The 115310-nt window shown below is 30.3% G+C and overlaps 3 protein-coding genes across 4 annotated transcripts; 2 read left to right on the top strand and 1 right to left on the bottom strand.

Annotated features, from left to right (window-relative positions):
* Positions 1-5948: 5948 nt before the first annotated feature.
* Positions 5949-31514, top strand: LOC139426310 (nose resistant to fluoxetine protein 6-like). Its single transcript, XM_087153621.1, has 15 exons — positions 5949-6565; positions 7382-7536; positions 9813-9894; positions 11354-11456; positions 12884-13083; positions 14756-14932; positions 16962-17055; positions 18251-18343; positions 20184-20349; positions 21716-21795; positions 23663-23809; positions 26166-26289; positions 27750-27921; positions 29662-29804; positions 31084-31514. The coding sequence occupies exons 1-15, from the start codon at positions 6214-6216 to the stop codon at positions 31204-31206; spliced, it is 2211 nt and encodes a 736-aa protein (XP_087009747.1). The 5' UTR covers positions 5949-6213; the 3' UTR covers positions 31207-31514.
* Positions 31515-32958: 1444 nt separating this feature from the next.
* LOC107436831 (nose resistant to fluoxetine protein 6) lies at positions 32959-77072 on the top strand. Of its 2 annotated transcripts, none has more exons than XM_087153619.1 (15): positions 32959-33087; positions 45280-45437; positions 45512-45587; positions 49695-49797; positions 53676-53875; positions 56072-56248; positions 60801-60894; positions 63379-63471; positions 64322-64484; positions 67791-67870; positions 70447-70593; positions 71164-71287; positions 73362-73536; positions 74444-74586; positions 76690-77072. In XM_087153619.1, the coding sequence occupies exons 3-15, from the start codon at positions 45524-45526 to the stop codon at positions 76822-76824; spliced, it is 1698 nt and encodes a 565-aa protein (XP_087009745.1). In that variant the 5' UTR covers positions 32959-33087; positions 45280-45437; positions 45512-45523; the 3' UTR covers positions 76825-77072. The 2 variants fall into 2 exon arrangements, with proteins under 2 accessions (XP_087009745.1, XP_087009744.1); XM_087153618.1 differs by lacking the exon at positions 32959-33087 and adding an exon at positions 41637-42268.
* A 547-nt stretch (positions 77073-77619) lies between these two features.
* On the bottom strand, positions 77620-105299 carry LOC107436829 (uncharacterized). The gene is made up of 19 exons (XM_016048643.4): positions 104837-105299; positions 102784-102855; positions 101182-101305; positions 98550-98623; positions 96795-96916; positions 96550-96715; positions 94772-94935; positions 92061-92134; positions 91849-91971; positions 90965-91077; positions 87946-88085; positions 87587-87699; positions 86795-86889; positions 84872-85054; positions 83129-83197; positions 82917-83028; positions 80554-80689; positions 77868-77997; positions 77620-77758 (listed from the first exon to the last, which is right to left on the bottom strand). Exons 1-19 carry the CDS (start codon positions 104999-105001, stop codon positions 77708-77710), a joined length of 2226 nt encoding a protein of 741 aa, XP_015904129.3. The 5' UTR covers positions 105002-105299; the 3' UTR covers positions 77620-77707.
* Positions 105300-115310: the final 10011 nt, after the last annotated feature.

Raw genomic sequence — 115310 nt, 5'->3', positions numbered from 1 at the left:
ATTATGTTTCGTTATTTTTCATTATTTATTTATTTAATATTACATCTGAATATTTAATCTCGAATTCATTTAGAAATTTTATTCAGGAATTCTTGGATTATTTCCTCCAAACATAGACTTTTAGGTAAACATTTATTTGTAATAATTATGTTTCGACACTTTTATGTATATTATTTATACCTTTGGAAAGAAAGTAATTCGGATGCATGCATCTCTGTTTTCATGAACAAAATGATAATAATAATAATATTTACGTATTTTAACGATTACAAAAATTTCTCGCACTTAGAGCAGGCTTTTGACTAATAACAAAGAAATCATATCAAAAGAAAATAAAAATATATCATAGAAAAACTGTTTTTTTTTATTTATAAAATATTTAGAGTAATCTCTGAAAGTTATGCTAATTAGAAGTGACACGGTATATAAAAAGAGTATTTAGTTATTTAAAGTACTTATGATATTAACTATAAAATTTTAAAATGCGTACTTTATAAATAAGTAAAGTGATGCAGTGTGCAAAAATTGTTTAGATTAACAAACTTGTAAAATGTAATATAATATTTATGTAATTGCTAGTTATGTAATCGTAATATAACATTTATGTAAATAACAGTGTTTCTACAGTGTATGTAAATACAAATTAAATATTGTTATTTTTGTAGCATTATTTATATGTAATAGCTGCCTTTGAACTCTAATAAGAATTAAATTTTTTATTTTAAAATTTAGTTTTGCTATTTTTAAAATATGAATTTTGAAACTAGTCTGAAATGTTGCAGTTTTAGAGCCATTCTTTTGCCTGAATATCATTTAAACTTGTTATTTATTTATTTTTGATAAATATATATGTAATATATTATGTTTCATTGAAGAAATATTTTGTTTTTTCAAACCCTGTGTAATATTTTTCTTTACCTTTTAAGTTTTCTAATAAACTTAATTTAATTTTGTGTGATTTACTTCTGTCATTTTCAAAAATATCATAGTTTTATTTTTAAAATGTTAGCTACTCAATGTAATGCGAATTTTTACTGCATTCGCAATATCTTTCAGTTTTTCTTCCTATTTTTAAAATTTTTAAATAAATAATATTCGTTTCTTATGATTGATTCATGAGACTATATTAATACGTAGTTATATTTTTTTAAGTGCAAAGAGCTCTTGCATTTTTAGAAAATTTCTTTTGTTACTTTACATTAATGGGTCACGTTCAGAAAAACCTCCAAATCGGTGATACCATTGGTCGATTACTTTGAGCTGTCGCTCAGATCACTGTTGCATTTAGGTATCCCAAGTTGTTGACGAATTATGAATTAGATTTTCCTTGATGATGGACTTATCATGGGAAGTTTTCGTAATTTTCTTTTGACTGTAACGGAAATAATATGGATTAGTTCCAAAAACACTTTTTCATTAGATAATATAGGTTCCAATATTTGGTCTAAGATTTCCCTTTTCTATTCGAAATTAAGTTTCCCTATTTCGAATTTTCCAATTCGAAATTAAAAGGAGAGTTGAATATCCGTACTCATAAATAGATAATTCAGTGCTAGTTTATAAAATAAAAAAATAACTCTTAAGTAATTGAAATTGAAGATAAATATTATACTTCATTATTAAGTGTTATAAGCACTAAAATAAAGGGAAAAAAAGTATAGATAAATAAAATCTTATTTTTGTAAAAAAAGGTGAAAGTTACATTTTTTTTTCATGAATGGCGCTTTATTTTACTACTACATTGTATCCTTTTAAATCGCGTCGTTGTATGTCTTTTTGATGAACAATGACGTGACAGTATCTGTTCTTTGCCCTAATTTTCATTAAATTGTGGAGGAAACTCTTCACAAAAGGCGTAATAGAGATACTACAAAAAATAATTTTGGTGCTTTATCAAGTTTAAAGAAAGAACCCGTGATTGTAACAATCTGTTTTGTTTATATTGATATAACTAGTGTTGTGATTTTTTTTTATCAGACAATAGCATTGATTTTGGCGTAGAAGTGAAAAAAAAAATTTTTTTTTCTTTGTTATGTTTTATGTAATCTTATCAAAATTATGAAATTATTTGTTTTTTTGTTTTAACATATTAATGTAACAAAATCGCAACCTTGAAAATAATTTCTAAGACTTGAAAAATAAAACTAACATTTTTTGAAACAATTCTGCTTCGTACTCATGTTTTGGGTGAAACTAATTAAATTTATGATAAAATATCAAAAGACATGGATTTTATGATTTGCATCAATTTATGCTCAAAAATATAAATACTAAAACTATTGAAAGAATAAAGGGTTTTTTTAGTGAAAAATATACAAAATAAAATTAAGGCCATTCAATTTTTAAACAAGTTTAAAACAAACTTAGCATCCCTGGAAATATTGATTTTAAGCATTATCAGTAAGAAATTAACTTACTTTTTTCAGTTTAATAATGCAATATTAAAAGATTCCTCAGTTAAAACTTTCTGAGCTCAAAAGCTGAACTTTTAGACTTAAAATGTATTTTCGCAATGATTTAACGGCTGTTTTATATGCTATTATGAATTTAATAAGTCAGAGTAAGTTTTTAATGGTCATCGGAGAATAACTAGAAAAGCATTCTTGAAAATCAAAAATCCAGTCATTCCCAGCCTAGTTAGTCAGCCTAGTTAAAAAAAATTAAATTAAAAATTAGTTTCATTTGTCTTGAGTTATGGAAAATATCAGAAACGTAACAGTGTGAACTACCACTCATAAGTTCTAAATTTACGCTTTAAAAGCAACTTTTATGTATGAACATTTTCGTAAAGAAAAAGTTTATTAGTGCATAATATATGCTACTAAGATTCTTGTTTTAAACTTTAACGTAATTCTCCAAAAATATTTAAAGTTCATTTCTTTGCTTTAATGAATTAAATGCTTTTGTAAATCCTCCAACAATTTTGAATATCAAAAATTAAGCTTGCTTTTGATGCGAAACTCTGACGTTCGAGGTTCATATATCGTATGTAAATTATGTAACTTCCAAGTACAATTTTAAAGTTTGGATTTCGAAAGTCTAACGCCAATAAGGTGCTGCTATGTCCTCTTGATAATGGCAGACTATTACCCCGAGAGCTTTAAATAATGACAGAAAATTTTGCTCCGAAATATATAATTTAAAAGAAAATAAACTCTTAAATGCGATAAATGATTTTCTAAAAAAAAACTAATTAATTCTTCACATTTCAATTATGAAGCAATATATATTAGGCTGTAATAATCAGATTGTCATAAAACTGTTCAAAAGTGTACTTAAATTAAATTCCCAACTCTCAGCGAGGGTAAATCCATTCATGTATTGAAAACAAGAAGATACCTTTGGCGGGAGTTAGCTTCTTATTTCATTCTGTAACCAATTACATTAAAAATAAATTATGCTCAGTAGTGTAAAGTCTTTGAATTTTAACAGCAATTTTTTTCTTAAAACACACTCTAAAAAAGAAATACTTTTTTTTACATCCGTCAGTTGTTTGATCTTATGCTTTTTTATAAAAAAATTACTCAAATGAGAGTTAGAATAAATAAATTAAGATTTTCAGTTTGTGAATTTTAAATATTTAACACGTAGCAATTTTTTTTTCCGATTTTTTTTCATACTTCAAAAAAATGGTTTCATATTTTTCCCAAGTATAAACATTATTGTACTTCCATTTTAGTTTTTATAAAAAAAAGTATTTCTCATTTTTAGTACATACATACATTTTTTATATAACTATGAAATTAGAAATTTGGAACATTGTATTTCATTGCTTAATCATATTTGTACAAATAAATAAATGAATAAATAATGATCTTAAACTTATTTTAACCACTATATATTAAATAAGAAGAAGAAAGTACAGAGTGTCCTAAATTAGATTAATGTTTTTAAAAATATATAAATAAAATAATGGTTAAAATTCAAAAAAATATTTATAAAAAATAAATAAAATAATTCTTGCAACAAATTCATGTGACAGAGCATAAGTTTATATCCGAAAGTTCCTTGTTTTAGTCCCAAAAATTTTTGACAGATGGTGCTGCAGATAGTATATAGACTATAAATCAAAGAAATATAATTGAGTACTTGGAACTCGAGAGCAAGACGTGATTTTGCCTAACCATGTGATTTAAATCAGATTTAATTAGATACCTATAAGCGACGTCCCGCGTGCTTATAGGTGCGTGTGTGTCGAACCTGATTGCCTTTTGAATCGACAAATGCCACTATTTACCAACCTTGACGTCACTTGTAGGTATCCAATTAAAAATCCATTACAAAGGCAAACATATGTCGTATGTCACATTACGACATGTGATTGCACGTGTTGGATTTTTAAAAACAATTGTGTTTTTTTTTCTACAACAACGGAAGCTGTCAATTTTAATAAGGGGTACGTTACAAATCCGCACTTCCGAGAAAAAAAAGACTGTTAATTGAGGAAAGTTTGTTTTAATTTCTTCCAAATTGTTGGATTCTCTTCTTTAGATAGTCTAGAAAATTTCTCGGTGTTCTTATTTTATATAACTGAAAAACCTAGATGCAAAACCTATAAACTATTCCTTAAAAAATAGTAACTTGGAAGATTAGAATAAACAGCATTATAATAGAATTTCCAGTTGAAAAATTAAGCTAATGGAAACTGTTCCTAGTGGAACTTCAATACTTATTTTACTGCTATATTTTTCTGAGATTGTAGTTATCAATTTTGCATTTAGAAAATAGAATGAAATCAAAACATTGTATAGAATTTTCTTAATCTAAAAATGCTGCTTGTAATATTCAGATGTAAATTGGCGTAGTGCCTATCGTATATTTTAGTATAATATAGTTTTGTACAATTGTCATGTAAGTAAATACATGTAAATTTATGTAAGTGAATAAATTGTTCTTAAAATAACTCTTCTTGCTGTTTTATCACTCAATTTAATATTTTTTTAAATCCTAAATTAGGTTACCGCCAAAGAGAAATCTGTACTTGTACAGGTTATCTAACTAATGTATAGATTAACTAGGCTGATCTATTTAAGCGCCGGATTACCAAACTAATCTGCTGTTTCTTCAGTAAATATTTTATTTGCAATGATTCTGTACGCTTAAGCTAATCACAAGATTTGCAATTTATTTTTGTTCTTATGAAGTAAGATTAGTAAGGAAGTCTTGTTTATTACATAAGAAGCTCAGTGCTATGTCATTTATTGGGAAAGACAGAATTTCTTTAAAATGATTGTATTTTATAGAACAAAAAACTTAAAAGTCCTTCAAAAATATTCAGATTTTAAAAAACTAATGTTTTAAAATATGGTATTGAATGTTTTTAATTATATGGAATGAATATTTCAAGTGTTCTGTGATTGGCTATGTGTTAACATTTCACTCTCTTCTTATATTATATAAGAAGAGAGTGATTATATTATATTATATCATTCGGTGAGAATTTGTTGCAAAATACGATGGTAAATTGTCTTCTTTCTATTTGAGTCACAGTATCGTATGAACAAGCTTTAAAAAGTAGACTCATATAATTCAATTCAGTGCCATATTAATTTTGGAATAAATTTGAAGAAAAAACAGTCACGCTCCAAAAATTTTAAAAGTGTTTAACCGGTTAAATAATATTAATTTAATATAATATTAAATTAATATAATATTGTTAATTAATCAAAACAATTTGTTTACTTAGACCGAAAAATCGATTTTCTCACATGATATGGATATCTAATAAAATCAATTGTATTATACATTGCCTTAAAATGAAATAAATGGATAACACCTTAGTACTGAAAATGAAGTTTTAGATAAAATATTATCTTAAATAACATTACCACAACCTTTTTTGTTAAATATTTAGTGTTTTTTTTTAACGGATAAACAATAGAGCAACAATACATAACCTTTACCCAGAACTTCTTTGCCTTTAGATGGAAACTATTCACTTTTACACCAAAGATAAATTTTAAAAGAACTCGTTCTGCCGTTTTATCTAAATTAATGATAAATTCTTGTGATATTAACAGTTTTTGTAACAAAACAAGATGCTTTGATAGCTTTATATGACAATTGTCGGAATTATTCGGTATTGCTTTCAAAATCGAAAAATATTACACGCGTTTTAGTTGTGGTTTATATAATCCTTCCGAAATTGATCATCCTTGTAACATGTGCTTGTTAAACTCCTTAATATCAAAAATATATTCCAGAACGTGAACAATGAAGCTAACGATTTTTGTTACATTTCTATTTTTTACATGTGTGTTGGGGGAAATTAATTACAATTCTGATGAGATCTCTAACAATCATGGTCGGAAATATTATGATGTGCATCAACTTTTGCAAGATGTCGCCGAAAATATTGAAACTTCGAAAACAATTGAAAAGGAAAAGGATTTTCTTATGAGAAATGATGTGCAAAATAAAATTCTTCTCATAAATTTTTTAAATCTTATCACCATGTTGATAAATAGTAACAGCAATGCCACAAACAGCAGTTGTTATAATGATTTGGTATACATAAAGGAAAGTATCGATTTGAAACATTTTCAGGATTCCTGGGCTTTAAAAAGTAAGTATTTTAACTTTTCGTGTTTTGTTTCCATTCCAGAAAAAGTGAGAACAAAATAAGTGGTTTCAAAATTATAGTTTTCAAAATTAATATAATCTAATCTAGTTTTCAAAATTATAGTTTCTATTACTTCATATTTGGTTAAAAACACAAAATTGTAAAGTAAATTAAACCGCATACATTGTTCTTAAGACATAATAAATTTACTAAATATCACCGCATTTAACAAATTTTATCACTTATTATAAAACTATATTTATTGTTAATTTTACTAAAATTAATTAGCAAAGTGTTTTGGTAAAAATAATCGTGGTTTTTTGTTTTCCAATAGAGCCGGAAACACGTTAAATTTAATCATATTCTAGTAGTTCTGACCATAACGATTTTCTATGGGTACGAAACAATTATCTTTTCTGATATTAAGATTTATAACAAATCAAATTAACGTTTCAAATTAATTGAAGTTTAAATAGTTTATAATTTTTGATTTTATTATTCAAGATATTTTTTTATGTCAAGTAATGTTCTGACAGTGTTCATCTGAAACTTTTTTTAAGATCAACTTTAGGCCATGAAACTTCATTTTGGCCAATTAATCATCTAGAAATCAACTCATCTATCAGATGCAATATCTAATAATTTCGTAGATCAGACGCAAATAATGAATTCTCCATTTTAAAAATAACTTGAAATTTCCAAAAATGATTTAGATATCAGAAAGCAAATGGCCCTGTTACTTAATGCAGAAAATGAATGTATCAAGCGATTGCAGCATTAATTATAGCAGTTTTTTTTAAAAATTATTTTATTTATCAGTGCTGGACTCATTTGGAAAGCCAGAAAGTGGAATATTAGAAGGAAATGTGAAGTGGCTGGGAGATTTTGATGGATGCAAAAGCGTTTATGCACCGAGGAACCGTGGCAGAGGAGGATTTCAAGGACAATATTGCACCCTTCAAGTTACAGCAATGGTAGACTCCTAAAAACTAATTTTTTAATTTTCTAATTAGCTAGGAGGCTAAGCCCCCTGTTCGCTGACTCTCGCCGATGTCGCCGAGTTTTCGCGTATTTTCAAACCTTGCCAGTAAATATTCGTAAAATTCAGGCACACCCACTTCTATGAATTTTGCCTTCAAATTTGAGTCGCACTGAATCTCAATCACTTCCATTTGCATATAATTGAGTACTGAGTCTATATTTATTGAAAAAATCGAAGAAAGCAAACAAAATGTGTCTTCCAAAGAATTATAATCTTTAAACCTTGTTTCAAATTCTGTTCTAAGATCTGAATTTTTTTTCTGCGTATATTTTATACGATGCAGTATCATCTAAACTAGATTTGTTCTTGCTGCGCGTTGGGAAGTGCGTTAAATCTTCAATTTTCAGTTGCCTTTCCCAAAGAAATAGTTTACATTTGAATACATTAATTATGTCAAATATGTTCGTAATGATCTGATCCTTGCCTTGTAACAATAAATTTAAATCGGATAAGTGTTTGGTTACATCAACCATAAAGGATAAATCTTGCAACCATATTTGATCGGAGAACAAGCTTGTATCTTGATTTTTAGTTTATAAAAACTTACATATTTCTACTTTCGCATTCCAGAATTGTTTGAGAACCTTGGAGCAAGATAACCAACGTACCTCGCTATAGTAGGATAAACCTGAATATGTACTACCTGATAGCTTAGTGTGAAACGGACTCCATTTCAGCCATTTAGAATTTTACATTTTCGCTCATACAATTTAAAATGATCCGTTTAGTTTATAAATAAAGTATATTATAATTTAATATGCTGGTTTCGTTTCTAATTCTCATTTCCATTTTATTTTTACTTTGTTTCGGATATATTGACTGGGCCACAAAAATGTTTATCTCGGGCAGCATGCGGCCCACGGGCCGCTAGTTTGACACCCCTGTTCTAAATCATTGAACGAGTCTCTTTAACCGTAATCCATATAGGTAGACTATATTTGAGGGTGCCCCTTGATTCTCGCCAAGTTGTGATCGCTGTTGATCGCCAAGCTGGGCGATGTTGATACCCAATCGTGATTCTGATTGGTTTAGATTTTAGCGTTATTTTTAAATGTTCAACGGTATATGTAATTTCAGAGATCCGTTAGTTCTACTCAGGATACCGGCTGGTAAGGTTACTTTTGCTTCTGGTCAATAAGATCGAAGGTATGTGGGCAGTCTTAAAAAGGCACTTTAGAAAAAAAATGTCACCGCCAGTCCGGTACCATAGACGCCATTTTCGATTCGTATTTGGCCGATTTTATGTGGCGATGGAGGTACACAGATTCTATTCATAATAAATTTAGACAGTATCTAACTGCTATTGGAGAATTCTGTGCATCTAAATCTGAGGATATTTAAGCTTAATGAAGAAGTGAGTTGTATTTTTCCTTTTCTTTCCGTGCTTACTTCATTAATTTTTGTTTCTATTCAAAATGCATTTTACTGTGTTTATTAATTTTGCTTACATTGGGTTCATTACAATTTTAAAAAGTTTTGGCCGATGTTTCGTTGAAATTTTCCAATGTTTTACTGAAATATCATGTTTTGGCCGCCATTTCTGTTACCACGGTGTTCCGCTCAAACAGGAATGGCACCAAACATAAGTCGCCAATTTCATCAAGGGGCACCCTCAAGTATATTTTTACCATTCATATTAGTATATTAATGTAATTTGAATCAAAAAATAATAATTTTAAATGGTTATTATGATCGGACACCAGTTTAAGTAACTTTATCTTAAAATATAACGCAGAATTACGTTATTCTAATACTCGTAACAATAATAACAATCCCCTTAAACTCTTGGCACAGAGATGGGCACAGTAGGCCTTGGCCCTCTATGGGCTGTCAAGCCACTGAGTTTAGTTTAAACTCTTAATTTAGAAAACAAACAACAGTGCAGTTAAATACCTTTAAATTGTAGATTGTGAAAGAGAGCGATGAGCTCTTTGCATTAGCTAATAGCTGCATTTTCTCTTTAAATTAGGGATACAAAAATATTTATAGGAAAACAATACCTTTATGACTTATATCGATTTTATGCGAATGACAACCAAACTATAATTCAAACTAATGTGGGAAATCTGGATCCTGCCATGCGATTTTCCGGCCAATAAAAATGCACCGACAGCAATGCAAGACATCGTTATTAAACTTTTATATATATTTAGATACAGTAAATTATTAAAAATTAATATCATAAATAAGTAAGAATTTTTATTTCAGAAGTATCTTCCACTCTCAATTGGTGTATGTTTACCAGACACATGTAATCCATCTGAGTTTAAGGATATAATTAATAATTCAAGTAAGTGAATATAATGTACATTTTGAAAACATTAATATAAATATCTCAATTTGACAAAAAATTTCTTTTGAAAGAAAAATAGTACTATTCAATCTTAATTTTCTAAACAAACAATAAGAAAATTAAACTTAACAGATAATATTTTTTATTTTTTAATTTTTACTAGTGATTACCATGAGTTTATATATAAAATAAAACTACTTTCAAAATGAAATTAAAACCTAATTATGTTTTTATAGAATTTTGAGATATTTAATAAAAATAGTATTTAAAAGAAATTTGTATTTAAATTAGACAAACGACAACGTCGATATTTTTTTTTACATGTCATATTTTTGCACCAATCATATTTGTGTACAGGATGTTTCTAATCCCCACTTTCAATATATTTTTAAAGTCCCTATCAAAACAAAAACTGCCTGACTCATTATTAATTCGTTCATTTGCAATGCAGTAAGAAAGTTAAAATTTGGACCATTAGATAATTAGACAAATTAAAAAATAATTTCTTTTTTGTATTTTGTAATTATATAGGTAATGGGGAAGTAATTAGCATAATTCTCAGTAATGGTGCAATTTTTTTTTATATGAGTCTCATATTTGGATCTTGTACTTTTTAAAAGATAAAATGCAAAAGTAAAGAAAAATTTCATTTCCTTATTTTGTTATGATCTGGTTAATCATGGGGTAATTAACATTAACTGATAGTAATGCTATATTAAGTATTTTTACCAAGATTGAAGTCTCCAACTTTGAACAATGTGTCTCATCATATTATAAAAAAAAGCTAAAACAGCTTCACTTTGATATTTTGTAATTATTGGGGTATTTACTTAATTGAAGATAGTGCTAAATAACAACTCGTTTTTGAAAAGATAAAGGTCTTAAATTTTAACCTTATGTTTCTTATCAGATGAAGAGAAAACGAAAAAAAAAAAGAATACTTTCGATATTTTGTATCGTTTATCAGGGATTGTTCAGAAAATGAAATCTTTCAACAGTAATTTTATTCCACTGATCGGCCTGTGTAGGTGTCAAGGAGCTGACAATCCAACAGAAAGGTTCTTTGTTCGAATCCCGGTCAAGGCATGGATGTTTTTTCATTCTCCGTACTATCCGTCCTTACTATGGGAGCAACGTTGGCTCACCTAATATGGTGCCCCTGAAAGAGTGACCAACAAATCTGTCCTTCAGATGCCTGTATTGACAAAAGTCATCCTCCAAGTGGGAATTGGAAAAAAAATAATTTCCTACCCTCAACGCAATAAAGACAGAAAAAAAAAGGACGAACTAGCTGGTAACCGAAAGTGTAGAGTTATGTAATCTAGTAACTTCAAATAAAGTTTCTGAAATAACTGTTTTACAGTACCATCGATAATTAACTAATAATACAATGTGATAATATGCCTGAAAATATAGCTATTTTCTACAATTTTCTAATTTGTAAAATTTTTTTCAGGTTATTTGCCGGCTTTAAGTCGATTCGGTATCGATTTGAATGTAACTTCAGCACATTGTAAACCCAAATCATTAAAGATGAGTAATGGAGGAATTGTCACACTGTAAATATATTTTTAACATTTTTCATAACATTTGCTGTATTGGTTGTGTAATTGCTGTTAATCACATGGTTGAGTCAAATTACGTGGTTGTGCATGGCATGTTAGGATTACAGCTTTTAGGCTTAGGTTTATTATCACGCTGAATCAATTTTTAGATAAGACGAAACAAAATCGACATAGAAACTATCACTAGTGAGTAGAGTGAAAATAAGAAATCAAAACCGGTTTGATAAATGAGACTTAGAGCTGTATTAATAATCACTTTTCATGTTCTCCTTATTTTCTCAGGCAATCAAACAACTTTTGGTGTTTCGTACACCCAACTGTGATCTGTGGTCAGATAGATTGAATTGTTGTTTTTCCTCGCTTAAATGTTAATATTTGATCCTCAGTTTATAAACTTTTTTGAAATCATTTTAATAAAGATTCTAAAAACATATATAAATGACCAACTTTACGAAATACCCTTTAGATGCACGTAGAAGTTTAAAATTATTATTTCTTAATTATAAAGAGGGAGGGGTTTACGTGTAAGATTTCGATATCCTTATTACTTTGAAATATTTTTTTAAAATCCTTAAAATTAGAATACGTACAAATTATTATTACTATTTTTTAATACAAAAAACTTTGGAAATATGATTTCTTTAAAATTCGATTTCTTATGAACTATTCAGCTGATTTCGCTCAAATTTTATAGTTTGTCGTGCAAAAGTTGCATTCGTTTAAATCATGTAAGAAATTGCATACCTTACAATTTAAATTTTTTTCAACTATTATTAAATGAAATAATGAATATTTACTAAAGGTAATTTTTTGCACTGAACTATCTTTGGATAAATGAATTTAATAATTGTGTACAATATTTTTTTTTATTCCCTTAATTAGTTCTCAAGATATGAGAGAAATACACAAAAAATAAAATTAGCAATAAGGGGTCCAAACTTCGACCCGCTCTCCGGACCAAAAAATTGGAACCATATATTTCACTGAGTGCGTATTTTTTTTTAAAATATATATTCTGGGAGTTAGAAATCCGAATCCGGCCAAAAAAGCATTTTTTTTCAGAGAAAGTAGGTTTTTATGTCTAATCTCGTAATTTAAGACATTGTCGGTATTAATTAATTAGCATATTTGAGTTCAATATCTGATTAAGTCCTGAACGGGAAAATCTGAATTAGATTAGATCAAAAGTTATTCAGGGTAATCCGTTTTTTTCTTTCTTTCTTTTTTTGCGCACTGCACACAATTTTATTTTAAAGGAAACAGATGAATATCAAACATTTTATTATACTTTTGAATATTCCGGAATTATTATTTATAGAAATAAATCACTTTCCATAAAATTTTAAACTTTTTTATTCCCGTGTTTTAGTTTATCATACCCTCGTTATTCTTTTTTAAAAAAATTTCACATTGTATTTCAGATGCATAATGTCGGTATTTTTTCTGCTCGTTATCTTGGGGAGTTCTGTAACTGCTTTCAAATACTTTGCTGACATCAACGCTACAAAAGATTCATGCAAAAGCATTGCAGCGGCAAATGGTTGCTCGCCAGAACAAATGTCCATTGGTAATTTAGAAGAACCATCGGAGTTTAATGAAAGATCGCCAAGTAGGATAAAAGGTAGCATTTATTCTTAATTCAAGCTTTTTTTTAATATTTTTTTTTTAAAAAAAAGCGCAAATGGAATATCACACATTCAAAAAAATACATATTTTATTTCTAAAAATTCCCGACAATTGTGTATGCAACTTTAGTTCAAAGCAAACGTCAGATTATGCTATAAATATTTCATGTGCAGAAGATTATATATATTTAAGCATTTAAAATTGCTATGTAGATTAGACTATAAAGTATTGTTTCTGATGTTTTTTTTTCTGCATAATTGAATGAGACTATACAAAAGTCGATAGAATAAATAATTCAACAAATGTTTTTATGTATAAAAAGTACTTCTTTTCTCATGAACTTATGTAACAACTTTACATAACTACTCAGGAGCTATTCAATTTGTAAGGTACATTTTTTGATGTAACTTTTCACTCTGAATTAAATGATCAATCCTGAGACAATAGAACTTTGAGTTCAGAAGTTATAAGCGTTTTATGTACAAAAAGTAAAATTTTGCCCTTATTATTAGTTACAAATCTTACATTGCTATGCAGACAAGTGAGGTATTGTTTCCCTCGCATTTCTTCTCATTTAATCGAATGAGAACAAGCACGAACTAATAGGGGTGTCTGTATAGCAATGCAAGACGCGTAAATAAGTGTAAGCACGAAATTATACTTTTGTACATAAAATACTTAAAACTTCTAAATTATTAGTCCCATTGTCTTGAGATTGATTTCTCAACGGACGAAATGTCAACGAACGAAATCAAACTAAATCTTTCACAACCCTGAATATATCACTTGTTAATTTATTGCTATACATACATATGAAGTCTAGTAGGCTGTCGCTAAGTCAAAGAGCATGTAGCCCAAGAGAGAGAATCAGATATCATAAAGATATATCCAAGGATACGGGTTGACTCAAACCAGCTACCCCAACACCACAATCGATTCAGCTTTGTAAAGCTGTTCACTAAATTGTGATAACTCTTCTTCAATTTTACAAGGGCTTGAAACGTATTTGGTAAAGAGGACGCAAATCTACAGGTATGTAACAATAAGCAAATACTTGGAATAGTTAATTTTTTTAATTATTTGTTTTGCAGGGGCCTCCCAGGCCGAGCAGTCTCACCTTTCCACCAAACGTTATCCAAAATAACGAATGGAAAACTTACTAAATGAATGGTTTAAATACCGTATGTTTTTTTTTAATCAAAAATTTCTTTACCATATAAGTTTGATAATTTTACCAAAATTTTTACCATATAAGTTTGGTAATTTTGCCAAAATTTTTACAATATAAGTTTGATAATTTTGCCAAAATTTTTACCATATAAGTTTGATAATTTTGCCAAAACATTTCGCCATGTAGTAATAATGTTTGAAATAAAATAATACAATTAAACAGGTTTAAGGGACAGTGACAACTTTTGTCATGAAGAATCGAAAGCATTGTTAACGCAGTAAGGGTACCATTTCTCATTTTTCGACTCTATGACATTTAAAGTATCTAAATGCAAAACTCTAATTTTTCTAGTGTTTATAAAAAAATAATTCAGGTTTGTTTTAATAAAAAAAGTGCAGTGCAAGTTATTGCGTACTTAATGCCGAATATTTTCTTAAATGTTTAGTTAAATAGGACTTTCTTGTTAAACATAAAATGTTTGCTTTTCTCTGTTTAGTTTTCATGGACACGTATGACCCTTTCCTGAACTGTTTTTGCATTTTTACAAATGGTTCAAAATTACTCAACACCGATGCAACCGAAGGACAACTATTATGTCTACATGGTATTCGATTTTTGAGCATGGCATGGGTTATTTTAGGTCATGTGTACTCATCTTCTATGATTGTTATTAGTGAGTATAATTCTCATATTTCATTTTCATTCCTGCTCCAGCGAGGTTGCAGAGGAGTCAGCGTGCCTGACTGCGAAGCCAATGGTTTCGGGTTCGAACTCCATTCAGTGCATGGATGTTTGTCTCTATGTGTTTTTCTGTGACATGTGAATGTGGCCCACCCTATGAATGGGTATTTGTAGCAGTGTGGAATGGGTAATGCTGCTTGTCTCAGTGATAAAGGGACGCCCGGTGGTTGAGTGGTAGCTCTTCGCGCTCCCGTGCCACAGGTCCTGGGTTCGATCCTCAGACCGGACAAGGTTGACTCAGCCTTTCATCCCTTCAGTGGGTTTATCGACCCACTGAATGAGTACCAAGCATGCTTGGGAACTAAGCACTGGGGGTATTACGTTCGGCTGACCACATAACCGGAACATCTGCTCCTGCACCCCAGAGCCCAAGGTCAAGAAATCTGAGATGGGCACAGTAGGCCTTGGCCCTCTATGGGCTGTCGTGCCACTGAGTTTAGTTCTGTGATAAAGGTTCACAGGTGCCCACCGGGTAACGTTAAATGAGCAACACTTCCGGTATCCTCCAAGGCGAAAAAAACGAGAGTTCAGTCCCCTCCCCCATTAAAAAAATATATATCATTGCCACAAGAAACAGTGAAATATTCTCCGAAGAGCTATTTTATAGAGTTATAATACAGCTTCTGATAGTTTTATAACTTCGTACTATTTGCGAGGTATTCTGTATTTTAATTTTAAACTCGCGTGAATAGGAATCATGACATTGGACTTTAAACTGGCTTGAATATGAATCGTGATATTGGGCTTTAAAAACATGCAAATATAGTATATAAATCCAATCTCGCGATATGGGATTTTTAAATCTCGTGAATACGAATCGCAGCTCGTCTTTTTTGAACCAGGTAAATTCGAAAATCATTGTTTGATGTTAAAATCGCAATATTAGCAGATTCCTGCGCAGTTCCAAAGATTCCGAAAATCCACCAAACCAAAAGAATCGAATTGTCGGAAGAATCACATGTATATTAGCGTCTCCTTAACGGGATTTAGCATAAGTTTTAAAATTTCATCAGATTATAAGTTTTTGATTCGCAGACGTTCGCAAAACTCTAATGATCTTGATATATGCGCAATTCTTTGATATTGGCGGAAAAATTAAATGCCCTGCTTTTCGTTTTTGGATCCTGAAGAATGATATGAAAAATCATGAATTCCGGGCTACCATCACCCCTGTTATTACTGTGTACCTCAATTATGTAAAAAATTTATAACAACAATGGATAATATAGAACATATAGTATATATTCATATAAATCCAGTAGTACCGATTCTCTGTTCTTAAGTCTATTTCAGATAAATTTTAAACTCATAAAATCGGAAATTCTAAACAAACACATAATACCGTCAAAATAATCATCTCTTAAATATAAAAAACATAATTATGCTAGATGTTCTATAAATATTACCTTTGAAATTTACTTTAAAAAAATGGAGCTAATAGGTTTGAAATTATAAAATAATATTTTAGATAATATTTTCGTTATAAAATAATATTTATTTAGAAAATTGGAAAGCTTTATTGGTTTGGAAGATGAAAAACTTTTTTCAACCTGACTTATTATTATGCATATATACAGTGGTGGCCAAAAGTGTGGACATTTTTTGAAAGTTTCATGTTTTTCAACTTTGTGTGCTTGTAGAATATAATAATTTTCACTTAATTACAAACGTTTGTATATCAAATTGAAGGTAATTTAGTGTAGAATTTAATAATAAATACAGTATTACAATATCTGTATTACAAAAAAAGTTTTGCAACTAATAGTAAGATCCATCTTATCTTTGCATTTTTTTAAAGTGATGAAAACTTTCAAAAAATGTCCACACTTTTGGCCACCACTGTGTATTATTAATTTTATATAGTCTAATAAAGATTTGATTTTAAGAATTCAAATTAGGCGAATTTTATAAATGCCTCATGTACCACAAACAGTAATTTTATTTTTTGTTTCATTTCAAAGAATCTCTTATGAGTGCAGTACCACTTGTTGACAATTTACCTTTCCAAGCCGTACTTAATGGATGGTATGCAGTTGATTCCTTTTTTGTACTCAGGTGAGTTAATTTATTTTTTGGGCATGCGAAAATTTTTAGGTGTTTTTAATATATTTTATGAACACAAAAGAATTATCAAAATGAAAGTGCTGTTAAAAAGAATTTTTTTAATAATATAACGATGAATATATTGTCTTTACAATCAATCCAATCACATTACTTATTCTTTTATATACAAATATTGAAAATATTTAACGCTGATATTGTTATGAAAGAAGCTAAAAACACTTTTTATCTGTAATACAGGTTTGTGATACGATTGTATGATTATTTGTGAATTGAAATTTTTTACCATACTTTTGCGAAACACTTTGTTTGCTCGTGTTACATCCTAGTAGTAAATTAACTTGGGCCTTTACTGGACAAATACTCATGAATCTCTTTCATATATGGAGTAATGTAACATTAATTTTTTTTTTGTCGTTCGCTTGTTTAGGCAGTGGGGGTACGATTGCTCCTGTTTTTCAGTGGCGCCATCTATGGCCAGGAATTCGACTTCTGCCATGCCATTCACACGACCGCAACCCGTTTATAGGGCGGGTCATATTCATACACATTCACACACAAAGGAGAAAGTACATAGAACACACACAGAGAGAAACATCCATGCCTTGTTCAGGATTCGAACCCAGGACCTTTTTGATGCAAGGACAGTTCCCTGCCCTCTACACAGGCCGGTCGGCATTAATTATTATAGGTACTAAATATAAATAATTGATTTATCCAATATTTTATAGCCATTAGTAGGTCTCTTTTATGTATTTGTCCGATTCTCCCCTTTATTTTCAGCGTTACTGTTCAGTCAGGAGAGAAGGTCTTAGCACAGATCAATTTAGTAGTGTGACGCAACAAACGTACACTGCGCAGTAGAGGTAAATTAGAAAAATGTCAGTACGCTCGGGCTACTAAGTGCGTAGGAGGGAGATACGAAAGATATCACTACGTTTTCACTACTAAAGGATCAAATTTCTTGCTTATGGTAACCCTTGCTAAATCCTTTCTCTTTTCTAGGAGGTATTGATTCAAGCTAGATAGGGCCTAGATAAATTTCTCCAATTCACATCTTCCTGTGAAATTTAAAATAGAATTGAAAAATGTTTAAGTTTTTATAATTTTTCTTATCGTGCTTAAAACTTTGAACTTCAGTATACCTCTGTGTTGTATTTTGTATTTTGAACGTGTTTATGTTTAACAGTGGATTTTTGTTGGCTTATCTATATTTTCAAGAATGTGACAAAAGACAAGGAAAAACATCATGGCTCTACTTCTACGTCCATCGCTATTTGAGGTGAGAAAAAATATGACACTGAAAATAAATGCTGTTATAGAATTTAGAATATACGATTTTAAAAAAAATGCATATAACGCAAACAATTAATTAGTTTATCGATATATAATAACATATATACGTGTTTGTAAAATTTATATACAAAGAAAATTTCAAACAAGTACTGAACGTTTTTTTTAAACAAATATTTGTTCAACATAATTTTATAAGGAAATAATATGTATATTTTGGTTTAACTAAAAAATAAAGGGTTGTTTCACATTATAGTATTAAGCCACCTTTATTTACCATGCACTTTTCGGCAGATTTGTTTTTACTGTACTAGTCTGTAACTTCTTAACCAGGAAAGTTTAATTAAACATTTAGCTTATACCGAGCCATTTTAGTATTTTTTTAAAAACTTTTCTGTAATATTTTCTATAAGTTTTGCTGCCCAATTAAATTGAATCCGAAAGCCCCTGGTAATGCCAAGAAATACAAATAATTTATATTTTTGATGTAGTGGTGTTCTTGAATTAGTTTCAAAATTTCAAGCGCCTACTTTTGTATTCTAACAAAATCAAATAATATTTACAATCAATCTTAAAATTTGCTGCTAAAATTGATTCTTGTTCACAAAGACGTGTCTTTCACAAGTAGATAGTTTAAAATTATTGCAATTTATACTACACTGTAAAAACTTAAGTGCATCTTGACATCAAAAATAGTGGCAGCAACTTCACACCGAAAGTGGTATAATTAAGCACCGTAGATAGTTCTTTGTGTGATTAAATTTCAAGGACAATTCTTAGGCTAAATACCGAACACAACTTTTGATCAGAGTAGATGCCACCATTTATGATATTCAGTAACATTTAATTTGCCCTTTAACTGAATAAGACATGATATATACATAGGAGTTACATTTTGACGATACAATTTAAAGTAAGATAAATTTAGTTTAGAACGTATACACATTAATTCTTAAAATAAAACTAATTTGTATATTAAATATGCAAATAGAACAGAGAGATTGTTAAATTAAATTTGAGTTGGGTTTAAGAGAACGTATAGTAAATTAGACATTATAAAATTATTTAATACAATTTACTGATATTTTAAAATTTTAAACATTATCCTTATTACACGATGATTTTTTGGGACTCAACAGATTTAACGTGCATCAGTCACTTTACTACACGTCGAGTCATCGGCCGGCAGGGTTCGAACCCACGAACTCTCGGCCCGATTTGGTATTAACTAGAAATAATGTGTTTTTTGACTTAATTTTTGGATTGTGCAATATCAGATTTGAAGGTACATTACACCATTATTTTTACAGCGTTGAAAATAGTTTATTTCATAGAAATATTTCCTCGCCTGCTAGGAAATTGTGATATGTATGTTCTTTTAAACAATTTTAAATTGGGTATACTATAGCCTACGTCACAGGTTGTGTTATTCCTACTAAATTTAACCCATGAACGGCATTTTCTGCGAGCCTAACTTCAAGCCACAAATAAACAAACGAAGTGTTTGATCGTTTAAATAGCTGCTCGCCAGATTTTATTGCATTATAAAGAAAAGTAATTGATATTCGATTTTTGATTAATAATTGATTTATGTGGATAGTAGCATAGAATTTAGCATTGAGTCATGGTAAATGTTATTCCTACTAAGTGGAAGTAGTTGTGTTTTTTTTTATATTATACCCAATTGTGTCCTTTGTCATTATTTTCACTCAAACCTTTTCAAATATTATAGGCTGAATCAATAAATTTCAATATTTTTTATTTTTTAAAAAAAGGTTAAAAGCTGATTTTATAAAATTCTTTACTCACCAAAATTTTATAATTCACAGGTTAACACCAGTTTACATGATGGTTCTGGCGTTTTTTGCTACAATCATGCCTCTACTGGGATCCGGACCTTTTTGGACTGAGGATAATGTTGATATAGGCTGCCGGCCAGAATGGTGGTCAAACTTGATTTACTTAAACAACTTCCTACAGGATGGCACTAATCAGGTATGAATTTAAATTTGTGACAATAATTACTTAATTTGAATCGTCAAGAATCGCCACATCGTCACGAATTTACTAAATTTGTGACGATGATAATGCAAGATAGTTATTTTATATCCATAGTTTAAGTAATATTTTTTCTTACCAAATGTAAATTGTAGTATAATTGGTAATAATTGGAGTATTTTTACCAATTGGTAATAATTGGAAGTTCTCATAATTTGAGTATGTTGCACTTGGTTATTAAGAAGCAATATTTAAAAATAATTAAAGTAAAATCCTACTTATGTCAACAAAGAAATTTTTTATTTTAGCTACTTTTTATTAAATAACTAGCCGCCTAAGGCTGCCAGCTGTCCGCCACGCTAAAGGTTTCACAAATAAAGTTTTTTAAAACATAGCAGGAAATCTGAAGATTAGTGGACAATTAAAGTGTTCCTGTCCTGCAATTTTGTCTTCATATTCAGATGAACAGCGACTATATCAAAGCGAAGCGTTCTATTTACGTATCGAATATGTTGCCACTTTTTTAATACAAAAGTTAAACATTTCTCCACTTTGATAAATGTAAACTAATGCGAACCTTACATTTAAATTATTAATTACTTCGTATATTATTGGTTTAAGTTGTCGAAAATTAATATTTCAATTGTAAGGTTCGCATTAGCATACATTTATAAGAGTGGAGAAAAGTATATGCATTTTTTAATAGTTTTTTGAATATGGCTCTTTGAAGACGAAAAAGTATAGATTTTCTTACAAAATGACTGATAGCTAAAAAACTAATCCAAATTTTTGAAAAGAAAAAAAAAATACTTCTTCATTATGTCAAAACACAATTATGTGCCGAGTTTCGTGCCTGGGCGAGGCCTCTGGGGCGATATATTGTGATTACAGACAGACTAACAGACACACACACAGCCGCGTTTATTATTATGTATAGATTAAAAAATTTTCTCCCCTTTAAAACTAAAATTAATTAATCAAATTTAATTAATGAATTAATATTTGAAAAAACTGTATTAACATTAAGTGTCATCCACTACAAGTTTAAAAAAATGTATTTGAACTTGAGTGAATGAAAAAAAAGTATTTTATTAACGATTGAAAATTCGAACAAGATATAGGGAGAGTGTGAACTAATAGTAGAAATTGAAAAAAAGAGCAATTAGTTCAAAAATTAAAATAAAATAATATTAAAATTGAAATGTTGAAGTTTTTTTTACTTCGTATAATTCTTAAATTATATAAAGTAAAAACTTATTAAAAAATTATTTAATAAAATAATTTTAGTATTGACATGTTTAGGTTTTTTATGCCATATAATTCTTTAATAAAATATATCTACTGATAAAAAAATTTTTTTTAGTGTATGGGATGGACTTGGTACCTAGCAAATGATATGCAGTTCTTTGTGATTAGCCCTATATTCCTTATAACACTCTGGAGGTATAGAAGAACATACTATTTATAAATTTTATTTAACTCAACAATATTAAAAATTTGAAAGAGATGTGCTTAATTGAATCAGTGTAGTTTTCGTAATTAACTAAATTGTTTGAATGATAAAGCCATCGTACATTATCCAATGTAATAACTTGAAATTGATGAACATCTCTTAACTAATTGCGCTTATTAAACTCATCATTTTTTGCGCTTTTTTATAAGGCGTTTGCTATTTTTATAACATGTTTCGTTAATAATCAAAATAAAGTTCTTACTTGTATTAGAATTTTGATTCAGAAAGAAAAAAAAATATTATGAGAAAAGGAAAAACTTTAAAGAAAAATGTTAATTACAGAGAGTGTTCCATATTCATCACCTTTAAGATATATTTTTCGAATGTTTGCGTGCTTGTCTGCTTGACAGTCTGCTCAGCAGTCTTAAAGAGGCACAGCAATGAAAAAAATAAAAAAAACATTGAAAAAACAAAATAGAAAAGAAAAACAAAATGTTGCAAATTCTAATGAATCATTATTGATGCAAATATCAAAACCTGTTTGATTGTGAGACGTAAGGAAACGGAATTGAAATGAGATAATTAAAAACTTCTCCAAATTTTGCCAGGTAATTAAGCTGATTTTGATTCCTGCTTTCTTAATAGCAATTGGGCAGATTCCGAGGGCGCTTTTGTTTACCTTTGCAAAAATCTGCTACTTGAATGAAAATTGCAATTCAACCCATAATCAAAATTTGATAACAAAAGAAAATTTTTAGCTAGAACTTAGTCAATTATACACGTTGTCCCGTAAGGACTATCCTTAATGTAGATCATTAAAATCCTAGTCAGTAATGAAGAAAATATTCCCCTATATAGATTGTACGTTAATATTTAAATAAGGCAAAAAAAAAACGAAACGATATCAAAACCTGACAACCTTTAGCGTTTGTGCTCAGCAATAAAAGAGGCTTTAGTATTTGTAATCTCATCTTCATCGTTAATAATTTATCAGGTTTTGTTAAGTGTTATCAATTCTTTTCCTTGTTTAAGTATTAATTTGAAACCCCTGCTTTGTAGGTTTTTTTAATTTCATTAATGGCAAGAGCTCTAAAAATATGTCTTAAGAATGCACTAAGAATAAAGCCTCTCCTAAAAGTAATTTAGACTCAAAGATTCGAGAAATTAAAAAAAGTTCTTTCTTCTTTATTGAATTTGTTGGTACACATATTTAATTTATAATTTATACAATCTTAAATACGAAAATTAACCATTTTCCAAAAATGTATATTGATGCTGAGGTATTAATTATGTATTTTAGATGTGAGTCCTTTATAATACATTATTTCGTTAACGTTTATTAATATCTGGAAAAGTAAAGGACGCGTTAATTAGCATCAGAAATACGGAAGTGATAGCAGCGTTATCTGTCTGGTTCGTATAGAAAGGTAGAAAGATGATGTGTGCAACTGATTTACTAATTCGTATAAGAGCATTTAAAGTGAATGTATGGTCTAACTTAAAATGAAGATTATCAGATTCTTCCACTATACATCTTACTACGTCATGTATTTTTGTCTTGAGGCATCCATCTTTACGAAGATTTTACATTCCCTTTTAATGCTCTCATGTGAACTGGATTATTAGTTCCATATGATTTGATCTCCTCCTTTGACTGTTGTCCTATTATAGCTACTGAGCTACAACAATGCGTGTCCACTTAGGCAAATCTTATAACATTTTCATTATCCTTTTAAATGGGAAAATATTCCATTCCCTCAAGTCATAAAGTATTTTGATCTTGTTTAATTAACAAATAAATTAAATATTGCAAAACACAATCTTTAAAACAAAAATTTTTTTAAATTTTTGTTCCAGGTGGCCAACTGTTGGATTTCTAGTTTCAACACTATTCTTATGGGCATCTTGGATTACAGGATTTGTGATGACTTTTCAACTAAATTTACCAGCTGGTACTATAAGTAATGTCAATGACAGAATAAATGATCCAACCTTCACGCCAAGGCAAGTGACTCAGTTTTTACTTATAGTAAAAGGAGCTTGAGAATGATCTGTGCATTCACAGAAAAATCGTTTCAATATTGAACCATATTACCTACGACATGAACCACAATACTGTGCAAAATACAATTTGTAATGAAGTGTTAAATTTAAATCGAAATTTGGTCAAGTGAAATTAAGTAAAAAAATAATTAATTTGAACAATAATGACTCAGGGGATAGAGCGTTCGCCTTCCAATGAGGCGAACCTGGTTCCAATCCAAGCGATGGCTGGTCAAAACGAATACGCATCCGGCTTGTACCAACCACAGTGCTGACGTGAAATATTCTCAGTGGTAGACGGATCATGGGTTAGAGTCCCCTTGTCGTCAGGCTAATTGTAGGGAATCTTCCTGGTTTACCCCTCCATGTAACGCAAATGTTGGTTAGTTTCATAAAAAAGTCCTCAACGAAGTCTCCCAATACTTGACTCAGGAGTTCCATTGTCTCCTGAATTAGGTTCAAAATTACAAGGCTACGGAGTTGAACATTGGTAGTCGTAAATCTGAAAATTGGGTCGGCTGTTCAACGACGGTTATTAAATAAAACAAAATAATGTAGATTAATTTGGAATTTCAGATATTATAGCCTAAATTTCTAAAAGTGAATTAGATTTTGACATGAAAGTATTTCACGTTTCTACCTGACATAGTTTTTGCTTTGGACGAGCTTCTGGTTAAAAACCAGATCATTAAATCTGCAGAAATCTCAAAAGAGTAAGCTTGAGCCACTATGGCTAATTGATACAAATTCTGCTCTCCCGACTCGAACCGACTACAGTGGTGGACGGATCATGAGTTAGAATTCCCTTGCCGTAGGGTTAATGGTGAAAAATGTTCGTGCTTTTCCTCCCCGTGTAACGCAAATGTGGATTAGTTCCATAAAAAAAATCCTTCACGAAGTTTACTTTGTCTCAATGATTAATGCAGGAGTTTCCTCGTATTCTGAATCGGAAAATTTATCTGGGTTATAGGAATTACAAGACTACGGAACTCAGAATCGTGTCTGTTTCTTAACACCAGCAGTTATAAAAAAAACATAGTAGGCTTAGAATTATAAGCTAAAACATTTTTACCTGCTACTAAAAGTTTGCTAAAATAATGTTATTGCATTGTGCCATTTGTTTATAGCTTTTTAACGTATGAGTTTTACAACGATGGAATTTTTTTCTTCAACTACACTTTTACGAAAATCAGTTAAACAATGAACCAATGATTAGGTGGAATTTTGCATCACCCTTAGAGTATTAAATAAAACCATGCATTTGCTTAAAATTTCGAATGTTTCTTACTGTGTAATTTATTGTGACGAAAAATTGCAGGATCAAATCGATCCAATTTTTCATTTGTTTAAATGAAACACCGGATTATAAAAACAACTATCTTTTGTTTAACTAGTTTTTTACTTTCTACCTTTTAAGTGCGTTTATATTAAAATACAATGGAAACTTTCTGAGACATGAGTTTTCTTAAATGCATACAGATGTCTAAGCTGACGCCACTGTCCTGTCCATTGGAAATCCATCAATTATTAATCAGTTAGATAGTAATGCTCAATATAGCTCCGCAGCCTTGTAATTTTGAACACAATCCAGAAGACAGGGGAACTCCTGGATCAAGTATTGGGAGAAATTTTGCCTTCGTGGAGGACTTATTGATGGAAGCAACTCGCATTTGCGTCACATGGAGTGGAAGACCACTAGAACCTCCCACGGCTAACCTGAAGGCAAAGGGACTCTAACCCCTGATCCATCTACCACTGAGGATATTTCACGTCAGCACTGTGGTCGATGCAAGCCGGTTGCGGATTTGTATCGACCAGCCATCTATGGGGTTCGAACCTGGTTCACCTTATTGGAAGGTGAACGCTCTATTCCCTGAGCCATTGGGGCTTAAATATCGTCCTACAGGAATAATGAAATCAACTAGGTGGCATTCGCAACCACAAAATTACGATAATTGATTGACTTATTTCACTCAAGGATGTAGTTTAGCCTCTGGCTTGATCTCACGAACTCCATTTTGCTTCCCAAACGTTATTTTTGCCATGTATGTTTCTTAGTCCAATTTCAGGATGAATGGAAAAAGGGCTGTAAGGCCTCGGATGCCTAGTTTCATTACAGCGAACGAACGAACGAGCCTCTGGCTTGAACATCTGTATTATAAGTTTCATTTAAAAAAAAATTCAAACTTACGCGAGTTCTATTTTTATTACAGACGATACGTTTTTAGTACGAAAAGTGTGCGTGTATGTCAGTTCAATATAGTATGTAATCAAACACTTGTGAAATTATATCTGCTATATTTTTTTGACACCTTAGGTGGAATGAATACATGGGAAAATATTATATGAGGCCATATACCAGAATTGGTCCTTACATAGCAGGCATTGTTGTGGGTTATATTTTGTATAAAAGAAAAATAACCGACATAAAATCTAATCGAGTAAGTGCAATTATTTTTTTTCTCTAAAATTTTACTATTTTTTTTCTTTCTTCTTTTTGTTTGTTATTTAAATTATTTTTGCTCAACATAAATATTTTTAAAAAAATTAGTGCATTTTTAAAATTATCTTATTTCCATATAACAGATAATTCCATATTAATAATGATATAATTAGAATTGTATTTTTAAATAGTTTTTTTCTCTTTAAAAAATTGCACCATTAGAATAACCTTATATCTAAACATTTTTCTGCATAAATAATTAAAATAATAAAACTACCTTACATGTATAGAAATTTTCTTCGTGAAGAACTGCGTTACTATGGTTATCTTATTTCTGGAAAAAAGACTATTTTGTTTTAAAGGAAATTAATTTACTTTTAACTTTGTTTTTATATCTTTCATTCCTTTAATTTTAAATGTAATTTTTTAACCCTAAAAGTACTGGTCTTTCATCTTTAGAAGGTTGAGAACGTGTATAAGAAAAGACAACTATATGTAATGCTTGAAAGTAAATTTACTGTTCTTTTCAGCTAATACTCTATATGTACCGATAAAAATTAACATAATAGTCATTACTGTTATTTAATGCGTAACGTTTTCGTTCAACAAATTTGTGTATATAAATTTGCTTTTTTTTTTACTTACTTTTCTATAGGTACCGATGACAACTAACAGAATAGTCATTACTGTTACTGAATGGAAATTAGATCGTTTGATTCAGCGTAATCTAAAAAAGATTCGAACCTTTAATAGTGTTGTCTTTTTTGTTTTTCAAAAAAAAAACTATTTCGAAATCTCTCTTTGTTATAGGTAAGTAATCCCTCGTTGCCAGAAAGTAACTGTACACTCTTAGACAACCCACTTTTCTATGGTGATACTGAATATCAAAAGGAAATCGTTCTTTACCTAAACCATTTTAACGTGCGAGTCTTCAATTTATCTTTTTATACCTTTTGGTTGTTGTTGTTGTTAATTTACGTCGCACTAGAGCTGCACAATGAGCTATTGGCGACGATCTGGGAAACATCCCTGAGGATGATCCGAAGACATGCCGTCACAATTTTGATCCTCTGCAGAGGGGATGGCACCCCTGCTTCGGTAACCCGACGACCTGCACGCGAAGTCGAGCACTTTACGGTAGAACAGTTTAACGAGGACCAATACCGCACACCCTCGGTCCCTACGCAGACTGATCCAAGTGGTCACCCACCCACACACTGACCGCATCCAGTGATGCTTGTCTTCGGTGATCTGCTGGGAACCGTGTCTTAACGATCAGTCCACTGCGGGACTTATACCTTTTGGGTAGACAACTTTGTGGATTGGCTGGCTACTTGCGGTTTCTGCGACTGCCTCTTCGGCGCCTGTAACAAATACCAAGTTTACTGAAAATTCATTCTTTACCTAAACCATTTTAGCATGTCTGTCTTCAATTTATCTTTTTATACTTTTTTGCAGAGAATGTGGATTGGTTGGCTACTTGCAGTTCCAGCTGGTTTATACTGTATCTTCGGCACCTATCATCAATCACCAAGTCTACTGGCTGCTAGTTTCTACAATGCTTTCACCCGTTCAATATATGGTTTCAGTTTGTGCTGGTTGATTTTCGCTTGTCTATCCGGATACGGAGGTGAGTGTGAAGAAAGACTTCATTAAATATTTTTTGAGAAAGATTAAATATTTCATTAATATAAATAGTAACAATTTTTAAAGCTAAAATCCTTTTTACCACCATTGTTAGAAATGTTGACTTTTTCCCCCTAAGAATGTTTCAAAAGTATTCAAATCTTATCTAATAGAGCTTCATAAGTTTTATGTCTTATTTGTGCGAAAAAAATATGAGTTTTTAGCACCATGATGGACAGGTTTTGTTGTCATATTATCGTATGGCAAAAAGACCGTCTTGAATTTTAGTTTCTAATTAAAAAAATAATTTATTGCTCGTAAGCCCTAATTCATGCCAGAAAATTCCTTAAGATCCAGTCCTTAAGATCAATCCTTAAGATCCTTAAAAGGAAGCTACATTTAAGAGTTTGTTGACTACTGATAAAAAAAACTTCATATTAGAAACAGAATCAAAATCTCAATTTTTAAAGGAAATTTTAGCTGAAATTAAACGTTCTGAGTGATGTTAGGACTTTAACTTTACGCATTTGCTTCAAATTATCATCCCTTTTTGGGCTACAATATATATTTAATAGTATGCAAGTATATATTTAATAGTATTTAATAGTATGCAAGTAAAATATATATATATATATATATTTTACTTGCATTACTTACTTGTTTTATTATTGTTATTAGTTATTCATTGAAAAATGAGTCTCAGACGTGCTGTTACGCTTTAAGATTTTATACTATAGCACATTTCTAATAGGTTTAACGAATTACATGTCATTTATTTGAATTCAAATTTATTTTAATGATTTAGTATTTACTAAAAAGATGTAATTTTTTTTGAAAAAAAAGTTGTTATATGGATTTGAATGATTGTTTTGAATTCCTAGATTTTTGTGCATTTGCAATGTACCTAAGTTAGTTGTGAGCGAAGCGAGCTTGGTTTGTGAAGCAAACCATACAAGATTGCGTAGCAATTTTCGGGGGTTGGCGAGCGTAAACGAGCAGGGGGCGCAGCCCACTTGTTCTTTAATTTCGTAGTCTGAAATGCTTTGATTAAAATTTCACGTTTTTGATAACATAACTGGATTTAAACCTGTTGTGAACTGATCGAAATGTTAATTTGTTCTACAGTAAGTCGGTTTTCTTCAGTTGCAGTTTTTTTTCTAGGGAGGAGTAATACAAAATATGTAATAACCTGTATATTTTGTCATTAATGGACCCAAATATCATTACTGGCAATAGTTCTCGATTCATATCAACCATAAAAAGATTTCACCTAATTTTCCTCAAAATATTGATTTTTGCCTATACTATATAATGCAGCATGAGTCAGTTTTAAGACATTGAGCTATGATTGTTCTTGCTGTTGCTCATTTACGTCGCACTAGAGCTGCACAATAGGACATTGGCGACGGTCTGGGAAACATCCCTGAGGATGATCCGAAGACAAGCCATCACAATTTTGATCCTCTGCAGAGGGGATGGCACCCCCGCTTCGGTAGCCTGACGACCTGCACGCGAAGTCGAGCACTTTACGGTAGAACAGTTTAGCGAGGATCAATACCGAACACCCTCGGTCCCTACGCAGGCAAGTGGTCACCCACCCGTACACTGACCGCAGCCAGTCATGCTTGACTTCGGTGATCTGCTGGGAACCGTGTCTTAACGATCTGTCCACCTTTCTTTTTTTTTACGAAATTGAATATTTTATCCATGCATTTAAAATTTTTAAAATGTTTTTGATTTTCAGGTGTTGTGGATAAAATTTTATCCTTCAAACTCTTCATTCCTCTAAGTCGGTTGACTTACTGCGCATACTTGATTCATCCAATTTTTAATACCATCTACGTTACCTCTATGAAATCTACAATATGGTTTTCTCATCAAACAGTTGTAAGTATTTTTTATTTTTCAGTAAGAATATTAAAAAGTTTAGTTGAAAAAATCGAGAAGCACCAGATTTGTTTACTTTTTACTTGCAGTAACAAAAAATTATAAAGGAAGTTATCTTCTATATCTTCTATACATTTTCTATCGTATACACAAAGGAGAGCATCCGATAATTTTTGTCTGTAATTAAGTTTGTATCACAAAACACAGATTTTTTTCAGTCAAAGTGAAAACGTTTTTGCAGCTTTGATATAGCAATTAAATAACTCATGTAATTAATACCATTTTTTACAGTCAATCAGACACATTGTGCCTCTGTTTTACATTTTTAAGATAATAATTCTCCCCCTTCTTTATACTTTTACCGACCTCTTATTTTTTATATTCAAAAATGGCTAAAATGCCTTTAAATGCTACTGATAACAGCTTTTCAACACCAGCAACAAAAAAAAATACAATTTATAACCGTTTATAAATATAGTTACTGTATAGTTACAAACTTAATTCCTTTTTTGAATGAACGAAAATCTTCAAATCTGATTTTTGCTTTTGTTGCTGTTTCGAATGCTACTGGCGATTACCAGCAAGCCTACTTGGTGAAACTAAGTGAATTTAAAGCGGAGGGTGCGTTTCTTGTTCTTCAGTGAAGCCATCCATGATCAAGAATACGACTTTAGCTACACACATGTCACAGGCTGGTTTAGAGGGAGGACCCATTGATACATCAATTCATCCACAAGTAGTAATTTTGACCTGAACCAGAGAACCATCAATCTCTAATTCAGCACCCCCAGAGGTATTGCTTTGTTATTGGAACTTGGAGGACTTTGTGACCCGATACATTTAACATGACCAGTAACCATTTAATACACGGAGAGTCTTCAGCCAATGGAGATGAAACGCCTGACCTCTTGGACATGGGCCCAACGCGAAGCTGATGTTGTTCAAAAAAGTTCTATTTCTAAATTAACGAAGGAAATTTGTCATTTTATAATTTTAGGGAAGCGAATAGGATTAAAATTAAATATAAAGCAACTGATTTGTATAATGCTCGTTTGTGACTATATTTTTTTATTCATAATTTCCACACATTAAAAACTTATTGTATATTATTGTTAAATTTATTTGATACAATATTTCTTTGTTTTCACATCATCCGAACTGTCATTTTTATTATCAACAAATTTTACTAACTTTTAACTGTCTTTTCTAAACAATACTAATTAATTAAGCAATTAATAATTACTTATTTGAAGCTGATATGTTTTTATTTTATTTCCAGATCATGTGGTACTTAGGTGTGCTGGTTGTGACGTATGCTTTTGCTTTACTTGTTTCATTGGTATTTGAGTCTCCAATTATTAGATTGGAAAGACTAATCAGAAATAAATTTCAATCCAGATGAAAAGTTTTGCATCGAACTTTCTAATAGATTTATAAAAAAATTTTATTATTAATCATTTTTTTTTATATTGATATGTTTTGTTTATATTTGTAGCAGGAAAAAAAACAAATGAACAATAAATAAAATAGCTTAGTAGATGTATATACTATAGTCGGCAAAAAAAAGCTTTATTTAATAATTCTTGATATAACTTATAGATTTCTAAGTACTATAATAGGCAATCATTATGGTTTGACATGTAAATCTTAAATATTCTAATTAAATTGTATCAATAGTTAATTAAATTGGGAAATTAGAAGAAGTTTTTTTTAAGAAAATAAATAAAAATCTTTTCGCCGGCTTTGAATTCCTGGCCCTAAAAGTAACTCTTAGCTTTAATAGCTCAGTCACAAAACAATTAAAACCTCTGCACTTTAACTATTATTTAACTTTTTGGTTTTATTCATAAAATTAATTAAAGATGATTAAGTCTTTGAATAAAGCTTCATTCGGGTATTTTATTTATTTATTTATTATTTATTTATTATCCTTCGTTATTTTTGAGTATTTATTTATTTAATATTACATCTGAATATTTAATCTCTAATTAATTTAGAAATTTTATTCATGAACTCAGGGATTTTGTCTTCCATACAAAGACTTTCAGGTAAACTCGTTTATTTGTAAAAATTATGTTTCGGCACGTTTATATATATATTATTTATACCTTTGGAAAGCAAGTAATTCGGATGCATGCATCTCTTTTTTCGTAAACAAAATAATAATGATAATAATATATACGTATTTTAATGATAATAATAATATTTACGTATTTTAAAGATAATAATATTTGCGGGTTTTAAAGATAAAAATAATGATAATATGTAAGTGTTTTAAAGATAGATAATAATAAGAATAATATTTACGAATTTTAAATATTAAGAAAAAATTATCACACTTAGAATAGGCTTTTGACTAATTACGAAGAAATTACATCAAAAGAAATAGTCAAAAGAAAAAAAATACATCATAAAAAAAAAAATCTTCGTTTTTTTTATTTATAAAAAATTTTGAGTAATCTCTGAAAGTTATATTGATTAGAAGTGACACGGTATATAAAAAGAGTATTTAGTTACTTAAAGTACTTATGATATAGCTCGTTCACCAAGAGTTGGCACTTGGCTCCGCCTACATCACGTGGTATGCGACGATACTATTTCGCTATTTTTGGGAGAAGGTTGTGAGCAATCCTGAACAATGTTGCTATTTCGCGATCGTTTGGCAAAAATATTTATTTCGCAAACTTTATGTGCATTTTTTTAACAATAAATATTTCATAAATTTGATGATATTTTGCACCATTTTTATGATATTTCTTTCTTATGAGTGAATAGTTTGTCCTTTATGAGACATTTCGCTGGGAGAACAGCAGTTTTTAAATTTAAACTATATTTAATTAGCTAGTGTAACAAAAGGTATAATAGCAGATGATAAAGCAAAGTAAGTGACTGAAAAAGAATTCACTTTTTGTGTTTGGCGCAAATTAAGGGTTGTCTCAATTTCAACAACGGAGATGTTTCTCTTCTAACTCCCGCGCTGAAATGAACTCTGCGTCCCAGGAGGTGGAGCCAAGTCTCAACTTCTGGTGAACGAACTATATTAACTACAAAATTTTAAAGTGTGTACTTAATAAATGAATCAAGTGATGCAGTGTGTTGGCGCCGTTGGCGAGCTTGAGTTTCGCCAGGAGCGGCAGCTCCGTCCCCCTCCCCCTCACTTCATATTAATTTTTCATAAGCTCTCGTGCTTATTGTATTTCATTGTTATTATTTTTCATTTAAATAAACTTGTTAGTGTTATGGACTACTGATTTACTTGACCAATGGATACTTTGTTGTTAAGGTAGGTTAGACCCTACACAGTGTAAGAATTGTTTTCATTTACAAAATTGTAAAATATAATATAATATTTATGTAACTGCTAATTATGTAATTGTAATATAACATTTATGTAAATAACAGTGTTTCTACTGTGTATGTAAATACAAATTAAATATTGTTATTTTTGTAGCATTATTTATATTTAATAGCTGCCATTGAACTCTAATAAGAATTACATTTTTTAGTTTTAAAATTTAGTTTTGCTACTTTTAAAATATGATTTTTGAAACTTCTCTGAAATGTTGCAGTTTTAGAGCCATTCTATTGCTTGAATATCATCTAAACTTGCTATTTATTTATTATTGATAAATATACATAAAAAATATTATGCTTCATTGAAGAAATATTTTCTTTTTTCAAACCCTGTGTATTAATTTTTTTTTTACCTTCTAAGTTTCCGAATAAACTTAATTTAAGTTTGTGTGATTTATTTCTGTCATTTTCAAAACTATCATAGTTTTAATTTTAAAATGTTAGCTACTCTATGTATTGCGAATTTTTACTGTTTCACAATATCTTTCAGTTTTTCTTCGTATTTTAAAATTTTTAACTAAATAGTATAGATTAGTTTCATTAGGGCATATATGTCCCAATATTTGGTATAAGATTTCCCTTTTCTATTCGAAATTAAGTTTTCCTATTTTGAATTTTCTGATTCGAAATTAAAAGAAAAGTTGAATATCCGTACTCATAAATAGATAATTCAGTGCCAGTTTATAAAATAAAAATATATTTCTTAAGTAATTAAATTTAAGCTAGATATTATACTTCGTTATTCATTCTTTTTGATGAACAATGGCGTGACAGTATCTATTCTTTGCTCTAACTTTCATAAAATTGTGGGGAAAACTCTTTACAAAAGGCGTGATAGAGATAATACAAAAAATAATTTTGATGCTTTATCAAGTTTAAAGAAAGAACATTGTAACAATCCGTTTTGTTTATATTGATATAACTAGTGTTGTGATTTTTATTATCGGACAATAGCATTGATTTTAGCGTAGAAATGCCAAAAAAAATTTTTTTTTTTGTTTTATATAATCTTTTCAAAATTATGAAATTACTTGTTTTTTTTTAATGTTAACACATTAATGTAATGAAATTGTAACCTTGAAAATAATTTCTAAAACTTGAATGATGAAGCTAACATTTTTTGGAACAATTCTTCTTTGTTCGTATGTTTTGAAGAAAACTTATTAAATTTATGATAAAATATCAAAAAACATGGGCAATTTTATGATTCGCATCAATTTATGCTAGATGTGTCAAAATAAATAAAACTATTGAAAGACGAAAGTTTTTTTTTTAATGAAAAATGTGCAAAATAAAATTAAGGTCATTAAAGTTTTAAACAATACTTAGAATCACTGAAAATATTGATTTTAAACATTATCAGTAAGAAGGTAACTTATTTTGTTTAGTTTAATTATGCAATATTGAAAAATTCCTCAGCTGAAACTCTGAGCTTAAAAGCCAAACTTTTTTGCTAAAAATGTATTCTTGTTATGATTTAATGGCTGTTTTATATGCTATTTTAAATTAAATAAACCAAGTTAAGTTTCTTAATGGTCATCGGAGAATAACTTTAAAAGAATGTAATAAAATAATGTCTAATAAAAGCATTCTAGAAAATCAAAAATCCAGTCATTCCCAGCCTAGTTAAAAAAAATTAAATTAAAAATTAGTCTCATTTGTCTTGAGCTATGAAAAATATCAGAAACGTAACAGTGTGCACTCCCAATCATAAATTCTAAATCACGTTTTAAAAGCAGCTTTTATGTACGAACATTCTAGCATAGAAAAAGTTTATTAGTGCATAATGCATGCTGTCAAGACTTTTCTGTTCTAAACTTTGAAACATTTTTCGAAAAATATTTCAAGTTCATTTCTTTGCTTTAATTTGAATTAAATGCTTTTGTAAATCCTTCGGCAACTTTCAATACTAAAAATAAACTTTTTTTTCAATGCGAAACTCTCACTTCGAAAATTGATTATTTGTATGCAAATTATGTAACTTCCAAGTTCATGGTACAATTTTAAAGTTTGGATTTCGAATGTCTAACCCTAATCGAATGTCCACCGGATAATGGCTGACGATTAATAAACCTGAGAGCTTTAAATAATGACAGACTACTTTTGCTTAGAAATGTATAATTTAAAAGAAAATAAACTCTTCAATGCGATACATTATCGAATTAATTATTCACATTTCAGTTATGAATGAGAGTTATGAATTATTTGAGTCTATTTATATCCCATAAAACTGTTCGAATGTGTAACTAAATTCAATTCCTAACACTCAGCGAGGGTAAATCCAATTACATTTTTACGTCAACCTTCGCTTTGCAGAGACAAATAAAATAAAGAGCTCAATATGATTTAATTGATAAAATGACACCAAATGTAATCTAATAAATTGGACGCTGTGTGTAAAGAGAATGGGGATGTTATTGCTATAGGTTATGGATCAAGAGCTATTTCACGAGCTCATGTCTTCATGGGATAGTACTTGCTGACTCACCGATATACTCCCAAGATTCCTTACTTTTTATTACACTGATCTGAGGTAAGATGCAATGTTTAAATAATCCATTTAAGATCGCAGGCACATACATACAATCGTGAGTTTAAATTTGTCAAAATGAAGTTTTTTCAATAAAGTGCATAAAAGAATAGATCTGCATTTAATGCAATTTGTTACTTAGGTCTTTCTCTGGAGATTATATAATTAAGATTTATATCTGGCAGCATGTAAATTTTAATTACACCTACTTAATGTTGATAAGTCTCGGCAACTGCTAAATTTACTTCATTTATTTCTTCTAATCCATTCTCACTGCTTATATTCTTAGTTTCGATCTAATTTTTGTTTGACGTAGCATCTACTCTTTTGGAGTTTCTCATTGATTAAATATATGATTTAATGGCACAATCTGCATTCTTTCAGTTAAATTTTTTTCTTTCAAAATACAGATGATTTTTCATATCTAGCTATTTTGTTACAGTTAATAAATTAACAAAATGTTCTTGCATATCGCTCCAATAACGGTATATTTTGAAGACAAAAATCTTTTTTGGGAAATATACCGAAGAGCCATTACATTATGACCACCCTGCTAATAACATGTAGGATCACCTTTAGCTCTCAAAAACTGCTACCACCCACCGTGGTAGTTATTCCACAAGATGCTGATAGGTAGTCTGAGGTATCTGGTACCAAGCGCTCAACAAATTGGTCCTGCAATTCCCTCACATTGCGAGGGGGTAGCGTGGTAGCACGAATTCGGTTTTCCAAGTAGAACCACAAATGCGCTATTGGATTCAGGTCAGGAGGATGTTGGGGCGAAGACATGACTTGAAAGTCACCGGATTGTTCCTCGGACCAATCCATGACGATTCAACTCTTATGAAATGGTGGTCCTGCAGTGGACTGATCGTTAAGACACGGTTCCCATCAGATCACCGAAGTCAAGCATCACTGGCTGCAGTCAGTGTGCGGGTGGGTGACCACTTGGACCAGTCTGCGTAGGGACCGAGGGTGTGCGGTATTGGTCCTCGTTAAATTGTGCTACCGTAAAGTGCTCGACTTCGCGCGCAGGTCGTCGGGCTACCGAAGCGGGGGTGCCATCCCCTCCGCGGAGGATCAAAATTGTGATGGCATGTCTTCGGATCATCCTCCGGGATGCTTCCCAGACCGTCGCCAATAGCCCATTGTGCAGCTCTAGTGCGACGTAAATTAACAACAACAACAACTTATGACATGGTGCATTATCCTGTTGGTAAACACCATCCCCCGCAGGAAAAACTGTTGCCATGAATGGGTGGACCTGGTCTGCAACTATGTTCAAGTAGCTTACAGACTTCAGGGATTGTTCTATGAGTATTGTGGGTCCTAATGTGCCCTATGAAAGCATTGTTCCTGGGCGAGAAACCATGAAAACCTGGGCGAGCCCATTGTTATAGATGGAGGGTGGTCATAATGTAATAACTCTTCGGTGTATATTGATGTTTAAAAGAAATAACTTATGATTGAGAAGCGATGAGAGGCTTGCGAGCGGAACATCCTTGTGTACTAAAAACAAGCGCGCATTAGAAATATATTGTATTTTAAAGAAATTTTTCCCTTTATTTAATATCTTTTTTTCATTGCTAAAGTGTTTCTCTAACTTCTTACAAAGAGAACCATGAAATCAGCTCTATAATTATTAAGTGCTACATCTAGAAAAATTAGTTAAGCATTTCTGGGGAGATTAATAACATGAAAGGGGCAACTTGATTCTTTTTTCGCCTAAATGTTTCGTTTTTCCAAGATAAACTGAATTTGAATTTCCTTGTAGTTTGAATTTCAAGGAAGAATAATCAAAAGCTAACCTTTTTCTCCAACAAGTGGTAAAGATTGGAGAAGCTCTTTGAAACCTTTGGTTAAAAACTCTAATGGTTTTTAAAACTATTTCAATAAAATTTTAAAAACATTAATTTGTTAATATTGGAAATTAATATTTTTTATTCCAGAAAATGCAATTTCAAAGTCATTGTTTTTCCGAATAAATGACGTTGTACTTAGCTATTTTATCGAATATATAAAATTTTATTTCTAATCTGCCATAACTAAAGTAAATTGCATAAAGTAGTTTAAGCACACAGAAACTTTACTGTTGTTTCAGTAAAGATTTTATTTGCAGATTACTTTGGAAGTTCAAGAAATTAAGAAATTTTTGGCGCTTGCTTAGATCACCCTATTTAAACTATACCTAAATAAACTGCAGACTTATGTACTTTGAGTAAGGCTACTTGAAAATATTGTTATTTTGAAACTGAGTCATAAACTCAGTAAAAAAGAGATGATTTAATAAGAACATAACTTATTCACTTACAAGACAATTACACAAACGTAAATTAAAATATACAATAGGTGCATAACAAATTTAAATTTGAAATTTTTCCTTAAAGTTTAACAGCTAGTAATTCTCGAACTAACTATCAAGTGTTACTTTTATTTCATTGTGCACCCTGTGTATTTTTTACACACTTGCAAAATTTCAAGTTCTTAGTTTTTGAGCAGTCTAACCAAATATAACGCTAAGATGAACACCTAAAACAGCGACGTCAGTCATTGTTTGGGGTATTCAGCTTAACGTTTTATTTTCGTCCTTACGTTTCTTTTTTTAAAAAGGAATTTTTATTTTAAAACTATTATTTGAAACATCTTACCAATGGTCATAAATGAATTATAGAAGTAACACAATGAGAAATGGTGTCTGTTTCATATCTTCCTTAAAAAAAAATATTGGCTAAATCATTTGAAACAGATTCTGCGCATTTTTCAAATTGCAGTCAATAGCATTTTGAAGAGTATTTTGCTCTAATCGGTAATCTTTGACATTGACTACCATTAGCTGATTTTTTAGACATACCATTACCTGAGTCTGGAATTAAATTTAAATATAATATAGTTTATCTGAAAAATCAAAACAGTATCTTAAATTTAAAGCTAAATATAGTCTAACCATTGGAAATTCCAATTATGTTCTACATTTATCAAACCAGTTTAAATTTTACTCTAACAGTACTTATTTTATACATCATTTTTCACGTAGATGTAAAAATAATGAAACCAAATCCATGTTTTAGTAGAGGGGATAAATTTTTCTAAGAATAATGAAAAAAAAGGCATGAAAAAAATTTAATAATTACATTTTTGGTCTGTTATTGATAGAAAATGGATTATTTGATATCAGTTTTATTTGATAGTTTAGATAAGACTAATGAATAATTCATAATAGAAATAACTGAACAATGAGGGTAACTTAGAAATGAAAGTAGTAAAAACACACACACAACATCCCGATGATGACAATGTGGTACAGCATAGCTCCTCCCAGACTAGCAATACTTCGTAGACAAGTTGCAACTAATCTATCAAAATCTGGGTTATCTTTAAGCCACCATCGGTGATCTGAACCCAGTTTTTCACAATGAAGACTTAATGACTTAACCACTTAGAAATTCGCAATAGAAAAGTGCGAAGAAGCTTGTCACGTGAATACTTTACTAAGTGCCCCAAAACTTGAATTTTTGAAGAAAATTACCTCCGTTCACTGTATGGTTTAGTTATTCTAATTGCATGAATTCAAATCTCAGAACAAATTTTAGAATTTATCAACAAAAATAAAAAAAGGTATTGCATTATAAGATTTACTTAGTTGCATAAAACAAATATCATTAAAATCAGCTGAAATGTTGAGTTACTTATGCTAAGGATTTGAAAAGAACAAGATAGAGTAGGGGAGAGTGGGGTCAATTGTAACAGGGTACGAGTGTAACAGAGCAAAAATTTCGAGTGTCGGGTTCTAGATTTGGTTCCTAGGTGGCGCACAAGGTGTATTTAATAAATCTACATGCACACCCCTGCTGGCAACCATTTTTATGTACTTTTGAAAGAGTTACATCACAAAAGATATTTTCACGCTACGTAAGTACTTTTTTGGTATTAGAATATTATATTGTAACAAAGTAACTTTGTTTAAACAAATAAAAATTATTAACCGAATATGTAAGTGGACAGCTTAATTAACATTTCAAAAAAAATAAGATTAGTTTTGTTAATTAACTAGCATTGTTTTTAACAAATGAAGTTGAAATGGCGTCTTGGGGCCGATTGTAACAGCTGAAAATAAATAATCTTATGTTTACAAACCATTACTTAACTTTTTAAGAACCACCAATAGTTTCCTATATCATTAATATTATGTTGCATGTGCATTATTTTATTTGTCACCTTTCACAGCATAAATTAAAATTTTTAACCCCTTAAAGTTAAAAGTTTAACCCTTTAGGTCTATGCCCATTATTATTTTTACTCCTAAAATATCACTACTATTTTGATCAATAAGAAAATATATCACAACTATAATATGTATAATTAACTATGTTTTAGTTGAATTTATGAACTGTTACAATTGATCCCGTAAGTGGGGACAATTATAACAAGTGCACGACTGTCAAAAATTGTTAATAACTAATATAATAACATTTAAAATAAGGTGTTTTTTTTCTAGTAGAGGGTAGTCTACTTTGCTGGTCTGTCAATTAATACTAATAATATATTGGAGTTTTTGTTAGTTAAAAATAGTTAAGTAAAAAAAGTTACAATTGACCCCACTCTTCCCTACTCTTCAAAAATTTAATATTATGAGCAGAAATGTCATTTAATTAGATTAATAAAAATGTTAATTTTCTCGAAAAAAATAATACTGAATAACTTTCAAAAAAGTGAGAAACAGAGACTTCCGTGATTTATATTTTATATATTCATCTTATTAAGTTAGATTGCAGAATTAAACCCATTCATGTGTTATAAAGAGGGCTCAATGCAGAAATAATTTTGGGGCAAGAATCCAGGTATGATATAGCATGGCATTGCCTGTTCGCTCCACTCACCAACCCCTCTGAATAAAAGGATACCTGGATTTGAAAATTTATCTACTGTATTAGAAAACAAACATTTAAGGTAAGGAATACAGGATGTGACGCAATAAGAAACAATAAATGCGGAGTAATTTTACTTATTAGCAATATAACGATAACCTTATATCACATAATAATTCGCATTGGATACAGTTTTAACTCTTTTCAGTCTTAATATGTTTTTAAAAATTTCGATATAAGTGTTAAGATGTATACCTGGCAACATCTTATCTTTATCTTATTCTGTATAGATTCATTTTTTATGTCTCGATATCAAGTCAAGCTCGAGTTTATAAAATGAAGATTGCGTGAGATAAAATTTTTATACAACAATAAATAGATAATTATTATGACAGGAAAAAATCATTTAAAATTGCAATAACATTTTAGGAATTGAAATTTGGAGGGAAAAAAATTCTTATTAAGTTTATATATAACTTAAAATGGTGGCACGTCAATGTATTAAAATGGCACGTAAAATTTGAACTCTGTAATTGCAGTTCAGCACAGCAAGCAGTAGATCAACCAACATTTTTTTACTGTTAAATCTCGAACTAATAATCAAATCGTTATTTATATTTTTAACGCTATCAAACGCCTTTATCAGAGATGCCAACTGCTCCGGACACGCCAAAATAATTAAAAAAAACGGTAAATAACTACAAAGAAATTTTGCAAATATTTGATTATTTTTTCTTGCTATAAAGTGGTGAATTATATAAGTCCACGAATTATTTAGAAATAGTGGTGGATAAAAATCTACTAATTTGAATTTATTAAACCAAGAATCACAATTGATCAACTACCACTTTAAAATATATATTTGCTGTCGTGAGCAAGTTGGCATCTCTGCTTTATACGTTTTTCAACACACTTTCGTAGTTTTAAGTTTCTGAGTCTTATAGTGTTTGCGAGGCAAAACAAAATGTATCGTGGGAAAAAAATTTGCAAGAAGGCATTTAAAATTACAATAAATTTCGAACAAACTGGAATTTCAAACTTCTAAGTCATGCAGTTTTTGCGCAGCAAAACAAAATGTCAATTGTTGAACGCCTAAAGCAGCGCGGGCGGATTTAACAAATTTTAAAATAGAGAATTTAGTTTAAAAAATAGATCGAATGTTTTACAATAGTTTATAAAATACACCTCTTTCATTCACTTTTCTCAGTTACGTAATAATGATTAAGTTCAGTTTAGATAACTTATCAGATAATAGTATTGTTCCTACTCTAAATTGTTTTTGTTATGAAGAAGATATTTTCTGAAAGTAAAAATTGCTACTTTCTGTTGGAATCTATATTAAAAGTAATATTCAAGTCTATAAACTATGAAATATACTGCTGTCGGAATCATTTTGCTGTATGTTTATGTTTTGGGAAGCATAAATTACAGTTTGGGTGCAACAGCTCCAGATAATATAATTAAATTTGATGACGTTCGACAACGTATTCGTGACAAGACTATCAATGCACTCCAAGCACAGAAAAAAGAAGAAAGATTTTTGATCGGAACTGATTTCCAAGATTACCTTAAGTTGATTGACTATAAAACTATTATTTCTCTTCTTATGAATAATATTTTTGCTGCATCTCCAAATAGCAGCTGTGACCGAGATTTGAAGTATGTAAAAGAAAATATTAATTTCAAGGATATTCAAAATTCTTGGGCTTTGAAAAGTAAGTGCTTTTGTTTTGTTTCATCTCTAAAATTACGAATCATAAGTGTTTTTGAAATAGATATTTTTCTTTACAATATAAATTGTTATAATTTTGCAAATCCTAATTGCATAAGTTTTTAGTACATATTTGCTTTGTTACACATGGATATTAAAAATTTATTATTTCTCTTTTCAAGTTTTCTCTAATAGAGACATTTTCGCTAGGAATGCCAAAGAATTATCTTAATAAGTTTGATCACTATTAGTTTTGCCAAAATGAATAAAAGGATACTTTTTTAATCCATTGTCATATTCAATTTTAATTTACTTATTGTCCACACCTAATTTTAACTCATTATTCTTAATGATTTTAATAGTTTTTTAATCAATGATCGATTACTTAAAAAACGTCCACAAGTGATAAACAAGCTATTTATATCTGGTGGAATCTCAGAACAATAGCCTATATCTGTTTTACTTTCTTTTAAAATTAATATTAACAATTCAAAGTGTATTATATTCATACGAAAAAAATGCTAACTAACCATATATTTCATTAAATAATTAGCTTTCAAAAACAAAACAGAAAAATTCTTGGTACTTTTATCATGATATTAACATCACTATAAGTCAAACAAATTGCTAATTTATTATTAATACTGAATTTGCTTGCTAAAAAGTTATTTCTAGTCGGAAATTATGATCTGGTATGAGTTTGTTTTGTTTCTAAAGTACTTAATTAGGTGATAGATAATTTATACAACCTTTGGTGTAATTTTTTGTTTAAAGAAAAGTGTAACTTGATACAATAGACTTGATTCAGACGCGCAAATTTTCAGAAGTGAAATTTGAGAGAATTTCTTCTTGATAATAAACTCGAACATCTTTCGATACTACTATTTTGGAGAATTTTGGAGCTACATGCCGCAAATCTAATTACATCAGATGCAAGAATTGTATCCTGGCCTAGAGAAACAGTCCTATGTCAGTGCAGATTTATGGACAAAATAATGGAAGCACTACCTATACTACCACATTTTATGACGTTTCTCAAAAAATCATTTTACAGAATCATTTTATGAATTTGGAAGTGTTTAGTATATGCGCTTCTTCGTACTTATCAATGAAGTTTAAACTTTAGAATATTTGAAGTGTTTAGTATATGCGTTTTTTCCTACTTATCAATGAAGTTTAAACTTTAGAATATTTGAAGTGTTTAGTATATGCGTTTTTTCCTACTTATCAATGAAGTTTAAACTTTAGAATATTTGAAGTGCTTTTTTTCCTACTTATCAATGAAGTTTAAACTTTAGAATATTTGAAGTGCGTTTTTGCCTACTTATCAATGAAGTTTAAACTTTAGAATATTTGAAGTGTTTAGTATATGCGTTTTTTCCTACTTATCAATGAAGTTTAAACTTTTTGGAGGTTCGAGGAACCGGCAATAAATTAGAAACAAAAAATAGAGTTTTTAAACACCCTATGACAAAAAATATAGCGACAAATTTAACTTGTAGCAATTATTTTGGTCATTATATGTAAAATTGCACAAATTTTCGTGAACCATAACTTATGAACTTATAGGAAACTAATTTTTTTTTGTCATGCGGTTGTTTTGATATAACTTAAAAAATATTCAATACAGTTGAACAAAAGTTTTTGAACAATTTGAAATTAATTGCGAAATTATTACTTTTAAATTTGGGAAACATTTGTTTAATATTGCGCTTGATATGAGTAATTAAAGTAGTTCTTTTATACTTCGCATGTGAGTGAAAAATTTATATTTGTTTTTTCTTAATTTTGTAGTGAATCTTATTTGGCTACAAATAAAAAAAGTCCGATTTGAATATCTTAAAAATTTAAAAAATTCCAACCCATTTTCTAAGTAGTTTTCGTATTTCTTAAGAGAAAGCTGAAAATGATGGGGTGTTTTCTACAAAGGTGTTTTCTACCATTTTGTACTATTAAACGAAATTTCTTGTTCTTCTCTTGCTTGTTATCTTTCCTTATACAATCATATTTAGGTGTATGAGCGTATATTGTAAGGTATTATCGTTTGTTAGCCGACCAGGTGGCGGAGCGGTTAGCGTGCCTGACTGTGGAGCCGATAGTTGCGGGTTCGAATCCCGCTCAGGACATGGATGTTTCTTTCTCTCTGTGTTCTATGTCCTTTCTCCTGTGTGTGATTGTGTGAATGTGACCAGCCCTATAAACGGGTTTGGGGTTGTGTGACGTGGGCGACGCTGCTCCACCGCCGTGGCTTCGCCACAGGTGCCCACTGGGTAACGAGAAGAGAGTACCAGTTCTGACACTCCTGGCCAATGGGACAATACATCCCATGTGCCCGCCATTAAAAAAAAATTTTTTATCGATTGTTATTTAGTTTTGCTTTATACAAAGTAATATTGGTACCTTATCATTTTGAGTTTCTTTAGAAAAGTAAAAAAAAAAAAACTACTTAGAAAATTGCTTGAAACTTTTTAAACTTTCAAGATATTCAAATCGGGCTTTTTTCATTAGTTGCCAATCACGATTCACTACAAAATTATGAGAAAAAAATATTAATTTTATTGAATATTTTTAAAGTTGTGGCAAAAACATGTATGACAAAAAAATAAGTTATTTTATAAAAATGTCCATATTTGCAAGAATATTTAATTTAGGCTTATGAAATTTTGTGCAGCAATTATTTCATATAATGACCAAAGTAATTGTTACAAGTTAAAAATTCATTGCTTACTTTTTTGACATTGGGTGTTCAAAAACACTATTTTCTGTTTGTTATTTATTATTACTCCCTCTAACCTTTAAGAAAAACTAAACTTCATTGACAAATATGACAAATCGCATGATCGAAATACTTCTGAAGTTATAAAATGATTCTTTAAGTATTTCTTGACAAATATGAAAATAAATTATTATTATAGAAGTGTTTATATTGTTTTGTCCACCCCCTGCATAACTAAATATATCTTAATATTTGTAATTTACTCAACGTGCTTAACAAAGCGATCTCTTATATTTCAGTACTTGATGCATTTGGAAAACCAGAAACTGGAATTTTAGAGGGAAATTTAAAATTTCTCGGGGATTTCGATGAGTGTAAAAGTGTGTACGCTCCGAAGAAAAAGAACAGTGATGCCGGGAATTTTCATGGGAAATATTGCAGCTTGAAGTTGTCTGTGGTAAAAGTTTATTAATTAATACTTTAGTATAAGTTTCCTATAATGCCTCTATACTGTGTAAAAATATTTTCCAGGATCTTCTACCAATGCCTTTGACTCTTGGCATATGCCTACCTGACACATGTAATTCATCTGATTTTAATACATCAAGTAAGTGACTACTATTTATTTGCGTCTCATCATTATTATAATTGGGTGGCTGCAGGTGACGTTATCGTAGGTAAGTCGTGGCATTTGTGGAATCGGAAGCCAATCGACACACACGCGGACGTCGCTATATCCATTTAAATCTGATAACCTGGTTGGGCATAACTACTTCTCGAAATGCAAGAATTCAATCATTTGCAAGTAACGTTATCGTCAATAAATCGTGGCATTTGTTAATTTAGAAGCCAAACAGCTTCGACACACACGTGACGTCACTTACAGGTATCCAGTTAAATCTGATTTAAATCACATGGTTAGGCACAATCATTTCACTTCTTCTGGAGTTGCAAGTATCCAATCGGACATCTGCTAGTAACGTCATCGTAGGTAAATTGTGGCATGTGTCGAATCAGACGCCAATCAGGGTCTCCAAACACGCTTGACGTCGCTTACTGGTACCCAGTTAAATCTGATTTAAATCACATGGTTTAGGCATAATCGCTTCACTTCTTCTCGAGTTGCAAGTATATCCAATTGGATATCAGCAAATGACGCCATTGTCGGTAAATCGTGGCATTTGTCGATTTAAAAATACTTCAGATTCGACACGAGTATGACGTCGCTTATAGATATCCAATTTAATCTGATTTAAATTGCAAGGTTTGACATAATCACTTCATTTTTTCTCAAGATGCAAATAACCATTTGCATCATTTTTAAACTTTAATTTTTTATTATTTTTAATTACAAATATTTTCAAAATGGAAAAATTCAGCTGTTAAACAGTGATTATAAAAGAAGAAATGCATATAAACTTGAAAAGTGTAAAGAATAATCGAAATAATTTGCATAAATTGGAATGATAACTACTTCACGATTATTCCATTTAACACTGTGAATGTTCAGGATTTAAAAGAAATGAAGCAATCAAAGTTTCTCTTCTCCCCTCTAGAGAGAACTGTTGTTAATCCAAAGGTGAGACCTCATATCCGTGATTCACAGGCATTAAGTCACACTGCATATAATTTAAATCGTTATGGTAAATAAGTTTTAGGTCCACATAACTTTGTGACAAGTAAAGGTTTTGCGTAGATTAATGCTATTGAGCTTAAGCATTTTTAAATTTATAAAAAAAAATATTCTTGGAGAAAAGAAACCTTTAATCGAAAATCGAAACTAAACATTTACTTATTTTTAAAACTTCTACTTCCCGTTTCACAGAATCGATATTTAAACAGCATTGGAGGCAGTAGATTGTAGTTTATAAAATCGTACATTTTCCAACAGTTACTTAATTAGTTCTAATCAGATAAATACCAGTTCTTTGTTCGGGTATAAGTATATAATCAATATATCAGTAATGAACAACAATACGAAATCATGCACAAAACTGGAATACATACACCAACACAATTAATAAAGCTAAATAATGGCAATTTTTTTAAATTTACAATTATTTTTTTACCCTTTCTGGTGGCTTTACGTAATTAAATTAAGCAAATTACGTTTTAAGTAGTCCATTGCATTAAAATCAAAACAAACCGTAGTCAGAATCAATTGGTGCAATGCTCTTGCTCGAGGCCAACTCAACCGTGCGAATGAAAAACAAAGTGCAGCACGATAGAGATTTCGAAACTATTTTTTTTTCCATTGCAATCCCTATCAACGCTATAATAGAACTGCAGAAAACTTATCAAACTGAAAACTCTATAAGAAATTATATTTATTTATCTATTGCAATATGCAGCTTATAATACAAAATTGCAAAATATATTTAAGTTGGATTTCGTTGATCACGTTTACGTTGAATTTTTTATTGCATGGCATAACTCAGTCAAAATTTATCTCAACGCATTTTTCCTCACCCCTTCCGAGGGGTCATAGTCTTTTGCCCAGTATCTATAGTATAACTGCACATTATTAGTTCAATTTTAACAGGTACTTAGGCGAGTTGGGTTGCGTGCGTTAAAATCTGCATTTTAGATAAGTCAATCGTCAAAGATAAAAAAAGGAGAAATGTGACATTTAAACATAACTTTAATAACATTTTAACAAACAGATTAAAAACATCTAGGATTATAATCAAACACGTAGAACCAAAGAATAAACGTAAAGCAAAGCACAAAAGAGAGAGAAAGAACAAAATTTTACGATGGTATATCTACATTTCATTCAATTGAAATTCAGTTCAGTTCGTTATACTTCAGGAAAAATTACAAAAATACATTGATGATACATGGAAGTTTACAGGTTCGACGCGGCATTAACTTCGGTACGTGAGCCTAGTATGTTGATTACACCACAGTAGCAAACATACTAATGTAATATTGTAATACTCTGTACCTTTATTAGTATATTTGGTACCTATTAAATCTATAAGTTACCGCAATACCAAGTAGTACCAATTACCTAATTAATTAAGCCTATTTTTTACGTTTTCTCAAAAATTAATTTTCCTTCCTAATACATAAATTATTTTTACTTCGATCAGTATCTATTACCAAAATTAATTAAGCATCATTTACTTAAAAAATATGGCGATTTTTGAAGTTATAGTTCTTATGCGACTTCCAACAAGGTTGCGTTAAACGTTTAACGCTACATTTTTATTGGCCGGGAAATCACGTGGTAGGATCCAGTTTTCCCTCATTCATTTCCATATTGTTTCGGTTCTCACTAGCATAAAAATAATAAAAGTATTGTTTTTCTATAAATATTTTTTCAGTTTGTTTTGATACACATATAATTTAATAGGGCAGTATTTCTTATTTTCAAATTTAGTGGATAACAATCGTAAAAAAATGAGTGAAAACAATCCCACGGACAATGCGACGGATTTAAGGTTATGTCAAGGTACGTCTCTTGTGAATATCAATTGATTGCTTCTCTTCTGAAATTACATTATGACGCATTCAGATACATTATTAATACAAATACATTTCGCAGGGTGAGACGGTGAGGCAACCACAAGCACTTCCACTGGTTCAAGAGGTCCACGGGGGAAAAATGCACAATATTACCGTGATTACAGAACAAAGAGTCGTTGAATAGAACTAGTGATCCTTCTACGATTGCTGATTCTTCTACAATTAACGTCGCAGGTTGCGAAGTTTAACTTCTTCCGCGCGGAGGGACTCCACCACTATTTTTTTTTTACTTTTCTCCTTACCGAGTTAGTACCATTTCTCCATTAATTTAACTTTTAAGTACATAGCTTATTTTTTTTGTTTCAGTTAGTACCTATTTCCAAAATTGATTAAGTATCATTGGCTTGAAAACAGTATAGTGATTTTTTTACGCTTCCCCTAGCTAATAAATACCTTTTCTCCATTAATTTTGCTTTTTAGTACGTATTTTTTTTAAACTTTAATTATTGTCTCTTACCAAAATTAAGTAAGCTTCACTGGCATCAGTAATAGTAAACAGATTTTTTACGTTTCCCTAAAACGAATTAGTATCATTTCTATACTAGTTTTGCTTTTAAGTACATAATTTTTTTTTTCATTTCAATCATCATTGATTTTAAATTATTTAGTTTTTATAGAAACACATTTTAAAAGCATAACTGTAAACGAAATAAATGCGAGGTTTCAGATGATTTTTAGAAATATTGATATAATGACGTAGTAATATAATAAGAGATATAATAGTCTGCCATATTCACGGGAGTCATTAAGTTTATCTGACACAGTGATTAAAACCTAATTAAGTATTAAAAAAGGTGCAATAAGCTCTTCCTTTTTAGTGAGAATTTTAAGCTTTTTTCATCGCTGATATTTGAAAAACAGAAGTGTCAGCAGTTGAATTTGTATTGATGGCTTAGAGCCAATGAAAACATTCCTTATCTCAAACATCTCTCCTGAAAGATCGAATTAAAATTTTCGAGCGATTTTCAGGACAAAGGAGATGAAATTACCCCTTTTACCTATTGCCTAAATTTCATGGCTTTAACACAAACGATTTAGATGAGACTCACAGACAGGAAGCCACACAAACTCTTAATTTTATTATTTCAAATGTAAGGAAAAGAAATTTCAAAAAAATCTGAATTAATAATAAAACTATTATTATAGTTTTAGGTAATTAATATTTCTTTTTTTCTTTTGTTAGATTTTATGCCTGCTTTGAAGCAAATTACGAAAGGGTACAAAATTAATTCTTTGAGTTGCAAACCCAATTCTCTTAAGCTGAGTGATGGTGGAATTGTAACAATGTAAGCTTTCTTTTATAAATCATTTAGAAACATTTTGATTATAAAAGAATCTCCTTAAAACTAATTTCCTATTGCCTCTGTAATGTAGTTTTTCCTTGCAATTTTAATAAATCGAAAATTAGAATATTTTTTACAACTTTAAGCAGTTTAAGGATGTTATTTGAAGATTCCATTACTCACGGGAAATAATATTTTAGTGAATAATGTAACATAAACATTGACATAAGCATTCATAACATTGTTTCATTACATAAACATTTTCATAAATATTGTTTTAAATAATTTATATGCCAATTATGAACACGTCAATGTGGAGAAAAACTTCAGTTCTTTGAAAATGACAAACAAATGACAAAAATTTCAGTTGCGTAAATAGGCAAAGTAAAAAAAAAATGAAGAAAAACCATAGGTTTGTAAAAAGATAAGGAGTGTGCGATCTAAGTTTTTAGTTTTTGAAAAGCTAACCCAAAGCTAAATCGTTTAAACATACAAAAATTCGAAAAAATTTATATTGTTTTCAAGAATTTTTTTTTTTATATTTGGTAAAATCATGCCAAATTGGCGATTTTTAAAAACGCTTAATAATTTTTTAAATACTTAAATTATTTTTTCGACTTAAATCCCAGATAATTTTAAGATGGCTCACGGCAGGATGGTACTTGCATACCTGCCAACTCTTCCAAAACAGAAATAAAATTTTATAGAAAACGATTCCGTAAAATTTTATTTTTATAATTAATCTGGTAACTACTTGATTTTTGTTCTAATAAATTAAACTTACAATGATTTTTAATGCCTCTACGTTATTACCTTTAGTTAGTTGTTTCACGCACCATGCAGGAGGGAAGGTAAAAATATGAATGAAAAGTCTGCTTACGGAGTCAATTCAACTTTCATTTTACTACCATTAGGTCAGTGGTCGGCAAAGTGCGGCTCCGGAGCCGCATGTGGCTCTTTGGCTCCTTAAGTGCGGCTCTGGCACAAATATCCACAGAAGGCGCAATAATATTTTCATTTTAAAAAAAACTTGGTAAGAAAAAAAAATTACATCTTATTTTGATAAATTTAAATTCTTCTATAAATCGAGAGCATGTATAATTTTTTGTTTAAGTTAAAAGACAGATAGGTAATTAAAATTTTATATTGTTGTAAAAATACGTAACAAACATCGAGTCAAAGTTTAATAGTTTTCGTAAACGTAACACAAACCATGTACAAGCTACAGGCTGAAATTGTTCGTATGTTTTCGGCGTACTCCGGTGTGATACAAAGGTACCACAAGCATGCGCGCATACTTTTTCTAAATGAGTGGGGGTACAAATTGGCATCACAGCACAAGTGGTCTGCTTTGAATGACCTGGAGAAGGAAGACATGATCATATTCAACGCTTGGAATAGTATTCCTGACTCTTACGATCAGCTGAAAAAGCTAGCGTTTGCTGTTCTTTCCTTTTTCGGTTCTACATATATATGCGAACAATCTTTTTCAAGCATGAACATTATCAAGAGTAAACTGAGAGCTCCTCTTATTGATGAGAACTTGGAATCATGCCTAAAATTAAAAACAACAGCATGCAAACCTGACTAACTCAAACTTTCCAAGGAGATGCAAGCACATTGTTCGCATTAATAAGTATTTATTAAGTATGAAATTTAGTTTTATTTAGTGTACTACTTATTTAGTGTACTAAAAGTTTACTAAACAAGCAGATTTGGCTCCCAATTTGTTTTAAAAATTGTTGTAATGTTCATATTTGGCTCTTTGGCTAAAAAGTTTGCCGACCACTGCATTAGGTAAAAGCTTCTTTGAAAAACATATAAGTTGGCAAGTATGTGCAGTGCGCAAAATAAAATTTGGACCACCCTGAATAACTTTTGATCTAATCTCATGTTCGAGGACTCAATGGTTCATGGGGGTGCTCTCAAATATGCTGATTAATTAGTGTAGACGTTGTTTTAAGTCACGAAATCACATACAAAAACTTGTCTCTGAATAAACATACATTCTTTTCGACAGATTAAGATTTCCGACCCCCAAAATATAGGGGTAGTCACAATCAGGGAAATATGGTCCCACTAGTCTAGTCAGGAGAGCGATTCGAAGTTTTGACCCCTTAATGTAAATTTTACTTTTTGCGTATTTCGGTATACCTCGAACTTATAAAACGAATTTAAAAAAATTTTTTGCCCAAAACTATAAAATTCGTTTATCGAAAGACATGTTATAGTAAATATTTTTTTCTCTAATTTCTTAGTGGTCGAAAATATTTTGAATTATAAGGTATACAAGTTTTTACATTTCAATGAATGCAATTTTAAATGGCAAGATACGAAACTTGAGCGAAATTGGACGAATAATTCCTGAGAAATCGAAAATTAAAAAAGTCGTATTTTTAAAATTTTATTTCTCATTAACTATTCGAATGATTCCGCGCAAATCTTGTAATTTGCTATTTAAAGTTGCATTCTTTAAAAATATGTAAAAATTTATGTTCCTTACAAAAAATATTTTGGACTATTTTTAAATAAAACAATAAATATTTACTAAAAGTCCTTTCCTGCGTGAAATTATTTTTGAAGAATTGAATAATTCTATGGAAAAAGTTTTTCAATTCGCTTGAAAACTTTGTGAGATACGCAAAATATGCATAAAGTAAAATTAACAAACTATGGACCCCTCTCCTAACCAAACTATTGAAACCATAATTCCCAGATTTCAACTACCCCTTATATTGCAGAAGTCATAAATCCGAATCCGTCGAAAAAACGATATGTTTATTCAGAGAAGAGTACGTTTTCGTGTCTGATTTCGTAACTTAAAATACCATATGCACTTATTAATTAGCATATTTGAAGTCACCCTTTCGAACCATTAAGAATGAGTCCATAAAGATCCAACTATAAGATGAAAAGTTGTTCAGGGTGGTCCGTCTTTTATTTTACGCACTGTACATATAATTAAAAGAATGTAGCTTTGCTACCAGTGAAAGGCTTTTCAACAGTGACTTTTAAATCTTCCTTGGCAAAAATGTTCAGTAAAACACACCAAAATGCTTAAAAAATTAAATGTAGCAAATGGATTTATATGAATAATTTTCTCTTTGAATCTTCCATAATCCTAAATTTTAATTGATTTTTATGTTTCACATTTTGCGTTGCAAAAATTTCGATTTGAAAAAAAAAAAATTTTCAGGTAGAAATTGTTACAGTAATTTTTCAATCGATTTAAAAGCTTTCAACATTAATATACACAGCTGCATATATACAGAGCTGTATATTCCGACGGATGAAACATCTCTTAAGATAATTCGAAGACATGCCATAACAATTTTGTTTCTCTGCAGAGGCTGGTTCCTCGCTTCGGCAGCCCAACGAGCTTCGCGCGAAAGCTAGCACTTTAAGATCAAACAGTTTAACGAAGACAGATTCCGCGCACTCTCGGCTCTTTCGCGTAATAATGAAACTGGCTTGTGATGCTTGACTTCGGAGATCTACTGGAACCGTACCTTTTGATCAGTTCATTGTGGGGCAAAGAAGTGTGATAAAGAATCGAAATAAGTAAAAAGTTTTAAAAAATGAGCTGTTTCAGTAAAGTTGGAGAATATACTCCGCTTTAAGTTTAAAAAAAATTTTTTTTCAGTTTTTTAACTTTTTTGTAAAATATTTCAATTAGTTAACGGATGAAAAAAAATCGTTTTATACTAGATTTTTACTTTTCTAAAACGAAGATGACAACACTTTCTTTCAAAATTCACACAAACTTTTAAGTTTCTTATTTTTACTTGGAAATATGAATCTGTACAATGCAACAAACATGTCAATGTTCATAATGTATGCATCTCAGTTTTCTTGTACGTTTAACATTTTCTTGCTTTCAGATTTATAATATCAGTCTTTTTATTGCTCGTGCTCTTGGGAAGTTCTGTAACTGCATTTAAGTATTCCACTGAACCACTAAGCAAGCAAAATAATGTTAATATGGAAGGCATGTCTTTTAACAAAGATGCAGAAAACATAAAAAATGAATCCTCACTAAATCCACTTGAAATACCTGAAAGATCACCAAGTAAACTAAGAGGTAAACTAATTTAAAAATTATGTACCTAAATAGACCTATTAAATTTTACATTAATATCGTATTCTGGGAATGAAAATTAATTGTGAACGAAACATTAACAGCCAGGTAAAAAGGATATTTTTAAAAAGAATTTTGTTGCTAAAAAAAGCATTGTTAACTCTAAATGTGAATTTAAAAGGTCAGTTGACTAGGTGATACAGTTATCAATATTTTATAACCGTCGTTGAACAACCAACTCAATTTAGGGTTTACGACTACTAATGTTCAAATCCGTAGCCTTGTATGTTATCAGTATTAAAAGATACATTAATTTTACTTAAAATGATATTTTGCTGGTTGTACACCTTGCAGCAGAAACCTTTCAGCACGAATGAAGACACTGCAGATTATCATCTGCAGATCGATTTTATCCTATGAAAAAAAAAAACATTTTATATATAGGGTAAACTAACCAGTGAAGGAGCACTTCAGCTTCGCTTGCCTTTTAAAAAATCATATTAATTTCAAAATTTGTAATTTTAGTTAAACGACCGTGTCAACATATTTGTGACTAATTGCAAATTATGTAAAAAAAATTGTAGAAAACTTACATAATATTGTTTTAAAGTTTTGGAGGTTCAAATAACAAGTAGTAAAAAGACCCAGTGAAGGAACAGCTCTTACCAGTGAATGAACACCCAGTAAGGAACACTTAATTTTGGTTATTTTTTAATACTCTTTATGACTTTATAAGCCATACAAGTATTTAAAAACAAGCCTATTCTTGAAATTATATCATATAAATACTTGGAAAATGTTAACTTTTCTTTGTTATCATGAATTGAAAATTAAAGTGTCATCATATTAACACATACTGTTCATTCACTGGGAAATCTATGCCCAGTAAAGGAACATGCCTGCTCCCTCACTGGTTAGAAGTTGTTTTTCGTATTTTTAACATACTTTTGATGCGGAACAAGAAAGAAAGGTACAAGAAAGTTAAAGTTTATCTTTTATTTTCATTGACTTAGAAAAAAAACAGTAAAGGAACACTTGTTTTTCATCGTTTGGTGATCCAGTGAATAAACACCCCCTTATCTCAGTACTTTATTATGCTATGATGCTTAAAACAATAAAACGTAACTTCAATAACTATATTTTGAATTCTCTTTTTCACAGAGAGAAAAATAAAACTATTACATGCAATTAATTCCACTTCAAACATATAAATACAAACACTCACCTTATAATTTTTTCAACGAAACAAGGTGTTGCAGAGATAATAACAAATTCAAAAATTTTTCCAGAGAAGTCTATTTGACCAGGTAATCCAAAACATTGCTAGATGACTTCCTATTGTTTGGCAGTAAGTTATTGTTACCAATCAATCCAAAGAAAAACTTTCAAATACTTATTTATAATCAATATATATGAAATGTTCCTTCACTGGTTGGTTTACCCTATATATATATATATATATATATATATATATATATATATATATATATATATATATATATATATATATATATATATATATATATATATATATATATATATATATATATATATATACACTAATCTAGCATAATTCAGTTAATAGTCTTATGCATTTTTTTAGATGCAGGTACATTTTCATTACATTTACATGTATTTGTATGACTGTGTAAATTAAACTGTATTATAAATAAAACCTTACCAATAAACGGTATCTTTTCCAAACTTTGTCCTTAAAACAAATGTTCAGAATATAAAAAAAAGAGTTAATGATCATCTTCAAAATCATGGTCAAAAAAGTTATGAGTTAAGAGTTATGAAAGTCAAACTTTAAATGCCATCTATTATTCAAATTGATACAATATTTTAGATAAATAAAAATTAATTAAAACTATTAGCGATAAACCTTTTATTGACAAGTACCAAATTTTTTTTTACTGCGCTAAGAAATAAATCTTGATAGCCTTTCCATTTTATAAAATATCCAGCTTTGATGATTTAATAATGATTGTCAGTCCGTAAGGTTTTTAAAACCTTTTTTCATTTTAAGTTTTGATAACGTTAGGTTTTACACTTATTCACATTCTGTATATAATTCAATTCTACTGTTCCCTCCTGATTTTCTTTAATAAAGGTATTTATTAAAGGCCCGTTAAATTTATCACTTGTAATAATTAAAAATTAATCAATTATTACTTCATTGTAAACCTTCTTTTGTAGACTTCATCGACAAATGTGATCCTTTCCTAAATTGTTTTTGCATCTTTACAAATGGATCTAAATTACTCAACACTGATGCAACTGAGGGACAACTATTGTGTCTTCATGGTATTCGATTTCTAAGCATGACTTGGGTTATTCTATGCCATGTATATGTTCCAAATTTTGATGTTATTCGTGAGTATATAAATATTTTTAACTTTAAAAAAAATTGTTGATGCACTGAAGAATTAAGACAAAAAGTACTGGCACTCGGGTGCTAGTACTTTTTATCGTACAATTCATTTTAACCATAAAATTTTAAGAAAAAAACTCTGATACACTGTATTTTTTACAGCAATATTGTACTGTAAAATTTACGTTTTTAAATTTTACAGTAAATATGTATTTTACGGCAAAAAGTACAGGCAACCTGAGTGCCGGTACTTACCATAATTTTTCAGTGTATGTGGAAGAAGTATCTCAAATACATTTATTGTTTTAGTTATGGTTATGTTATTTATTATAAGTTATATATATATATATATATATATATATATATATATATATATATATATATATATATATATATATATATATATATATATATATATATATATATATATATATATATATATATATATATATATATATATATATATATATATATATAAACTGCTGTTTGTAGAAAATGCAACACCATGAAGGAATCATCAGAATCAAATGAAATTCGCAGCAAATGTCAATTATAGGATATTATGCAAATTAATAAAGTTTCAGAGCCATCGCGCGTGCGTGGCGCGCGCAGCGCCCTCTGAATTGATGCTGAAAGCGTATAAATAAAGTGCTGTAGCGGGACGTTGAAAATAGTCTATGATTATTTGTTAGTGGCAAACGTTTAGTGAGACCTGAGTATGCCTCCACGACGGAAGAATAAGAAATTCAAGCAACTTACGGAGTTTGAACGAGGGAGGATAATCGGCCTTCGAGAAGGAGGATTTTCCTATCGCGCAATAGCAGCTCGTATGCAGCGGAACAGTTCCACAGTGATGCGAGTTTGGAAGCAGTGGACCGACGAGCACCGAACAATTCGAAAAACAGGCACTGGACGACAGAAGGTGACGTCAGAGCGCGATGATCGACACCTGCTCCGCATGGCGGTGAATGATCGCACAGCTTCCTCCAGGCAGCTGGCAGCACATTGGTCTACTGCTACAGGTGTACAATTGTCGGCTTCGTCAATTCGTCGTCGTCTGCTGCGCCGTGGATTGCGTGCAAGGGTGCCATTATACAGGATTCCCCTCACGGCGGATCATCGACGGCTGCGTCGGCAGTGGGCTCTTGAGCACAGAGACTGGCGAGCTGATTGGCACCAAGTTGTCTTTTCAGATGAATCACGCTTCAATTTGTGGACCCATGATGGCCGTGTTCGTGTTAGACGTTATGCCGGTCAACGCTGCCTTCCTGAGTGTATTATTGAACGACATAGTGGTCGAACACCCGGAGTTATGGTCTGGGGTGCGATTTCGTATCATGGACGATCCAATTTGATACGAATTGAGGGTAATCTCAATAGCAACAGATACGTCCGTGAAGTGCTACAGCCCGAAGTCGTTCCTTTCCTTCAAGGCATCCCTGGAGCTATCTTTCAGCAGGATAATGCACGCCCACATGTTGCGCGGACTGTTAGAGACTTCTGTTCAGCACAACGCATGCAACTTCTTCCTTGGCCTGCTTATTCGCCGGATATGTCGCCTATTGAGCACGTGTGGGATATGGTTGGTCGGCGTCTCACTCGTGATCCGCGTCCTGCAGTTTCCAAAGACGAACTTTGGTTGCGCATACAAGCGATATGGAATTCTCTTCCTCAAGCAGATATTCAACATCTGTTTGACTCCATGCCACGTCGTATAGCAGCACTTATTGCAGCGCGTGGTGGCTGCACCAAATACTGATTTCGGACGCTTAATTTGTTTCTTTTGTTTTGAAAATTTCATCATTTATTTGTATCAGTACAAGTCGTTTCTGCATTAAATTTCATTTGATTCTGATGATTCTTTCATGGTGTTGCATTTTCTACAAACAGCAGTTTATATATATATATATATATATATATATATATATATATATATATTATTTAAAATGTTATTGTCTTGAGTTATTTTTTGCCATGTATATGTTCCAAATTTCGTTGTTATTCGTGAGTATATAAATTTATTTAACTTAAAAAAATTGTCGATGCATTACAAAAAAATAATTCCTGAAAAATTACGACAAAAATTACTGGCACTCGGTGGTAATACTTTTTATCGTAAAATTCATTTTTACCGTAAACTTTTAAGAAAAAAATACTCTGATACACAGTGCTTTTGACAGTAATATTGCACTGTAAACATTACGCTATAAAATTTTTCAGTAAATATGAATTTTACGACAAAAAGTACTGGCAACGTGAGTGCCGGTACTTACCATAATTTTTCAGTGCACGTCAAGGAAATATCTCTAATACATTTATTGTTTTAGTTATGGTTATGTAATACTATTTATTTAAAATGTATAATAAATGTCTTGAGTTATTCTATGCCATGTATAGGTTCCAAATTTCGTTGTTATTCGTGAGTATATAAATTTTTTTAACTTGAAAAAAATTGTCGATGCATTAAAAAGATAATTCCTGAAAAATTACGACAAAAATTACTGGCACTCTATGCTAGTACTTTTTATCGTAAAATTAATTTTTATCGTAAACTTTTAAGAAAAAACTCTGATACACAGTGCTTTTGACAGTAATATTGATCTGTAAACATTACGCTATAAAATTTTACAGTAAATATGAATTTTACGACAAAAAGTACTGGCAACGTGAGTGCCAGTACTTACCATAATTTTTCAGCATACATCGAAGAAATATCTCTAGTACGATTATTTTTTCAGTTATGGTTATTTAATACTATTTATTTAAAATGTAACGAAACAGAATCTTTAAAAATCATAGAGAATCTTACATTTGTTTTACAAAGTATAAATTCAACTCAAAGGATTATACAGGCCTGCACGTTCAGGAAAAAAGTGAACTTACGGAACTTGTTTTTCAGAAAAACCAAAGTATTAATAAAATATCTACGATTTACAAACAAAACTTACAGCTTTTTAATAGAAATATTGCACTATTTTTTATGCATTTTCATATTGATAATTATAATAATATTATTATATTATGCATTGTTAAATTCGTTATATAATTTTACAGGATCCCTTAAAAAACAATAGAACATATTGGCATTTTAATAAAAATTTTGCAATATTACTTTATTACGCATTTCTATATAAATGATTATTGTAATATTATATTATACACAGTCCAGTCACATTAATGTGACCACTAGCTACTTTCGACGTCAACGTGAAATAACCAATCACAGAAGGCGGGAGGCAGCACATTACAGTGGATTGCATATATAGGATGTCCTAAGGCATCTGAAAGCATTTCAATCGTTGGCGTAATGCAGGAACATGGCAATTTATCCGGCTTCCAAAAGGGCATGATTATTGGCTTTCGGGCCAAGGGTGAAAGCATTTCGGAAACGGCTGATTTTCTGAACTGTTCGTGTGCCGCCGTGGTAAAAGTATACCGTGCATGGCAAAATGGCACTATACAAAACAAGCTGCGAAGCACATGTGGTGCACCACGGGCCGTGGATGACAGAGGCGAACGAAGGCTACGGAGATGCGTTCAGGCGAATAGACGTGCAACTGTTGAGCAACTGACCACCCAGATGAATCAAGGGGCTACCAAGAGTGTATCCTCAACCACTGTTCAGCGAACGTTGTTGCGCATGGGCCTCCGCAGCAGACGCCTGGTTAATGCACCTATGCTGTCTGCTGTTCATCGGCGACGAAGGCTGAAATTTGCACGCCAGTACCGCAACTGGACGCCCACAGTGGCAACAGGTGGCTTTTTCCGATGAATCACGTTTTATGCTCCATCGCACAGATGGACGTTAGCATATACGGCGTGAAACGTCTGAAAGCAAACATCCTGCAACAATTGTTGGAAGGCTGCAGTCTGGAGGAGGGAGCATTATGGTTTGGGGAATGTTTTCCTAGCATTCACTGGGTGCACTCATCATTGTGGAAGGCACGATGGATCAGCACAAGTACGCATCTGTCCTTGCGGACCATGTCCACCCCTACATGCGAATGATCTTTCCTCAGAATGATGGCATCTACCAGCAGGACCAATGCGAGGTGTCATACAGCTCGCAGTGTATGTACGTGGATCGAAGAGCACCAGGATGAATTTACCGTACTCCCCTGGTAGGCAAACTCACCGGATTTAAACCCAATCGAGAATCTGTGGGACCATCTCGATCGGGTTGTTCGCGCCATGGATCCTCAACCGCGTAATCTAGCGCAGCTGGCCACGGCACTGGAGTCGGCATGGCTCAACATCCCAGTGAACACTTTCAGAAACCTAATTGACTCTCTTCCTGCACGTCTCGCAGCGGTTCGCTCAGCCAAAGGTGGTTATTCTGGATTTTGACAGGTGGTCACATTAATGTGACTGGACTGTGTACACTGTTAAATTAATTTGTGGTATAATTTTACAGGATTCCTAAAAAATAATAGAACTTGTTGTTTTTTAATAAAAACATTGCAATATTATTTTATTATGCATTTCTATATTAATGATTATTGTAATATTATTATATTATACATTGTTAAATTAATTTGTTGTACAATTTTACAGGATCCCTAAACAATGTCATACCTCAAGTAGATAATTTACCTTTCCAAGCTGTTCTCAATGGATGGTATTCAGTTGATTCCTTTTTCGTCCTCAGGTAAAACTTCGTAAAGAATAAAAATTTAGAATTTTTTATGTATATTAAGAACGGTTTTTATACATCAATGTTTGAACAATTTTTTTATTTTTTGAGATTATTTATTTTAAATTTGAAAGTAATAAAATATCAAGCATAGTTTCTACAGAATCACAAAATAATAATGCGTAGCAGGTGAAGTGAAAGTAAAAAACGAACCACTCTGAATAACTTTTTATCTAATAATCATATCTTCGTTTTCGGACTCAATGGTTCGAAGGGGGTAACCTCAAATATGCTAATTAATTAAAGCAGACGATATTTTAAGTTACGAAATTTGACACAAAGGCGTACTTTCTCCGAAAAAACATACCTTTTTTTCGACGGATTCGGATTTCTGATTCTCAAAATGTAGGGGGTAGCCGCAATCTGGGAAATATGGTACCAATAGTTTGGTCAGAACAGCTGTTCGAAGTTTGGACCTTTTAGAGTTAGTTTTACTTTTTGCGTATTTCACTATGTGTCGAACGTTTAAAACAAATTGAATTGTTGAACACAATTATGAAATTCGTTCATCCAAAGAGAATTCCATGCAAAATATAAGTTATAGTAAATATTTATTATTTTACCATTATGAATAATGGTCGAAATAATTTTGAATTGTAAGGTATACAATTTTTAACATTTTAAAGAATGCATAACATGGCACTTAATGATTACAGGGCAAATGCTTAAATGGCAAAATACAAAATTAGAGGCGAATCAATCGAATAGTTCCTGAGATATTGAAGTTTAAAAATACGACTTTTTAAAATTCATTTTCTCAAGAACTTTTCACTAATTATTCAGCATATTTGAAGTCCCTCTTTGAACCACTAAGATTGAATTTTAAAACGTGAAAATCCGAACATTAGATCAAAAGTTACTCAGGGTGGTCCTTTTTTTTTTTTTTTTTGAGCACTGTTGAAACCGTAATTTATTTTTTTATCTAAATTTAGCTTAAACAGAGTGCTGAGTCGATGTGTCGACAACAGTCGAGCAAATTTTATGCATGACTAAAATTAGTGACACTAAATTTATTCTAATTTCAACTTTGTCTTTAATCATTATGTTTTCGTCAAATAAACTATGACTAAATTCCTTGGTCTGGACGAATTTCTCTAAGTAAATTTTCGACTAACCAGAATAAATTGTAAATATTATACCATCCTCAAGCAGAGTTCAGCTCCGATAACAGTAATCGACTACATTTTATTTTATATTATAACCGTCGTTGAACAGCCGACCCAATTTTTTGATTTTCGACTACTAATGTTCAACTCCGTAGTCTTGTAATTATGAACAAAGTCCAGAAGACAAGGGAACTCCTGGATCGAGTAGTGGGAGCCGTTGTGGAGGATCTTTTTGATGAAACTAACCAGCAGTTACATCACATGGGGAGATCAGAACTGTGGTCGGTGCAAGACGGATGCGGATTCGTATCGACCAGCCATCGCTGAGATTCGAACTCAGATCACCTCATTGGAAGGCGAACGCTCTATCCCTTGAGCCATCGCGGCTCTAATCGACTACATTGTAATGCATTACAAATAATAATTATATAGATTTGTAATTATGATTATAAGTAATCACGATAGCAAATAATCATTTATCATTTAGCGCACTCATCTTTATCTGTATTCACAACCAGAAACGATTATAAATTATAAAAATTAATGTTTCCAAGGAATTGTTATTGCATGTACTTATGATTATAATCATTATTATATGTAATCCTAACATTAACATGATTATTTTTAATCATAAATAGTTTTTGTAGCTACAACTCTCAACCTTTATAATGTATCCAATATATTCGAGCAAATTTTTCCTTTAGTTTTGAATCACCCAGTTTATTCACATAGAGGGTGTTCATTAAAGAGTGCCCTTAATATTTATTTTTAGAAATTTTGTCAAAAATGAAGTTAAAAAAAATCTGTTAAAAGTATCTTGCAAATTAATATTCAAAGAAGGAAAAGAAATAAACGTTATTGAAATCAACCAAATTACTTTTTAGGAGAGTGAGATGAAAGCGTATTTCGATTGCCAAAAGAAACATAGAAGAATTGAAAGATGATTGCGAGAAACAACACATGAGCTCAAGGCAATCAAACTGATTTTAATATTCTTCATAACATCGTATTCACAAGTGGTTTGCCAGATTTTGAAAAGATATTATTTTATCTACATTTAAAGGCTAATTTACGAACTCTTATGAGTATACATTTTTTACTTCAATTTTTCAAGGATTTTAAATATGCATATTATGGTCATGATTACGGGACACATTGTGTGCAGATGAAATCTTAATAGAACCAAACATAAACAAGTAAATGCTTACTCTGATACAATTTTATTTACTTCTTGTTTATTTATTTATTTTTTTTAAATTCTAAAACAAACTTTTCAATTTCAGAAGTTATGTATCAAAAATTTATCAAATATAATTATAAAAATTTATTTCAGTGGATTTTTGATGTCCTATTTATACTTTCAAGATTGCGAAAAAAGAAAGGGAAAAACACCGTGGCTTTATTTTTACGTTCATCGTTATTTAAGGTATGTGTAAGATTGATTATTTACTTGCATTTATAAGTTACCTCATTTAAGATATGTCCCTCCAACCATTAGGATTTCAACTAAGTTTGTGAAAACTCGATAGTTAGCAATAAATAGTCAACATTTTATTCAAATAGTCATTTTGCAAATGAATAGTCAAAAATGAAAAATATTACAAATATCAACCAAAATATAATAATAATATCTTATAAATAAATAAGTACATAAGAAATGCAGCATACAACTAGCAGAAAAAAAAAAATTTTATAAAACTAAACTTATTTTCTGGAAGAATATGTAAAAAAATATTACACAATATTATTTGGCATAAAGCTGGGGAGAAAGTAATTGCATTGCTTTTTTTAAAGTGAAAAAAAAAAATATCGTCGTTATTAATCCTAAATTCACATAAATCATGTTTAAAAGCTGAATATTTTAAAAGCCTGAAAAAGAATACACAAAATAGTATACAATTTCGAAGCTAAGTAAAAAAAATTCTTTTGTAAAGGCAAGGGATTTTTTAAATTTCATTTGGTCTTCTTTTAGATGTGCTACTTTTTAAATTTAAGACTGTTTTATTTATATGTTTAAAAAAAAACGAAATGTGAAAAAAATGGCGGCGAAACGGTATTAGATTGAAATCTTTAAAGGTATAAGTATTTTGATTTAGAGAATTTAAAATTTTAAGACATTTATTTTGAATAGAAAATATTGGAAGAAAATTAGTTTAGCAATTCCTCAAATAAACATGCCTCAATTTATTAAATTTCGGTTCTTCTCCAAAACAAAGGAAAATAACTTAAGACCGCTTCTACTAGCTTTTGTTTAATGCATCTATTAAAAATTACAGGCTAACACCGGTTTATATGATTGTATTGGCATTTTATGCCACTGTCTTGCCAGTAATGGGATCTGGACCTTTCTGGAGAGATACGAACGTTGATCCGAATTGCCATAAGAATTGGTGGTGGAATTTACTTTATATCAATAACTTTCAAAAGAATGCTAATCAGGTAATAATTTTTTTCAACAACTTCGATGTATTAGTTTTTATTAAAAAATATACATTTGTAAGTCGGAGGTAAAGGATATCATGTCACAAAAATCTAATTTTTGAAAAGAGCAAATTTTAGATTTTTTACCTATAGAGGATTTAGGACATGGTGTGTTTTCAAACTGTCTAGCATCCCCAATTATTATATCCCCAATAACTATGTGGTATAGGACATAGTGCCCTATACCACAAGATAGAATGAAAAATATGCAATATGCACATGGCATAAACTCAATTTTAGAAACAAATGAACATGGCGTCCTTTACCTCCGATATACAGATATATCGAGCAATATAATATAAACTTATAAAAATGATTTACAATAAAAAAAAAATACCTTTAAAGATGTACAGTGCGCAGAAAAAACGGCCCACTCTGAAAAACTTTTGATCTAATGTTGGGATTTTCACGTTCTAGGTCTCAATCTTAATGGCTCCAGAGGGTAACCTTAAATATGCTACCTAATAAGTGAAGATGATATTTTAAGTTGCGGAATCAGACACAAAAATAAACTTTCTTTTAATGTGGCTTTCTTTCGACGTGTTAGGATTTCTGATCTCCAAAATATGAGAGGGAGCCGCAATCTGGGAAATAGGGTTCCAGTAGTTTGGTCCGGAGAGCGCTTCAAGTTTGAACCCCTTAATGTTAATTTTACTTTTTGCTTATTTCGCTACATTTCGAACTTTTTAAGCGATTTAAAAAATTTTTACACACAATTATAAAATTCATTTATCCAAAGATAATTCTATGCAAAAAATAACTTTTAGTAAATATTTATTATTTTTTATTTTATTTAGGAATGGTCGAGAAATTTTTTTTTAATTGTAAGGTATACAGTTTTTTGCATCAATTAGAGAAAGTAATTATACATAGAAAAATACGAAATTTGAGCAAAAATCGGTCGAATAGTTTCTGAGAAATTGAAGTTTAAAAAAATCGGATACTTAAAATTTGATTTCTCAGGAACTATTCGATCAATTTTGCTCAAATTTTATATTTTGCTGTACAAAATTACGTTCCTTAAAATGATTCAAAAAATTGTATACCTTACAATTTAAACTTTTTTCAACCATTCTTAAATAAAATAACAAAAAATAATAAATATTTACTAAAAGTTACTTTTTGCATGGAATTATCTTTGGATAAACAAATTTTCAATTATGTGCAAAAAATTTTTCAATTCGCTGAAAAAGTTTTCGAGGTATAGTGAAATACGCAAAAAGTAAAATTAACATAAACTTTAAATCGCTCTCCTGATCAAAATATTGGGACCAGATTTCCCAGATTGCGGCTACCCCCTATATTTTGGAGGTCAGAAATCCTAATCAGTCGAAAAAAAAGGACGTTGATTCAGAAAAAGTACGTTTTTGTATCTGATTTCGGAATTTAAAATATCGTCTGCACTTATTAATTAGCATATTTGAGGTCCCCTCCTCGAGCCATTCAAACTGAGTCCTTAGAATGCGAAAATCCGATCATTAGAGATCAAAAGTTATTCAGGGTAGTTTTTTTCGCACTGTACAGAGCACAGACGTAAAATTGGTATTAGCATCATCCTCTTCGAAACGATAGCAAAAAGTAATTATGTATAGGGTAAGTGACTATGAGTATGCCTTAGGTTAAAACTTGATTAGGTTAGATAATACAAGAAAAAATTAATTACAAGGAACACGTGATCTTAATGCAAGCACGATCACCTGCTCCAAAATTTCAGTACTCGTCTTTTCAGGCTACGCTAGCAGTATCACATTATTTTGTCCTTGTTTAAGCAGCGTGGGCAGCAACTGAGCAGATGCCACTCACTCTAAACTTCCCCAACCAACAAGAGTATTTTCAGCCACAACAGATTCAACCTTGCTGCTTATAAATGCAGATTATTTAGTTTGTTTCTAAGATCGAACTCATGACCCCCCCCCCAGCTTTTATCAAGCTATACAATTGATGATTAGTAAGGCCCGGATTTTGATGACATTTGCATTTTTTTGCATTTTTGGACATTTTTTGTCTTTTAGAGCATTTTTTTAGATTTATAGGGCATTTTTCCTTAAATTTTGGGGCGACGTATTTTGCATTTTAATGCATTTTTTAAAGTTTTTTGTTAATTTTTTCCAATTTTTACTATTTTTTATCAATTTTCATTATTACAATGAAGAAAATCTATAGAATATTAACAGGTGAAGCAAAATCTTTTCATATTGAAGAAGAATTGTAAGTAAGTGAGACCGTCTTTTTCAAGTACGCACCAATAACATCAGTAGAAGTTGAAAGAAGCTTCTGCAGGAATGAAAATTTACTTTCAGACAAGAGACGCTCGTTTACATTTCAAATTATCAAAAAAAAAATTAATAATCCAATGTAATTCTGATATTTAGTAATATTATGAGATGGAAGTTGTTATATCCATTGAAGTTTCTATACAAAATAAAAATATTTTGGTGTCAATATATTTTCCTTTTTTTGTTATTTTAGGATATAAAACATATTTTTCAAACTTTAATGAACGTAGAACAAGTATTGCATTGCTTTATATTTTTTAAATGACTCATAATAATTTTAAAGACCAAAATATTTTTTTGATTCAATATTTTTACTTTATTTAAGGCATATTTTGCGCAATTTTTGCATTTTTAAGGGCATTTTTGGCCCTTTTTAAGGGCATTTTCTGCACTTTTTAAGGTCATTAGTTGAGATTTTTTAGGTCATCAAAATCCGGGCTCTAATGATTAGCATTGTTTGTCGAAGTTAAGGAAAATAAAAGAGCCACAGTTTAAGTGCCTTATACTTGAAGCAAAGCAATGATTTTAAACTTTATACATCATCTAGACTTGAAGAATTATCTGAGCTTTAGAACGGACAAATTACTTTAATATTTCAAAAGTTAATAATTCGTTTTAAAAAGTCGCCAATTCTTGGCGAAATTTTTCTACCTAGATGAAAATTATCAAAATTACTGCCTCATTCCAACACCTCCTAGAAAAGAGTAGGCCTCTGCACGGGTTACCATAAATATCCTTTAGTAGTCCAAACGTAATGACATATGTCGTATTTTCAACCACTGCGCAGCCTAGTACCCCGAACGTAATGACATCTTTCTTATTTTTCATCAACTGCGCAGTTAACTTCGTCACATCGGACTACTAAATTGATCCGTGCTGAGGCCTTCATACTTCTAGGAGGTGTTGCTCATTCTCAGTTTTAAATCTGATAGAAGAATGAATATGACTTTTGAAATTTTCAAATTAAAGAAATGTATGTTTTTTCCAGTGCTTTGCTTTGACTTGGTATCTAGCAAATGATATGCAGTTCTTTGCCTTAAGTCCCTTATTCCTGATTACACTTTGGAGGTAAATAAAAGAACTTTTTATTAATTTTTTTCCATTTTCATAAATTAGAGATATTGTCAATTCTTTATGAGTTGTGCTTCAATGATGCGGTAAACCTTTCACAATGAATTGCATCCAAATAGACTACGTAATAGCAATTTTATAATTTAGCGAATTTGTCAAGTTAGTCGCCAAATCATTAAATTACGATAAAACAGCTAATACAGAACATATTTACATTATTATTATTAAATTTATGACTTCTTATGCTACACAAAGTATAAAATGAGGCTCACAGATGTAAATGGGAAAAGTACAATTGTAAATTGAAAAGAAACGGAACAAATTTTTAAAAAAAAGTCAAGTTGTAGACAAAATTGCGTAAAATATTTAGGTTTTCAGTGCATTTAATAAACAAGGACAAAACAGTTGGCCAAGAAATACCCGTGTCTCAGTTCCCTTTTTTTTTTAAAGCTTTCTCTTTGACTTGAATATAAATTACAATAAAATATAATGCGTTCTACAATGTCAACACCATGACCACAAGAACAGAAATTATAATTCCCTAAATTAAACCTAAACAAATAGAGGCTAAAATTTCCATGCCATGTCAGAATCTGGGTTAATTTAAAGTCAGTTAAAATTTCCTTCACTTCAACCGCTAAAAAATATTTTTTAGCCCACACAGCTTTTGGGTGAAGCTAAGAATTCAGTGTTCCAGTCCAAAACAGTTTTTTCCCCATGTTTCCAGACTGACAACGGAACAAGACATCGAAATATCAACACACACTATTTGAATCCATTTTTCGAAGATAATTATTATAAAACATAAAATTAAGATAACCCAAATTAAGATAAGATAATAAAAGTACACAAAAACAGTTCATAAGGTAGCCTGTAACTTTTTAGATCACGGTTGTAATGCATTTCTCCATCCATATGATGTGCACTACCTCCCCCAGGGTGCGTAGCCAAATCCCTCAACAAAAAATAAGCACCTTTAAGTACTTTTTAAGCACACAAAAAATATTTTAAACACTATATACATTAACAAAGGCAAAAAAATTTTCAAAGATTTTACATGATCATGATAAAATAACCAGTTTCTGACAAAGAACTATTTTCTTGATTATATTAGCCACCATAAAAAGATCGAGAGATTTTACGGTTCCATATAAGATGGTGGAAAATGAAGCCTGAAATGGAGAATATCTTGCAAAATGCAGCAGAGTTGCACAATAGAGTACAATAATTTCACAGAACCCAGCTCACATGCTGACTCGCAAGTATTTCATCAAACCTGTAAAATGATTGGAGCTTTCGTACGCTATGGACCGACGGTACACCCAAATAGATTGTGGTTGAATGAATTTTAAAAACATTGAATAGAACAACGTGAAAAGCACGCTTTTGCTTAATACGTGGCGAAAATCGACATGGTGAAGAAAAAAAATCTCATTTTCGAAAGGGGAAAATTAAGCACTTTTTAAAAACACCCCATGAAAAAAGCACCTTTAAGGGCTTTCAAAAAACAAAAGTCGAAAATAAGCACCTTTAAAAAACGCTACGCACCTTAATGGGATCCCCAGTTTAATTATCAGTATCATTAATTTATTATTATTATCATATCCATTAGACAAAAAATATACAGTTTTAAAGCCCTTAAAAAGTAAAAGTTTTGCGGTGAAATATTTTTTTTACAAATATCCTTAAATCCTCACCACGAAATTATAATTGGGTATAATATAAAAAAAACACAACTACTTCCACTTAGTAGGAATAACATTTACCATGACGCAATGCTAAATTCTATGCCACTATCCACATAAATCAATTATTAATCAAAAATCGAATATCAATTACTTTTCTTTATAATGCAATAAAATCTGGCGAGCAGCTATTTAAACGATCAAACACTTCGTTTGTTTATTTATGGCTTGAAGTTAGGCTCGCAGAAAATGCCGTTCATGGGTTAAATTTAGTAGGAATAACACAACCTGTGACGTAGGCTATAGTATACCCAATTCAACGAAAACTCCCAACTTGTAGCTTTCTAAAAGAACTAATTATCATAATTGGGTACTTGCAACTAATCACATACAAGTTTCCAATCACGTGGTTGCGCATGGCTGCAGCACAAGCTACAACTTTCAGGCTTGAGTTTATTTTCACCCTAAATCAATTTTCAGATCAGATTTCATTGGATGCCTCCAAGTGACGCCACGCGCATGCGTCGAATCTGATTATCTGCACCATGCGTGACGTCGCTTGCAATTATTACATTGGGAACCTGAAGTGACATCAAGCGAATTCAGCAGCCATTCTGGTTCGCTTGTAGACATCAGATTAAATCTGATCCGCCAATTGATTCAGCGTACCAAGTCTAACAGCTGTAACGTTTACTCGTCATGCACAGTCACGTGATTACATGCCCAACCGTGAGATTTCGGCAGTATACTTCTTTTCGAGTTGGTACCCAGTTGAAGCGTAAAAACTGAGGATATTAAAAAAAAAATTTAAAATATAAAATTTATTTCATAATGAAAAATCGTGAACGAATCAGTGAATTTTCTCATTAAAAGCAAATTTTATTTCAGGTGGCCGAAAATCGGTTACGCAACTATGACACTGTTCTTATGCGGGTCTTGGCTTTGCGGTTTCATTATCACCTACCATTATGATTTACTAGCTGGATCTTTGGGTGATATTCGTCATATGGAAACAGACCCAACATATTTGCAACGGTAAGTAAGGCTCTTGTTACTTCCTTCTGATACAAAAATCCTATCAAGATTTGTGTAGTCACTATGAGTATGGAAACATCAAAACCAGTTCGCCTGATAAAACACTGAGGTGTTTCCAAATGATCAACTTTTCAATTCTTCTGCTTCCTCTGGCAATTTAAAGGGTTTTAATGTTTTCAGTTCCGTCTTCCATAGGAGTGAATTAGGTTACAGAAGTGCTTTTTTTCCTAGTTAACATATTACTTCTAGAAGGATATGTTAAATTACATAATAAAGGCGATGAGTTTAGAAGGAACGCTTAGTATATTCAACCAGTGATTGGCACATAGCAGTTGGGCATGACAATTTTTTAAAATCGAACTTAATGACAAGAATTTCTGGAAATAGTGCTTTTAAATTCCCAATAATACATTTTTATCTCAAAAATATTTAAATGTTAAAAAAACAAGAAATTACAATATTTTTTTCCAAAAAAATTCCAAAGTATGTTTAAGCATTCTACTTTAAGAATGATACAAATGCCGTCGAATGGTATGAATATCATTGTATTTAGGCTTTTTTCTTTTTTAGATTTCTGGAATATATGGACAAAATTTATTACAAGCCTTATACTAGAATTGCGCCATATTTGATCGGCATAGCACTGGGTTACGTAATTTTCAAAAAGAAAATAACCAACATAAGTCTTAATCGTGTAAGTATTCATATTTACCTCTGAAATTCCTTCAATAGTATATAGTGCTTTTAAATTGTGGTAAATGTTACTTTTTTGTCTTCCCACTAAGGGGCCTCGGGGCACTGTTAGTTTCGGTTAAATCCACTAACAACAGAAAGGCTCCTGTGTGTTTGCAGGCAGTGTGTCCCCTGATAAAGTACTGTTCTGCAAACGCACATTTATATTTTCATTTTTATTTTAATTATTAAGATTTTATTTATGTCTTATTTCTATTTAATACTGCTTCAATAGTATTAATTTCGGTACTACAACTAAAAATATAACAAGAACTTACTAAATCTATAAACTGAATTTTCAAAAAAAATAAATAATAATAAAAATGATTAAAAAATAAATAAAAGAATAAAATTGTATAGATAATTACACTGGGAAACAAATTTTTTGGTGCATTTATACAAATACTTAATCTTGCTTAATTCAGGTGTGGGGACTCCAAATCTGAAATTAGTTTTACTCCTAAAGTTATCATTTTTTTTAAATAAAAGTTTTAATAAAAATATAGAAGTTTAAAAACGTTATATGAAACAGGGGTTCGTGTAAATGTTGGGACAAATTTCTAGGGGAGTTAGGACACATCATCAGGAACCTACACGACCAAAAATGTCGGCATACGCGGCTAAAGGCGCTTTCATATTATGAACTTTTCAGAAGCACGCGAAGTAGTTGTAGTTAATTTACGTCGCACTAGAACTGCACAATGGGCTATTGGCGACGGTCTGGGAAACATCCCTGAGGATGATCCGAAGACACGCCATCACAATTTTGATCTTCTGCAGAGGGGATGGCACCCCAACTTCAGTAGCCCAACTACCTGCACGCAAAGTCGAGCACTTTACGATAGAACAGTTTAACGAGGACCAATCCCGCACACCCTCGGTCCCTACGCAGACTGATCCAAGTGGTCACCCACCCGCACACTGACAGCAGCCAGTGATGCTTGACATCGGTGATCTGCTGGGAACGAGCAGTCCACTGAGGGACCAGAAGTACGCGAAGAAACAGTCCATAATAAGAAAGCGCCCCTAGCGGCGTGCGAATTTTCCGTCCATGGGTTCCTATGCAATTTTAATCCTGATGATGTGCCTTAACTCTCCTAGAAATTTGCCACAACATTTATTTATACGAATCCCCGTTAAATATAACTCTTTTAAACTTGTATTTTTCAACAAAAGATAGTCGAAAATTGTTATTTAAATAAACTGCAGCTTGAAGAGAGAAATAGATTGCAGATTTGAAATCAGCGACGTGTAAAAATCCAACATCCGCTTAAACAAAAAAAAAAAAAAAAAAACTCGTGCAACAGAAATTTTTTGTTTCCCAGTGTTACAAAAAATATAAAAAGAGATTGTGAAAATATAATATTAAAATTTCAAAAAGAATGTTACGAAATATTATACAGTCAAACCCCGCTATAGTGAACCTTCAAGGGACCGAAATTTCGGTTCACTATATCCGTTCCACAAACAATTTTAACTAAGGCTTCCGAACTCCTTCCTTTTTTTTATACACTAATTAAATAAATGGCCAATTAAATGAAATACAAAAATGACTGAAAAATAATACGTAGTAACAAAAAATGTGCAAAGTTATTTTTATTACTCTTCGTCTTGTGTAAAAAAAAAAAGAAGAAAAAAATATTTGTTATCTTTAGCTAATGCGAAGCTGATTCAGGGAAAATTTTGTCTGGGTTGTTCTTTGTTTAGGGATGGGAAAGTTAGATAAAAGAAGCAAACAAGAAAAAATGCTTATCGCTATATTCCACTCTATAATTGGTTTTAAAAATCAGTATAAGTATTTATTTTGAAGTAGATATTTCAAATTTATTACAAAAAAAAATAAGCCGAAGACAGGAAAAAAGTTCATAATATCCAACTTCCTCACTTTTTGGTTCACTATATCCACAAAAAATAACATTATACGTGTACAGCTAGGTACGGGACCGAACATTTCGTTCACTATATCCGGGTGTCCACTATAAATTGTGTTCACTATAGCGGGGTTTGACTGTACATAATTTCTTGATAATTTATAGGCTACTTTATGGACTGGTTGGCTGCTATCCATTACATCTGGTTTGTACTGTGTCTATGGTACCTATCACCAAACACCAAATTTAGTGGGAGCCAGCTTTTACAATGCTTTAACTCGCACAGTTTATGGCTTGAGTTTGAGCTGGTTAATTTTTGTTTGTTTATCTGGACATGGAGGTATGTATTAAATCGATTTTTCCCTCTTTACAAATAAAACTTATGAGTGCTATTAACTTTCTTACCTATAAAGTATTATCTCCCAGTAATTTCATTTCTTTTTTCAAAAATAATTGAAATAACATTTTGAGTTCCTTTAAGATTGAATAAAGCAATGAACAATAATATTGTATTTTACTTGCAAATCAAAAAGAAATACTCAGGATGTATTTAATGCATAATCTATGGCAAAAATAAAATGAAAAAATACAGAAACTCTGTAGATTAAAAAAATCATAAAGACCACTGTAGCTATTTTTGAGGGCTCAATTCTATGTTACATTGTTACAACTCCATGCAAATTTATAACAATTAGAAACTTGAAATTGCATTGGTGTGAAAAAAAAACTGTACAGAGAATACGATGGAATAAAAAAAATTAACATGCGATTATTTGTTAAGAACTTTTAACTGTAAAAATATCATGCTGACCGCAGAAATGAAATTACAGTTTTGAAATTTTACGCTCCCAAAGGACAATATTTTTTTTATAAACTTAACACAAGTATTTTCGAAATTTTAATTTGTTCGAAAGTTATGGTAATTTTAAGTGTTTTTTTCGAATTTTCTCCACTTTTTTAGCTTTACACACCCTTTTATTTTGCGGTGCAAAAACATTAATACTTAGAAACTTACCATTCAGAAGGTGAGTGGGCATATGTACAAGAAAAAATTATAATTCAAGAATTACCAACTGTAATACCGGTAAATGAAAAGAAAAAATCTACAGCCTGTTGAAACGCAATTATAAAGTTGAAATTTGATGAGCTAAGAGGGCCATTTTTAAATGATGAACTTAAAAATTACTTAAATCTCATTTTAGAAAGCTTATTGAAATGCAGCATTCATAAATAAATCATTTTTACAGGTGTTCTAGACAAATTTCTCTCCTACAAATTATTCATTCCTCTGAGTCGACTGACTTATTGCGCATATCTGATTCATGTCATCTTAATGGATCTTTATTCAAGTAACCAGAGACAGACGCTGGACTTCAACCATCAGACAATGGTAAGCAGCAATTTCTACAGATCCAATATGAACCATTAGATACTTTAAACTTCATCAGTATGGAACTTTCACAGATATATACACCAAAGAGCCATTACATTATGACCACCCTGCTAATAACATGTAGAACCACCTTTAACCTTCAAAACTGATTCCACAAGGTGCTGATAGGTAGTCTGATGTATCTGGTACCAAGCGCTCACCAACTGGTCCTGCAATACCCTCACATTGCGAGGGGGTAGCATGGCAGCACGAATTTGGTTTTCCAAGTAGGACCACAAATGCTCTATTGGATTAAGAGCAGGTGAATTTGGGGGCCAAGACGTGACTTGAAAGTCACTGGAATGTTCCTCGAACCAATCCATGACGATTCTACCCTTATGACATGGTGCATTATCCTGTTGGTAAACACCATCCCCTGCAGGAAAAACTGTTGCCATGAATGGGTGAACCTAGTCTGCAACTATGTTCAAGTAGCTTACAGACGTCAGGGATTGTTCTATCAGGATTATGGGTCCTAATGTGCCCCATGAAAACATTGTTCCTGGGTGAGAAACCATGAAAACCTGGGCGAGTTCATTGTTATAGATGGAGGGTGGTCATAATGAAATGACTCTTCGGTGTATATATATATATATATACATACAGAGAGAGAGTGAAACAGGGTGTTAAATACTGATGACCCTTAAAATGTAATATTTAAAATTTAGTAAAATTAAAAACTACACACATTATGGGTGACAAACTAACATTAAAGTGAGAAAATTTTTTTTAGTTGTTTCTAAAGCCACTTGCCAATACCAGCTAGCCTACTTGGTAAAACCAAGTTAATTTGAAACAATGGGTGCGTTTTTTTTTTCAGTGGCGCCATCTCTGGCCAAGAATATCTTCACACACATCACAGCACGTTTTATAGGGCAAATCTATTCATTTATCCATACATCGTAAATTTTGACCTGAATCAGAAAACAATCAATCCCCACTTCAGTACCCCCAGAGGTCCTAATTTGTTATGGAAACTTAGAGGACTTTGTCACCAGATAGATTTAACTTACACGAGGAGTCTTCAACCGGCAGGCTCACAACTTTTTGGACATGGGCCCAACGTCCTACCAACCAGGCTATCCCGCACTACAAAAATATTTAGAAAAACTCTTAATCATTAATGATGTCAGGAAAAAGCATAGAGCAGAATGAATTTGCCTATTTTTTATATTTTATAACCGTCGTTGAACAGCCGACCCAATTTTTGGTTTTATGAATGCTCAACTATGTCGCCTTGTAATTTTGAACCCAATCCAAAGATCAAGTATTGGGAGAAATTTGCTTTTGTGGAGGATTTTTTGATGGAACTAACCCGCATTTGCATTGCATAGAGAGGAAGATCACAAGAACGTCTCACGGTTAGCCTGACGGTAAGGGGACTCTAACCCATGATCCGTCTGTCACTGAGGATATTTTTCGTCAGCACTGAGGTCGGTACAAGCCAGATGCGGAATTCGTATCGACCAACCAACGCTGGTCGATTCAAACCCAGTTCACCTCATTGGAAGGCGAACGCTCTATCTCCTGAGTGTTCGTTTTCTGTAAGAATTTCCTTAAACATCATTCTCAAATCATTTCTTAGGCTATTTTTATTCCTTTTTCACCCACATTAATTACAGTAAAGAACAATAAGAGCTAGAAATTAATTTGTTCTTTTTCACAATATTAATTTGCAACTAATAATGCACACAAATTTTTTTAACTAGTATTCTAATAATATATAATAAGGACAGTTATTACAAACACCTAGTATATCACTTTATAATATGTCACATTTCGTCATATTAGATTCAGTGGTTTTCAATCAATAAAATTCTTAATTTTTCTCGCTATTTGATAATAATCTTTGTAAAACATATAATATCGACACAAGCCAAATTATTTATCAGATATTTTAAAAAACATATAAACTCACATAAGATTATTATTCTTCACAAAAACTTCTTATTTTGTGAACGAAGTTTTCAAACAAATTATATATGTAGTTACTATTTATTAATATAAATGTAATGCTACCTTTTATTTATTTTGCTAACAAATTATTCACAACTGTTTTAGGTCATGTTGTTTCTGGGTCTTTTGATGGTGACTTATGCATTTTCAATGTTAATATCACTGACTTTTGAATCTCCCTTAATCAGATTAGAAAAACTTATAAGAAATAAATTTCAATCAAGATCAAGAACTCAATAAGACTATTTTTATTTCCTTACTTAAGTGGTCAGCAGCTGTTATTGTTATATGACCCTGAACAACTATGTGTATACTAATATGTGTATTCTGTGCAAAGAAAAAAAATACATATAAATGTGCTAGCAACTGAACATGAGCTTCAAAAGGATATTATTTAAAAAAATGAAATTTTTATAAGGTGAAAAAATTGTCAACATTTGTTGATTAAGTTCCTAAAAAAAATAAAAACTAACAAGGGTTTTCTAAAACGCAAGTTTTCTCGCTTTAACAATGGTTAATCTTTACAAAACTATAATGGTATGACAATGGAAGTCAAATTTTAAACATACGACTTATTTAAAATTGAATAACATATAAACTATTAGACCAATTTCATTCAAATTTTGAATTTAGTCACTTAAAAATTACATTTTTAAAACCATATAAAAATTTCCCCAATTGTTTCGTATTCTCCCAATAATTCAGAATTGTTTTGACTATTATTAAATAGAACAATTATTAAAAATGAATTATCTTCAAATTTCATAAGTGAAATTAATATTAAGGGGTTCAAACTTTTGTTCTCTTGCCTATATTATTGGTACCATATTTTCCATAGCAGATACTCTATAATTTGAGGTTCTAGAATCTAAATCCGTTAAAAGTTTATTCAGAGAAAAATTTTCGTATTCGATTTTGTAACATAATATATTGTCTGCTTTAATTAATAAGCATATTAGGTTAAATTTTAAAATATATTAAAATGCTTTCCACTGAAAATTAAGTAAAATAAAATTAAATAAGAGTAAAAATGAATACAATATTAAAACCTTTTTAATAATATTATTTAAATTTTATAATACAGAAACAAACTCATTTGGCAGAATTTCTGAAACATTTTTTCTCACGATACTCCAGCGAAGAGTTCTGAAAAGTCCTCCTTCCCTTTTTCAGTCTACATTTAAAAAAAAAAATTTTTAAAAATTAAAAAAATTAAAGCATAAACAATTATTTTTTTTTTTTTTTGTATAGTAAAGATTTAGATAAAAGAAAAAATATATTACTTGAATTGAATCTGTTTCAACATCTTCCACTGATAGCGTTTTGGTAATTGATTTATTCTTACGCCCTTCCTCTGTCCAAAGATTTTTAAGTGCCTTGGGTACTTGAAATGATAAATTTCTACTGCCAGACCTAAAACACAAAATTAAATTTATAGGGTGTCCCAAGAAAAATGGAAATAGTAAAATATCCCCAGAAATATTCATTGGATCAAAATCTAAAAATATTTTCATAAGACGCATATTAAAATCAACCCCAAAAACCCTGGAAGTATACCTGAAAATTTAAATTTTCAGTTAGTAGCCAGTGGACTTAGTAGCAACTTTTTTCTTAATGAGTCAGTAATCGCTATAGGTAAGTCCTTTTCATAATCAATATCATATTTTATCTTTATTTATTGTTTAATATTTATTTATCTTTGCATTTACATTTCAATTTTGCTAATTGCTTTTTCTTATTTGACTTTCCATTATGGGGCCTCGGAGCACTGACAACAGAAAAGCTCCTGTATGTTAGCAGGCAGTGTGTCCCCTGATGAAGTACTGTCCTGCTAACATATCTTTAAAAAACAAATTTTGAATTTTTTTTTCTTTTTGAAGGAGTTGTTTTTTGACTTTTTAAATTAAGTCTCTTCTATTTAATAGCAACTTTTTGAAATTTCTTTTTTGTTTGGATTAAAATTCATTTTTAAAAAAAATCATATTAGAAATCTACAGCTATAAAAAGTTAATTCACAAATATAAGTATGTGACAAAATTTAGTTAAATATACTCACTCACTTTAAAGAACTTTATGTAAAAATATTTGAGGAAACAAAATAAACTCATGTTTGTGAGAATTGCAACACCATGAAGGACTTATGCGAGTGTGCTGAAATTTTCAGGAAATGTAAAATAGAGCATAATATGCAAATGATTAGAATTACAGACCCGTAACGCATGTGTATGCTGAGCAGCACCCTCTGAATGGCGGATGGATCCTAACAAATAGACGGCTGTAGCGACACATGTATGGTTATTGGTGGTTATCTGCTAGTGGTAAACGCTAGTTCAGACATTACTTATGCCTCTTCGTCGAAAGAGAATGAGATTTCAACAATTTACGGAGTTTGAAAGGGGGAGAATCGTTGGCCTTCGTGAAGCTGGATTGTCTTATCGTGCAGTAGCCGCTCGTGTGCAGCGTAACAGCAGCACAGTGATGCGTGTTTGGAAACAGTGGACGAACGAGTGTCAGACAACTCGGGAATCCGGGAGTGGATCCCGAAATGTCACATCAGCTCGCGATGATAGACACCTGGTCCGCATGGCGCTGAAAGACCATACGGCTTCCTCTAGACAACTGGCAGCACAGTGGTCAATAGCTACAGGTGTTTCATTGTGTGCTTCATCAATTCGTAGACGTCAACTGCAGCCTGAACTGCGCGCAGGGACTCCTTTACACAGGATCACCATCACGCTAAACCATAGCCGCTTGCGACTACAATGGGCCAATAGCCAGCATAGGGACTGGTGTGCTGATTGGCAGCGTGTCGTGCTTTCTGACGAATCCCGCTTTAATTTGTGGTACCATGATGGCCGCATTCGTGTCAGAAGCTATGCCGGTGAACGTCACCTTCCGGAGTGCATTATCGAACGCCACAGTGGACGAACGCCCGGAGTTATGGTCTGGTGTGCCATAGCATATCATGGACGATCTCAATTGCTACGAATTGTGGGTAATCTGAACAACAACCGGTACGTCAGTGAAGTTTTACAGCCCCAAGCTGCTCCCTTCCTTCAAGCCTTGCCAGTATTTCAACAAGACAATGTTCGCCCTCATATTGCTAGGACTGTTCAATCCTTCCTTGCATTGTAGCAGGTACAGCTTCATCCTTGGCCTGCGTATTCCCCAGATATGTCACCGATTGAACATGTGTGCCATTTCGTTGGTCGGTGCCTCGCTCGTGATCCTCGTCCTGTTGTTTCTACAGACGAACTTTGGGTACGCATACAAACTATATAGAATGCTCTTCCTCAGACAGACATTCAAAATTTGCTTGACTCCATGCCACGTCCTGTAGCAGCGCTTATTGCGGTGCGTGATGGCCACACAAAATACTGATTTCAATCTCTTGTTATTGTTTGCTTGCTTTGAAAGTTTAATAATTTATTGGTACCACTACCACTCAACTGTGTAGTAAATTTCATTCAATTATGACGATTCCTTCATGGTATTGCAATTTTCACAAACATGAGTTTACATTTAATGTATACATTACAACTTTGAAATACGTTAATTGCTAAAAACAATTCTCCCCCCACATAAATCTTTCTACAATTTGATAGATTCTGAATGGTCGCACTGAGCATTTTAACAATTCTGTTCTATCATTTAACAATCTTTTAAAAAAGTGATGGGAAAAAGTCACTGGTCGTTTACTCATGTGGCGATTGGAGTAACTCTCAGGTAGACTTGAAAATAACCAAACTCAAAAGGTGAGACAGAAGGTCAAATTTGCAGCAATTAGATGGGCTTTTCTCCAGTAATGATATGTTAAAATATTTTTGTTTGTTAAAATATTACAAGTGAAAGTTGTAATAATTAATATTGAAAGCAAATTAAATGAGATTTCATTATATATAAATGGATAAAAGTTATCGTCAACTTAATATATTTAAAAAATGAATAAAAGTAAAAGGCTCTACTTACATGCTTTGAAATGAAGTGCTGGGTGAACTAATGGCATTATAAGTTCCGGATATTTGGGATTGGCTATTTACAGATTCTTGAGCAATTGAAACATCACTGAAGCTTGATGTAATGTCAACTTTGGATATATGTTGACCTTTTGAATCAATAAATAAATAAATTAATTTGAAAATAGTTTGAAATCTGTATCAATATACATTTTTACTTCAACAAGGTATGCAAAACAACAGGTGAACACTTAAAATTTTTTATTCCAATTTACAATTTTAGTAAATTTTAAATGATTTAATTACAATTTACATTATGCATAAAGACCTAATAATTTTTTTTTGAAATATATTTGTATTTATTTTACTTATCTATGCTTTAAATGAACATAATTAAATATCATAAAAATATTTTTTATTAAATTTAAAAAATTAGTTATGTGCGTAAATACGGTAAAAAATATGGTACTTTGGGACTATCCTGTCAATGCTCGGAATGTGGAAATCCTTTAGCGCCATCATAATGAAAAACAGTTTCCAAAATAAAAATTCTAAACACATTAAAATTTATCAAATAATAATAGTAAAATAATGATAACAAAAAAAATGTAAATGCGTAATTAAAAGAATCAAAACAAACTAAAAACTTTTATTTTTTTATAATTATACATTGAACAATCAAATTTGTGGTTGTTGGTGTAGAAGCTACCTTTTGGCGACAATGGTTGATGGGATAATCCCAAAGTACCAAATATACTTACAGTAAAGTTTGAAGAAAAGGGAAACATTCTTTTCATTGGGAAAAATAAAATGCAATAAAGATAAATATGAAATGTTTATTTCATATTTATATATAAAATAAGTATTATCATATTATTAAATATAAGATAGATATCTAATTAATATGGAATATTTAAAAATATTGAGCAGCAAATTTTATCTTTACAAATCTTGATATAAATATGATAAATTTTCTCTATGTTTTGCAAAACTATCTTTAGAGAAAATTTTTATTTTAGGTAATACATTATTGAAAGACACATGAACAGTTAAACATTGGCCATTAATAGGATTATTAATTAAAGATTAAATTTTTATGAATTAAATATTATCAAAACATTTTAAATAAGAAATTGAGAATCTTTAATTATTTTATTTTATTTTAAATATGTTGCTACAGGTATTGAATAGTAAAAGTGAAACAATTGTTAAATATTAAATTTTAGAGCAGATGTAAGTAGTATAGCAATTGCATAATAATAAAAATATAAAATGAGGCAATTATTATTAAAAAAATTCATTTTGGAGTACAATGAAACCTCTCGAGAGTGATCACTCTTTGTTATACAATAAAATGGTTGTTAATGGAGGTTACCAGGGGTGATTGTGCTCCGGAAAAAATCCGGATTTTTCATAGAAGTCCAGAAGTTTTAAGAAATCATCGATCACATTTATACATAAAATTTCTTGTATATTTTATTTAAAAATATTAGAACTAGAATTTATACTTGGCATCTCTTTAATTTGTAAATATTTTTTCTGGTAGAATAATAAATGCGATTAGAGATAAAAGTAAACTTACAAATAATTACTCATTTAAATTATGCTGCATATGATCCATTTAGAACATCACAATTAGAAAATTTCAATGATTTAAATTTATAAAGGTATGGATTTTTTTAATGATTTTACTCAAGAAATTCTCATAGTAAAAGAGAGTTGGGCCCACAATCACCCCTGGGTTACCTCCATTGACTTCAAAATGTAATTGAAGGTACATGATTTTACACAAGCCATGTTAATTTTTATTTATAGTCATTTTTTTGGAGTGGAGAGGCCACTTGTGCTGGCATTATGAAAACCTGGTCGATTAATAAAATTTAGCGTTCATAAAAATGGTCCTTTTTTCTAAAATGAAATATTTTTTTAAAATTTAACTTTGACTCTAAATCATTGATAGCATTGATTTTAGTGCCCTCTGCCTATAACATGAAATTATCAATCTCTCTTACAGATCATGAAAAAGACCTCGCTAAATAAGAGCCACTCACAAATATTTTAAATACACTTGAATATACTTATTTGTTCTGTTAATATTTCTTATATTTTTTCGTGCTCCTTATTTGGCCTTTTCCAAATTTGGTGCATAGGTTTACCTGGTCGTTGGGTGAGGTTTTGAAGGTCTCTCCTAAAGGTTTTATTCAACACAAAGTCTATGGAAAAAGTTCTGTGCCTCACAATAGTAGATGTAAATAGAGGAGGTTTCATCAGAGAGGTGGTCTTTTCTAAAGGTTTCACCGTATTTTAACTATAAAATTTTTAAATACATTTGTATGATTTACAAAAATTATACAAATGAAGCAATTTATAACTTACTTTCATCCATTGAGATAGAATTTGAGCGGTAACTAAGAGGCTGGTAACAAAATCCACTTTCTTCTAACGATAGCACCAAAAAATTGTCCAAAAATGTCAAGGAAGGATCAACCTTAAAAACATACATAATAAAAGTTACACAAAGAGTTAATAAAACTTCTCTATTCATTAGAGACTTCAAAATGGCATAAATCATTACAAATATTAAGTACCTTTTCGTTTACATCATATTCTTTGAAAGTTGGCAGGGTGTCAATGATAAGCAAAAGCTGCTTTAAAGCCTAGAAAGAAAAAAAAAACTTTAAAAACCATAATCAGGACAGTTAAATTTTACAAATATAATATAACCTTGATTATCTGAACCTTTTTTATTCAAATACTTCGGTTTAAAGTCAATTCAGAATTTTTTACACATGCATTAGTTTTATTCCTTTTCATAATAGTCATACTTTAGCTCCTCAAGAATCTTTTTTTTTTCAATAATAATATTTTGATCATAAATAGTGCATCCCACTAACTGCTGTTTGAACATAAAAATTTCTGAATGAGTAATTGATGCAATAAAAAATTTTATTTTAATTTTATAACCAGTTCTAAACAGCAGAGCCATTTTTGGGTTAATGACTATTTGTGTTCAACTTTGTATCTTTGTGGACTCCAAAGATAAGACAAAGAAACTACTAAATCAAACATGGCGACAAACTTGCCTTCGTGGACTTAATTGTTCGAACCAATCCACATTTGTTCTACAAGGAGAGGAAATTCACAAAACCTCACATGGTTAGCCCAACATCAAGAGGATTCTAGCACATTATAAATCTAACACTGAGAATATATTATGTCAGCAGCATTGTGGTCAGTGCAAATCGGAAGCAAAATTCGAATCAAACAGCAAGCACTATGATTCGAAACTGGGCTACATCATTGGAAGGTGAGCACTCTATCCCTTGAGCCACCTTGGTTCAGGCATAATTATTAGAGCCTAAATTAATTAATTTTCCTAGATAGGTAAATATTCAGATGAGAAAATTAAAACAAATTTACAAGCTGAACTTTACAGCTCATATTTTTAAATTCAACTTAATTTATTATCTGTACTTTTGAATGTTTTAAGCAGTGATATTAAGATTCTATCATGTATGAGTGTTAAAGCTACAAGTATTTTTAGACTCTTTAAATATTACTTTGCACATTGATGCAATGCTATTCCAAAATTAAAATTTATGCAACATATATGTTTTAACAATAGTCACTCTTATGTATCGAATTACAAGTCAGTTTTAAAAAATCAGTATTAGTTTAAAAGAATGTAAAATATGTAAACATACATTTTTTTCATTATTCATTAAGTGAATTTTATTTCACTCATTTTTTGTACTTAATACAGTGCTTTTCCAAATAATAAGTTTTAACTTTTCACAAACTGTTTTTATATAGAACAACATCAGAGAAACACCCTTGCTGTGTAAGAAAAATATTTAGGGAAAATGTAACGAAAAATTTTATTAATGACAAATAAAATAGGCTTTTCTTTTAGTGAAAGTATGTATGTCATAAGCTTTTTGCAAATGTTGCTGGTATTTCCATAATATACCAAGTACCATAGAAAATCCTTTATTTTTAATCAGCCTTTGACATATACATACATTTGAGGGGGTAAAAAAAAAAAACATTTTATATGATGTTTTAATAAATTTTAAAATTTGACTTGGTAGCATTAATTTATTCAGCCAAGTGAACAGGAAAATAATTTTTCAAACAGTCTTCTATCTATTCCTTCAAATGCTAATTTTAAAAGATATAATTAATATGTTCCTCTAATTACTCATTATGCAATTAAACCTAATTTAAATTCTCTGAAAATTTATTAATCTAATTTACTGCTTAATTCATTTTACATAAATGCAAAAAACTGCACTAAATTGAGAAGAAAAAAATAAGTTATAAATACACACCTGTTGAGCAGAATAAAAATTGATATCTAAGCTCTTTAAAAAGGTTGTGAAATCTGGTGTTATTTCTTTACTTTTCATAAGTGTGTCAGTCAAAGAAATAAATATCCACGTCATTGCACTCTCATCAGAAATTGGCACCAAGTAAGGTAAAACTTCTTCAAATTCAGAAGTTGAATTTAAAATCTAAAATAAATTTAAAAGCAAAAAAATTTTCAACGATAAATGGGCAAAAGAAGAAATCAAAGCTATTATAGTATTAAAATCTTAATAGAAATATTAAAAAAGAAAAGTTTTCTACAAAAATAGGGAAAATATATATATATAAAAAAAAGAAGAAATATACAAGATATGAATAAGAACTAAAATAATGTAAAAAAATAACTATGCAATAAAAAACCTTTTTTTTTTAAATTTTAAGATAGTTTCAAACTCTCATTATTTTAAACAAAATATTAAACTTATATTAGTATTCCCATTTTACAATTAACATGACTTGAACTCAGAGTACAATTAACATTAATAAAAAATTAAAAAAACAGGATATGCAGCGTGTATAAGTTATATAAACAGTATGATTCAATATAAAGTGCAAACAAGTAAAACACTCAAACATTCACAAATGGATAAAAATTGCTTCATTTAACACAGAACAGAAATACACTACAAGGGAACATTTTGAAATCCTTTAATCATAAGGAGCCTACAGATCTTCAGATTATATGAAAAACATTAGATATTTCTATGTTTATAAACATTTTTTTTCCATAACTATTAGATTTGTACCAATTTCATTTCAAATAATGTCTATCTTTTAAATTTATAATTAATATTTTATGAAAAGACACATTTTAAAAGCTATAACTGTTGGTGAAAACAGTTAAAGGCCATCTACTTAAAAATAATCAAACCTATCGGTGAAATTTGACACCAACTGTCGTCAAGAAAACTGAAAAAAAAGAAAATTCCTCCCCTCAGATAAGAATACTATTCTGAGGATGTTGACAAGTCTGCTAAATTTGCTATTATCAACTTTTTTTAATAAAACACAAAGAAAAAGTATTGTAATTTAAGAAAAGTTCAGCAAAAAAGAATTAATAAATTAATAGGGAGCTTGGTCCCAGCTTGCCTTGCTCCTGATTGTATTTAATTTTATTTGTCAAACGGAGTTGAATAGCTAACAAATCAATGTTTAATTTTGTAGTCCTGTAATTTTGAACCCAACCCTGAAGATAAGGGTACTCCTGCATCAAGCATTGGGATAATCTAGCCTACGCGGAGGATTTTTTTAAACGAAATTCGCATTTGTGTTACAAACCAAGAAAACCTCCCATGGTTAGCCCACCGATAAGGCAATTATAGCCCTTCATCCGCCTACCACTGAGGATATTTACAAGGATATTTTAAATTTAATATGTATTATTTAATATACTTTTGAATTTTAATTGTTATTTTTAATTTATTACTCTAATTCCATACAATGACTGAACAGAGTTTTACTTAAAATTTGCAACAAAAGTAATAAATTTTTTCAATTGTAAACAGGAAAATAAATATCTTAATAATAAAACGTTTCATAAAAAATAATATGTTATTAATTTATAATACAAAAGAGCAACACTTTTAGTTTTAAGTCCTTAATTTTTAAAATTAATCGAAATAAAAAGTTAATAATAACAGAGAATAATAGATGGAAGGTATGATACCATTAAATAATAAAATGCTTTTTACCAATGGATTATTTCTTTATTTATCTTTTATAAACATTAAACTGATGATATCTGAAGATTTCCAGATCATCTATGTTAATTATTACTCCTTCATATTATTTTTTTGGCCAATAAGAATTGACTGACAACGATGATATATTGTTTTATATTATTTTTTTTTTAATATTATATAGAAACATATAAATATAAAACTTACAGAAACATAAAGTTTAATAAGCTCATAAGACAACTTTTCTTTCCTCTTGTACAAATCAAGACAACACTTCTTAGCAAGTTCACGTAACACAGTATCTGATTAAAAAGATAGCAGGGAATTATTTTCACAGAATTTTCAAACTCAATAACAATTTGAAGTTAAAATAATACAAAAATATATAATTTGAAAACTAAATAAAAAAGGGAGAATAAAATGAAATTTATACTTTTAATATTAGTATATTACAATAATAAATTATCAATGAAATTAAATGTTATGAGCACAAATTTTATTTTTATAATCTAAAAATGCAAAAAAAGCAAATTGTAAAATAGTAGAAATAGTTAAAAATAAATAAATAAAATGAATTGTAATGCAAATTTGCTGCTAAATGTGAATAGCTTCATAATTTATTTACACATTATCAAAGAAAGAATAATTAACATTTATACATTTTTAATTCAAAAATAGCATACTATTGATATTATAAGGTATGTTATTTATTTATGATTACACAATGATATTTAAAAAGATTTAAAAATCAAATTCTCACAAATGTTTAATTTATATTTAACTTAGTTTCTCTTAGTTCTTACAATCGAAATAATAGGAAAATTAAAAAAAAAATTATTATTAAAACCAACTTTTCAGCAATGTACATTTAAGCCAACATTTATGGTTTTCAGTTGCAAACAAAATTTTTTTTCACAAAATATCAAATTAATTTTATAACAACCTCAATTCAATTAACTTTAAACCAAACTATAAGTGGTTAATTAAAAATATTTATACCTTGTGATATATGATTTATAATGTCATACACATCAGTTGATGATAAAACTGAACCAGTCTCATTCAAAACTAAAATATTAACCGTTATATACCATTCTTTTCTATCTGAATATCTACAATCCAGTTAAGAAAAATTATGTTTCTCAATTATGAACCTAAACATTATGAACCTAAAACTAAACAAATAAACAAGGTTTAACAAGTTGTAAGTCAAAAAGTTCATAGAATAGCAAAATAACAAAATGCTGTTAAAAAGGTTTAACATTTTAACAGCAAATGCTGTTTAAACATTAACTAATACTATTTCCTTTGAAATCACTTTTTTAAGAACTCTAAACCAAAGTTATAAAAAAGGATACGCTTTTGCTAATTTTATTATTTTTAAAGACAACTCCTTTTTCTTTGCATCTGTTGTAGCAGAAATCAAGAAATCCAACATTTTCTTACAAATTGCCTGGACATTAAAAGGGTTTGCCAAGTGGTATAAAAGCTCCAAAGTCTAAAATTATGTGGTTTGCTGTAATCATATGAAGTACAATGATACAAAAGGTAAAATCACAATAGCAACAAACAAATCTTAAACAATACATAAATTTAATGATTAGAAAAACATTACTGAACAGGTTGAATTAATAAAAAAAAGGTAAAAGTGAGAAAAATACCACAGATAAAATATTTCAAAATTATCACTTGTACTAGCTACCAAAATAAAAAAAATTCGTAAGACAAAAAATTAAAATATTCCATTAAAACAATATATATAAATACTCCTTTAGGAGAATTTGAAACTAGGGAGTTTTAACTCAAATTATCTATGTTCATTTCTATTTTTTTAAAGAAATTTATTCTCTATTTTAGTTTAAATTAAAGTAAAAATAAACTGACACAATAACCTTACAAATTACATAGCATGTATTCCTAATTTACAATTTATGTTCAAAAAGAAAAAAAAATCTCTCACATAATTCAAGAATTTTAAGTAAAAAAAAAAATAGAAAACACACAAGCAAATTATGTAATAAAAATATAAATATAGAAAATAGAATAAATATCTTCATCAAAATAGTCAATGTTCATCAAATATACTACTGAACGGAAATTTCAGAATAAAAGAACTTTTTCACATATTTTCAGATATATTGATATATATATATTCAAACCAATATTAGAAAAATAAGGAAAATAACGATATAAAACTATACTGCTGTGCAAAAGAAAAATCAACGTAAGTGACAAAAAATTCAAAATTGAGATAGTTATATATAAGGCATTTTTAGATGATAATCTACAAATTGAAAAAAAAACTTCGAACATAAATTTCGTTTCATCAATTTTCTAAAATTCTATTTTAGCTATATGTGTGAAAAGAAAATTGCTGCAAAGTCACTTTTCTCGAAATCAATCGTGAAGCACTTACGCTGTTTTTTGAATTGCACGGCAGTATAGGCCTTGTTTCCAAAACATGTAATTATATTCCTCCATTTTTTAACTAGATAATTTCTACATAAAAGGGGGAAAAAATAGTCACATATTTAAAGAATTTTTAGAAGCCAAGAAAAGTCACACACTTCACAAATTTTTTGTGTGAATAGAAAAAATAAAAATAAAGATGGTAACGGCGATACAACTAAAGATGTATGAAAAAGAAAACACAAAATAGAATACCTCATGATCATCAAACTTTTCAGCTAAAATTAAATTTAGGAATGATTTCTTTTAAAACAAAATTCAAAGTTAATTTTAAAATTTTGAAACAAATTCAAACTTTCATATTACAATTAGCATGCATTTTAGGATAAATACAAATATATTTATGTATATATTTTGGTGTAGTTTTATTATTATATTTTTCAGTTTTATTTTTCTACAAAAGGCATTTTTTTATGGACATATATTTTGCAAAAGTAGCAACCAAAACTAAAATATAAATTTACGCTTTCAACAAAATAAAACAATTTCTCAAAAATATGCAAAAATACAATATAATTTATAGAAAAAAAATTTCCTAACTCATAAAAACTTAACATTGACAAGAAAACCTGAATTAAGCCTAAAAATACAATCTTACACAATGATATTACAATGCAAAGAATGTTTATAAAAGGTCCTTAAAAAAATTTAATAATGATAATAAAAAGAAATTTGAGGATTTGATCTAAAATTTTGAACTATTTATTTCTTTGCCTTATCCCAAAAAGTAAATAAATTTATAGATTTGTTTCAATCAAGTTTTTCAAATTTCCAAAGACTTTGAAAAGTGCTATGTATTCACTCTATATCAAGAGTAAATAGTTTGTAACTAAATAAGTGATTCTAAGTAGTGACCAAGGATTACGAATGTAATCTTGAATATACACCCAATCAAAATAAATAATAAAATAAAATTTAAAAATGCTACTTAATTTTAAAATTTCATTTTTAAGCAATATATGCAATACTTAAAATTCAAATTTAAAATATATTCTTAGAAATCAATTAGAAAAATACATATTTAAAAAATAAATAAGCAGAATATTTTTACTTAGAAAAAAAAAGTTTCAAATTAATATATATTTTAATAAACTTAATTTAAAAAATATTTTTGTATCAATAACATTATCACATTGTTCAATGAAAATCTATAATTAATTTATGGCTAAAACACATAAAAACATTGCAATATATCACATCATATTTAAGCCATTAATTGAAAGAGCAACATTAAGTTTTCATAAGGTTAATGTTTAAATTTCGTACAAAAAAAAAGGTAATCAATATGTTCATTCTTCAATTATCACATTTAGTCTAGGAAACAAAAGGTTGTGCATCTGGGTTATTAAATTATTAAAATTTTTTTTAATAAAAATCAGCTTAAAATAACACTCATTTCAGTATTTACTAACATTTGAGAAATAAAATGTAGATTTTACTAGCAACATTTTCTAGGCTACAAGTAAAGTGTTTTAATACATCATACATAATCATGTAAGTCAAAAAGAGAAATTCAAAATTGGAAATAATATAAGCACTTACATTTAGCGAAGTGAAAAAGATGTATATAAATCTTAATCTAAAGAAGAATTTTTAAACCATTATTTATAATTACTTAAACTATTAACACTCAACATCAGTACTGGCAATAGCACCATCTATTGAGGAATAAAAGAAGTAGTTTAGCCATCGGTGGATATTTGATAGCAAATTTTTTTTTAAAATTTCTTCAACAAATACGGAGAAATTTGAGAACATACGGGTTAACTGGAGATAGTCGTAAAATACTGGAGTCTTTGTTAAAAAACAGGAGACTTGGCAAGTATGGTTTACTCACAATTATTAAATTAATTAAACTTTTTAGAATTTTAACCACCAAATCACAGTAATTCAGGTCAAATATCAAACCTTATGCTGCAAAGTTTCATCTGGAAGCTTTAGGCATTCCATTATAATTTCCTGTTGAGCAGCAGCAATGCTGGGCTTCAGACTTTTAACAACTAAAATAAGAGCTTCAACACCTAAAATAAAATACATTATAAATATATGTAAAATAAATCAAATTAATTATCAACATAAATACATTCATTTTATGTAATCTAAATAAGCTGATCAAAAAGTGCTATAAAGCCTGACAAAAAAAATATAGTTGGTCTTTAGTTTTAAAATCAGCTCAATCTACAAACAAGGAAAAGGGATTTATCAGAAGGGTAACGTAATAATATAGTCAATAATAGTTGAGAGTAAGAAAAAAAAAACATGGTGCTAAAGAAACTATAAACAAATAATGTTGAAACTTGTGTTCTTCAGAATCTCAATGATCCTTTTCTTCATTCTGTGCTTTGGTGATGAAAGAAATGCTTTATTAAAGCACTAAATTTACTCTAAGTCTCATTTTGCGGCATTATTTGTACTCTTTTTCATACACAACCATTACAGAGTCGACCAACAACCAGTTCACCTCTTGACCGTCACTTTGCTTCTTATGCACATGCACTGGTACACAGCATTAAGTATAATACTCTGCTATATCTGCATATGTTTCTCACCCTAAAAGTTGTTTTTCTGGTATTAGCATACTGCACAGAGCAGTTCTACATATAAGTTACGTATTGAGAGATCTGGACTTTCCTTTTCTCCTTTCGAAACTATTTGGCTAAATTAATATTTTTCTTTATTTGGAAACTATCAGTGAGCAGTAAAAATTCCAAAGGACAACAAATTCATTTTTACTCTGAAAAAATATAAGTAAGTAAAATAAAAATCATAAGCTCAGCAAACTATTAACTCACCTATTAATTTTAAGTTAATATTTCTTGATTTGAGCAATGTTGATACTGATGCTAAGGCCATTTCAACAAGATCATTAGGACTTTCTATACAACTGATGGTATCAATAACTTGATATAATATTGCTATATAAAAAAAATTGAGATATTTACTAATTTTAAACAGTTCAATACAAAAATTATTAATACAAATGAAACAAAACAAAAAGATATACCATGAGCCAAAGTTGATTGAAGAGTAATCTGTTGTAGAGTTTTCTTTAACATAGGGACAATTACTTGTGATTGTCTATGAAATATAAAAACACTTTAAAAATTGAATTTTACTTATTTGAGATTGAAAAATGTAATCTTAAAAAGTTTAATAATCTAATTTTTAAAAAATATTATGATTCAAAGTAACATTCTGTGGAATTGCTACACAAAACAGGAGAAAAAATGTCACCATGAATATTTCAAAACTAATTGACAAAAATTATAAGAATTGAACTAGGCATAATACAATATCATAGCTTATAATGTACTAATGGGTAATTTGTGGAGATGTTTCATTAAATATGTACAATAATTCATGATAATATGAGACAGATACAAAAGAAAGAAAAAAACTGCTGTAACCCAAGGAATAAAACTCATATCAGAGTTACTCGGTAACTAAACATTTAGATGTATATTTTTAAATTCCCTTTATTTATTTCAAGCAAATTAGATCAACTTAAGAAAAGTATTATAATATTTTTTAATATATTGATAAGCATTAAAAATTAATTATAGCAATCTTGGAAAATATTGAGTCTGAAGGTAACATCTAGAATGTGAAAACTAGATGTTACCAGGTAGAGATCAACAGCCTATTAAATGAATGTAAATTGTTAGAATTTTCTCCAGAGAAACCCATTTCTTCCAGGTAGCTAGAAGAAGCAGGAAAAATCATAGAAAATAGAAGAAACTAAAAACAACCAATACAATTGTTTAGCAGTAAGTATTATAAGAAAAGTATTATAATAATTTTTTAAGATATTGATAAGTATTAATATTATAGTAGAAGAAAGATACTTGGAAAGTAGAAAGTCAGTAGAAGTAAGAAAGAAAGTAGAAGAAAGATACTTAGAGACTATTTTTAAAAACCAATTTACTTTTTTTTAATATTTTAAGTTTCATACAAAAATTTATAACTCTCATAAATCTTTATAGTAATTTATTTTTATATAGGATTGATATTTTTATTTTCCAAAACAAATATGCACACATGTTTTAATTTATGGTATGTTCTATTTATATTAAAAAAAAATTAATACATATCTAATAACTGCATACAGAATTATTTTTATAGATTTAAATTTGATTACTATTTCAAATATTTCCTTTTAAAACATATTGATTTTTTTAAGATTTTTCACAATTCCTCAAATTTTTTATTTTTTGAAAGAAAAATACTTTGAAATATTCTAAAAGGAATACAATATTATGGTATATGACAAAGAAGGAAGACTTTAGAATTGCATAAGAGCTTTAAAGAACCAGTTGTAATGAAATTCATTAAAATACAAAGATTAAAAAGTGGGAAAGACATATGAGAATGGAAGAATACAGACATGTCAAAAAGATTTTCATGGCAAAATCGTATAATATACGAGCTAGAGGAAGAACTAAAACTATAATATACATTGATTTCCTTCAAAAACATCTTAAAATTAAGAACAGAGAAACAAAAGTATCAAGATGGTAATCTGTTCTTGAGAAGGCCACCAGATTGTTGGGCCATTGAAATTTGAAATTTTCACTCAATTTATGAATATCATTTACTTTTTTGTAATTTTAGAACTAGTTTTTTAACTTATAATATGAGTAAAGCCTATGAAAAACACTATAAAGTTATTAAAATTATTAGTTAAACTTTATTACAATATTAAACTGCACGTATAATTGATTTAATATTTGATATTTCTTGTATTAAAACATTTCTCTGATTTCTTCCAATTGGACTGGAAGAAACATATTTCTTTTGATGTGGTTTTAAACATTTTTGCTTTGGTTCTGTTCCCTATGAAAGAAAATGGCTATTTCAGGTTCAACATCTAAGAATAGATAAATTTTCAGTTAATTGCAATTTTTAGCGGTATTAATTGATTAAAAATATTTTGAACTGGAAGTTTTAAACCAAAAACCGCTTATGTTCAAATTTTTTTAATCAAAAAAAGAAATAATCTGTGATATGTAAGAAATGATTTTTAAATTAATAAAAAGGCGAAAAAGATTCGCCTATACAGAAAAAATAAGTTTATTTAATATAACAGCAACTAAATAATAAAAGGAAATATAAATTACTTTATAAAAATAAACTGAAAGTTTAAATTAAATCTGAATACAATTTAAATAGGTTATTTTGATACTTTTTTATAGGATATTAATATTTCAAAATTTCTATTTGCAATCATGGAGCAGTTATGTCACAGTAGGCCAAATTTATTGTAAAAAAGGAATTTTTTGAAATAAATTTGTTGATTACATATTCTATTAGCAGGAAATTGTGTTTAATTATTTATTCAATGCATTAAACTTCAATATTACACTCGTTTGTTAGCATTGAGAAAAAACAATTCGGTGTGTTTAAAGAATGACACTTGAAAATAAAAAGAAAACAAGATGGAACTTCAAACTGGAAAAAAAATGGAAAAAATAACTGTTGGAAACTGACTGTCTTCAAACTGGAAAAAATAACTGCTTTTAATAACAACAAATAGATTACTGGAAATTATAAAAATCCATAAATATTCAAAATATTCTATTTTATAGCAAAAAACAATAAATAGAGCAATATACAATCCTGTATAACAAAACAATAAAGCAAAGGGGAAAGATATAAAAAAATTTGTGAGAAATAAATTAAGAATTTATCATAAGAATTAGACATTAAATAACTTACTCAGAAGTTTTCTGGAGGTATTTAAGTAGTTTCAAAATATCTATTTGTAACCATGGGGCAGGAATATCACAATAGGTCATGCTACGAGGAACTCTTCGCAATAAAATTTGATTCTGAAGTTCAACAAGGCTGTCGATCAAATATGAATAGTCACCAGATAAAACCTGCAGTGAAGTTATGAGGAAAAAATGTGACATTTAATTACTTGTTTCAAAGTAATGTGAAAGACTAGTTTTTTGTAAAACAATTAGAATTAGCATGCAAATTTATAACAAGAAAAAGATTTATTTTAGCAGACAGAAATTTTGCTAATTCGATCGGTAACGTCAAAGAAGAGCTGCATTAATGAGATATTGAGTCGGTCTACTATTCATTCTTAATAAAGATTTGAACACAATATTGGTACATAAGCACACTACACCAGTGATTTACAATCTTTTAATGGTTATAATTTTGTATATAAAAAAAACTTTTAAGCCTACTAACTATTAAATATACAAGTGAAAAAAATAATAAGTACATGTATATATTTAGCGTTTACCTTGATCGCTGAAGAATTAAAGCCCTGAACAACAAGCATAGTATCTTCCTTATTGACTAGAGGCCACAGAGAGCTTTTGAGTGACGCTACATCCCAATAAGACTATTTAATCATTCCAAATTTCTGATATTAGACATCAAAATTTATCTCGATTAGATTCTCGACTGAGGCCCATGACCCAGTAACACACTGTTTGCAACCTACTTAAGAACTGCAGCTCATGGATTGGGAATCGTTGTCTGCACTACCAGAATTTTGATCAAAGGATAGAAATAACCAAGCCTCAACATCAAGTTCCCCAACTGTGTGTAAACTTTAAAGCCTCTGAAACAGCCAGGGACAATATATATAATATTGGAGTGAATTCCATTAAAAGCTGTGTCTAGTAAAAATAATCAAATCCCAGCAGAAGTCTTAGGAAGGAGAGACTAAATACGCCAAATTGACGAGGCATCTTGCTATCTTGTCAATGGACATACTTTATGTAATCTTTAACAATATCCTTATTGAAAAGATCATTGCATTTAAAATATAAATTATGTTTATAGATAATATAAGAAATATAGTTTCATAAAAAGAAATATAGTTTTTTTTCTATTAGAATAACTAAAAATTCCCATTCAAACAATTAAGCATTATGTAAAAAAATATTCCACATAAAAGAAATCTTTATATTCAATAAAGGAAAATAAGATACAAAACCTATAATACATACTGGTGTACAAATTTAAATTGACTGTAACATTTTAGATTTATGATTGAGATTAAGTGGACTTGAATATATTTTTTTAACTGACCAATAGTATATATTCTAAAAGTAACAATAAGTTTGAATATTTAGCCGAGGGACAAAAATGTATTTGTGGATGTGAAAATAATTTAATCAATATATAATATATGGGTAATGATTTAAAAACTGCTTTTATATAAACATATTTAAAAAATAAAATAAAAAATCCTCCTCCTTAAAAATAAATTTAAAAAAATAAAAGATGACACAAACAGTTGTACTGATAATTAAATAAATGTAAAAAATTAAAAGATATCACAAACAAATGCACTAATAACTAAATAAATGCAAAAAATAAAAGATATAAAAAACAATTACGCCCATAATTAAATAAATGTAAAAAATTAAAAAATATCCTAAACAATTGCACAGATAAAAAAATGAAAACACAATATTAGAACAAATAAGAGTTAAGAGACAATTATGAACATTTCTTTACGCATTTACCTGTACAATTTTATAGAGAACACAAATAGCAGCAGAAACAACTTCTAAATCAGAGTCCGTTAAAGCCTTCTCAAATTTAGAAAAAGACATTTGATATGCACTTGCACTATCTATTAATTGAAGACAATGACCTAATGTTAAAATAGCAGATTTTCTAACAGATGATCTGCAAAAAAGATTTTAGAAAAATTAGTTGTGATGAATTAAAAACTTCCTTAAAAATAATTTATGGAGGAAATAATTACTTTGGGTGATTTAATTTGTCCTCTACAAGGTGAAGAACATCATGAACTGTTTCTACATTAATGAGGTTACACACAGCAGTTAATGCAAGCAGAACTTCCAAATAGTTAGAGCTCAGCAGGTCCTAAAAGGAGTAAAATAAATATGAATGTGACACTAAACATGACACATAAAGATTTTGAAATGAAAAGCATTTCTGTGAAAATAAAATTCTTTTAAAATGAAAATAAAAATGAGAAACAGTTCTAATGAATGATAACAATGAAAACAGTAACCTATAAATTTTTTTACAAATTATAACAATAAAATGAAGAAATAAAAAAAAGAAATAAAAAAGCAACAAGGAAGCACTAATTAAATGGAAAGTTATTAAAATGCTTTGCCAGAGAAATAAAAAAAAAGTATCTGTACTAACTAATTTAATCTAGTCTTATTTAGGTCCAAATATTTGTTAATCATATTTTAATTTTGTTTTTACCAAATTAAAGATTCATTCAAAGTTTAGCTATTAACTTCCAGGTCTAATCTAATAACTTCTAAAAATATTTGAGTAACATACACATTTAATATTTTTAAAAGTAACCTCCACCTCTGGTTACGGGAAATGTAATTTAATTATCTGAATTACAGGAGTACTTTTCAGAATGCTGTTTCTTAGTCTCCATCCATATTTTTTTTTAATAAGCAAAATTGTCATTTTTAGAAATTAAAAAGCCAGCAAAAGTTTAGTCCTAAGAGTATTTCCTCTATACAACTTCAGAAACAAAAAAAATTTACGAAAGAAATAGGGTTTATGGTTTAATATTGCTAAAGCCATTAAGAAAAATTAAAATTAAAATCAAAAATCAAAAGTCAAAATTAAAGAACACTTCAAACAAAGACATTAAAAGTTTCTAAAAATTTTACCAGCCAAACACAAAAATGTATTATAACAGACGGATGTTACACCAATACACAATGGGTATGCATTCTATATAGGATTTTCAGGAGTTACTAGACTAATCTTGAAAATTAATAGCCCTACCTAGTATAATGTATTAAAGGATTTTTTTTCTTCTTACTAACATTAAAGCTTATTTTCTTCTAATTTTGCAAAATTAATAATAATAATAATATTTAAAGCTTAGAAAAAATCCAAAAATAGATATTTAAAAAAGATCTCATGTTACATTGTAATGAATTTTGATGATCTATAATCTCCAAATTACACTCTGTATACATTTAAATAACACTTTCTTATATATTAATTGATAATAGCTAAACATATGCAAAGTTTCCCATTGTGCAGCCATAAATGCAATAATCATGGTACCTCTTCCAAAAGTTATTTCAAAAGAAAAAATTTAAGATATTATTTAGAAGTTTTCAGAAAAAGAAAATTCCCCTTTTTGAAAAAGTTAAGCTCCCTAATTAATAACTAACATAAAAATTGCTTAATCATAGAAATGAATAAAATAAACAAAAATGCAACACTTAATATTCATTTATGTGCTGATTGAGTTTTCAACTTTAATTGAAAATTTATAAACTTAAAAAATTGTTGTTTGATTTATTAAGTTTAGATATTAAAATTATTTATTAGAATTATTTTATTTTTTATTGAAATGAAAAATATATTATTTTATACATTTCAGTATTTAATACTTTTTAATTAATTAGATTTGAAAATATTCATTATCAATTTGGAATAAAAACTGGTAGCATTCAGAGAAAGAATAAAAATGCTAAATTCATTGATATAAACAATGCATACTTACTTTTTGAATTGTGTTTATCAATAAGACCACTAACTCGTGCTTCGGATTTAGAAGATATGCAACAGCTGTATACCCTAAAATATAACATCATACGTAAAAATACATTTATGTAATCTATCAAAAAATTAGCAATATAAAAATGCGAAATAAGAATTTTTTTTAATGTATAGATAATTTTTTAAGTTATGTTGTCATGATAGTTTTTATGCTAAGAAAACAGGTATATTTATATTAAAATTTTAAAAAAATGATTTTTAAAGGAATTGTATAACATTAAAAAACTTTCTGAAATTACTAAAAAGTAAAAAGAGATATAAAAAACACAAAAAAAAAATTCTACCCTAATAAAATTTTGATATAATGATCAGATTTTTGCATACTAACATCGAATTTTAATGGCTTGGGGGAAAAATATGAAATTGCAAATTAATTAATGCCATTGATATTTAGACAACAAAATCAGACACAAAACATATTTTTCTGAATAAACCAATTTTTTTGAAAATTTAGATTCTTGACCCTCAAAATATAAGATTCCATATTAATGGTTTGGTGAAAAAAATATGAAATTTGAAAATTAATTAATGCCATTGATATTTTAAACAACAAAATCGGACACGAAACATACTTTTTCTGAATAAACAAATTTTTTATAATTTGGATTTTTGGCCCATAAAATATAAGATTACATTTTAATGGTTTGGTGAAAAAATATGAAATTTGCAAATTAATTAATGCCATTGATATTTTAAACAACAAAATTGGACACAAAACATACTTTTTCTAAATGAACAAATTTTTTATTTAGATATTTGGCCCTCAAAATATAAGATTAACAACAATCTGAAAAATATTATTACAATAGTTTAATCAAAAGAGTGTTCTTAAGTTGGAAAATCTCAGTGTACAAATTTTACTTTTTGCATATTTCATGAACAGCAAAAAAAGTGTATAGTTCTACACTATTATATGGGCAATTCCATATGTGACGGAATGACATTTTGACTTGCAAAATAACAATTAATTGAAGTTTCTATGTATCTAATTTCAAATGAAATTTTTTTCTTCTCATGCATATCATTATTATTGGCGTAATGCGCTTCATAAACTAAAAAAGCAGGATTTTCTATCTTTTTTACTTTTAAATTTACGAACTTTTTATTTGCGTGACGGAATGACATTTTGGCAACCAAGCTTTTGGCATGCCGCTTAGAACTGGTAGTTTCTGCGAATTTTGCAGCTATTATTTTTCTGAACTATTTTATACTTTTAGTATAATGTGTAAGCAATGTAAAATGTGAATTTGGAAAATTAACCTCAGGTTGGCTAGCAGTTATTAACATCTATTTGCTGTGACGGAATGACCGTGACGGAATGACAAAAAGTTTACTAGAAGAAAGCCTTCATTTAAAAAATGTTTTATTAATATGTAAATGATAAACAGAATGTAACAGATAAACAGGATTAATATTTATGTAAGAATTAGTAAAAATTTCAACATTTTGAAAATTAGGTTGTCTCTGAAGAGGTTTTATATCTAACTTGCCAATGTTACATCTTATCTTCGTTCTCAGGAAATTTATGCATATTATTAAGACATGTGACGGAATGACGTAAAAGAAGTTACTTTTATTTAATATAGTAAACTTAAAATGTTTAAATTTTGTTCTATATGTATATTTTTATCAAAATATTGCAAAAGAAAGATACATTTCTTTTATTTTAAAAGTATTTTTCAAGAAAACAATTTGAGCACAAATGTGAACAATTCACTTGTCAGCCATGTGATTACTTTAGAATGCTGCCAGATTCAAAAAATTTAAAATTATCAAAAATGAAACGGCAATATGTAGACTTTGGCTATTTTTGAATATATTTTTAAAATTAAAATATGCAATTCATAAAAAAAAAAAAAAATTCACTTAAAAGTTGACACTTCCGTGGAATTGCCCATATACCATACAATTATAAAACTCATTAACTCACAGATTAAAGCTTCCAACGGACAATATTTTGCAAATTACTGCTATCTCCCATAACTGCTGCTACCTCCACCAAATTCACCACCATCCCACCAAATCAAAAACTTTCTGTATACACAATTATTAATAATTGAATTATTTATAATTAAATTATAAATTTATAATGAATGAATTTAAAATAAATCATTTTATTATGATAAATATATATTATTATGAAATAATAAATTTACCATTTTACTTTAAAATGGTTCAAATTTTTTGTTATTTAGTTGCAATACCTTTCATAAAAGAAAGTTGTTTTGAATGTAGAGAGTTAAAAGTTAATTAAGTGGCTCAAAATTGAAAATTTTAAACCATGTTTAAATATTTCATTAGTTAAGTGAATAATTTAAACAACAGAATATATTTAAAAAAAGAAATCTTTATTCGGTGAAGGTATGTTTTTGTGTCTGATTCTTGACTTAAATTAATCCCAACACTATTTAAATAAGCACTTTTAGAATTAGTACAAAATTTTAATTAATAGGTGGAAATCTGACAAATATATATTAAGCTATATGGTGCCTACACATCATGCGCTTGTAAAAATTTAAATAATAAAAATACATTACAATATACAGCAAAAAAATTAATAATAATATAAATAGTACCTGTGCGTTTTTGCTGTAAATTCCCTTTTTGGGCAAGCTTTAAGCAATGAATATAAATAAAGGGAGTAGGAAAACCCATAGTTTCACAAATCATGCACATATTTATAATATCTTCTATTTCTTCCTATAAAATGAAAAAAAAAATTTAAAATTGGATATTTCATAAAAGTAAATTCCTTAATATGACCTAATTTTGTTTTAACATATGTTATTAGTAAAGACATAAAAAAAAACTCTACAAATTAGTAATATGTTTCAAAAAGAAAATTCTAGCATTTTTAAAACTTTACTTTTATTTGACAATCTTCTAAAACAATTGTTTTTTGCAGAAATTTTACTTTTGTTCAACCCATAGGATTTAATAACTAGCTAAAAAAACAATGATAAAAAATTTATTATTTCAAGAACATTCCAAACAGCAATAAAATTTACACTTAAATATATTGTTGTTAAAATAAGCAATCTTAAATAATTACTAGTCCTGTAGTGAACTAAATTCAATTTGACAACTAATTATACATGCAAAATAGGGTCAGGTGGGGTAAAATGGGTACATGGGATAAAGTAGGTAATGTTAAAAAAAACATCTATTTCTTCATTTTAAATTGAGATATTTTGTTTAGCATTTTAGAGACATTTACCGGGATTGTGGCAAACATTTTTATTTCAGTTTTAAAAACTGATGAAAAATATAATGCTATAAACAATCTGTTCATGATCAACTACAGCATGTTAAATTCTGCTGTTGATTAACTTTCTTCTAATATAATTAAGAGCTGGCAAAAACTATTAATTTTATTTCAACCTGTTAGAGGGACATCTAAAGAACAGATTTACACAGAAGTTTAAGAATAAATTTCAAAATTCTTTTCAGTATGAATTTTTTTCTGGTGGGGTAAAGTGGGTATACGGTTAGGCTTAGCTGAGTGTTGTATCATAGGCAAAAAAAATTTTAACTCCTGTGTTAGCTTTAGAAAGTATCTAATGCTCTATATTTTATAATAAAATAGCTAAAAAATAATTTACTTGTTTGATCATAGTCCTAGATAGTAATTTTAACACTGAAAACAAAATTTCCTTTAAATTTTACATTTTATTAACAAAACAATAATGAAGATAAACAAATTTGTGAAGGGTCTGTCTTTAAGTTAAAATATTTTGTGAAGGGTCCGTTTTCATGAAAAGATATTTTATGAAGGGTCCGTTAACGGACCCAAATTTCTTCTAAACAGACCCCTGTAAACATATTAATACTGCCAGTAAAAATGGAAGAATGATCTCTTTAATGTTAAAAAAATATATAAAAATAAATAAATCAATAAAGAAAAAAAGAGTTTAACGTGTTTCAGCAACAGTTCCTATGAAGTCTGGATAGAAAAGTACTGAAAATAAAAATCACACTCATGAATTTTACTGTAAAGCATGTTATATAAAGACATTCACCATATATGTTATAGGAAAATTATCCCTATATGTAATAGTAAAAATGCACACCATGTGAAGTCATATGCAATATTAATATAAATTCACAATGAAACTCGTATAAAATAATTTCACAAAAGATCACTTTTAACTTCTAATTAATAATAAATAGATACAAACAGCAGCTATATCAGGCTCAGCCAGCCTCTTTTCAGCTTCTGATAAATAAGATTTTATTACTTCTTCTTTTTCCTGAAAGTATAAAAATACATAAATTAAATGTAAGCGAAATAAAAATAAAACATTTAAAAAGCGCTACAAAAAATGAAATGCAAGTTTCATATTTTCAGGACTCTGACTCAACTCTCATGCAAGTGAACAACCCTTTATCTGAAGGTCAAAGGATGACAATCATTGAGTTAAACAAAACTAAACGCCACAACTTTTCACACATACCTTATTACACACAACCTAAATAATTTTCAAAAGCAAAACCTTTTTTAAAAAAATTACAATTATATTTTCAGAAGTAAGAAAGATGTTTAAAAATTCTTATAACTATTTTTTTGTTAATAATTACAGTTAAGTCTATAATCAATGTAAGTACTCAGAAAACTAAAAAAAAAAAAGAAAAGAAAAGAAGAAAAAAATGCAGCACACAAGCAACAAGTAAAAATCATACATAAAATGTACACTTGTCTATTATTCGTATGAAATTTATAGAGAAAAAATTAAAAATACACAAAGCTATACATAAAGAAAAAAGATTCTAATAAATGGCTAACTAAACTAAACTCAGCGGCGCGACAGCCCAAAGAGGGCCAAGGCCTACTGTGCCCATCTCAGTTTTCTTGACCTTTGGGCTCTGGGGTGCAGGAGCAGATGTTCCGGTTAGGTGGTCAGCCGAACGCGAAACCCCCAGTGTTCAGTTCCCAAGCATGCTTGGTACTCATTTATCAACCCACTGAAGGGATGAAAGGCTGAGTCAACCTTGTCCGGCCCGAGGATTGAGCCAGGGACCTGTGGCACGACAGCGCGAAGCGCTACTGCTCAGTTGTGACCTATTACCAGAAAAAAGAAAGAAAATCTAAAAACACTGAGATAAAGATTTACGGATTTCTTTTGTAGAACAGAACATTAAGTGATCACCATTCATTCTACCACTTACAGGGGTCTGTTTAGAAGAAATATGGGTCTGTTAACGGACCCTTCACAAAATATCTTTTCATAAAAACGGACCCTTTACAAAATATTTTAACTTAAAAACGGACCCTTTCACAAATATATATGTATCTTTTAATTGGACCCTTCACAAATTTGCTTATCTTCATTATTGTTTTGTTAATCGAATAAACCCTTCCCACGAAATAGGTATGGGAAAAAGTCAGATGTAAACGAACTAAGTTCTGTCTTCGGCAGACGCTTCTTCCTTTATTCGTCCGAAATGAATATTCTGCTGCAGCAGTATAGGCTAAATACCAAATATTTGTATGTTGCATCTCTAATTTAGTAGCAGCAATTGCTGCTTATTTTTTAAAATTAAATTTTTTTCAATAATAATTTTACAGTGTTGAGCATAATCTTGTATGTCTTTACAATTTAAAAACTCCTTGAAAAAAGTTTTTTGCCCCTATTTGCACAAATTCACAAAAGCAGGACCTTGGTTGAATGAATGTGACTTAGCGTTTATTTTATATTCACAAATTACTAGTAATTTTTTTACAATTTTACAAAAATGGACCTTTCACAAAATGTCTTTACAGACCCCTGACTTATCTTCAACTACATTACCATATACACAATGTTGTATGAAGTGTAACATTTTTTTTAACATTTCAAAAAGGCAAGGAAGGAAAAAGATTGTGTTATAAGAGATCCAGCCCAAAAATTTCCTTGATTGCTCATTGTTCAGAGGACTGGCTTAGGACATGGGTGACAGGAAAAAGAGACGTGAGGCATTATGTGTCAGCTGGCTTGAAGAAGGTAGGTAACTAGGTTCATTGTTTGGTTTTTTTTTAAAAAAACAACTTGTAGGTATAAGTTATAGAATAACAAATGACTAAAAATTTCACAAAGATCAAAAATAAATGTTCCGAAAATATATAAACTAAAAAACAATATTTTGAATCATATAACAATTTGAATTGGTAAGCGTAATAATCTACACATTAACGAGAAAACAGTAAAGCAAAGGAGCAGAAATATAGCAATGCTAAATAACTGATAAAATTACCTGCTCTGACTCTAGTGTTTTTAGCTTTCTGATAACAGATTTGGAATCTGCAAGCCATGGTAGCTGATACTTTGAGGAAGGTTTACTTTGACCGCTTTGAAACAGACCAGAATTATTAAAAATAGAATTCAGTGATTCGAATGTTTTCCCAACAAATTTTGACATTATTATAAGAAACGCGCATTGCACAGTAAAGCATAAAACTGTTATTTTAGAATAAAAACATTGAATAGATACTAAATCAAAAAGAATAAGATATTGAATGTACACTTAGAAACATAATTAGAAATAAATTTAGCACCGGAAAGGGATAAAATCGAAAATAATTGACAGATCAAAACAACTAGATTTAAATTGATTGATTGATTTGCAGAACATCACGATTAACTAAAAGTGCGCTTGTAGCTTTGTTAGTTTGTTATTTACTGCTCATAGCTGGTTTGAAGGACACTTCTCACTGAATGCAATGTTTCCACTTGCAAATGAAAATAGATGAGTGGCATCTCGTTTGCATGCGGAAAAAAGCATAGCAAGTGAGAATAGGCCAAATGCGCATGCGCCATCCTGCATGGAAGATTTTGCGGTTCCCAGCAGATCACCGAAGTCAAGCATCAAGGTGGTGACCACTTGGATCAGTCTGTGTAGGGACCGAGGGTGTGCGGTATTGGTCCTCGTTGAACTGTTCTACCGTAAAGTGCTCGACTTCGCGTGCAGGCCGTTGGGCTACCGAAGCAGGGGTGCCATTCCCTCTGCAGAGGATTAAAATTGTGATGACTTGTCCTCGGATCATCCTCAGGGATGTTTCCCAGACCGCCAATATCCCATTGTGCAGCTCTAGTGCGACGTAAATGAACTACAACAGCATGTAAGGTTTTCTAAATTTAAGCTCGTCCCGCAGTGGACTGATCGTTAAGACACGGTTCCCAGCAGATCACCGAAGTCAAGCATCACTGGCTACGGTCAGTGTGCGGGTGGGTGACCACTTGGATCAGTCTGCGTAGGGACCGAGGGTGTGCGGTATTGGTCCTCGTTAATCTGTGCTACCGTAAAGGGCTCGAGTTCGCGCGCAGGTCGTCGGGCTACCGAAGCGGGGGTGCCATCCTTTCCGCAGAGGATCAAAATTGTGATGGCATGTCTTCGGATCATCCTCCGGGATGTTTCCCAGACCGTCGCCAATAGCCCATTGTGCAGCTCTAGTGCGACGTAAAGTAACAACAACAACAACAAATTTAAGCTCAGGTTAGGTTGAATTTAAGTTCATTTATAAAACGGGATGAATAGTGTTGGAAAGTAATGCTTTTTGTTGTCGTTTTTCAACAATTTATGTTTTCGCAAAGTTGATATAAACACAGGAAAACATTTAGTTCGTATTAGAACCATTTTCACTGTATGTGGCTTATGCACTTCTAATCAAAGTCGAAGAAAACGGAAAACCTGATTGAAGCATTTTTAGAGAGAAAAAAAATTCACCAAACATATTCTTATTTACCCTTAACGACGGTGATTGAAATAGGCATGAACCACAGAGCACAGGCATGATATAGATATATATATATATATATATATCCTTTGGCCACCACTGTATATATATATATATATACACACACAAGAAGATACATCCAACGTAACAGCGGGATTCGAGCCCGCTGGATTTTTATGGGAATGTACTACGATATTTTCCCCTTTCATAACATTTTTCGCACTTAGTCAAAAATATTTTCTAACATTTTTACGACGTGTTCTTTAAAAATAATATTTAATGCAGTTTTGAGTTCCATATAGTTTCTTAACATAAAAGTTTTTAATCGATTTAAAAATCAAGACGGAAACTAACGTGCTTCTTTCTCCTATGACTGTCCATACGCTAATGGTGAAAGTATGTGAAGTGTTGCCATGGATAATGAGCCACCTGTAGCCCATTTCGATCACCAATAGTACTTTTAAAATAAAAGGAGATACCGCAAAAATTTTGAGCCATTCTCCTTGCTTGCGAAAATTCGCAGATATGAGCACGAGATGCGGATGAGAATTATCATACGCATCACATCTCCTAATCTCGCAGGCAATGAGAGTGAGTACGGTCTCATAAAAAATCGACAACATGTGATTTTTTCCATTTTGAAAAAACTATATGTAAGATGAATTTCTTGTGCACGCGTGATTCGCATTTACGAGCAATTGCATATGCTTATGCATTAAGAATGCTCCCTTATAGCTCCCTTTAGATCCTCGACTCGGCTAAGACCCTCCGAGTGCAGACAATATACTTGCTCGTAAAATCTGTGGAATCGAAAGTCCTGTGGTCGGTCCCTGAGCAGTACCGTGGGTACAGGGTTCTGGGGAAAATTTCCCTCCCCTTCAGATCGATGTCTAAATTGAGGAAGTTGCCTCATAAATTGCGATGGCATGTCTTCGGATTATCTTCAGGGATGTTTCCGAAGCCGATACCAAATGCTCATTGCACAAATGCGTGGCCAAATGCTCTACCAACCTTAATGATATTAATTTGTTTTCGTAATATATTATATCAACAATGAAAAATTAAAAAAGAAAACAATAATCTGTAAAAGAATAACTAATAAAGTTTTAACACTGACATTAACCATAGTCTAGGTTTGGAGTGAAAATTAAGAAACCGTTCTCATGAAAACTGACGCGAAAATGGATGCTATTTCGTAGATGCGTATGAAAACCTAGTTAGTGAAAATATATTTATACGCGAAAAATTCCCTACTCAATTTATCGCTTGCATTTCCGAATTGGCATTCGCAATTTTTTCTGAAGCAGTGAGAGTGCCTCTTAATCGGAAATTGTAATTCAAAAGCCTCTTATGGATGGTGTTTTTTACACTAGGGGATGCTGCAAGCTTGGTACCACCTAAGCTTCCGGGTTACTGTTTCCGTTGTATTCCCATTTGGCATCACTGCGTTTTGAGATTCTTACAAACAATGTATTTGATTACTTATTACTTGTGTTTACAATGCTAAAAGTATTAACACTAACGTAAGATGGTGTACAGCTTGCAACAAGAGCAAACAGTAATAAACTTATGGAAAGAGACCATACCAAGACTGCCAAAAAAGCGAGTTATTCAAAATCTAGCAACCATGTCACCTTTTTTAACAATGTATCTCTAAATAACTAAAACAAATTTTCACTTCAAACTCACTAGAATTACATAATAACATTAATATCTTATAAAATACGGCAGATTTGAGCTAGGAAATTATCTAATTTATTTCTTTTATTGAAAACAAAATTATCCGTTTGAAAATATCACCTCTCAGAATAACATGCAGTAAGCAGCTGCAAACCTTCTAACCGGAACTAGAGCAGGCATACAGCTCGAGATTGTTATTGTTTACATTTCTACTGAAAACACCATCCATTTATTTATTTTTCTTTGCCACTGACAAAAACATTATATAGTAGACGCTTCGATACTACGATTCCTGACAATACATTGTGAGTGTGCAAAAATGACGTAATTATTTACTTAAAATTAATCAATAATAATATAATAATTTCACCACTTTATGTTGTGTTAACTGCTAAAATTTTTATTTTATAACTATTTATTGGCGATCGCATCGCTCGAATACGCCATCTGGGGAGAAACCGGGTACATGCCTTTGGCCCCTCTCCCTTCCCTCGCCTCCTCTTTTCAGTTGCATAGGAATGTACTACGATATTTTCCTTCTTCTTAATATTTTTCCCTTTTATTTAATAAAAATATTTTTCAAAATTTCCGTGATGCTTTTCTTTAGAACTATGTTTAATGTAGTTTTCAGTCCCATACATTTTTCCAACTTAAACGATTTTAATCTATATGAAAATTCAGAGAGAAACTAACGTACTTCCTTCCTTTATGACTTTCCATACGCTAATGGGGAAAGCATGTGAAGTGTTGCCATAGGTAGAGAGTTCTGCTCTACGCCACCTGCAGCCCATTTCGATCGCCAATAATAACGCAAGTTATATATCATATATTAGGAACAAATGATTCCGTTAATTAACATTCGTTCAGAAAGATTAAAAGCTTAAAAAAATAAGAAAAATGCGCATTTTATACATTTTAATATCGAAGATAAACCATCTAAAGAGACAAGCATTTTGACTCATTTTAGAACCACCGTTGAACACTCACTCATTTTCTGGTTTTACGGCTATTAATGTACCTATTAATGTAGTAATGATCAAGGCTTCACAACCTTATAATTTTAAACCCGACTTAGAAGATGTTGGATTTAAAACTGAGTAAGCTAACCTTCGTAGAGAATTTTTTGGTACTTTTATTTACGTCACACAAATGCTTCACAATGGGCTATTGGCGGCGGTCTAGGAAACATCCCTGAGCATGATCCGAAGACATGCTTTCACAATTTCGATCTTCTACAGAGGTGATCTCATTCGTGAGACCACTTTCTCAATTTACACATAGATCTGTTGGGGAAGGAAGTTTTCTCCATATCTCTCTACCCATGGTATTGCTCAGCGACCGAACACATGACTTTTGATTCCACGGATTTTACGAGTACGTATATAGCATGTACTCTGTGGATCTTAGTGGAGTTGAGGATCGAACCCCGGTCCCACCGGACCGGAGTCTGATTCTCTGGTCACTGGGCTACCACGGCCCCGAAAAATGTTTTGAATCTAACTTTCGTGGACATTTTTGCTTGCGCCAGAGCTGTTAAGAGTTTTTCTTTGTAGACTAACTCTCATTTGCATTATATGGAGAGAAAAACAATGAAAACTTCCCATGGTTAGCTCGACGGCAGCGGGGATCCCCGTCCACCAATAGGAATATTTAACGTGAGCACTGTAATTAGTGTGAACTGGTAACAGAATTTGAATCGACCCGCCTTCGCCGGATATCAAACCCGGTTCGCCTCATTGGGACATTAGCTAGTTCACCTCTCATTGAGATGATCTAATATCTGCATATGAGCTCTCGCAAATTGAATTTTATTGACTTAATTAGAGTTCAGTAGATCAACAGCTTACGTCAAGTGTGCACACTTAATAGACAATCTAAAATTTTAACCGAACTATGTTTTGAGGGTTGTGGAGCCCCAGTTTGTTGCGTATCCAGACAGGCAAAAAAAAAGGGGGGGAATGTAGAATGATAGCATTCTGCATAATCCATCTGTCTTAGCTGTATGGGCTTCTCTTCTTTACAATGAAAGCCTAGTGCCTTAGCATTCACTAAACATAAGTTACTATGCAATATTGATTAGCATTTTGAAGGGGGGGGGGTGGAGCCGATCGTTTAACAAAATCAAAGATCTTTCAGCGGTAGAACAAGGGTAAGCACTAAAAAGAGAAGGAAGGATTGCTTGGACAAAGATTTTGCTGTTTCCCGAGACACAAAGCTGGCGATCAATTTCTGGAAAGCCGGTGGATAGGAAAAATTTTTTAAAGAAGGCCAGGACTCTGAAGAGGCTGTCAAATCATCACTGATCGATTCTTACCCACCACACTGCTAGCGTTAAATATCCTCAATAGCAGATGGATCATTTGATGGAATCCTCTAGCCGTCTGGTTTTCAACTCCATGTAACGCAAATATGGCTTCGTTCCATAAAAAGTCCTCCTCGAAGGCTAGTTTGTCACAATGCATTATCCAGGGGTTCCCTTGTCTTCTTTGTTTGGTTCAAAATTATAAGGCTACGGAGTTGAATATCGATAGTCATAAACTCGGAATCGGGTCGGGTGTTAAACGTCGGTAATGAAATAAATTGTTGATGAAAGAGGGAAAATCTGCAGATATATTTCTACTTTTCAATAACCATTAAAGAAAAGTTGTTGACTTTTAAATTTATAGCGATATTAAAATCATTCTGTAATACATAGTTTTAATCACATGTTAGGAAAATTGCAGAACTTCAAAACTAATTCTTTTTTATAAGGTGATATTCACAATAATAATTTTGCTATCTTAAGTACAATATGTACACTAAGGCATTTATTCTTTTCACCCGTTAAAATATATTTAAAGCAACGTTCTCTTGGCGAAATTTATTATCTTTAATATGTAACACATTCAATATTTCAGTTAAGAAAGATTTGTCAATAGTAAATCAAACGTTTTGACATGGTTATCAAGGCAATATAAAATTTAGAATTTGGCGTACTTTCCTCTTGTTTCCTTGTCCAAAAATAAGATTTATTATATTTTTAAATTGTGGCGACGTTAAAAAAGTTTATGGGGAAAAAAATTGGTTTCTCGTAGCATTTCAGTTACATTTTTCGCAGCACATTCCAATGTAATTAAAATCGTTGACGTTACCGACTTTAAGTTTGCATCAATGACTTTTTCATGAAAAGTGAAAAATGGTTTTAGATAAAATTGATACAAAAATTCACCTCCGGCTAGTTTTTCGGACATAAGCCAAAGAAATATTCGAAGAATAATCTCATTGTAAAATGGCAACCACGTTCCCATAAGTGAGTTTATTACATAAAGACACTTGAGATAAATCATAAAAAGAATCCAGTGAAGAAGCCATCTTGAAAGTTCCTTTACATTTTGGGATTTCAATGATTTGAGAGATTCATGAAGAGGTAAAAGGCCTCCATAGATAAAAAAAATTAAGTAAACTAATGTTCGAGGAATCATTTTGCAAGGCAACTGAAACTTCAATATAGGAGATTTTTCTTTCTATTTACAATAAATTTAATATCATAGACGATGATTAAAAATAGTTTCACGTGTTGTTTACATAAATTTACAAAGAGTTTCCAAACTATCATTAGATCATATAAAAAGCGGACGCATTTTTTTCTCAGTGCAAGCCAAAATGGCAACACTTTGGTGATATCATTTTAATTAAATGTTGTTGGGGCTTATTTTTCATCTATCTGTCAAGATCCAAATATCCGCAGATGTGGTTTCTGGAATCAAGACCGCATGTGCATCTTTTATTGCAATTAATTCAGCTCGAATGACAGAGCAAAAATCTGGATTTTTTAGACTAATTTTCACAGAATGAGACTAATTTAAGAAAAAAACCATTGTATGAGGTTTGTCGTCCCTACTGCCATCCGTATAAACCTGGATAGCTGGTGTTGGAATTCGATTTATGATCTCCAGACTAAGGGCTGGAAGAGGTATTCAGGCAAAGCATGTGGTTTACCAGCGCGAGAACCCAAATCGATCTGAAAATGTACACCGGGCAATGCAATGAATTAATGAATGCTCTTAAGATGTCTTGATTGATAATATTATTAGCACGGTTGCACGGTGCATTACTTGCAACAAGAATAAATTGTAATAAACGAGTCAAAAGAAGCCAAATTAGGACTGCCAAAAAAGCAAGTTCTTTCTAAATATAGAAACCATGTCATCTTTTTCAACAATTTATCTGTAAATAGCTGGGCCGTAGTAGCCCAGTGGTTAGAAAATCGGATTCCAGTCCGCAGGGGTTCAATCCTAAACTCTGATAAGATCCACCAAGCACGTGCTGTAAGAGTTCGTAAAATCTTTGCAATCTGATGTCCTGTTTTCGGTCACTGAGCAGTTTCGTTAGAACAAGGGTCTGGAGAAAATTTCCTTTCCCTTCAGATCTTTGTCTAAATTGAGGAGGTGGCCTAACAAATTGTGATGGTTTGTCTTCGGATCATCTTCAAATATGTTTCCCAGATCGTCGCCAATGGCGCGCTGTGCTGCTCTAGCGCGACGTAAATAAAGTACCCACCTATCTACCTATAAATAATTAAAACAAATTCTTATTTTAAATACTGAAAGAGAACACAAATAATTAAATTCGAAAAGGATAAAACTTCTTTGAAAAAAACGCGCTAAGAAGCAGCAGAAATTTCAGAAAAAAGTATCAATACAAGAAACGAATGAAATAAAAATAAAAGCCATTAAATAATGGGGAAATGCGCATTATAATAGGGGGCGTTGGTTTTTCAGTTTTTAGTGTTTTCTTTTTCTCTACTTGCTCTTGAAGTTGATGCTTGACCTGTGACTTAGTGAGTTTTTATTTTTCTGATGATTTTGATTGATTTTCTTTTCTTAAGTTAATTATTTTGAATGTATCTTGTTTTTCCTGGACCTCTATACAAAACCATCGGGGTACTGAGGGAGATATTTTAAGCATTTGCTTCTCCCTTAATTAGAAATGGTTTTGTTTTTAATGGCTACCGAGGCCGGTACCCACTGAAGACGTCGGCTTCGGTGGTCATATTTTTATTTTTATTTCATTCGTTTCTTATATTCTTATTTTAAACTCACCTTTCTTACTTAATATCATTAATACTTTATGAAATACGGCATATTTGAACTCAGAAATTACATTATTTCTTTTTTACATTAAAAACAAAATTATCTGAAAATATCGCCTCGCACAATAAGCCGTAGTAAGAAGCTTTTAACTTCTAACCGGAAGACGTGAAGGTAAAGAAGTAGAAATTTGTTCCTGTTTTCATTTGTATTGAAAACGTCATCCATATATATTTAGAAGTTCTTGAAGTATTTGCTAATTGGGTTTACTTTAGCCTACGTCACAGATCGTGTTATTCCTACTAAATTTAACTAGTAAACAGCATTTTCTGCGAACCTGATTTCTAGCAACAAGTAAAAGCATCAAACGAAGTGTCTTGTTATAAGTCGCTACTCGCCAGGTTGGAACTGTATTAGTCTAGTTCCTTTGGAAATAATTTATATTGTAGTTTTACCGAAGTTTATGAATTTAGTAAGCATATTTAAAACTCAGTTTATTAATTAAACTAAAAGGTAAATGTTATTCCTAGTATGTGGAAGTAGTTGTGCTTTTTTCATATTATACCCAATTGATACATTTAAAATACATACTTGCGATGACTAGGTTTCACCTCAGGATACTGAACCTATACTTAACTAAATGTACGATTGAAATCATTAGAAAAAAAACTAATAGTTTTTATGTAAGGCTACCATGTTTCATTTCGAATTAAGAACCTGTTTTAAACCAAAAAAAAAACTTTTTAATGTTACGGTTAAATTATTAATGTTATAGATCAATGTGAGGTAATTTGCTCAAGAATTAAAGTAATTGAAATCGCCCACCATTTAATTTCTACAGAGACGAAGTTGGAAAACTTATTCCGGCCCACATCATTCCTAATGAAAACAACGGAATCCCTTTATGAATAGTAAACCACTTCAAAAATTGATTCGTCAACACTTTAATAGAAGATTTTGCAGATGTGGGGTTACCTAAATGTCAAACCACATATATTTATTCAGAAATTCTTGAGATATTTGCTAATTGCCTGAAATTTTGTAACAGTTAAAATGCGCACTCGTGATGAATGCGTTTCATCTTAGAAGATAGAACCTAATTAACTAAATGCGCGATTAAAACAATGAAACGCGTTGAGAGAGAGGGATCTTCGTAATTCCTCTACTTTGGCTTTCTAATTTAAATTCCGCTTTCCATTTTATTAAAGTAATTAAAACACGGAAAATCTCATTACTTTCTATTAAATTCATTTAGCTTAAGTCGTTGGTTTATTAGCTGCTTCTTATACGAGGGAATTGAAATAAATACATTTTTAATTGTTTTTTTTGCCCCCAACTGTTTTGAATGTTTATCGTGTTTCTGCATTATTTGATGTTTATAGTAGCTCATAGAAACTAAATGCACGAGGAAAATGTTTCTTGATAAAACCTTCTAGAAGAGCGCTAAACTATTTTTTTTTAAAAATAATGTATGTGTTTTTTTTTTCATTAAATAAATTATTAAACTACGAAGTATCTATATTTAAAATTTGCATTTGTGAGCTAAGCGAAGGAAACCTACGCAGAAAAATCTCATGAAAATTGAGTATTGGTAGGTTATAATGTTGAGTATTTTATCTGGCATAAAATATTACTTTTGATTTTAATTTTTTCTATGTATATATATATATATATATATATATATATATATATATATATATATATATATATATATATATGGGTCATTCTCACGAAAACTGTCATTTTTCAGTTCATAAAATCCCGAAAAAGTAAAGTGAATAAAAAAGAAACTTTTTATATTAATAGAAATATGTAATGGCATTATAAAGAAAGTATATATCCTATAAAATATGCTTAATATTTAAATTAATTAATTTTTTAAATAATTAATTTATAATTAATTAATAATAATTAATAATCATTTAATTAAGTTAATAACTAAATTAATTAATTTAATAACTAAATTAACTAATTTAATAAATTAATTTTTTAATTTATTTTTCAAATTAATTAATAAGTAAATAAATTATTTTCGCTATTTAAAATGTGAGGGAATGACACTAATAGTGAGGGAATGATATTTTATTTTAATACATGTTTTTATCTAAGTTACATCTACCTAAAGTTTGAAAATGATAACATACTAAATATATCTGATATTTATTATAATTTACTCTTATATATTTAATAGTTTTTACAGGTTTGGGAAATAGAATTGGCTGGCACGATTGAACAAAAAAAAATT

Source organism: Parasteatoda tepidariorum, chromosome 10, assembly GCF_982258835.1.
Source record: "Parasteatoda tepidariorum strain Cologne lab strain chromosome 10, Ptep-v5.0, whole genome shotgun sequence".
Lineage (NCBI taxonomy): Eukaryota > Metazoa > Arthropoda > Arachnida > Araneae > Theridiidae > Parasteatoda > Parasteatoda tepidariorum.
This window is presented reverse-complemented; position numbering and strand designations above follow the sequence as displayed.

Bases quoted from the DNA above. Each gene is read 5' to 3' on its own strand.
- LOC107436831 (XM_087153618.1), top strand. From the start codon at position 41,920: ATGAAATATACTGCTGTCGGAATCATTTTGCTGTATGTTTATGTTTTG. The intron at 42,269-45,279 runs GTAAGTGCTTTT...CTTATATTTCAG, and splicing joins AAATTCTTGGGCTTTGAAAA to TACTTGATGCATTTGGAAAA. The intron at 63,472-64,321 runs GTATGTGTAAGA...TAAAAATTACAG, and splicing joins TACGTTCATCGTTATTTAAG to GCTAACACCGGTTTATATGA.
- LOC107436829 (XM_016048643.4), bottom strand. From the start codon at position 105,001: ATGTCAAAATTTGTTGGGAAAACATTCGAATCACTGAATTCTATTTTT. The intron at 94,936-96,549 runs GTAAATGCGTAA...ACTTCACTGCAG, and splicing joins TTCTCTATAAAATTGTACAG to GTTTTATCTGGTGACTATTC. The intron at 83,029-83,128 runs GTACTTAATATT...TATGTTTTTAAG, and splicing joins AATATGATGTAAACGAAAAG to GTTGATCCTTCCTTGACATT.
- LOC139426310 (XM_087153621.1), top strand. From the start codon at position 6,214: ATGAAGCTAACGATTTTTGTTACATTTCTATTTTTTACATGTGTGTTG. The intron at 6,566-7,381 runs GTAAGTATTTTA...TTTATTTATCAG, and splicing joins GGATTCCTGGGCTTTAAAAA to TGCTGGACTCATTTGGAAAG. The intron at 7,537-9,812 runs GTAGACTCCTAA...TTTTTATTTCAG, and splicing joins CCCTTCAAGTTACAGCAATG to AAGTATCTTCCACTCTCAAT.